At 42.1% G+C, this 144,179-nt stretch overlaps 2 protein-coding genes across 4 annotated transcripts; one reads left to right on the top strand and one right to left on the bottom strand.

Annotated features, from left to right (window-relative positions):
* The first annotated feature begins 8,971 nt into the window (after window positions 1–8,971).
* Window positions 8,972–11,117, top strand: LOC122435955 (melanoma-associated antigen B4-like). The gene is made up of 2 exons (XM_043460060.1): window positions 8,972–9,008; window positions 10,025–11,117. The coding sequence occupies exon 2, from the start codon at window positions 10,085–10,087 to the stop codon at window positions 11,114–11,116; it is 1,032 nt and encodes a 343-aa protein (XP_043315995.1). The 5' UTR covers window positions 8,972–9,008; window positions 10,025–10,084; the 3' UTR covers window position 11,117.
* A 20,166-nt stretch (window positions 11,118–31,283) lies between these two features.
* On the bottom strand, window positions 31,284–110,900 carry PDK3 (pyruvate dehydrogenase kinase 3). Of its 3 annotated transcripts, none has more exons than XM_043458675.1 (12): window positions 110,269–110,900; window positions 83,717–83,858; window positions 77,417–77,488; window positions 73,175–73,359; window positions 70,576–70,665; window positions 56,544–56,621; window positions 47,532–47,608; window positions 46,127–46,228; window positions 41,916–42,026; window positions 38,787–38,900; window positions 35,931–36,070; window positions 31,284–31,983 (listed from the first exon to the last, which is right to left on the bottom strand). In XM_043458675.1, exons 1-12 carry the CDS (start codon window positions 110,372–110,374, stop codon window positions 31,953–31,955), a joined length of 1,248 nt encoding a protein of 415 aa, XP_043314610.1. In that variant the 5' UTR covers window positions 110,375–110,900; the 3' UTR covers window positions 31,284–31,952. The 3 variants fall into 3 exon arrangements, with proteins under 3 accessions (XP_043314610.1, XP_043314611.1, XP_043314612.1); XM_043458676.1 differs by having other exon boundaries at window positions 35,939–36,070; XM_043458677.1 differs by lacking the exon at window positions 83,717–83,858 and having other exon boundaries at window positions 110,269–110,382.
* Window positions 110,901–144,179: the final 33,279 nt, after the last annotated feature.

Here is a 144,179-nt window from a genome sequence, read left to right as displayed (position 1 = left end):
CAGACATTAATGCGTCCACCTACAATGTGGGAGACCTGGGGTTGATCCCTGCGTCGGGAAGACCCTCTGGAGAAGGAAATGACAACCCACTCGAGATTTCTTGCTGTAGCCTATCAGGCTACTCGGTCCATGGGGTCCAAAAGAGTCGGACACGACTGAGCAACTTCACTTCACTTCACTTCCTCAACTTAAACTATCAATAGGCTGTTATTTAACACAGTGTTTTTATATGTTCACATGTATCTTTCAAAATGGGAATGTCATACAAAGGAAACTAGGATCCATAACTTTAAATACTTTTCCTTTTTACTGAAACTCATTTTACTTTCCTAGTTATTATGGGGGAGCAAAACATGCCATCTCAAAATGTCTCTTTTGATATGCAGATTATTTCTACCTGAAAACAATCAAGGCCAAATGACTCAGGAAGGAACTTGAACTTCTGCCTAACTGCCTGAAAGAATTCAGACAAAGGTCCTGTTCCCGGAACAGAACTATGACCAGAGATATCCGCAAAGATTATGGGCAAGGTATAGTGGGGAAATCTTGGCTGGCCCTAGTGATGAGAGTCCACTCTGTGGCCTGGGGTCTATGTCTGGCACAGCAATCATTTCCTTAACAACATTTGCTTTTCCATCTCCGTGAGAATTGCTTTGCTATCCTTTCAAGTCCCAAACCACTACCATTAACATCTTTTGCTTTCACACAGGGCTTTGGCCATGTTGGTGAGTTATTCAGTTTTCCTGGGTCTCTCTCATGTATATATGTTATTAAACTTTTATTTTATCCTATTAATCTGTCTCACATCAATTTAATTGTTAGACCACCACAAAAATCTAGTAGGACAGAGGGAAATTTCACCCTCCCCCACATTAGCTACATCTCACATATTTCTTTCTGAGTTCAAAATCCCTCTTAATGAGGTTTTCAATGCAAACTTGATGTCTAAGAATGTCATTAATGATTTTACTCATATTAATATAATTACATATTTCATTATCCCACAGAAAGTTATATTTATTTATCTTTGGAGATTCTAGGAATATACATTTTATTTATTTAACTTTAGTTTTATTTTTTTAACACCAAAAACATTTTGTATTGGAGTATAGCCAAATAACAATACTGTGGTAGTTTCAGGTGAACACTGAAAGGACTCGGCCAGACATACACATGTACAATCATTTTTATAGCTTTTTTTTTGAACCATGCTCTCTTTGCAAAATTTAATCCCCAAACATTCTGCAAATCTTTTTGATCTAAAGGTAATTCTGCAATTTTCCACAAGAGATGATATGAACAATATTTGTTTGCAGTGTAATTCTCCTAACCTACTAACATCACAATTAGGTACTGAACAACAATCGACAAGAAGATGTTGGAACCTACCAGAAAATGATACTTCACAACCAAGGAAAAAGGAGAAGCTAAAAGGAGACAGTAGAATGGACGCAACCACAATGAAATGAAATGTCTTACCAGCCAGGTAGGCGACACGCAAATTGGAGAACAATAATACAAAAGAAGTTCTCACACTGTGGCGAAAATTCTAGGCCCCAGATTGGATGTCCCAACATGGGGATCCAGCAAAAGGAATGGGAATCCCCAGGGAATCTTACTTTGAAGGACAGTTAGATTTGATTACAGAACTCCCAGAGAAAAAGAGACTCTTGGAGGGCAGAAAGAAAAGTTTGTGTGCACCAGGATACAAGGAAAATGAGCAGCGACATCACAAGAGACTGAGCCAAACCTGCCTGTGAGTGTCTGAGGGTCTTCCACACAGTTGAACGGCCACAGTGGCCTGCTGCGAGGACAGCATGAAGACACCATGCCCACCAGAGCAAGAGTCAGGTTTCCCCACAGCCAGACCCTCCCATCAGCAAGCTTGCACAAGCCTCTTAAACTCATTTTTCATAGGGCAGACAGAAGAAGCAAGAACTACAATCCCCAAGTCCCTAGAACAAAATGACAATCAGACAAAGCTAACCTAAATGATCTCATGGATCACACCCTTGTTCTAACTAAAGAACCTATGGGCCAAGGTGTGCAGGGCCACCCAAGGTGGATGGGTCATGGTGGAGAGTTCTAAGGAAATGTGGTCCACTGGAGAAGAGAATAGCAAAGAACTTCCATATCCTTGCCTGGAGAATCCCATGAACAGTATGAAAAGGCAAAAAGATATGGTACCAGAAGATAAGCCCACCCAGGTACGTAGGTGTCTATTATATATTGGGGAAAATCCCAGTAATAGCTCCAGAAAGAATGAAGAGACTGGGCCCAAGTTAAAACGATGCTCAGTGGTGGTTGTGGCTGGTGGTAAATGTAAAATCCGATGCTGTAAAGAACAGTACTGCATAGGAACCTGGAACATTAGGTGCATGAAATCAATGGTAACTGGACGTGGACAAGAAGGAGATGGCAAGAGTGACCATCGACATTTTAGAAATCAGAGAACTAACATGGATGGGGAAGGGCGAGTTTGACTGAGATGACCATTACTTCTATGGGCAAAAATTCCTTAGAAGAAACAAAGTAGCCTCATAGTCAATAAAAGACTGTGAAATGCAGTACTGTGGTGCAGTGTCCACAAGGACAGAATGATCTTGGTTCGATTCTAAGGCAAAACATTCAGCATCACAGTAATCCAAGTCCATGCACAAATCCCTGATGCCAAAGAAGCTAAAGTCAAATGTTTCTATGAAATCCTACAACACCTTCTAGAGCTAAAACCCCCAAAAAGTGTTCTTTCCATCGTAGGGGATTGGAATGCAAAAGCAGGTACTCAAGGGATAATTTGAGCAGAAGGTGGAGAAGCTCTACACAGTCAACTAAAACAAGACCTGGAGGTGACTCTGGCTCAGATCATAAGCTCCTTATTGCAAATTTCAGGCTAAAATTGACGAAAGAAGGATAAATCACTAAGCCATTCAGATATAACCCAAACCAAGTCTCATGATTATACAGTGGAGGTGTGGAATAGTTTCAAGGGGTTAGATCTGGAAGACAGAGTGCCTGAAGAACTAAAGATGGAGGATCAGAACGAGGTACAGGTGGTAGTGACCAAAACCTTCCCCAAGGAAAATAAATGCAACAAGGCAAAATGGTTGTCTGAGAAGGCTGTACAAATACGTGAGAAAAGAAGAGTAGTGAAAGGCAAAGAAGAAAAGGAAAGATATATGAATCTGAATGCAGATTTCCAAAGAACAGCAAGGAGAAATATGAAAGTGTTCTTAAGTGAACAATGCAAAGAAATAGAGGGAAGAAATAGAATGGGAAAGACTAGAGTTCTCATCAAGAAAATTAAAGATAACAAGGGATCGTTTCATGCCAAGATGGGCACAATAAAGGACAGAAACACCAGGGATTGCACTGAAGCAAAAGATATTAAGATGAGGTGGCAAGGACACACAGAATTGTACCAACATGGTCTTAAAGACCCAGATAACAATGACGGTGTGATCACTCACCAAGAGCCAGACGTCTTGTAGTGTGAAGTCAAGCGGGGCTTAGGAAGCATCTTTATGAACAAAGTTAGGGGAGGTGATGGTATTCCAGCTGAGATATTTCAAACCCTAAAAGATGATGCTGTGAAAGTGCTGCACTCAATATGCCATCAAATTTGGAAAACTCAGCAGTGGGCACAATATTGGAAATGGTCAGCTTTCATTCCAACCTCAAAGAAGTGCAATGCCAAGGAATGTTCAAACTATCATATAATGTCACTCATTTCACAAGGAAAATGCTAGGAAGGGAATGCTCAAAATCCTTCATGCTATGCTTCAACAGAAGGTGAACCAAAAACTTCAATCTATACAACCTGGATTCAGAAAAGGCAGAGGACCCGATTACATTGCCAATGTCCATTGGAAAAAAAAAGGGAATTCCAGAAAAATGTCTACTGGTTTCACTATGCTAAAGCCTTTGCCTGTGTGGATCAGAGCAAAGTGTGGAAAATTTTTAAAGACAAGGGAATACCAGACCAACTTACCTGACTTCTGAGAGGCCTGCATACAGGGTAAGAAGCAACAGTTAGAAGTGGACAAAGAACAACAGACTGGTTCCAAATTGGGAAAGGAGTAAGTCAAGGTGGTATATGGTCACCCTGCTTATTAAAGCTATCTGTAGAGTACAGCATGCACATTTATGGGCTGGATGAAACACAAGCTGAAATCAAATTGCTGGGGGAAATATCAACAGCCTCAGATATGCATAGGATACCACCCTTATGGCAGAAAGTCAAGTGGAACTAAAGAGACTCTTGAGGAGGGTGAAAGGGGAGAGTGAAAAAGCTGGCTTAAAACTCAACATTCAAGAAACTAAGATCACGGCATCTGGTCCCAACACGTCATGGCAAACAGATGGGGAAGAAATTAGAAACAATGTAAGATTTAATTCTCTTCTCTGATATCACTGTGGAGGGTGAATGCAGCCATGACGGTGGTGGTGGTTTAGTCACCAAGTCTTGTCCACCTCTTGAGACCCCATGGGCTGTAGCCTGCCAGGCTCCTCTGTCCACGGGATTGTCTAGGCATGAATACTGAAGTGGGTTTCCATTTCCTTCTCCAGGGGATCTTCCTGACTCAGGAATTGACCCCGGATCTCCTGCACTGCAGGCAGATTCTTTACCAACTGAGCTACGAGGGAAGCCCCAAATTAAAAGACGCCATGAAGTTAAAAGACGCTTATTCCTTGCAAGAAAAGCTATGACAAACCTAGATCATGTAATAAAAAGCAGAGAGATCACATTGCCAAAAGAGTTGTGTCTAGTCAAAGCTATGTTTTTCCCTGTGGTCATGTGTGGATGTGAGCACTAGACCGTAAAGAAGGCTGAGCGGTGAAAAATTGATGCTTTTGAATTGTGGTGCTGGAGAAGACTCTTGAGAGTGCCCTGGACAGAAAAGAGATCAAACCAGTCATTGCTGAAGGGACTCAACCCTGAATATTCATGGCAATATCTGATGCTGAAGTTGAAACTAAAACTTTTGGCTACCTGATCAGAAGAGCCGACTCATTGGAAAAGATGCTGATATTGGGAAAGATTGAAGGGAAAAAGAAAAGGAGGCAACAAAGGATGAGATGGTTGGATGGCATCACTGACTGGATGGACATGAATTTGAGCCAAGTCCAGGACATGGTGAAAGATAGGGAGCTTGGCGTGCTATGGATCATGGGGTCACAGTCAGAGATGACTGAGCAACTGAACGAAAACAACACAGAACTGCCAAACAACAAAATTAAAATAAATTGTAAACAATGGACAATAGTCAATAACACCATATTGATACTAGTTGCTCAGTTTTAACAAATGAACTTGTATAAGTTGAACCAATCCGAGATGTTAATAACAGAAAATGCTAAGTGGAGGAAGAGACCAGCTCTATAGAAACTGTACACTATCTGCTTAAATTTCTGTAGTCCTAAATATGTTCTTTAAAAATAACAGAGGCTCACAAGACAAGATGCTCACTGCTCATTATGAAAGAAACACAAAGGACAGTTACAACGATGTATCACCTCACGCTTGCCAGAAAGGCTATCATAAAAAAATCTAGAAACAATAACTGATGAAGTGGCGTGGAGAAAAGAGAACCCTCTTGCACTTTGAGGGGGAATGTAAGTTGATACAGCCACTATGGAGAACAGTGTGGAGATTCCTTAAAAAACTGGAAATAGAACTGCCATACGACCTAGCAATCTCACTCCTGGGCATACACACCGAGGAAACCAGATCTGAAAGAGACAAGTACACCCCAATGTTCATCGCAGCACTGTTTATAACAGCCAGGACATGGAAGCAACCTAGATGCCCATCAGCAGATGAATGGATAAGAAAGCTGTGGTACATATACACCATGGAATATTACTCAGCCATTAAAAAGAATTCATTTGAATCAGTTCTAATGAGATGGATGAAACTGGAGCCCATTATACAGAGTGAAGTAAGCCAGAAAGATAAACACCAATACAGTATACTAACGCATATATGTGGAATTTTAAAAGATGGTAATGATAACCCTATATGCAAAACAGAAAAAGAGACACAGATGTACAGAACAGACTTTTAGACTCTGTGGGAGAAGGTGAGGGTGGGATGTTCAGAGAGAACAACATTGAAACAAGAATACTATCAAGGGTGAAACAGATCACCAGCCCAGGTTGGATGCATGAGACAAGTGTTCAGGGCTGGTGCACTGGGAAGACCCAGAGGGATGGGATGGAGAGGGAGGTGGGAGGGGGGATCAGGATGGGGAACACATGTAAATTCCTGTCAATGTATGGCAAAAAAATGCTACAATATTGTAAAGTAATTAGCCTCCAACTAATAAAAATAAATGGGAAAAAAATTTTTAAATAAATAAAAAACAATAAATGATGAAGCAGCATGGAGAAAAGAGAACCCTCTTGCACTTTGAGGGGGAATGTAAACTGATACAGCCACTATGGAGAACAGTATGGAGCTTCCTTTAACAACTAGAAATAAAACTACCCTATGACTCAGCAATCCCACTACTGGGCATACACACTGACAAAGCCATACTTGAAAAGATTCATGGACCGCACTGTTTCTTCCAGCACTGTTTACAATAGCTAGGGCATGGAAGCAACCACCTCAACTTCCACTGACAGATGAACAGTTACAGAAGTTGTGCTCGATATATACAATGGAATATTACTCAACCATAAAAAGTAACAGATTTAAGACAGTTGTCGTGAGGTGGATGCACCTAGAGTCTGTTATACAGAGTGAAGTCAGTCAGAAAGAGAACAGAAAATATTTTGTATTAACACATTTATATGGAATCCAGAAAATGGCACTTAGGAATCTATTTGCAGGGTAGGAATAGAGACACACATAGAGAAAAGACGCGGACACAGCAAGGGAAGGAGAGAGAGGGACAAATTGAGAGTGGCAATGACATATATGCACGACCATGTGTACAAGAGATAGCTAACGGTGATGCTGTATAACAGAGGGAGCTCAGACTGCTGTTCTTTGACAACCTAGAGGGCTGAGATGGGGGTTGCATGAGGGATGCTCACCGGGGCGGGGTATACATATAGCTGCTTCACACTGTTGTACAACAGAAACTAACACATTACAAAGCAATTATCTTCCAATTAAAATTTTTCATAAACGTGCTACTGATTTAAAATGTAGAAAAAATCTCGACAAGAACACAAAGCCAGTACAGAAGTACAGAGCTATATACAACAATGCCAAATGAATATGAGACAGGAACAACGAAAGGCAAAAGATAACATAAGAATTTATCCTCGAATTAAAAATCTTAGGAAACATGCAAATAAAATATTCAAATAATTAAATAACTTCAGCTATCTGGTATAAAATAATTCACCATAGCAAAATCAACAGTCTGGCCTGGAAGAATCAACAATTACTTAGATCAGATAATAGAAAATACACCATAAACAAAAGCAACCATACACAAAATGTACCTACAAGGAAACCTCAGAACAATGTATACATTCCACATGGAGGCAACAAGAATTTCCTGACAGCCTTAGGAGAAAGAATTCGCAAACAGAATAGTATGTTATGTGTATTCATGAGGAGCAGAGATTGTAACACTGTTGATGTTCCTTAGCTCCTTTACAGATCTACTATCGTCAGACTAGCTGAGACCACAATCCAACATGGGCTGCTGATTCCTGTACCTAGAATAAACCATGGAAAACTTATACAAGGAATAAAGAAAACCAGTAACAGAAGCAAAAACACAAAACTAAATAATCCCTGAGGGAAAATAAGTCTCCAATGGACTTGACCCTGTGAGTGTCAACGTGAGGGAGTACTTGGAGACTGACAAGGGGTGTGCAGCCTACAAGGGAAGCAGACAACAGGATCAGCTTCAAAAGGCTTTAAAGTTCAGCCCTTGATTCTTCCACTGTGCCCTGGGGCCATGACTCTCTACAGCCTCACTGAAGGAATCAGAGGTAGCATCTCAGAGCTCCCATGCCAAGACCATGGGGCACAAAACTTTGGGTTGGATGTGGCAGTATGGCCCAGAGGTCATGAAATAGCCAGCACAAACTTTCTTAGTGGATGACAACTAGCCTTTTTAAGTGATCACCTTAATAGACTATCACACGGGGACTAAAAGAGAAAACTTAATACCACAGAAATTGTACCAAGGGACAGAAATTCACCTCAGAACTTTCGAGCAATGCCCCTGCAGTCGACTAAGAGCCCACAGTGAGAACTGTCGGGCTTAGGAGCCCCTTCACTTACTCTGCTGGGATTGTGTGGGGCATGGTTGGGGACAGGGAGGATTCATACCAGAAAGCAAAGGATTTCCAGGCCCTGCCAGCAGTCACTATGAACATCCTGAGTGAGATGTGAGGGGCTCCACACCACAGAAGGCAGTCTCCCATCCTTGCCTCTCAGCTCATCTTACCTGCAGCAGCTATTTCCTGGAAGCCTCAGGCAGAAGTGTCCAGAGATGTGCGTTCACTTCTCACCACGAGTTTCAGAACTTGACGTCTTCGATTTGAGGCCCTGTCCTCAGGTCAGCAGATGGGACAGAGCCCACCACTTACATGGGCCAAGGGAAGACACGGAGAGTGGATGGAGCATCACTCAGCACAGAAGACGGGGCCTGAAAGTGCCCTTCCTGTCATTCTCAGGAGCTCCAGGAAGCCTGTTTGTCCAGGCCACAAACAATTCCTGCCGGGATGCTGATGGAAGCTAGAGCCTGGGACAGAGACTCGTAGACTCAGCTCAGTAGAGGGAAAGGATCCCCTAAGATTCAAGGAACGGGACACATGCCCACCCTGCAGGAAGCTCCACTGGAACCCCGCCAGCCCCGGCCCCGCCTCTGCTGTCCGCCTGGAACACAGAAGCACATGACCGGAAGTGACGACCACGCGCACACACGCTGGGGCTGCAAAGCCATCTTTGACAGCTGCAGCCATCTTTGACAACTGCCGTTTAGGTGGCCCAGACGGAGGGCTCCCAGGTCTCATCAGGTGTCCAACTGTGAGGTGACGTGAGTTACAAATGTGGGGACACACATCCGGCATGGTCAAGCCTTTCCCTCTGAAAAGAGGGGGCCGGAAAACACCCGGCCACCCTACCCCTGCTCTCACCCAGAAGACTCGGGCCTGCATCTTAAGCCCCAAGTTCATCCACTTCACCCAGGTGGTCTCTGAGAGGAAGGCTTCGGTCCGGGGCTTGTGGACCCCAATTCGGCACAGTAGAGGGAAAGCCCTGGGCCCTGTAGCTAAAGGAGGGACCTTCGGGAGGGACTGTGAGGGTTTCCACACACCAGAACGGCGGCCATGCGAGAGCCCCACCCCCTGCGACTTGGCCTCAGAGCATCCGGGTAGGATCCGGTCAGCTCTAAAGTTTGCGGGGCACCCTCTTTGCGATCTCGGATGCGGGATACACTGAGGGAGGAGGGGACCTCGGTCGGAGGGGTTGTTAGCTGGTCAGAACAGGGAGGATGTCAGGGCTCAGAAGCCACCAGGGTGAGGACTTTGCTCCCCGACACATGGGTGAATCAGCACCCACCCCTGTGGTCAGCGCATCCTCCAGGCACAAGGGGAAGGGAGGCTGCGGTCTGAGTGGGGAGGTTAGAGCTTGTGGCAGAAGGGACGGTCCCGGGACCCTTCGGTGGGAGGCTGAGTGCACCCTCCTCTCCTTCTCCAGAGTCACAGGGAAGGTGGCAGCATCAACTTCAGAACAGAAGAGGGAATGGGGCGGGTGCTAGAGGGTCGTTACCCGTTTTTCATCCTAACTCTGAATGTGAACTGAAAGGACATGCCTCCCCTGCCAGCCCCCACGGGACTGCTCTAACGCCCAGGCAGGGCTGTCTGGCTGCGCCCCAGGGCTCAGTCTCACTTCCTCCTCAGGGGACTCAGGGAACAGGCTGACCAGGGAACAGGAGACTTGTGCATCCTAGAGCAGTGGACTTAAGCCTCCCCTAAGAAGCAGGCTTGGTTTAAGCCGGGGATGACTCTCCCTGGTGAAGGTGCTCACAGCATTTCTTTGTCCTCCCTTAAGGTGCCCTCCTTGCCTGCCTTCCTAACTGCACGCTGCGTGCGGTCCCTGACCTCTGTCATCATGCCTCGGAAGCACAAAAACAAGTCTCATGGCCACGGGAAACGCCACCAGGTCCAGGGGGAAGCTCAGGAGCCCCAGGCCAGTGCTGCTGCAGCCCCAGGAGAGGAGCGCCCCTCCTCCCCCTCTTCTGTCCCTCAGGGTTCTCCCCCGAGCTCCCCTGCTTCTGGCGATCCCCAGGAGCTTCAGGGAGCCATGGCCCCTAGCTGTCCTGATGCAGGGCCTTCCTGCGCAGGATCTGATGAAGGTGCCCAGGGCCCAGAGGAGGAAAGTGCAGATGCCGCCCAGTCAGCCCTGGTCGTTCGGAGCTTTCGCAGAGATCCTCTGAACAGGAAGGCCAGCATGCTGGTGGAGTTCCTGCTGGAGAAGTACAACAAGAAGGAGCCCATCACGCAGAACGCCCTGATGAAGGTCATCAGCAGCAAGTACAAGGAGCGCTTCCCTGAGATCCTGAGGAGAGCCTCTGAGCGCGTGGAGCTGGTGTTTGGCCTGGAGCTGAAGGAAGTCGACCGCAGCAGGAACATCTACACCCTCATCAACAAGTTCAGTCTCGGGGTAGAGGAAGGTTCACGTGGTGAGCGGGGGATGCCCAAGTCTGGTCTCCTCATGGCGCTCCTGGGCATCATCTTTATGAAGGGTAACCGTGCCACCGAGGAGGAGGTCTGGGATTTCCTCAATGTGTTGGGGATCTATGATGGGAGGAATCACTCCATCTTTGGGGAGCCCAGAAAGCTCATCACCAAAGATCTGGTGGAGAAGGGGTACCTAATCTACCGCCGGGTGCCCAAAAGTGGTCCTCCGAGCTACGAGTTCCTGTGGGGCCCAAGAGCTCATGCTGAGACCAGTAAGATGAAGGTGTTGGAAGTTCTGGCCAAGATCCAGGATACGGTCCCGAGTTCCTTCCCAGACCTCTTTCATGAGGCTCTGAGAGATCAGGTGGAGAGAGCAGGGCTGAGAGGCGCTTCCATTCCTCCAGCTATGGCTAAGGCCAGTGCCCCTTCCAGGGCCAAGTCCTGCAGCTCCTCCCACATCTAGGGAGGGGGGCAGGGCACTTTGTGCCCTTTCTGTCTGAAGAGAACATTCCATCTCTTCAATAGTGCAGGGTAGTATGGGTGGAGAGAGCAAAACCCTTATGTTGTTCACAGCTCTAAGTAGTATGGGAGTTTAAGTTCAGTTTTAACAAAATGTGTATGTTTTCCTTTTATCCATATGAATTATATCTAGTCAAAAATAGATGATCTAGGTAGGAAGGTAGAGGTGTTTTATATTTTTAAATGTTACTACTCTTCATAACCTTTATTGTGCTACAGAATCTAGGTTTATTAATGTCATGGATTTCATGTTTACTGCTGTTAGGTTTATGATTAGGAGTTCGTTATTTGTAAACAAGTTGAAAATACTTCAGTATTTTCCTGGTGGTCCAGAATGAGGTAACATAATGTTGGAATAGAATTTTACTTGGAAATGTGTAAGAATCCTAGAGATAAATATTTGGGATCACAAAGCTTTCAGAGTAAATGTTGGTTTATTCTTTGTCTTATCTGTCCTCTTTCCTAGTAAAAGTTAATAACTTGGACTAAGATTTGCTTAGCTTATTCAAACTGTATGACACTTAAATGATAATAAAATAGAGTCTTTGCTCATCATTTCCTTTTTCTCCCAAATTACTTGATCATCTTCCGTTTAGAAGACTTTCTTATAGTACTGGGTTGGTAAGAAAATGACCAAGCCCCTACCCATGGAATTTTGAGTCTAGCAGCAGGTACCATATAAGGAAGGTGGTGAGATAAGTCTAAAGAATAAACAAATCATAAATTAAAAGGGGGAAGTTGTGGAAGAGGAGGCTCCAGATGAGAGCAAGCAAGCCTAAGTTACCTGATTAAGGCGGCATTGGTTCTTTGGAAACATCTAGTTCTCGGTGGGAGGTAATTTTCAGTCCAGGTGCATGGTGGGCTAGATGAAGCTGTGGCAGTGATGCCAGACACTCATATGATGGTTCTCAGAGGTGAGGCTATAAACCTGGAATATATCTAAACCATATATTCTCCATTATTTGGGGATATCAGGAAACCATAGGGAATGGAAGGGGCCCTGTGCGCTTGAGCTAGTGCAAGTGAACCCTCAAACTACATGTTTTCATCAAAAGCTGTTCAGAGAGTTTCTGAGAAATAAGGCTGATACCCATTGAGGTGAGATGCCAAGATGTCACTGGACTGTCTCTCTTTTTCGGGAATGGGAGCATGAGAGCTTGCTCTGTTCAACGGGCAGTTTAATTAGGTTATGTTGAGTGTAATTTGGCAAACTTTCAGGGAGGGCTCAATTGTTAGTGGCAATGGTTATTAAATTAGGGGTGGTTTGGATAAAAGGCACCTGAGAGGGAAATTGCTGGTCCTTGAGACAAATGAACTTTTATTTGCATCCATGTGGAGAAGATAATTTCATATCCATATTAAAACAGAAGCTCCAATAGGGAAAAACGGCTTAGTTTTACTTGCTTGGGAGCATTAGTGCCAATGTGGATTTGATTATTGGTTGAGGTTGCATATTCTCTAATATAGACTGGAAATAAAATTATGTGATGGACGTTTGCTATCATTTGGGGTAAAAATCATCTTCATAATTACTGCCATTCATTGAAAGTACCAAAGTTTGTCTCATACTGTGCCAGGTGATTTACATACATCACACGGGTCTGTGGTCCTACACGATAGACTTTTTCAAGCACAACTGGCAGATAAAAGGAGCTGGAATAAAGAAGCTCAAATTCAAAGCTCATAAATGACAGTAGCTGGACTGAACCCCGGCACTGTATTCCTCTAGAGCCCATACTGTGCCACTCCTCAAGGATGAGGCCAACCTTGGGTTGCTTCCTCTTTCTGAACACTAGTCCAAAAGGTATTTCACACGTTAAATAGCAGAATTTCCCAAGAAGTCTTTCAGAGAAGAGACAGGAATCAATGTAAAGATAGATGAATGAAGGCTGAGGAGACAAAAAACACATCATAACTGAAGTCACAGAGAGACTGGCCTGTGTCTGCTCTCAGAAGGCCAAGACAGGGCTGCCAGGCTGAGCATTCCCTCCCTTCTTCTCAGGGCTTGCAAGGACATGATCTTTGCTCTACATGGGTCACCATAGGGTTAAAGAAATAGGAAATCCAGAGTCTCCCAGGAGTCAAGGTGTGGAACCTGAGTGAGGGCATTACCCCAACGCTGAACAGAGTGGGCCCCAAGAAGCCTAAATCCTTATGTCATCCCTGAAAGGGCACAGGTAGGAGTAGCCTCGAGTGGCATTCCCAGACTTTCCCTCTCTGGCCCCATAGGACTGAGGACCTTAGTCTGAGGAGAGCTCCATTACGTAAACAAAGAAAGGAGCCCCAAACCCTGCCAGGAGTCAAGCTTTGGACTTGTGAAACCCCCGACCTCAAAACTCAGGAAACCCCACAGAACCCTGCCCTGCCCTTCCTGGCATCCCTGGGATACCTCCTGATTGGTGACATGACATGCCCATTTCCTTCTATGATGTCACAAGGGGTTTTGGGACATGGCCCAAGGGGTATAGCCTAGGGCCAGCAGTGGGATTATTTCCAGATTTTCCAGAAACCAACTGAATACCCTGAAGTCAAAGGGACCCACACACCTCAAAACCATACGATTCATCTCATCCTCTGCACCTCAGAAGACCAAGGACAGGCATGGAGGGATGAGGAGAATCTTACTTCCTCCTAGGGGTCTCATGGAGATGCTTGCCCTAATATAAGAAACTACAGAAGTATAAGGGGTGGGCCTAAGGGGAAGGGAGGTAGAATTTCAGGCCACAAAAGAGGTCAAAGCAAGGACTGAGGGATCTTCTACCAATAAAAAGAAGTGATAACGAATACAGCCCTGTTCTTGTAGCCCTTGAAGAACCAGGGCAGAGCGGTCAAGGTGAAGTTCCACCAACATTTATTTATATCAGGTGTGTAGGAGGTGAAAAACTTAGTATGAAGTTGCAGATACCATTCCAAGAAAGGGGTGGGGACACCAGGCCCTATGGGGAACCAAATGAAGTACTCTTAATGAGTGCTGATGACTCCAGAGGCCAGGACACAACTTCCCACTGAGCACTCACTTTTGGGTGATAACTACTGAATGGGGTGATAAGCTGAGGACTCCTTCACTTCTCAGAAATCCCACAGAGATTTGTGATGCCAACTACAGAACAGCAGAGGGAATGGGTCAGATAACTGGCCACCATTTTGGTGGTGGTCTTGAATGTGAAATAACACATGCCTCTGTGTAGGAGAATACCAGCGCCTTCTGTCAGCCCAGCATACCTGAGGCAGGGGTGGCAGGAAACAGCCTAGGGATCACTCTAATTTCCTTCAAGATGTTTATCAAAGGACAGGCTCATTAGGAGAATAGGAACCCTGGGGGTTTTCAGAACAGTGCCCTCAAGAAAACCACAAATGTAGCCTTCCTTATAACCAAGGTGGTATTTCCCTGCTGCGGATGCACACTCAATATTCGTCATCCTGCGGGCGCTTATCACCTGCCCTCCTACTCACACTTATAATCACTATCCCCCAGGGCAGTCATCATGCCTTGGGGTCAAATCATAAGCTCTGCATCTGTGAAAAATGCCACCAGGCCCAAGATGAGCCCCAGAGTCACAAGGGAGTTGAGCCCGCTGCAGTAATTGAAGAGCTTCCCTCTACCTCTTCTCTTTTAGAAGATAATTCACAGAGCTCATCAGCTACTGGGTCAAATAGCACTTCCCAGGGGTCTTCGGAAGCCTCATCTACTACCAGCACTTTTTCAAGTAGTTCTGACGTATCTGATGAGGAAGATACCAGTCAAGATGAGGAAGATTCATGTTCCTCCCATGTCTCAACTTCTACCGAGAAGACCTACAGTGATACTCTGAACACCATGACAAGTTTGTTGGAGCAGTTCCTCCCGTATAAGTAAAAAATTAAGCAGCCCATTATGAAGGAAGACATGCTAAAGATTATCCACCCAGGATACCATGACCGATTTGCCGAGATTCTCGATAGCTTCTGAACACATTGAGGCTCTCTTTGCAGTTTACTTGAAGGAAGTTGACTCAACCATCAACTCCTATGACCTTGTAAGCAACCTGAAACTGCCCAACAATAATTAAAATAAATATTTGAAAAAGAACTCAAGTAAAAGCCTGAAAATAAAGAACCAATAAAATCTGAATATATCATTAAGAGCATAAATATCAGCAGGTGTTAATGGATCTTTATGTTAGACCCTTTACTGCCATAATTTATCAGTTTAGTTCAGTTGCTAAGTCGTGTCCGACTCTTTGAGACCCCATGGACTGCAGTACGCCAGGCCTCCGTGTCCATCACCAACTCCCGGAGCTTGCTCAAAGTCATGTCCATCGAGTTGGTGATGCCATCCAACCATCTCATCCTCTGTCATCCCCTTCTCCTCCCACCTTCAATCTTTCCCAGCATCAGGGTCTTTTCCAAGGAGCCAGTTCTTCGCATCAGATGGCCAAAGTATTGGAGTTTCAGCTTCAGCATCAGTCCCTCCAATGAATATTCAGGACTGATTTCCTTTAGGACGGACTGGTTTGTGTTACTTGCAGTCCAAGGGACTCTCAAGAGTCTTCTCCAACACCACAGTTCAAAAGCATCAATTCTTTGGCCCTAAGCTTTCTTTATGGTTCAACTCTCACATCCACACAGGACTACTGGAAAAACCATAGCTTTGACTAGATGGACTTTGTTGGCAAAGTAATGTCTCTGCTTTTTAATATGCTGTCTAGGTTGGTCATAGCTTTTCTTCCAAGGAGCGAGTGTCTTTTAAATTCATGGCTGCAGTCACCATCTGCAGTGATTTTGGAGTCCAAGAAAATAAAGTCTCTCACTGTTTCCATTGTTTCCCCATCTATTTGCCATGAAGTGATGGGACCATATGTCATGATCTTCGTTTTTTGAATGTTGAGTTTTAAGCCAGCTTTTTCACTCTCCTCTTTCACTTTCACCAAAAGGCTCCTCTTCACTTTCTGCCATAAGGGTGGTGTCATCTGCGTATCTGAGGTTATTGATATTTGTCCCGGCAATCTTGATTCCAGCTTGTGCTTCATCCAGCCCAGCATTTCACATGATGTACTCTACATATAAGTTAAATAAGCAGGGTGACAATATACAGCCTTGACATACTCCTTTCCCAATTTGGAAGCAGTCTGTTGTTTCATGTCCAGTTCTGTTGCTTCTTGACCTGCATATAGATTTCTCAAGAGACAGGTCAGGTGGTCTGGTATTCCCATCTCCTGAAGAATTTTCCATTTTGTTTTTATCTACACAGTCAAAGGCTTTAGCATAATTAACATAGCAGAAGTAGATGTTTTTCTGGAATTCTCTTGCTTTTTCGATGATCCAGCAGATGTTGACAATTTGATCTCTGGTTCCTCTGCCTTTTCTAAATCCAGCTTGAATATCTGGAATTTCACAGTTCATGTACTATTGAAGCCTGGCTTGGAGAATTTTGAGCATTACTTTGCCAGCATGTGAGATGAGTGCAACTGTGTGGTAGTTTGAACATTCTTTGGCATTGCCTTTCTTTGGGATTGGAATGAAAACTGACCTTTTCCAGTCCTGTGGCCACTGCTAAGGTTTCCAAATTTGCCAGCCTATTGAGTGCAGCACTTTCACAGCATTTAACAGAGTGCCTGAAGAACTATGGACAGAGGTGCCATAACTTATATTCTAGAAAAAAAATACCATATTGGTTGAATGTCAGCTGCAGTTGACCAGATGTGGGAAATTTAAGAAATGTTCAAAGTAGGGTTGACTTGTTTCCTGTGAGCAATTTTTACTCTCCTTACCTTCATAATCTTTCTTGCAAGGCAGGGAAAGACATTAATCTGGAAGGTTACTGTACTCTCTTCATAGAAGCAGAGTTCTGATGGAGGGAACAGACAGAACTAAGATACTTGATATGTAACCTTCTATTTTGAAAGAATGAATCCATACCTGAAAGAGGGGATACTTTACCTTTTCCACAGGGACCTTTTCAACTTCTTAGACTTGCAAGTAAACTTGTCACTCTAGAATTTCCAAGTTCAAAGAAAATCTGTCATCTTCTGCTATACACATACATCAATGTGACTCATTAGGAGGACATGATTCATTATATAGCTTGAGGTGATAACCAGACTTTGATAATCCTGTTCCACTGGACAGATGTTGACAAGATGCCATTCACTGGCCTGACCATATCAGTACATTGACACAACTGAGTCATTTTTTCCCCCATGTTTTCCCCATATCTGGTACCCAGGGATTAAGGACGGAGGAAAGAAGTTGAAGAGGAGTATGTGTTAGTTTCCTATTGCTGTAACAACTTCAATGGCCTAAAACAACACAGGGGTATTATTTTACAGTTCTGGAGGTCAGAGGTCCAAAGTGTGTCTTCCTGGACTAAAATGAAGGTGTTCGCAGGGCTGCATTCCTATCTAGAAGCTCTAGGGGAGAATTCATTTTCCTTGCCTTTTCTAGCCTGCATTCCTTGGCTTGTGGCCCCCTTCCATCCTCAAAGCCAGCAATGACCAGGCCAGTCCTTCTCACATCATATCACTCTGACACTCCTTCTTTCTCTCCCCTCCACAAAGAGCCCTTATGATTATACTGGCCCACTTGGATTATCCAGGACACACTCCCTATTTTAAGGTCACCAGCAACTTTAATTCATTCTTGCTAGAAAACAGAACACACTCCCAGGTTCTGAGAATTGGGATGTGAACTATTGAATGCTTCTGCATCCATCACTGTTGTTGAAATCATTAACATGTTTGTTTGAGCACTAGCAAATTCTGTTTGGACAAGAATGCCAGAAAACAATAAGAGTAGCATTAGCTTTGGAGAAAGCAATGGCACCCCACTCCAGCACTCTTGCCTGGAAAATCCCATGGATGAAAGAGCCTGGTAGGCTGCAGTCCATGGGGTCCGTAAGAGTCAGACACGACTGAGTGACTTCACTTTCATGCATTGGAGAAGGAAATGGCAACCTACTCCAGTGTTCCTGCCTGGAGAATCCCAGGGACAGGGGAGCCTGGTGGGCTGCCGTCTATGGGGTCGCACAGAGTCGGACATGACTGAAGCGACTTAGCAGCAGCAGCATTAGCTTAGAGTTTCTTGCACAGCAAAGCTGCTCAGTTGCCCCAAATCCAAACTGACGAGGCCTTTTCAAGTATTTTCCAATTAGCTGTTAAATAGAACATCCATGACCCTAGGCCTGTTCTGTGTCAGGGAAACAGGATTTGCTACTGCCAGAATTTTAGCTATTCTCAGAGGCTGGCCTGTGGTTGGTGCCTGATCAGTGGTTTTCAATCCTGTCACACCTTAGAATCTCTTAACGGAATTCAAAAGACTTCCCAGACACCATCTGATGAATCCAAAATGGTGCACAGGACTTGGAGATTCTGATGTGGTCAGGTTGAGACCCTCTGGCCTGTAGTTAATACTTCACCTCAAGGAACAAAGTGAGTCTCTGAGATAACTGGATTCCAAGAGGTTTAAGATCAATGCCTTTTGTAGCAAAGATGAGAAGCGATGCACCAACCAGCTGTTACAGGAAGAAGTCTAAGATATCCTTCTGTTATTTTTTTTTAATCCGAAGAGAGACAATCATGTTGGTGAAAGTATCATCAGTAGGCAGGGGGCAACGGATTCATTTTAAGACCTACATTTAGAAAGGACAAGGGCACCATCAAGCACCCAGCCCAATGACTGGTGAAAAAGGGTACTCGATGTTAATTTTAAAAACTCAACAGTGAGTAATGGCTGCATATAGCTACACTGTCCAATATGGTCACCACGAACCCCAAGTGTCTATTAAAATTTAAACAAATACCAATTAAAAAATCAGTTCCTCAGTTCAACTACCCACATTTCAAGTGTACAGGTGGCAAGTAGTGGCCATACTGGACAGCAAAGATAGAGAACACTCTCAACCTCACAGAGTTCTAGTGGTGGGCAGGGGTCTATAGCAACCCTTCCCAGAGGCAACCCCTCCTACATGATGCCTTATGATTTATTCATGTCATCAAAGAGTACATCTCCGTGTTATTATGACGTGAACATCTGAAAATACCAGCAGATAATCATTTGTTAACATTCACTGTTGGAAATAATTTTGAAATGAAGGACAAGTAAGTAAAAATGGACTACAGTACAATGCTCTGCAGCAGCTTCATGAACCACAGACCCTTGAGTGGGCAGTCTCTTTGTGAGTTTTAAACCATACTTACCTCCTGAATTCAAAACAGGGCAGGAGTGGCTGCTAGAAAAATGCTCTTCCCCAGTTGTGAATGATGTCTTAGCACAGTGACTGACTGTTGGTAAAATACAGATGGACAATTTAAAAATTCTAACTAAACTACTGTCACTTCCAAGAGTCAGTGGTTTGGGCAAGACACAGCACAACATGAAAGCAGGTGATCAGGAAGTGCTTCCCATTTTAGGTTTTAAAGAGAGCCCTATAACATCAGACCTGGCAAGAACCTTAGAACCAGGCAGTCCAACTGCCTAACACATGAAGAAACTAAAGCACAGTTAACAGCTGGCTGGTAGTGGAACCAAGGTAAACACACTGATTTCCTGACATTAACGCTCCCCAAGAATCATTCAAACCCAAGTTTCTCACCTTAAACTTGCCAGAAGTTTTGGTTTTTAGTGATGAATGCACAGGACAGCAGTTATATGGCTCTCAAATTTTAAAAAGACACCCGTTCACCAGTGAACGGGTAGTAAAATAGTGACACATTGGTAAAGCGCATGGAGACTCTATCTTAGTTCCTCAGTAAGTACCTAGTTTCAGCCACGTGCCCTTGGAGGCTCTGGGTTCTCTGGTGTCAAGGCTGCACCAGCTGCTCAGAAGAGACCATGGAACCCACAGCTCTTTCATGGAAAATTTCAAGTCTTCTATCTTCTGCATGTTCTGTATGGCAAAAGTTTCCAACTTACCTTTTAAAAAGAATTCCCCTGGGGCATCTGTTAAAACCAAGATTTCAAGGCCTCCACCCCAGAGAATCTGGATCAGTAGAGCTGACCCAGAGCCCAGGAATCTGCATTTAACCAGCATCTCATGTAATTCTAGTATAGGTGGTCCATGGCCAGTCAAGCCCAATTTCCCCAGGACAGTCCTGGTTTACACCTGTTGACATGGCTTTTATAGCATAATTAGTAACCGTGCTTTCTCACAGTCAAGTGTCCTGGCTTGTGAAGGAGTCCTTGAGCCTAGAAAAGAAAACAACAGTCTCAAAGGCCCTTTTGCTGAATCATCTAACTTCGGGGAAAACAAAACCGAACTTTAAGTCCCGCCCTGATGCTCCGGGCCGGTTGCATCTACCTGGGACTTACCACCCTCTGCTCAGAAACCTCCCATCCCCTACATCTGCCTGGGACTTATCAACCCCGCCCAGGTGACTTATCACCCCCTGCCCAAAACCTCCCACCCCCTGTTCAACTACAAATGCCATCTCATCTAAAGACCCAAAACGTCCCGCCTGACTCACTTCCACAAGTGAAGTCGCTCAGTCATGTCCAACTCTTTGCGACCCCATGGACTGTAGCCTACCAGGCTTCTCTGTCCATGGGATTTTCCAGGCAAGAATACTGGAGTGGGTTGCCATTTCCTTCTCCAAACCTCCCTTAATTTTTTTTTCTTCCAAACCTCCCTTTAAATATGAAGCCTCCCTGATCCCTCACGTGCTCAGCCTGGTCGTTAGACAGACTGTCGCCCCTCCTTGCCTGAATAAAGGTAACCTACCTCTGTTGAGGTCGTCTCTCCTTTTCTGTCTCAGCCCGAACTATACCTTACAGCTTGGCCAGTATATTATATTGGTCCCTTTCCTCCAATCCTTGGATAGTATGAAAAATACTGCTATAACTGATGGTATTTTTCATAACATAAGATTTACTGTTAACACTGTTAAGCAGTTTCTTTGCCAACAGGATGCCCCCCGCAAACCGTGCCCCCCCCGCCCCCGCCCCAAAGGTCAGTTCCATGATCCCTGCCACAGAGAATCCAAAGGACCTGTTTTTCTTTTGAGTGATGGTAAGAATTTTAAAAAGGCCTCTTGTCCATTCCCAGCAACTTGCCAAGCTGCTTGGTGCCGTTCACGTACTGAGTTCCTGATGCTGAAAGAGCAGAAGGTGGTGCTTACCGGGGGTAGCGATGAGACTTCAGACAAGAGCTCAGGAAAGGACCACACTGACACCTAGGGAAACACAACTACAACTTTATTGTTCAATGACTGTGTACAGGACTGCCCACGTGCTCCAGGACTCGTCTGGCTATGACACACAAAACAGATGGCTCTCCGACTGATGGGGGACATTATCTGAGCCACACACTTCCCCAGTCATGTTTTTCCAACCATCAGAAAAACAAAACCTCAAACCAAAGTCATTCTTCACTCGTGACAGTGTGCACCAGCCAGGCCACAGAATAGCACAGAACACAAGGGGCCGGGCTTCCCTCTACAAACCATGAGGCAGCTTGTGAACCTTGGAAACACACGTACATTTCACTGCAACTAAACTGACCTCTGCTCAAAGCCAAGCAGGTCAGATTTGGACTTAGGGGCACAAACATGGTAATGAACTTTCATTTTATATATACATTACTCTTCTCTTGTTAAATCAGCTCACGTTCCCAGTTTAGACATTCTTCATGAGTTAAGCAGTGATGATTTTAAAAAAAAAATCAGCCAAGTGACTTTACATTTCAATGAAACATTAAATTTGTTCACAAGAGTATATTCTACTTCACATTGACTTTTCTTTTTCGGTTCAAGCACTTCGTAAGTATTCACAACTTGTGTTCTAAATCTGGGAAATATTGACATTACAAGCACTCGTGTACTTTCGTAAGGATGTGAACTTAGAGCAACAGATGGCATGATGAGTGTATAAACCTGAAGCAGCAATCACAACCTCAGATGACTTTAACACCAAGGAACACTGCAGAGATTGGGGTCAGCCAGGATGCTAACGTGGTAGGGTTCACTCTCCTAAAACCTGTGTCATATTGTCCAGTACTGACTTGAGCACAGCCTAGGTGTTTCAGCAGAGTGGAGCATTTGATTCCAGTCAGTGCAGCTCGGTGAGAGGACAGAATAACAAGTGAACATAACAGAAACAAAGGAAGAGGCAACTGAACTGGATTCCTCCAACCCTGAATACAGCCAACTTGCATTTTTAAAGTGCTTAAACCTTTATACTTTCTAGGTAAACCTTGCCTTGGCTGTTTACTCAGAGCCAAGATATATTTAGTTTGGGCTTCCCTTGTAGCTCAGTTGGTAAAGAATCTGCCTGCAGTGCAGGAAACCTGGGTTTGATCCCTGGGTCGGGAAGATCCCCTGGAGAAGGAAATGTCAACCCACTCCAGTACTGTTACCTGGAGAATCTCATGGACAGAAGAACCTGGTGGGCTGCAGTCCATGGGGTCGCAGAGTCAGGCATGACTGGGCAACTAACACTAACACACTTAGTCTAAAAAAGAATCTTAAGCACATGCACAACTTATTGGTCAAATTCACACGCCAGCACGAACAGGAATTTAAAAGAGCAAGGCATCAAAGGACTTGACATACGCTTTCCCCAAGAGTTACAAAGGCAGGTAGAGAAAAAGGGAGCAGATACAGGATCGTGGCTAGCATCTCCTATTTTGGGTTTTATGCTGGCTGTGACGGCCGTTGGCACACACCAGGCTGAGAAGCCTGCCACCTAGCCTGGTCCCTTGGCAGCAGCAGGTGGTCCCCAGTGTTTTCAGATCCCTACAGGCTTCAGTTGTAATGACTCTAAAACATTTGTCCTAATTAAACATGGCAGACAGTGACCTCAGCAGTGTTTTAGGTAGAAGTGAAAATGAAGTCGCTCAGTCGCGTCCAACTCTTTGTGACCCCATGGACTGTAGCCTACCAGGTTCCTCTGTCCATAGAATTTTCCAGGCAAGAATACTGGAGTGGGTTGCCATTTCCTTCTCCAGGGGATCTTCCTGACCCAGGTCTCCTGCATTGTAGGCAGACGCTTTACCATCTGAGCCACCAGGGAAGCCCTAGGTAAGGGAAGTTTTAGGTAAAGGCACAGGCCAATTCTTAATGTAAATATGCCTTTAAAAATACTGACTGAGGTTTCTCATGGATATAAAACTTCAAATGGCAAAAGAAAATGGAATTTAGAAGCGCTGCCATGTTGCATTCTAAGCAGCAATGTAACATTTTATACCCATTCTGCCTGTTTTTGCCAACCCTTCATCACTGCTCTTGTACATCAAGTATGGCTAACAGCAAGTGTCTGTGACTTCCGATCATGGCGTGTATGAAGAGCCAAAACAGAAGTGAATGTTAAGAGACTTGTCATTTTTTCTCAAAAAGAATCTCAAGGTAAGACTATTTTAAAACATTAAGTAGTTCTGTTATTAATAAGCATTCCATTCTGAATGTGCCATTTTCAACCAATTTGGAAGGCAGAGATAAACTGAAGAGCCATTAAGCCAGTCCTAAGTGCTAGGATTAGACGTTACTTTACTTGGCTAACTACAGGGTGAACATAGAGCTTAGAGTATATATAATCTTTGACATTTGTGCTGTTTTGGCCCATTTGCAAAAATTAGCAGGCCACTTGGAGGTTGTCAAAAGTAAGAATTATCTAACAGAATGTGCTTTTAAGTGAAATTTTGTTATCCCAAAAGGATTCAATTCCAGTGGGAAATAGAATCTTCACTGAAAAGTCAAGAAGCAAAATGATCAAACAAAATCAAAATACAGGCTTCTTCTATGAAAATCTCAGAGAAGAGCGATAAGGAGGTCTTTATACCTACTACACAAAGGACTTTTAGGTGTCCTTTTATTATGAAAAAGCACATAGAATCTGAGTGCTGATAAGGATGGAGTTCAAGTTTCTTGGGTAACCTTGTGTTCCTGAGATGACAACACGTTTCAAACTTTATAGCTCTAGAAGTTTAGACAAGAATGATCAAATCTGAGCACACCAGGATAGACTTCCAGAGATATCCATGAGGAATCTTATCAAAGGCTATTCCCTGAGACATGCAAGGGTAGTGAAAATGTAACTCAGTACAAAAAAAAAATACAACTTTTAAAATCAATTTGATCTCTCTCTCTCCCCTTAAAGCAATTGTTAAAATAAAAAGATTTATCATTATAATCTCAACTCTTGTTTCACCGTTCTTTAAAAAAAAAAAAGTTCATTTAGGGATAGGCCAGGCATGGGTGGGATCCTTTCACATACATTCTCTCCCCCAAAACTTTTTTTTCCCCCCAATACTTTTCTTAAAAGATGACTTCTTTAAAGGTACAGAAATAAACTTCTTACAACTGTAATAAACTTATGGGAATACCAAGATAGTTGGCATATTAAAGAATGCAACTATAATTCTTCACTTTTGGAAACTATAACATGAAAAAATTAAGTAGACTTAATGGAATCCTCAAATGATGAGAACTTTTAAAGAATGCAATCGCAATTTTGTACTTTTGAAAAATGTGATGTGAAAAACAAATCCAAAATACTTCTCTATGTAAATTAAAGCTTCAGCCATGGTATTCAAAATTAAAATGATTTACATAATCTACTATACTTTTTTTTTGGTAATTAACCTTCCTGAGGCTGATTTTGTTCTTAGTGTTTGCTTAACTAAAGTGCCTAATAAAATTTCTACAGAATATATTACCCTCTTCATAGATGAATATTATTTTGAACTACAATCTGACAAAAATCTAACTACATTTAATTATGCTTGATTAATCCAAATGTCACTGAGAGATTTATAGAATAGAGAAATATTTTTCAGGTTAAGTTCATCCTCTTTTTCACTGCAAGCTTCCTGGATCCACTATTACCACAAACCTTCGACTCAGTTCTCTAACATTTTTTTTAAAAATCCCACCAAAAATAACTAGACCACGGGACTCCAGACATCAAACTTTACTGCTTATCCTTTTCAAGAGATGTGCAGACTCCATCAAAGACTTAAGTCACCACTTCAAATTAGGAAGAGAGCCACCCCTGTGGAGACAGTAGTGCTGGAGGGAAAAGAATAGAGAAACGAGGAGTCGTCAAACACTAATACGCATTTATTAAATGCTGCAGAGTCTTAACACGAGATAAGAGCTGGGCTTTCTTTTAATACAGGCACTTAACTATATCCCACATTCGAAGGCTTTCAGTAGTGATGCCCTAAGGTGCTTTCATTTATATGCAAATACACGCCTAGCTACCTTCCCTAGAAACCAGCCGGGCAGGTGTCAGAAGACCTCCTGAGTATCCTCCTCAGCTCTGAGGGAGCAGGATCTCTACCGAGAGCTCTCCCCGCCCCACAAGTAGTTTCTTGCGTCCCAGCTCCACTGACCCATCACCGGCATCCTGGGCAATTCAAGTCCAGGTTTTAGACATAGATGAAAAGGCATAAACAAAGGTTTCTCAAGGATTCCAGGACCTCGATATTGCTGTCCTTTTATTTTCTTCATTTGGGGGTTGAGGGGTGGGTGGAGCACGGGTTAAACACTTCGGAGGCCAACTTACAGACTTGAGAGGTAAGCCTCCTTGGCTAACCCTCTCCCCCGCCTCTCAGACCAGTTTGCCAGTGTTCCAGACAGTCTTTCCTCCTGACAAGTGGCATCATCCTCCAGAGGCTGGAAGTGGGAGGATCTGGCTTCGGTCTTGAGTTCTGAAGTTCTGCAAAAACCCATCTGGGGTGTGGCTTGGCCTGCATTTCCGTTGTGAGGAGACAGCAGCCCACACCATCAGTGCAATGTGATGATCGAACCTGGCTCATGTGTCCACCATTCCCCGCTGGCCAGCAAGACAAGGAAACGCCAACGGGCTCAGCCTGGACCCAAAGCAGCAGAGCCAGGCCGGGAACATGGCCTCTCCAGATGCAGAGGCACACACACAGAGGAGACAGGATGTCAGGGCTCACCGATGCCTCCTCGTTGAACAAACACAACCATACCATCCATGAGGATGAAAACACTTGCAGGGTTTTGTGCCCTCCCCCCCTCACCTGTCCCTTGCCGGCCCCTTCCCACCTTTTTCTCCCAACTACACTAGAAACTCTCCTTGGTGAGGGTCTCATCTGACTCGCCCACCTGAATGTGGGCTCGAGAGGCCGGGACTCAGCCTGCTGTCATCACGGTGTATGTCCAGCACTGGGCATTTCAAGTGCATGGGAGACACTAGCTATTTAAAGGGAGGAATGAACATGGCTTTCCTTTCCATGAATCCTCTTTCCACCCCCTTCACTTCCTTTGTCCCTCACATGTGGACACATGATCCATGCTGCGCTTCACACCAAGAGGGAACCAGAGCTGAGACCCTGAACTGAGGGGAAGGCGGTGGCCAGAGCAGAGTCAGGCACACTGAGCAAGACTGTCATCCCTGCTGTGGATCGTGTGCTTGGCTGGAGGAAAGTGTGCCTAGTGGGATACGTGGTCCACTGAGGGAAGGAGGCTTCAATTCTACGAACAGGCCAAATAAAACACTCAACCTGTGATCACCCTGTAAATGCACTTTCAAAACATCAATTTGTGTGACAGTAGGTCCCAGGCCTATGAACCATCTCAATATACACTTGTGAATATCAGCAACCATTCTGATAAGGACTTAATGCCTTTTTTTTTTTTTTAATGCCTTTCTATTTCTTAGTGAACCATGTTTTGAGATGGGTTGCTAAAAAGACAAGACAACCCGTGTTACAGTAAAAGCTCTCATAGGAACACCACTCTCAGTCAGGCAGTTTGACTAGCAACCTGTTAGTAAAAAAAAACAAAAACAGTTTAAACTTCTCTTGATAACAACTGATTATCTGCTAGTTTGAAATATTCTATCATATTTAATGAACTAATAAATCTGTCAATGGCTAGTCACTTTTCAACTTCATTAAAACATCACCTGCCCTCTTGTTTTCAAGCCAGAAGGTACTGCTCTAACTGATGGACCAGGAACTCAAGGTAAAAGCTATCTTTTTAACAAAGAATAAACAAACATCCGGTATTGATGAAGTTATTAATGGTACCTTCCTGCTAGCAGCATGGCTTCCATCTGCTGACTAACATGTAGCTTATGGTTGGGAAGGACATTATCGTCAAAGTCAATGTTTAAGCACCTGGACTGCTGGGAAGATGGCAGAGTAAGTCTATGTTTATATACGTGCTCCTGCCCTTCAACACACACATCCAAAAGCTGAAAAGGAAGCTGTCTACAGGGAAACTAATAAAAGCCACCACGCCATACCAAGGACTCCAGGGAAGCGTCTGACAACTAAGCTAGGGACTCATCAGAGAAGGCTTCTTCAATCTGTCAAGCAGGCCACAGTTGCTGGGCAGTTGCTGAGAGGGTTTCAAGGGACTCAATCAATTATCTCTGAACTTGGAGAAGCAAAGCCTGGTGGTGGTCAGGACAAGCTGAGGGCACGTTCCCCAAGCAAAGCTAAGAGGGGAGATTGACATCTCATGTGCCCCATCTGTGTGAAGAGGAGACCAACAGTAACCCAGGAGCTAAACACACAAACACTGATTACACGTAATCCAGCGGAGCAGAGGGACGAACCTTCTGAACTCCTGAGCGGGCGACCTCTAGTGGAAATAGGGAAACTCGAGGGGATCCCTCTCCCCAAGTGGGACCCAGCCAGCCCAAGGGCAGAGCATTCAACAGTGTCCATGAAGGCACTCCGGGAGGCTTTGCTTCCCCCCCTCCTTCCCCCGCGTCCAGAGAGCAGAATGGAAAACAAAGACCGCCTCTGTTCCTACACCCCATCAGCATCCAGCCTGCCAGTTTCAGGGCTCAGGTGATCAAACGCATTTCACTTGAAAAACGAGGAGTTCAAGGAAGACTTATTCACATTCTTCTTGGCAGACAGAATTGGTCCCATGCAAAGACCAAAATAATAAGCAGAAAAAGCCATCGCGATACTTGTGCAACAATAAAACAGCAAAACGACACAGAAGAGAAGGAATGAGAGAAGCAAAAGATAGATACACACACTCTGGAAAAAAGAATGATCTCAGAAACCACGAAAATGGTAGACCACATAGGTCAGCTTTCCAAGAAATGAAATAAGGGGTCAAAGAGGACAACACAATGAGAGAAAAAGCTGGCAGAGCTAAGCAAAAGACACAGAGAAAAAAGATAAAACTGTAGCCAAAGTGAAAGCCACATGGAGGCCAAATCGAGGCCTAGAATCAACATCACAGGAAATGTAGTCAGTGAAATGGGAGGTTAAGATTGGAGAAAAACATCACACAGCAGGAAGAAAGACAAGGAGACCAAAAGGATCAAAGGAAAGATAAACGTGAAGGACAGAGAACAGAGAGCCAATATAGGGGCAAACTGCTGAACAAAGAGAACCAACAAATGGATAAGAAGTGAGGGAAGGTACGAATGTCAATGTCTGATGCTCATCACATACCAGAAAAAGTCAACAGATAACTGTTGGCTCCAAGATACACTCGACTGAAGTTACTGCATGTCAAGGACAAACATGAAATCACAAGTACTAGGGCCAATGAGCAGATCATCTACAAAAAAGGAAGAAAAATCTGCCTGGATTCAGCTCTCTCTGAACCACCAGACACTAGAAGACAATAGAGTGATGTCTCTAAGTGTAAATCTATGGCTGATTCATGTCAATGTATGACAAAACCCACTGAAATGTTGTGAAGTAATTAGCCTCCAACTAATAAAAAAATTAAAAAAAAAAAAAAAAAAGAACCGAGGGAAAAAAAGACATGATCCAAGAATCTGATAGCCAGCCAAGTTACTGTTCATAAAAGACGCCAATAGAAAGGCATCTAAAATGATGCAAGAACACTCAACGGAAGCTGTAATCCCGTCCACCGAAAGATAAAAGCAACGATTCTCGAATGTGGAGTCTTTGTACGAGAGGGTTGGCAGTGAGCACTGCCTTCATTCAAACACAGAATTAAGCCTAAATAACTCCAGTAATTACCTACAGTTAGACACTTTCAAGTCGCCTGTCTTTCTAGGTAAAAGCTGCCAAATCCATTCGATGATCTCTAACTCTGCAAAATCACAACGCACAAAAGAGAACTTCTCCCAAATGAAATTCTCTGACACTAAAGAAAATTTTTGGTTTCTGTCTTACCCTTGAGGGTTAATATACTCAGGTAATTTCTCAAAAGAGCTCATGTTAATTACCTGGGGCAGTGCTGAGAGCACAGGCTGAGGGCCAAGAAGACCCAGCTGCTAGCTTTGGTTCTTCCCTGCCACTGCGACGAACCACTGAACTGCTTTGGAACTTATGAGAAAAACCGAGATAATACCTGCATGGTTCAGCGCACAGCAGCGAAAGGATCAAACGGGATGCTGTACGTCAAAGTTCTTTGGAATCTGTAAGCAAGGGTATAAAACCATGTCACCTGATTGGATGGAAAGAACCTACTGTATTAAGGAGTCAAAATCAGTCATTCAGAGACAAAGAAAGGATCAGATGGCTCCCATGAATCCATCCCTAAGTCCATCCTTTCATGTCTCTCCATTTTCAAGTCATCTCTTAACACTTTTATAAAAAGGAAATTCTGTACTTTCACAGCTCCTGACCAGAATTATTTTTAATTTGAAAACAAAGATAGTTTAAGAACTAAGAAAGATGCTGCCCACCATCCAAGGTAAATGTCTGTCCACTTCCATTCACTGACTTAGCTAATAGTCATTAAAGCACCAACTATGTGCCAGACCCTGCTTCAAAAAGCAGATGCTTGAAATTGAGGAAATGACAGGGAAGTGCAGGGGAATTGGGAGAACTAAACAAATTTAGCTGAAAAACGGTTCATGTCTATGTATATTACAACATGTAGAAAGGTGACCAGATACCTAGAGACAAAGCACAGTAAACAGAAAGGAGAAATGAATTCTTAGGGTGGCTGAACTGTGTGAATGCAAGACGTTCCTGAAACTCTTCTTATGGTTGCTTTGGAAGCAAAGTTAATTTCTTAATTCAGAAAACAAAGACACAATTAAAAACAGAAAAAGAAAACCAAGACAGGAGAGGCAAGACTGTCCTGGAGTCAAGACGGTTAAGCCAACGTACATCAGCAAAGGACTATCAATGAAGTCATTAAAATACTGAAAGACATCTTCAGTTTCAAAAAAGACCAGAAAAGAGAGGAATGTGATCCCCTCCAGTGTATCACATAGAAGTGTAAAGGGCTGTGGCTGGAAAGGAAGGCCAAGGAAGAGGCTGAGAGACGAGCTGACATTTATAGGCAAGCTGGGGTCTTTAAACTCGAAGGCCATTTTTTTAACATCTTTATATCACATGGAACAGCCTCATTCCCAAGACACTGACTCGACCTTCAAAAAACAGGCCTCGATGCAGACCATCTCATTACTTGTATGTTGGAAGTAACACTGGTCTTTTTCTTACCTGACTAGATTATGAGTTCCTTGACGAGAGCCTTCTAAGGATGGAAGAGATGAGGTCTTCCGAAAGACAAAGGAATCACCATGAGCTCAGGTAATGTAATGAAAGAGTATTAGCTTCAGTGGAACAAAGAGAACAGAGCAGTCCTCCATGCGCGTGCAGTGGGTCAGAACACGGCTCCATCCAGGGGAAAAGCCTACTGAGATGGCAGTGGCGAAAAGAGGGTTAGTCCTGTCATATGTCTAGAGGAGGAGGAATACTTTATCAGTGACAGCTTTTAAATCAGTGGACTCAACACTTCACCACTGAGTGGGAGAAACATTTATATGGATGTTAAAAGAGGGCAGAAGTCAAAGTAGATGATAAATATATGAAAAATATTAGTGAAGAGAAACACACCCTGCAAAGCTGTTTAAGTTGTGGATTTTAAATCCAGACTCTCAGATAGCTTGTGTTTCTAAGGGTAAACATGACACAATTCTAAAGCGGGCTAAATGTCATGAGAATATAAACGATGACGACCTGGGGCATGTTCCAAATAAACTAGAAAGAACTTTTCCCTTCGATGGACTATTTTACACCTAGTAGAGTGCATCACACAGGGACTTAGAAAACTGCAAAGGAATATGATGTGACAAAAGGACCGTATTCAGTGGTAAAATTGTGACATGAGCATAAAAACTCCACTTCCCACTCTTTACAAACTTGATAATGACTTGAAGTTAGTTTTTCACTTAAGATCTTTGAAACCAGGCAGCTAAGTGAAAAATTCCAAGACAACTTTTGGAACACTTTAATTAACAGAATGGAAGTATACAAATGAATTTCAAAATGAAATCAATGCACCCAAGAGGGAGATCTAACATGAGAGTACCTACAGCTCACAATGATCTGGTCAGATGGAAGAAGGCCAGAATCCAAAGCAGAGAGTGAAGAGGGATGCATAATAGAGAGGAAGGGCTCTGGGACCGAAATATCAAGACATGCTCATCTGATGTCTTCAAATTCCAGACTCCCCAAGGCCTTAGTTGGTGGTTTGGGACAAATATGGTATTTGGTCACAAAGAGCAGCAGTAGAGATCGGCTGTATCTGGAATGGGGAGGGAGGTGGGACATCTGGGGAGACTGTAGACAGTCTATGATACAGAAGACGGAGGTATGAGGGCACAGGCACTAATAAGGCTCTGCGTCCCCTTACGACAGGCGCCAACCAAACCACAGCAATGTACTCTGAAAAATGACTCAAGTTACTACTTTAGTGGAAGATATGAAGTAGCTACAGGAAACTTCCGTGGAAAAAGTCCAGCTTATATGGAGAAAAATACACATTCAAGCACTGGATTATCTATAGCGCCACATTCAGAGTTGGTGGAGGAACGGAGTTCTTTCCGGGTGACTTGCAGAAGGCCATCTTTTCTTCATGGAGAGGACTGAAGCATTCAGTTCTTTACAAAGTTCTGTTAGTCTTCATCTTGTCCCTACAAAGAAAATAATGGGGACAGCCCCAGTGAGTTTATGAGGACAACCTTCTCTATTGTAACTGAGATGTACTCAAAGCATTTAGTTACAGTGACAATTCAAAAACCCGTGTCTTATCTCAGAATTATTCTCTATAGTTACTACAGAAAAAGAATTGGCACTTAATGACATATATACACTAAAGCAGTTCTTTCCTCTCAGTGAAAAACCTGCTTAGAAATGAGGAACCACTGCAGATGGGCCTGGGGTTCCTTTGGAGGATGGTGAATATGGTCTAAAATCAGACAGTGGTGAGGAACATACCACCCTGGGAATTTACTAAAAAACACTGAGTTGTATGCTTTCAAAGAAGACTTTTATGGTATGTGAATTAAATCTCAATAAAGTTATCTGCTTAGAAAATAAATTTTCTTAGCATTTCTTGTTCACCTAATGAATTTACTATAACTACTAAATACTTCCCCAAGGTTGCCACAAATTATCCTATTTCTGTTAAGTGAACAATTTTCAGCGTCAGGGTAGCCATTTTAGAATCTTAAAAACTGCTTTCTGCTAACATTTGTTTGCCTAATAAGATATCAGAAATGAAGACTCTGGGACTTCCTTGGTGGTCCAATGGTTAAGACTATGTGCTCTCAATGCAGGGGGTGTGGGTTTGATCCCTAGTCAGGGAACTAAGATGTTGCATGCTGCCCAGCATGATCAATAAATAAATAAATAAAATTTCCCCTAAATAATAATGTATCATCCTTTATAAAAAAGAAATTAAGACTCATACTAGATTACAGTATACAACCTGCTAAACTATTTAAATGGGCTTTAAAACAATATTCAACTAAAGCCATCTTTTTACAATCCAAATGGACCTTAATGTTCATAAAGACCGTTTCCTGTGCTACCCAAATAATTCCCCCTACCAGAGCCATTGCTGGAATTAACTGTTCATACTGATGCCCAATATACTACTTGACTTACACGAACTGAAAATGGAATCAAGGGAATTTGAGCCAGGTGTTTCAAGCTGATTTAGCTTAACCTTGGCCAGGTATGGTGTGTATATGTGTGTACACACACCTGTGTGCATGCTCACACTCACGTGCACAAAACAAACTCCTCTAAATTTCATCATTTGAGGTGAGTGACCAGTGCAGCAACACTGCACAGAGGCCCATCACAATACTTCCAGAGGAAAAAAAGTAGCAATATAAATAACCGTTTACATCCTTCATCGGAAAAGACCAATGCTACTGTAATGGTACAAAGTCACAAAGCTATATAAACTCTATTTGCCTACAAATACCTGTCTGTTGCACTGTGTTAGGAATCAAGGTTTTCAGGGTAAGAGGAAATATATACAATTAAAATAGATTAGGGAGGAATATTACAATGTCAAAAGAGAATCAAAAATCAACATGAACTTATATATCTTAAATCATGTTTTATAGGTCTGTCCAGAAAAGAAGACTAGAAAAGATGTCATGTATACCTCCAGCTCCCAGATTAGGGTCTCTAATACCCACTAAAAGTAAACAGGAGTCTTAATATGAGATGAACTTAGGACATCCTCTTGGGCCAGAAAGCAAGGAAACTTTCAAAGACCAACAGGATTTCACCAATGGAACATAAAGGATCTGGCTTGAAATAGCTTCCAATGGCCAAAGGTGTGCCAATTTTAGCATCAAAAAGATGGCCACTACATGCAGTGACAGGGTGAACCTCACAGAGAAGAGGGCCAGACACAAAAAGAGCATGCACTGTACGTTCCATTTATTTTAAATTCAAGAAGAGAAGAGAGTCAGATATAGTGATAGGTGATAGAGTTGGAGTAATGGTTACATGGTGGGGAGGGAAAAAGGAGAAGAGTGTGACTAGAAAGTGGCCTTTTCAGGTCCTGGAGATACAGATGTAAAATTCATCACGTTACAAACTTTATATCTGTACACTTTTTATATATATGTTAAATATTGACCAAAATACACCAACAAAGCAATAAAAATCTACAACATCCATAATACTACTTTAAAAAAAGGAAGCCTGAAACTCACCATTTAAGGTGGTTTCTAACTCAACATCGTACTGGAAAATTTGCAATTTAAAAGCAAGATTTAAATGCCTATCCTGCCTTGCCAGGAGGAACTATACTTCAGAAGGTACCTAAATGACCTTAGATGATGAGAAAAAACTTGATAGGAGAATGTCAGCTAATTGTCAAAGGAATGACACTAACAAAAAAAACTCTTCATTTTATAAACATTAACAAAATTACTAATCCAGGCCAAGTTTTTCAACTGGTCTTAATAACCCCTAAGTGATGGTTGTATGGTGCCAAAGTAACACTATGCAGATCACTTTCTGATTGAGAAGGGAAAATTAACCACATCGTGGAGGGACCAGACAGTCACCATCTGAATTATGGGCAGTCTTAACATTACTAACACTGGATCAACCGAACTGCATGGGTCTCAGAGTGCAATTCTGCATCCATATTTATGAAATATTCTAGCAAAAAAAATGCTCCAATGAGCCTTCAGATGAACTTCCAGTTTACAGGCGAGCCAGGGTTTCAAAGAAAAAAAATCAAACAAATCAAGGTGGGACATTTTTGCAGGACAACTGGTATGGTCTTTCAATAACAAAAAATTGTTCTACGTTCAAATCTAGAGACCTACTCAGATGTGTTATGTGGTACTGGAATCAATCTGTCTTTGGGACAAATCAGGGGAACTTTCATGATGAAAATATAATGACACGGAAAGATGGAGATGGTTAAAAGAAATAAAACTAGGCTGCACAACAGTATGAAGAGTATGATCTCATTGGGGAAAAAATATACATATACATATATACATACAAATAGTAAAATACCTAGAAGGACAGAGATAAAGCTCTAAGAATGGTAATCTCTGGGTTATGAGAATACAAGAGTTTCTCTTTTTTTGCTTATTTGTATTTTTTAACAGTGTACATATACTGCTTTTTGATTACTAAAACATTACTTTAAATTAAACAAATAAGCAGAACCCTTACTGTTGCTAGTAGAGTTGGAGTTTAAAGGTCGTCAGAAGAAAGAAAACTGGAAACCAAAGACTGGATTATTTATTGTCGTTATTACCACAAAGTATTAAAACTTGTTATTCTGTGATTGATCATTTTCTTCATTTTTTTTTTATTGTGGTAAACTATATGTAAAGTTTACCCTCTGGTTAAGATGGAAAAAAATGTTTTATTAAGTGTACAGCTCAGCAGCATTCAGTACACTTACAGTGTTGTACCACCATCCATCTCCAGAACTTTTGCATCTTTCTCCAATGAAACTGTCCTCATTAAACACTAAATTTGCTTTTCCCTTACTCCCCAACCATGGCAACCACCATTCTACTTTCTTCAGGTGCCTTACATAAGTTGAAGCATACAGTATCTGTCCTTCGGGGTCTGGATTATTTCACTTACCATAATGACTTCAAGGTTTATCTATACTGTAGCATGTCACAACTTTATTCCTTTTAAGGGCTGAATAATAATAAATGGTTATATGGATAAACCCACTGTTTACCTTGATTGATAATTTTTTTTATTTTTCTGGTTTCAATACATCTACAGACTTTCTCTAAACATTCTTCTGTCAATTCTATGGATGATGACAAACTGAATTACTTTTTAAATAAGATTCGTGGCAGGATACAGACCCTGCTTACTGCTTTTAACACCTACACAGGGCAAGGACTCCCAGAACATCAGGTCCTCTACTGAAATGGCTACTCTGGTGACCCAGTTCTTGCTATCCTTCCTGTCTGGGGTGAAAAAATACTCCCATCTTTCTTTAAGGATCACTTTGCTTTTCCAGTGGCAAAACCACAAAGATGTGGCTGAAAATATCAGTCGGCTGGCTGGTAGACTCTGAGGAAAAATCAGATATTTTGTAATAGAAAGGAAAGTAATCAATTACTGTTTTGCCTTGTATTTGGAAGCATCCCGGGGCTCACTGCTGGGATTGCTCCAATCGTCAGCTTCAGCTGTGCTCTTGTAATGGCGCCATGCGGACTTGTTAAAAACAGGAAGTCTCTCAAATGATTCACTTGAAAGGGCCTAAGAAGAGAAACAAAAATGTATACCAGAGGTCTACAGTGTCATCTTGCTCATGTGAAATACTAACTCAAATTTTACTATATAAAGCATCAGACACCTTAATGTGGAGGTATACTAAAGTTACATTTTAGCATTTTACTTAGACTGGACAGGTTGAAATTAAAGCTTTTTTTAAAGGAATAAAAACATTCACTCATGAAAAACCAGTAAACATGATGAGAACAAAAATCAGCTTCGTTCAGTTAATACTGATAAAGATATCCAATCGTCTTAGACCAAACACTATTGTCCACTGGGTAAATGCTCTCCCAGAGGGCCCTGAAGAAACAAAGTTTCACAGTAGATTTATAAATATAAGCTCATAAAGTGATATCAAATAGCATATCATTTCTATATATTGGCATATAAGATAAACACCCCAAATAAAGGGTTATTTTATGATATAACATATAAAACACTACACAGCTGTTAAAAGGATGAGCCATGGAGAAGGAAATGGCAACCCACTCCAGTATTCTTGCCTGGAGAATCCCATGGACAGAGGAGGCTGGTGGGATACAGACCATGGGGTTGCAAAGAGTCTGACATGACTAAGCAAATAAGACTTTCACTTCTGTACTGTATTATATTACATTAAAAATATAATCTCTGTGGTCATCATTTATATTACCCAAAGATAAATTTCTACTTTCCTTTTATAAAAAGGGACAAATTCTGTCTACATTACTTAATAGAAAAAAAATGCATGCAAAAAAAAAAAAGGATGAGCCAGTTCTATGTGAACTGATATGGCAGTATCTCCAAGATATATTGGAAAGTAAAAAAAAGCAAAGTGCTAAAATAATCACTGGTGTGAAAAAAATTCGATTATCTCTCCATATGTTTATCAATACAGAATCAACTTCTAAGAGGATTCACATGAAGCTGGTACCCATGGTCACCCCAGAAAAGAGAACCCAGTGGCTCTGGGCCAGTAATGGGAGACAGTTTTCCCTTTCACAGCTTTAAAATTTCATACAATGTGCCCCTATTACATAATCAAAAAGTACTCCAAATATTCTAGAGTTTCAGTTCAGTTCAGTCGCTCAGTCGTGTCTGACTCTTTGTGACCCCATGGACTGCAGCACGCCAAGCTTTCATGTCCATCACCAACTCCCAGAGCTTGCTCAAACTCATGTCCATTGAGTCAGTGATGCCATCTAACCATCTCATCCTCTGTTGTCCCCTTCTCCTCCTGCCCTCAATCTTTCCCAGCAACAGGGTCTTTTCAAATGAGTCAGTTCTTCGCATCAGGTGGTCAAAGTATGGGAGTTTCAGCTTCAGCATCAGTCCTTCCACTGAATATTCAAGGACTGATTTCCTTTAGGCTGGACTGGTTGGATCTCCTTGCAGTCCAAGGGACTCTCAAGAGTCTTCTCCAACACCACAGTTCAAAAGCATAAATTCTTTGGCGCTCAGCTTTCTTTACAGTCCAACTCTCACATCCATACATGACCACTGGAAAAACCATAGCCTTGACTAGATGGACCTTTGTTGGCAAAGTAACGTCTCTGCTTTTTAATATGTTGTCTAGGTTGGTCATAACTTTCCTTCCAAGGAGTATGTCTTTTAATTTCATGGCTGCAATCAACATCTGCAGTGATTTTGGAGCCCCCCAAAATAAAGTCTGCCACTGTTTCCATTGTTTCCCCATCTATTTGTCATGAAGTGATGGGACCGGATGCCATGATCTTAGTTTTCTGAATGTTGAGCTTTAAGCCAACTTTTTCACTCTCCTCTTTCACTTTCATCAAGAGGCTCTTTAGTTCTTCTTCGCCTTCTGCCATAAGGGTGGTGTCATCTGCATATCTGAGGTTATTGATATTTCTCCCAGCAATCTTGATTCCAGCTTGTGCTTCATCCAGCCCGGCATTTCTCATGATGTACCCTGCATATAAGTTAAATAAGCAGGGTGACAATATACACCCTTGACATACTCCTCTCCTGATTTGGAACCAGTCTGTTGTTCCATGTCCAATTCTAACTGTTGCTTCCTGACCTGCATACAGATTTCTCAAGAGGCAGATCAGGTGGTCTGGTATGCCCATCTCTTTCAGAATTTTCCACAATTTGTTGTGATATTCTAGAGTTTAGAAGTAAATAAAAGCTTGATACCACCACTGAATGAAAAAACTTGTATTACAGAGAACTTTGTTATCTGAACAGACTTTTAGGTAAACATAAGCACTGAAATCTTGCAACGTTAAGCCAGCCAGTTTCTAAAATAAAAGACTTCAGTTTATGAAAATCTGTCTTTTAAATGAGTCCTTTTAATGGATATGCAAATTTTAAAAAAATCACAACTTAGAATTAAGGTTTTTAAAAATCAGTATTTAAATTTTCATACCTCCATATTTCCTATTTTGCTCTGAGCATAAAATTAAGGGTAGGTCATAACTTGGTTTTCATGTAAAAGTGAAGTAAATCCTAGTTGAATATAAGGATTCATGTATATATATATATAAAATCATATATATATGATTATTCATATATTCATATATATAATATGAGATGATGATACAGTGCTAATCTGCTTTAGTTCTTAGACATGTAGGTTGCTTCCATGTCCTGGCTATTATAAACAGTGCTGCAATGAACATTGGGGTGCTTTAGTTATTAGAACTTACAGCTTTAAAAAGTAAAGATGCTTTCCTGTAACAGAAATAAAATGCAGTACCTTTAAATAAATGACAGCATCAGTACCCACGCCTTCCATAGAATAGAGTTTTAGATCTCCTTGAAAATATCTAGCATACAGACGAGAAATTGGCAAGCCATAACCAAATCCAGCCTATTGAGAAAAGAAAATACACTGAGAAAGGCACAAAATGCTAACATGTTGAGACTGAGGACCATCTGAAAGATCAGAATCAATTCTTGATTCATATTTAAAGCAAATACATTGACCTAACCCATACTATGACGTACATAGACTCATCTATGGCAAACAATCTATTTTCATCATCCAAAAATATTTTTCACATGTTTGGAAAAGAATAGAAACACTCCTGTTTTGCTAATGCTTTTTTTTTAAACATCACAAACAATGCTTTTAATTATTTAGCTTCTTATAATAGAAACTGACAAATCCATGTTGTTGTCATTTAGTCACTAAGTCAAGTCTAACTCTCTTGCAGTCCCATGGGACTATAGCCCATCAGGCTCCTCTGTCCATGGGATTTCCCAGGTAAGAATACTGTAGTGAGTGGGTTGCAATTCCTTCTCCCAGGAGACTAATGCTTTTTGAATGTTTTAAAGCAATTATTTAGCATTGTTTAAAAACAAATCCCAAATCAAGTGGAATTTGAACTGGAAACTCAACTAAACCACATCATTCCAGAGTTCTACTAACTGATTTCTTTGCTCTTTATAGTGAACATTCAATTGAGTAGCACAGGAGTTGAAACCTACCAGTACCAAGGCTAACACAATGAAAAGAAAGTGATCTCCTAAGGGCTACTCCCCACAGCCGTGGGAACACTACAGTATTCTGACACGTGGTCGTCCATATACTTTTAGAGACAAGAAAGCAATGCCAGTACTCTCCTGTATCTGTGTCACAGAACCCTGACTGTAACAGGTTGTTGGGGGCGGGGGGAAGTCTCCGATATTGACAAGAATAAGAACAATTGAGACTAATTTCAAAAACTCTGGGTTGGAGAGGAAGGGGTTGTTCCTCAAGCTTTGGCCCCTCTGATTAAGTCCACCGACAGGTTAGTGAAGGAGGCAGTGGGCAAACACACACCAGTGGTTGGGTGGGCTTTAGGTTCAGACAGGTGAAATCCACTTTTTGTGCAACTAGCAGTTTTCTCAACCTAAGACTGTTTTCTCATCCGAAAAATGTAATAAAAAGCTTACCTAAGAGCTGCTGTAAGAATTAAATGATATTTAAGGAGTGTAAAGTCTTGGGACAGTGTCTAAGACACAGCAGAATGAAAGAAATGCAAGCTGCTATGACGGCTACCACACAGCAGTAATTTTACTAAGTTCTGCAGCTTTCAACTGCTTTCTTACAGCTTTCCTAGATTCCCTCCTTGGGGTTAGGGCCTAACTCAAGGGTTGGGTGTGATAGAGTGCACCACCATGGAAGGGCTGCAGGACAGGCAGAACACAGCCAGGAGCAAAGACGAGACAGCCGAAATGGTGACTGAGGTCACCAACAGCAAAGAAATCAGCGGACTCTGGAAGAGGCTGAGGAAACCTGCCTCCTCCAGTCCAGCAAGGCCCGGAGCCGGCTCCCAGGGCTACCAGGGAATAGCTGAGAACACCTGAGCCCGATGCAGTCATAAGTGTGAGGAGATGGGGCAGCCCAGGGTCCCATGGAATGCAAAGGAGGGGCCTCTACCTCAGATTTGGTCAGGTTCTGGAAAGTTTTCCCAGGGTGTCAAAGGATCAATAGGAGTTGGCTGGGATGACATTTCCAAAAAGGAAATGCGTGTGTCACAGCACAGGGCTGTAACACAGTAAGGTATTTGATGATGAAATTACATTTCCTAGTAGTACACACCCACATGCCTGCTTACAGGCTGAGGACAGCTAACTGGGAGACATGCTAGTGGAAACATTTCTTCAAAAGTAGAGCCACATAGCACACTGGAAAGAATGCAGACAGATATGGCCAGTGCTGGCTTGACCATCAAGAGCTCAATGACCTTGGGCAAACAGGTCACCTCATTTCCTCATCTATAATATGTGAGGTTGGATGCACACTTTTTAAAACTCTTATTTCAATTGCTCAGTTTCATGGAAAAAAAAATGATATCACAGCTGTCCTCAAAGATGCTATTTTGAGACCTGGAAGAGATGATCCGTATTCCTTTTAAACAACTGGTGAAGGCTCTAGATTTGCTTGTGGCATTTTGTTTTCCTTTTGACATCTGTTTAAGTAGGTACCAGAAACTAGTCAAGGTGATGGGTTTCGAAACTGATCTCTCAAATATTTTCTTGAATCCTATATAAACGACTTCCTCTCTGTTTTCAATATGCTGTGTTAACAAACTCTGTCTTGAATAAATGATGCTGAGTGTTGGATTTTATTCATACAAATAAAACATAATCTTATGTGCTTATCAGGCAGGTAAGTCTTGAAAATGAAAATGTACACCCTGAACTATTTCACAGAATGATAGCTATGTTGCTGTGTTTAATGACAAAGGGTTCAATTGTTGTTTGTCAATTAGAAACACTCAGCGGGGGAAGAAAGTGTGGCCCTACCAGGATCTAAATGCTGCCATGGTAACAAGAGGCTTTCCTCACTGCCTTAATAGAGCTGAAGATTATTTCCACAGTGAGACAGAAAAGGCTCTGAAAATGCATACACAACCTATATGTTTCCTGCTTATGTTATTTCATGTAAAAAATGTAATGTGTTCATAATTTAACATTTAATTATATAAACAAATTTGGCGGGGGAAGTTCAAAGGCCCTGGCTGATCCAAGCCTCAGAGGTATGCAGCGCCCGACATCCGGTGCTGTTCCCCGTTCACCTGCTATTAAACTTCCACCCCCGCCAAGGGGAGCGCCAGGTGGTAAACGGTGCTCTGGCAGCAGTCTTAACCATGATGCTTTTCTCTCCATTGGGAAGGTAGGCACTCAGCTCTGAGTGTTTTTTACACACAAATTAGAGAAGAAATCTGAGGCCAAGAGTCATAAAGAAAGTAGCAGTAGCATAAAACTCCCCCTCCTTCAAACCAGGTGGAAAACATTCAAATTCAACAAGGCTAATGCAACACCCTTGGGGAAACAGCCCGCCCTGTCCCTTCTCGTGTTAATGGTCCTTCCTCCAGCAACAGCTTGAGAGGCTTACCAACGGGGCGGCTCGGGTAGGCTCCAGGCTAGGTCTCGGAGCAGTTGAATACATGTAGTTAAAAAGGCGATCTATTTTTCGGAGTGGAACCCCACCACCTAGGTCACTTATCTGTAATGTACAAAAACATTAAAAGAAGAAAAAGTCATCATCAATATACTTAGCAGGTGGCAAGGAGTTCATTACATAAAGTACATGCCAGATTACTCTAAACTGTGCAAGGGCTTCAACCCCCAAAGAAATATGGCCCCTTTGTGAATAGTATAAAACAAAGGAGGTGGGCAACTGGGGTTAGCATCCAATAGACTTGGGTTTGAGATCTTGATCAGCTCCCTAAAAATGGGGTTCTAATGAAGTTTAAACAAGGTAATTTAAGCCAAGGATCTAATGTAGTACTTACAAATAAAAACTCCCAAACTCATTCTACAAGGCCACCATCATCCTGATACCAAAACCACAGGCCAATATCAATGATGAACATAGATGCAAAAATTCTCAACAAAATTCTAACAAACAGAACCCAATAACACATTAAAGGGATCATATATCATGATCACATGGGCTTTATCCCAGGGATGCAAGGATTCTTCAACGTTTGTGAATCAATGTGATATACAATATTAATAAACTGAAATATGAAAACCATATGATCATCTCAGTAAATGCAGAGAAACTCTTTGATAAAATTCAATACTCATTTATGATAAAAACTCTCCAGAAAGGAGGCATAGAAAGAATCTATCTCAACATAATTGGCTTCCATGGTAGCTCAGATGGTAAAGAATCTGCCTGTAACGCAGGAGACCTGGGTTCGATCCCTGGGTTGAGAAAATCCCCTGGAGGAGGCCATGGCAACCCACTCCAATGTTCTTGCCTGGAGAATCCCCATGGACAGAGGAGCCTGGCAGGCTACAGTCCATGAGGTCAGAAAGAGTTGGACACGACTGAACGACTAAGCACAGCACAGTACATCTCAACACAATGAAGGCCATATATGACAAACCCACAGCAAACATTTCTCTCAATGGTAAAAAAAAACTGAGAGCATCTCCTTTAAGATCAGGAACAAGACAAGGGTGCCCACTCTTGCCACTATTATTCAACATAGTTTTGGAAGTCCTAACCATGGCAAGCAGAGAAGAAAAAGAAAAGGAATCCAGATCGAAAAAGGAGAAGTAAAACTCTCACTGTTTGCGGATGACATGATACCATACATAGAAAACCCTAAAGATGCCACCAGAAAATTACCAGAGCTGATCAATTAATATAGTAAACTCACAGGATATAAAATTAATACACAGAGATCATTTCTATTCCTATCAGCTAACAATGAAAAATTGGAAAGAGAAATTAAGGAAACAATTCCATTCACCACTACAGCAAAAAGAATAAAATACTTAGGAGTAAACCTAAAGAGAAAAAAGACCTGTATGCAGAAAACCGTAAGACACAGATGAAAGAAATCAAAGACGACACAAACAGACGGAGAGATATACCATGTTCTTGGATTGGAAGAAACAATACTGTGAAAATGACTATACTACCCAAAGCAATCTACAGATTCAATGCAATTCCTATGAAACTCCAATGGTATTTTTCAAAGAACTAGAACAAAAATATTTCACAATTCATATGGAAACACAAAAGACCCTGAATAGCCAAAGCAATCTTGAAGAAAGAAAAATGGCGCTGGAGGAATCAACTTTCCAGACTATACCACAAAGCTAGTCCTCAAAACAGTACAGTACTGGCACAGAAACAGAAATACAAACCAATGGAACAAGACACAAAGTCTAGAGATAAACCCGCATACCTATGGGCACCTTATCTTTGACAAAGGAGACAAGAATACACGATGGAGAAAAGACAAGTCTCTTCAGTAACTGCCACTGGGAAAACTGGACCCCTACATGGAAAAAAATGAAACTAGAACACTTCCTAACATCATACAAAAAATACACTCGAAATGGATTCAAGACTTAAATATATGGCCAGAAGCTGTAAAGCTCTTAGAGGAAAACACAGCAAGATTTGACATAAATCACAGCAAGATCCTCTTTGACCCAGCTCCGAGAATAAAAAGAAACAAATGGGACCTCATGAAACTTAGAACCTTTTGCCCAGCAAAGAAAACAATAAACAAGATTAAAAGACAACCCTCAGAGTGGGAGAAAATAATTTCAAACAAAACAACTGACAAAGGATTAATCTCCAAAATATATAAGCAGCTCGTACAGCTCAATATCTGAAAAACAAAGAACTTAATCAAAAACTGGCAGAAACAGCAAAGGAAAACTACAAACAAGGTGAAAGGACAACCCTCAGAATGGGAGAAAATAGCAGCAAATGAAACAACTGACAAAATTAATTTCCAAAACATACAAGCAGCTCATACAACTCAATACCAGAAAAACAGCCCAATCAAAAAGTGGGGAAAAGACCTAAAAAGACATTTCTCCAAAGAAGACATACAGATGGCTAGCAAACACATGAAAAGATGCTCAACACCACTCATTATTAGAGAAATGCAAATCAAAACTACAATGAGATACCACCTCACACCAGTCAGAATAGCCATCATCAAAAAGTCTACAAACAATAAATGCTAGAGAGGGTGTGGAGAAAAGGGAACCCTCTTGCATTGCTGGTGGGAATATAAACTGATACAGTCACTATGGAAGACAGTATGGAGCTTCCTTAAAAAGCTAGGAATAAAGTGAAAGAGGAGAGTGAAAAAAGTTGGCTTAAAACTCAACATTCAGAAAACCAAGATCATGGTGGCAAATAGATGGGGAAACAATGGAAACAGTGACAGACTTTAATTTTGGGGGCACCAAAATCACTGCAGATGGTGACTGTAGCCATGAAATCAAAAGACACTTGCTCCTCAGAAGAAAAGCTATGACCAACCTAGACGGCGTATTAAAAAGCAGAAACATTACTTTGCCGACAAAGGTCCATCTAGTCAAAGCTATGGTTTTTCCAGTAGTCACGTATGGACGTGAGAGTTGGACTATAAAGAAAGCTGAGTGCTGAATAACTGATGCTTTTGAACTGTGGTGCTGGAGAAGACTCTTGAGAGTCCCTTGGACTGCAAGGAGATCCAACCAGTCCATTCTAAAAGAAATCAGTCCTGAATATTTATTGGAAGGACTGATGCTGAAGCTGAAACCCCAATACTTTGGCCACCTGATGCGAAAACCTAGAGCCTATTATACAGAGTGAAGTAAGTCAGAAAAGAAATATAAATATCACATACTGACACATATATATGGAATCTAAAAAAACGGTACTGATGAATTTATTTTCAGGGCAGCAATGAAGAAACAGACATAGAGAACAGACCTATGGACACGGGGAAGGGAAGGAGGGAGAGGATGAGATGTACGGACAGAGGAACATGAAAACTTACAATACCATGTGTAAAATAGATAGCCAATGGCAATTTGCTGTGTGACTCAGGGAACTCAAACAGGGGCTCTGTGACAATCTAGAAGGGTGGGATGTGAAGGCAGATGGGAGGGAACTTCAGGAGGAAGGGGGACATTGGTGTACCTATGGCTGATTCTTGTTGATGTATGACAGAAAACCACAAAATTCTGTAAAGCAATTATCCTTCAATTAAAAAAAAATGGGCAGAAGACCTAAACAGATAACTCCAAAGAGGACATAACTCCAAAGAGGCCAATAGACACATGAAAAGATGCTCAATATCACTAATTATTAGAGAAATGCAAATCAAAACTACAATGAGATTACCATCTCACACCAGTCAGAATGGCCATCATCAAACAATGAATGTTGGAGATGTGGAGAAAAGCCCTATTGCACTGATGGTGAGAATGTAAATTGATACAGCCAGTATGGAGAACAGTATGAAGACTCCTTAAAAAACTAGGAAATAAAACTACCATATGAACCAGAAATCCCACTGCTGGGCATATACCCTGAGAAAACCGTAAGAGAAAATGACACATGTACCCTAATGTTCATAGCGGCACTATTTGCAATAGCCAGGACACGGAAGCAACCTAGATGTCCATTGACAGATGAATGGATAAAAAAGATGTGGTACATATATACAACAGAATATTACTCAGCCATAAAAAAGACACTCAGTGTCAGTTCTCTTTCCTTCCCCTTGATTCTTCAATGTCTACACACCATGAAACTAACTGATATTCAAATGTATGTACAAATAAAGCAGTTACCTTAATGGATAAGTCTTCTTTACCCAGAGTAACCAGGGTTTTAACAGCTGGGTAGCCCTCTTTTCTATCTTCATATAGTTCAACTGTTGCTCTCATTGAGTTCTGAAATCACAGAGCCTTTTTTTAGTGTGACACCAATTCACAAACTACTACTTTAAAGAAATTAGCAAAAAGTTACCAATACACAACAATTCTTTTGTGGGGCAAATATTAGTTGGATTTCTATGGCACTTTTTTCTTCCTCTAAAGAACTAAACACGTGTTCAGATCAAGGAAAAATTTTCTGATGCTTTGTTGTTTCATCTCATTTCAGTCTCATCCACCTTACTAAATGCTTATTTTTCTTTCCTTCTTTTCTTTTTGTTTTTGCTTTAGACTATTTAAATTATTCAACTTTTAACCAAGAGAGATGTTTTTATTACGTGTAGTGAGGCTGTAAAGGCTCACTGACGCACTTTAAATTCGATTATCAGTCTGCATTTACAGAGCACTCTTCCTCTAAAGAAGGTGGAAAACCTGAGAGGATTTGGCTTCCCACAAAAATAAATCATTTGGCTGGGGAAAAAAAGTCAAAGAAATGTCAAGTGAAAAGAAATTCTGAAAAAGCCACAGCTTTTGAAGAACAAGTTCACAATTGAATGCCCATCTCAACCTTTAAGTGTCACATTAGTTACATTATAATTTGGGGAAGCAAATCAGCATAACTGATTTTTCTGGTGTTCAGTTTAGGGTTTTACACATTGGAAGAAATGGAATTTTACTCAAATGCCTTGTGCTTGTATTATAATACTGCTACTTACATGCCATTAGCTACAGATTAATAAAAGCAACACTTTAGGTTGTAGAGTCTCTTTTTTTTCTATTTTTTTAACGTGTCCGTGGGGGGGTCCTTTTTGGTCCAGCCCTTCCACATCTTTCCCCTCTGCCTCTACCAGAGCTTCTGAATTTTCTAAAATGACTCAATTGCATAAGGGTGTTAACATATCTTTCAGGACTGGAACAATTGCTAATGCATCAACATGGTTAACACTCAGAAACATAAAAGAGGTGTAAACATGTTTTTATTTTGATCTGGCTATCACTCATCAAGCTTTTGCCAGGTTGGAAACTAAAAAGCATCTCTAAGCTCATATCTAAAGAAAAAAGAGTATGGATTTTACATAAAGTCACAATGGTACAATTAAGCTTCAAAATCAATATGTACCAATATTCACGGAAACTATAGTGTACACAGAAATTTTTCATCTCAGTGTACAAATTATAAAACCCACAGGATATCAGAAATAGAATTTTTAAAATGGTTATGCAAAACCTTTTTCTTATGCTAATCTAATGAATCCAATATGTCCTGAATCAAAGTAATTTAAAATGAAGACTTCTTTCCGTATTTTCAAATTCCACTTACCTTGAACAACTCAAAGAGCATGTGAAAGAGGTGTGAGGGCACATAAACTACCTGAATAGGTTTGTTTGGAGCTTTGGCTGAAAATAGAGACAAAACCATCAATGAGTAAGGACCAAGACTAGAAGAAAGTCAAGAATGTTGTTGCATTCTTACTTCTAAGTACATAAAAAAGAACGCTACAAAAAGTTAATGGAGGCTTCCAACTCGAAAGGTGGGATGAAATTCCGCTCCTTGACACTTACCAGCTATATGACCTCAGGCAAATTTTTCTCTTTGGAACTTAAGTTGAGCAAAACTGGAATATCATTACTTATGTCCTAATGCTCTGAGCATTACGTAAGGGCATCCAAACATCCCCTGCATGGTGCATGCTTAGTCACTCAGTCATGTTCGACTCTTGGCAACCCCATGGGGTGTAGCCGGCCAGGTTCTTCTGTCCATGGGATTTCCCAAGCAAGAATACTGGAGTAGGTTGCCATGCCCTCCTCCAGGGGATCTTCCCAACCCAAGGATTGAACCTGTGGTTCTTGTGTCTCCTGCATTGGCAGGCAGACTCTTTATCACTGAGTCGCCATAGAAGCCCTCAAGTATCTCTTGGTATTTCTCAAAATGGGGGCTACCCTCCACCACCACCAGTGACCCCAGTGGTCAGCCAGGGGGATGTGAAACCACAGAGCAAAGGGGGCACATCCTCTTGGAGAAACGGATGAAATAGGAACATTAAGTTCTGTTAAACTATGACAAACAGGGCATGCTACCAGCAGCTAGCAGACCAACCACCAAAGACCTACAGTCCTTTCTCCTTGTGTCAGAGACGTTCTGAGGAAAATCTGTGAAACCCCGAATCCCAGCATAGGCTCGAGAGGAGATACTGGACGATTTAGGCTTTCCTCTTCCCTCGTGACCCGGAATCATTAAGAGATCCACACTGCATAAACTTTCTCAAGTAGAAATGTTATGATTTCAACATAACTACTTCCTCTACTAAAGCAAGTAATTAACAGTAATATAAAGGAGAGTGAGCATTTGTTTGCGTCTGAGCAGTTTACAAAGAGCTTGCAGATACATTACTCAACTGAACCCTCGTGACGAGAGAAGTTGAGAAGTGCTTCCTTTATGTGAAAAGGTGAAAGTTCTCTACTTAATAAGGAGAGGGGAAAAAGAAATCTGTTATAATAGTTTTGCTGTCACACCTCAAATTGCAAAAGTATCACATGGCTGTAGAGTATGGTACATACTTAGTTAAATGTACTCTGTACATTTCTACATTTTGAGAAAGACAGACCACATTCACATAACTTATATTGTAGTATATTGTTATAACTTTTATTATCAGTTATTGTTGTTAATCTCTTTCTGTGCCTAATTTTAAGTTAAAATTTTATTATAGGTGTGGATGTATAGAAAAAAACAAAGTATATAAACAGGGTTTGGTACCATCTGTGGCTTCAGGCATCCACTGAGGGTCTTGGAATGTATCCCCTGTGGAAAAGGTAGGACTACTATACTAATGATTTTTTAAATTTTTAAAAGAAGAAAAGTAAAAGTTGCTGCACCCTTTTCCCATCAGTCTGCACACAGAGGCAGCTTCAATACTACATATGCTTCAGTCTTTCGGTTCATGTTTTTTCCATTCTATTTTGTAACCCTAATGAACTCTTAGGTACTTTGTCTACAGGCTCTTTTTAAAAAGCTGTAATTAGAAAAGATGCAAGAACCCCTATGCTCACAGCAGCACTATTTACAGTAGCCAAGAAATGGAAACCTAAATGTCCATGAACAGATAATGAAGATACAGTACATACATCCAATGGAATGCTATTCAGCCAGAAAAAAGGATGCAACAATGCCATTTGCCACAACATGAATGCAACTAGAGATTTTCATACTAAGTGAAGTCAGAGCAAGACAAATATCATATGATATCACTGATTTGTGGACTCTAAAAAAATGATATCAATGAACTTACTTATAAAACAGAAAGAGACTCACAGACATAGAAAACAAACTTATGATATATGCAATATGGAAAATAAAAAAGCAAACTTATGGTTACCAAAGGGGAAAGTGGGTAAGGAGGGATAGATTAGGAGTTTGGGATTAACATATACACACTACTATATATAAAACAGATAACCAACAAGTAACTACTCTACAGCACAGGGAGGTACACTCAATATTTTATAAGCTATAATGGAAAATAATCTGAAAAAGAATATACACACATATATAACAGAATCAGTTGAAACTCACACAACAGCAACTGTTTCAATAAAAATTAAAAAAAAAAAATAAAGTGGGTTTCCTGTAAAAAGTATATATGTTGGTAACATAACCAGATAAATATTGCTCACTTCAGCGTGGCCACAGGAATGTACCAGAATGACGGCTCCTTCCCTATAAGTCCAATGTGTCATGAGTCATGCATCAATGGAAGGGGAATGTTCTCAGGCTTAAGATGAAATGGATTCACTTTATCCACTTCCAACTGCTCAAAATCATGATACCTTTTTAGGTTGCCAAATGTTTGCACCGTGTATTTCTGATACAGCTTGATGTATTTCCTAGAGTTTTTAACTCCTCCTCCTCTTGGGTAACTGGACAAGAGATGTAACAGACTGCTTTCCAAACATGCTGCACAGCCATCACTTCAACTGTTTTTGACTGAAGTTCTAGAATGTTGTCTGCTATTTCTTATATCTACATTATACACACCATTTGGTAAGTCACATAACCTACCTCAGAAAGCTATTCATGGGAGACACATTTCTCCATCTTTATACCTCTGATTCACTTGATTGGAGGTTTAACTAGGTACACCATTCGGGTTTGAAATCATTTTCTTTTGGCATTTAGAAAGGCAGGGGGGTCTTCTGATCAGGACAATGCAGCTGAGAAGTTCAATGCCAAGTCAGGTTTTCATTCATGCTGCTGGTATTTTGCCCAAAGTCTGATATACCTTGGTTGTAATATTCTTGTTGAAGAATGAGGAACTGGGTTATTCATTTGAGGGAGTTGGTGTTGACTTCCCCTGGCAGCTCGCCACTAAGCGGGAAGGCTGACTTGAAGCTCTGAGTGCCTCGTCAAGACTTCCACTGGCTTTAGGATGAGCAGACACCCAGCCAGCCTCTGACTGGAGGTTCCCCCAAATGTTTGAATGGAGAGGGCTTACTTTGGGAAAAGTTACACGAACAGCCCTAGTTTTTCCCAGGTTGTTCTGGAAGAAACTATTTTCACTGTTTGCCCCAGGGAAAATGCTAGTGGCTGTCAGCAGGAGAGCAGAGCCAGAGTCAAGCTGCTCCTAGTACCCATCCTTACCCCACCTTAGACCGGATCTCCATTTATGCCATCTTCTGATGTCCCACTCCAGTCCCTGGCCCCTCCCAGCTCTGCCCCCAGCACCCCTCCAGGACCATCCGGTGCCATTTCTGCCGCAGCCTCCTCCTCTGTGGCTTCCTCTGCTCTGTCCTGTCAATCAGCCAGTGTGCTTCTACCTGGTTACCCTTTGGCTGGAGGCAGGATCAAGGACCGACCGATGAGTCCCCCTGGGTTCTCGGCTGTTGCTGTTTGTATTCCCTGTGGTCTTTTTAATGAAGCCCCAGGAACACACTGAACGCTTGGTCCCTCTTGTACCAGAAGGCATGATTAGTTATATAAACAGTCTTCCGAGGTCAACCTCTTCACTCCAAATCTCAGGGAAATTAAAATACTTTCGATAGCTTTTTTTCAACCAGCATTCTGTAGGAGCCATCTGAGGGCTTGCTCAATTACTTGTACTTTTCTTCAAGAACATCATAGTTTAGATATCTTTCCTTCTTTTTTAAACCATGTCAAGTCTTTTGGTTCATAGCTCTTCCCTAATCCTGGGCCTAGCCAGGGGCTTGACAGAGTGGACCCTTAATAGATGTCTGCGGGCTTTCTAAAATAAGGCATAAATGGAATGTGAATTTTCATCTAAAGGAGCATTTTTAAAAATCAATGGAAAAAGTGGCCCAGATTTTTCACGCTCAAGACTCAAGAAATAATGAAGTCTCTATTTGTATAGTCACTGCTCCAAACATCATTAGTTGAAAAGACATTTAATATATGCCAACAGAACTCTATGTTGGATATAAAGAATTTAATTTTCAGATAGTTCTTCTATAAGAATGAAAAAAAAAAGACTAAGCAGAAAAAAAATTCATTTAAGAGAAACTTGACCTGTGATTGGTTGAACCCAGGGATGCAGAAGAATTGGATATAGAGGGCTGACTGTACTATGCCAATTCATATAAAAGACTTGAGCATCCATAGATTTTGGAATTCACAGGCAGTTGGGGAGAGGTCCTAGAACCAATCCTCTGCAGACACCAAGGAAGAGGTATATGTTAATATGAATTCAATGCATTTGGGCCTCCAGCATTCCATTTCTATAATGGGCACAATACAAGGATGGAGGGTTGGGGGAATGGACAGTGAGGGATGCACAGGTACACACAGCTATACTTAAAATGGATAACCAACAAGGACTTACTCTTAGCACAGGGAACTTTGCTCAACATTATGTGGCGGCCTGATGAGAGGGGAATTTGGGAGAGAACAGATACATGTATATGTATGGCTGACTCCCTTTGCTGTTCACCTAAAACTATCACAACATTGCTAATCAGCTATATGCCAACATAAAATTTAAAAGTTTTAAAGAAAATAAATAAAATTATTTCTCATATCTCATTGGGTTAATGTAAGGATTAAACGAAATGACAGTGATAAACTAGTTTACCCAGAGCCTGCCACACAGTAAGCCATCAATAAATAAATGTTGGTTATTACCATTACTAAAAAATTAACCTCAACAGTGTCACACAGCTACAGCAAGGGCTTTTTCAATTCTTGTGTAGAAGCACCTAACTAAAAATATCCACATAAGTATCCAATATGAGGAAACGAGACATAGGTCAAAGATCCCAGGATAGATGCATACTTTTTCTGTGAACCCTCTTATAACAAAATACACACAGCATGAATGGAAATTTTTACTTTTCCAACAAAACCTAAAGCTATGAATCAACCTCTTGACAAGACAGACTAACCTAGAAAACGTGAAAAAAATGCCAGTGTGGTAATCAGAAGTCTTATCTTTCCCAAGTCAACCTTGACTTCCAGTAGCCAGCCTTTATGACATTTCTAGCACATGCTTATGCTCTATTTGAGGACTTAGAAAATTTATCCTTCCATCACCTCACAAGGAGAGCTCACAGCTGAGTGTCAGAGGTGAAGTGACTTGTCTCCTAAGTGTCAGGATACAGATTTCCACCCCCCGGGCTGGCTACAAACTTCATGTCTTTCCTCTCAGCCATGCTGCTTTACCATATGAATGCAAAAAAGGTAAGTAAATTTACACGTATTCCCCATCCCGATCCCCCCTCTGATTCATGTCAATGTATGATAAAACCCACTGAAAAAATAAATAAATTAATTAATTAAAAAAAAAAGGTAAGTAAAAAGGTTTACTTACTTCATGTTTTGGCAGTTGCCAAAAGAGCAAGAGAACATGGAAACGAGAAAAAGCACAGTGGAATAGCCACCTGTCTTTGGAGCAACCACATGGGTTGCTGTGGGTAACTAACCAGTAACATTTGAAACCTGATGTAAGGTAAGTAAAAGTCTTATTTTTCATGTTTCTTGAAATGTGTTACTAAAAGGAAAAAAAAGGAAGATTACCACAGCTAGTCCCCCCATATATAAATTGCTAGTGATGACTGTAAATACTGATGGTGTTCACACACTATGTTCTGCATAAGCCTATTTACTCCTTTCTCAGGGGGCTACAATGGGCAAAGAAAAAAAACCAAATAGTCAGAAAATGAGATGAGGGGTCAAACTAACAGAACTTAACATTCTCAGGTAGCAACAAATTGTTCTTTGAGGGTTAATGGCAGCCTTACTCCTCTGAAGTGCAGAGCAGAGGGCAGTGAGTGCCATCACTGACGATTGTTCAAGGGACCCGGTGGACCCAGCGGGGTTGGGAAATGGGAGCGTCCTGAAGAAGGTGCTATGCTAGTTCACACGGGCTCTGAAAATGAATCCACAAACTCTGGATCCGATTCCTAGCTGGGAAAGAGTGCTACAAAGCCCCAGTGTCTGCTTAAGGTATTCATGACCGACCTCTGACCTGCTGTCTCTATGATGAAGCTTGTGAGAGCTCCAATGCAGTCCTGAACTGCACTCGTGAAGAGCTTTGGCACTCAAGAAATAACAGGTAGAAATCCTAACTACACCACCCAAAGCCACAGGCAACTAGAGGCTACCTGTAACCACCAGCATTCGTTTCTCTTAGTGATGGCAGAAGGGGCTTCAAAAATCACGCACAAGATGGTGCCAAAAACGCTTGGAAAGCTTCTCTTTTGGTGGGGTGGACTGCCCAGAGAGACAGAGAAGGAATGCGCTGACCTGGTTGGCACCAGGCATCAGCAAGACCAAGCGAGTGAGGCTGGCACTCATGCCAACGAGCAATTAATTACTACCGGTGAGTGCAAGTTCCACGTCTGACGAATAGAAATCTGGATGGTGAGGTCAGGTTCCACCTAGCCAGTAGGGAGAAATAAAGTTGCTTCTCAGAAATATTCAAGCAAAATCTACTTGGTCCTAGAGGTATATTTCGGTAAAATAGGGGCACAACTCTTTTCAGAGAACCCAACAGACTTTGCAAGCAGCTTTGATTCTCTATCTCCCAGTAGAATATTGGGGCAGGGGTCCTGTCATGCCAGCCTGAAGTCTTCACATTTTGAACTCATTATAAGAGAAATAGATTTTTGGAATATTTTTGAGAGGGAATATTTTTGGTTTATCTTTAATGCAGAGCCTAAGAACCCATACCCTAAGACTCAGTCTCTCTGCTTCTAAGAATGTAACCCACAGAAATACTTCCATACATTCATATGTTTTCTCACCCTCCAAATACACACCCACCCCCCCCACACACACACCCCTCTTCATGCCCCATCATATGGAGCATGGGAAAATTAGAAATCCTAGATGCCCATCCAACAGAAAAATGATTACATAAATTAACCCACTCCAGTATCCTTGCTCGGAAAATCTCAAGGACAGAAGAGCCTGGTGGGCTGCAGTCCATGGGGTCACAAAGAGTCGGGCACGACTGGACAGCTAACACTTACTTGACTAACACTTATACCATGGACAATCTCTAAAAGACAGAAATACATGCCAAGATCTTTAAGGTGAAGTGAAATACATAAGTTAAAGAACATGTATGGTTTTAGACTCATTCATGTAAAAAACAAAACTGTATTGGAGACAGAGTAGTGGGGACTTTTACTTCTTATTCTACATTTATGTTTGTATTTTTATGATAAGCATGTCTCTTTCATAACTTATAAATAAAAAAATTTACATGTAAATATAGTTTCATACAACTAATATAAAAACTAGCTAAAATGCCACTATCCAGGGAGCTGCTATTTGTATTATGGTGGTATAAATCCTTTGACATATTATCCAATGAACCTGCACAATAGCAAACTTTTTTTTTCAATTAGTTGGAGGCTAATTACTTCACAACATTTCAGTGGGTTTTGTCATACATTGATATGAATCAGCCATAGAGTTACACGTATTTCCCATCCCGATCCTCTCTCCCACCTCCCTCTCCACCCGACTTTTATAGCCTATGTTTACAACTTTTCTTAAACATTAAATATTCTATAAAGCATTATTCTGAATGGCTGCATAGTATTCTATCTTATGAGTATACCAGAATTAATTTAATAACCTTTACTGTGGAAACCACTCCAATACTCTTGCCTGGAAAATCCCATGGGCAGAGGAGCCTGGTAGGCTGCAGTCCATGGGGTCGCGAAGAGTCGGACACGACTGAGCGACTTCACTTTCACTTTTCACTTTTATGCATTGGAGAGGGAAATGGCAACCCACTCCAGTGTTCTTGCCTGGAGAATCCCAGGGACAGGGGAGCCTGGTGGGCTGCCATCTATGGGGTCGCACAGAGTCGGACACGACAGAGCGACTTAGCAGCAGCAGCAGCAACTGTGGAAAACTTGGGTTGTTTTCTAATTTTTCTCTAGAAGAAAATCACTGTGGGGTTTCCCTGGTGGTTCAGTGGTAAAGAATCCACCTGTCAATGAAGGAGACACAGGTTTGATCCCTGGTGCAGGAAGCTCCGACATGCCCCGGAGCAACTAAGCCCATGCACCACAACTTTTGAGCCTGCCCTCTAGAGTCCGAGAGCTGCAACTACCAAACCCCCGTGCCCTGGAGCCTGTGCTCCACAAGAGAAGCCACTGCAGTGAGAAGTCCACACATCACAACTAGAGACTAGCCTCCACTCACCACAACTAGAGAAACCTGGGCAGCAAAGATGACCCAGTGCAACCATAAATAAATAAATAAAATTACTTTTTAAAAAACCCACTGAGATCAGCATTCTTATACACAGATCTGTGCAATCTCTATGTTCTCATAATAAATTTTCTGAAGTTTATTTACTGGACCAAAGAATATAACCATTATTAATTTAATGTACTAGGCGAAGAGATAGAACACTGTTAACCTTTTGTTAAAGAAAGGCTATACCAACTTAAACTTACACCAGAAATATGTAAGTGTTGGGGAAAGGTAATTTTCTGGGCATCAACTCAAAGCATTAAAATGTTTTAATCACTGACAAAAATATCATTTCTGTTTTCCTTTGTACTTTTTTGATTATTAAACACCCTCCCATATGTTTAATGACTGTTGGCATCTGTTATTTTGAGAACTGTGTGTTTATATCTTTGTGCATCTTCTACCTTGATTACTTCTATTCCAAAACTTGGGGGTTTTCATAGATTACTGTATAAAATCTCATTGACCAAAGACACAGAAAGGGTTTTAAGAACACTTAAAAGATGAAAAAGCAACACAATTTGAGGATCTCAGTGAAATATAGCTCAGGTAGAGTCAGTGTTTTTGTCAGCTCATTTGTATTTAAGGTTAAAATTATTTTTCTTTTACCATTGAATTCTTCAACTTCCAGCTCTGGAGCTACCAGATAATACTGTTCACAAAGCATCTTGGCGGTTTCATACGCATCTGCAAAGAGAGAAAAAAAAAAGTCTAGCTGATGCACTAATACCATGGATTCAGACAGATAAACTTAATAAACAAGGACAATGTGTAATCTGACACATTTAGAATTAATCAATTACTGCCTTTTAAAAATAGCCTTTTTTGGCTACAGAAAAGGAATTACAGTAACTGAACCAAAATTCCTCTTTTAGTTTTAATGACCACAAGAATATCAAAATGCTATATTAATGACAACATGCTGCTATGCTGTGCTTAGCTGTGTCCAACTCTGTGCAACTCTATGGAATATAGTCCATCAGGCTTCTCTGTCCATGGGGATTCTCCAGGTAAGAATATTGGAGTGGATTGCCTTGCCCTCCTCCAGGGGAATCTTCCCAACCCAGGTATCGAACCCAGGTCTCCCAATGACAACATAAGTCAGCTCTATACAAAACAAACTTTTAAATATTCCTGCAAGGCATTTCTCATGATAATCTATAAATTCAAGACTGTATTTCTGACCAGTCTGCAACCTGACTAAACTGTACCAAAAAGATATTTGTTGCAAATTCAAAAATAGTAATGCCAATCCTCTTAAGATCTTCCAATTCTTTGTAAGTGAAACACCAATATGTGTTTTCTAAATGAATGGATTTCCATGCGCCACACAATTTAAGCTACTGGAGATACTACTCTCGCTTTAAAATGTCCTTTAAATCACCCACACTTCAATAAAGTATTTTTTAACATCCTTTAGGTAGTTAAAGGTAACAGGCTGTGCTATGCTTAGTCACTCAGTCGTGTCCAGCTGTTTGCGACCCCACGGTCTGTAGCCCTCCAGCCTAGAATCCATGGGGATTCTCCAGGCAAGAACACTGGAGTGGGTTGTCATGCCCTCCTCCAGGGATCTTCCCAACCCAGGGATCGAATCTAGGTCTCTCGCATTGCAAGTGGATTCTTTACCAGCTGAGCTACCAGGGAAGCCCAGTAACAGGTTGGGGCTGTTATTTTATCAAAATCTGAGGAGCAACAGTTTGCTTTTGAAAAAAAAAAACAAAGGGTTAGAAGATCAGAGCCATGAAGGTCAAATGGAAGAGAGAAATCAGGAAGTTACAACCCGAAGTTGGGAACACATTCAGAAAGCTACAGTGAATTGTTTTATACTGCATGTGTGCCTTTTCTCTTCAGCTGTAAGCAATCTGAAGTCAGGGTTTGTGCCTTACACTGGTTTTGTAACACACAAAACTCATTCCATGACTGTTAGATAGTCAACAAATATTCCTTGGCTTGATCAATTGTGGGCTTCCCTGACAGCTCAGTTGGTAAAGAATCCGCCTGCAATGCAGACCTCGGTTTGATTCCTGGGTTGGGAAGATCCCCTGGAGAAGGGAAAGACTACCCACTCCAGTATTCTGGCCTAGAGAATTCCATGGACTGTGTAGTCCACGGGGTCGTAAAGTGTTGGACATGACTGAGTGACTTTCACTTGATCAACTGTAAGCCTTTTGATACTTTTTTTAAAAAACAGGTTTATTGAGATATAATTCTCATACAAGTTACCCACTGAAAGTGCACACACAATTTAATGATTTTCAGTTTACTTGCAAAGTTGTGCATCCATGACCACAATTAATTTTACACTTCCAATTCCCCCAAAGCAAACTCCATAACCATGAAGAGTCATTACCCCACTCCCATCCAGCCGTAGGTAATCAGTAATCTACTTTTTGTCTCTACAGATTTTCCTATTCTGGACATTTCATATAAATGAAATCATAGAATACATGGTCTTTTGTGACTGGTTTCTTTCACTTAGCATAAAGTTCTCAAGAGTCACCCATGTTGGAGCATGCACTGGTAGTTAATTTCTTTTTATCACTGAATTAATATTGCATTGTGCAGATATATCACATTATGTCTATTTATTTATTCATTGACAAGACATTTGGATTGTTTCCACTGTTGGGGTATTACATGTAAACATTCACACGTTCATTCACACTGCTATGAACATTCATGTGCAAGTTATTTTGGTGAAGATTTATTTTCATTTCCCTTGGGTATATACCTAGGGGAGAAAAACTGCTTGATCATCTAGCAGCTTTATGTTTAAATGTCTGAAGAACAGTCAGAGTGTCTTCCAAAGTAAGGAGATTTTTTTAAAGTTCCATCTTTACCATTTCTAAAGATCAGATATTTAAATTGCTTTAAAATGCTTCATGGTCACATTTGCAACGTCCTCCACTGGCTATCAGCTCTTTGGAGACAGGCTCATACTTCTTTTCAACTCTTCACATCAGTACTGTGCATACAGGAGCCACATTCAAGATTCAAGAAGGAAGAGGAAAAGATGGAAGGAAGGAAGCGGGGGGGATAAGCCTCACAAATTAAGTATATTAAAAATTGACAATGTCAACCTAAAATAATACAAAAGTTAAAATTAGGGTATGTTCAGACTGTAAGTTTTGGTTCATTTACTTCCTATTGCTACTAAATTTCAATTTTACCTAATATTTGACTTTAGAGTAAAAATTCTTACTTTATTAAACTTTTAGAATTAAACTACTATAAAGAACCACAGAAACAGACATCAGAATCTCTTTGACAAGATGAAATAATGAGGGCTGGCCAAAAGAAACATTAGCCAGAGGAGAAAGAAATTTTAAAAGAGATCATCAGTGTAAAAACAGACATTAAAGTAGGACTAGATTTAAACCTTAATGAAGAAGATGATAATTTAGAATTCTATTAATTAAGTTCACAAGTTTTTTTTGTAGGGTATAATAAAAACTCATCATATCTCTCTAAAGTTCTTTTGAAATAAGAAAAGAAATCCAGACATACTCTTTGGGCTGTGGCTACACCACCAAACAATGCTACATCTCCACCTAGTGACACAGCAGCACAGAGCTGACCAAGAACTCCCAGCACCTAAACCGGTGAGAACTAAAATCATAATGTGGGGCTTCACTATCCACACAACGCCAGTACATCTCCACCAAACCACTCCTCCAAGTGTGTAACACCGGAACTGCTCTTCCATTCACTATAATACAGGAAATGAGTCCAACTCCGCTAAAATGTGCTAGTTCCTCATGACATTAGCTTGCCCAGTAGCATGAGATTATAACAGCATTTTTTTTTTAAAAAAGCTTCTTGGGAATGTACTGATGAAGTGGAAACAGATTTATTCAAAATAAAAGAATAAATTAAATATATTGTCAGAAAAAATAGAAAAAAAAAAAGTTTGACACAAATGTAACATGTGGAAGATGGTACAGTCCAGATAGACGCAGCCAACTTCTGAAACTCAAAGACCCACCATGATTCCTAAAACCACATGTGAACAAGGATTTTTCAAGCATCTCCACAAATCACAGTGTGAAAGTGAGTGAAGTCGCTCAGTCGTGTCTGACTCTTTGCGACCTCGTGGGCTGTATAGCCTACCAGGCTCCTCCAACCATGGGATTCTCCAGGCAAGAATACTGGAGTGGGTTGCCATTTCCTAATTAAGAATTGCATCATGATCCTTGAGAAACCCAAGACAACACAAGGAGACTCACATGTATCTGCCAGCCAGAAGTATTTTGGGGGCAGTAATGGCAAAATCTGTATTTGCATGCATCCTTACAAATTCCCATGGCACATCATAATTCACACCTAGTAAAACAAGCATCTGTTAAACAGAACAACCCTGCCCATACGAAAATTCTCCAGGTACAATCAATTATGATGATGAGAGACGTTCTTTCTGGTCAGATGGGGAACTAGTGCCTTAGAGGGGTCCCCAAAACTGCATGTGCAGAATTCATTAGCAAGTTCACAGGTAAAATGAACCCCTGGGGATTCTGATGCAGTAGCTCTGTGTACCCTAGGAATCTCTGGTTTAAAAAAATAAAAAACTTATTTAGCAAGTAATTCTGAAGAGAGAAGCTAGATTTGGGGACTACTGGCCGAGAAAGTCAATGCTGGGTCATGCTAATTCTGTCACTGTCACTCGTAGGATATGAGTGATCATGGGACCTGGCAAGTACGACAGCACATATATACTCAAATAGGACACTTCTGTTCAGGTGAAATAGCATAAAAATGAAAAAGTTTTTAAAAATCACCAACATTACAACCAAACTTTGAACTACTGGCTTAAAAATTCACTTCCTTTAAATCTAGAGTAAAATGCAAGTTCTACTAATAAGCTTTCTAATAAAACTTTCATATTTCTTAAATAGAAACCAAAACCCTAAAATACAATAATTTATCAAATTATTTTTATCTGTGATATATTGAGTTGGCTAAAAAGTTCTTTTGCGCTTTTCGTACCATCTTGCAATAAAACCCAAATGAACATTTTGGTCAACCCAATATTTGAGCCACCAATCTTTTTTTTCTTTACTTTTTATTATTTAAAAAAATTTCAATCTTTTAAAGAATTTTTTTCCTTACCATCAATCTTTAAAAGGAAACATTAGGAAATGATTATTACTGCCACTGAATATGTCATTTTCATTGTATTAAGAACCTGTTTTCAAGACAAATAGAGTATTGATGATAAAGTAACTAACAAAATTGTAGGTGTAGCACATTTCTACTTCCCCAAGGAAGAGTACCCTAAATGTAAACACACAGATTAAAATAAAAAAAGACTGAGTCATTAAGAGTAGAGGGAAGGTTCACATAGCAACAAGCCCAACAAATTTACTGCAGCCAGGAATACTGCATTAGCTGTTAAGAAAAGCACACAGGAATATTCAATAGTGTATGGATGTTGTGTTACTCAGTTCAGTCACTCAGTCGTGTCCGACTCTTTGCGACCCCGTGAACTACAGTACGCCAGGCCTCCCTGTCCATCACCAACTGCCGGAATCTACCCAAACCCATGTCCATTGAGTCGGTGATGCCATCCAACCATATCATCCTCTGTCAGCCCCTTGTCCTCCTGCCCTCAATCTTTCCCAGCATCAGGGTCTTTTCAAATGGGTCAGTTCTTCGCATCAGGTGGCCAAAGTGTCGGAGTTTCAGCTTCAGCATCAGTCCTTCCAATGAACACCCAGGACTGATCTCCTTTAGGATGGACTGGTTGGATCTCCTTGCAGTCCAAGGGACTCTCAAGAGTCTTCTCCAACACCACAGTTCAAAAGCATCAATTCTTCTGCGCTCAGCTTTCTTTATAGTCCAACTCTCACATCCATACATGACCACTGGAAAAACCATAGCCTTGACTAGATGGACCTTTGTTGGCAAAGTAATGTCTCTGCTTTTTAATATGCTGTCTAGGTTGGTCATAACTTTCCTTCCAAGGAGTCGTGTCTTTTAATTTCATGGCTGCAGTCACCATGTGCAGTGATTTTGGAGCCCAAAAAAATAAAGTCTGACACTGTTTCCACTGTTTCCCCATCAATTTACCATGAAGTGATGAGACCAGATGCCATGATCTTAGTTTTCTGAATGTTGAGCTTTAAGCCAACTTTTTCACTCTCCTCTTTCACTTTCAACAAGAGGCTCTTTAGTTCCTCTTCACTTTCTGCCATAAGGGTGGTGTCATCTGCATACCTGAGGTTATTGATATTTCTCCCAGCAATCTTGATTCCAGCTTGTGCTTCCTCCAGCCCAGCATTTCTCATGATGTACTCTGCAGAGAAGTTAAATAAGCAGGGTGACAATATACAGCCTTGACGTACTCATTTTCCTATTTGGAACCAGTCTGTTGATCCATGTCCAGTTCTAACTGTTGCTTCCTGACCTGCATACAGGTTTCTCAAGAGGCAGGTCAGGTGGTCTGGTATGCCCATCTCCTTCAGAACTTTCCAGTTTATTGTGATCCACACAGTCAAAGGCATTGGCATAGTCAATAAAGCAGAAATAGATGTTTTTCTGAAACTGTCTTGCATTTTTGACGATCCAGCGGATGTTGGCAATTTGATCTCTGGTTCCTCTGCCTTTTCTAACACCAGTTTGAACATCTGGAAGTTCACGGTTCACGTATTGCTGAAGCCTGGCTTGAAGAATTTTGAGCATTACTTTACCAGCGTGTGAGATCAGTGCAATTATGTGGTAGTTTGAGCATTCTTTGGGATTGGAATGAAAACTGACCTTTTCCAGTCCTGTGGCCAGTGTTGAGTTTTCCAAATTTGCTGACATATTGAGTGCAGCACTTTCCCAGCATCATCTTTTAGAATTTGAAATAGCTCAACTGGAATTCCATCACCTCCACTAGCTTTGTTCGTAGTGATGCTTCCTAAGGCCCACGTGAGTTCACCTTCCAGGATGGCTGGCTCTAGGAGAGTGTGAGTGATCACACCATCATGATTATCTGGGTTGTGAAGATCTTTTTTGTAATATTATGTTATTAGATGTTATCATTAGAAGACTTTCCTATTCAAAATTCACCAGAGAACCCTGCTATCCATATTAGCCTCTATCCCAAACACGTGCCATTGTCTGTTTACAAATATCAGAGGCTGGACAAGGATGAATCTGAGTGAACGCTGAAAAAACAAATGAAAAGGATACCAAAAATCATAAAGCTCATGCTTAAGAAGCACTACGCAAATAAGGTAAATTCATATGACCACAAAGCATTACGAAGTCACAGGTATGCTTCTTTTAAGACACGCTGAAGTCAATTCTCACAAGGTGTATCTATCGTCATCTACCAAAAACCCATCCTGAGAGGAGAGCATCAGGGTTTTGTTTTTTTTTTAAGTGCCAGAATCTCTGCCATTGCCCAAAGCACAGCCAACTGGAGAAGTGAGGAAAGAACATCTAACACAAGAGCAACCAATCCACAGGCTGATCAGAAGCGTAAGCGTCCTGGGCAAAGAGATGGGCTGAGTCGATGAAATTCATCTTCTGCGCATTCAGGATGGAGACAGGCAGGCAGGGCAGAAGACAAAAGGATACATGGAGAGTTACGATGAGTAGAAAGAAGGCCTGGAGTGCCTGTCCTCATCCTCAACAAGCTGCCCTAAAAGGTCTGCCTATCTACAGACAAGACAGTGGGGCAGGCAGCTGTGACTTGACCAGTTCAGTTCAGTCACTCAGTTGTGTCTGACTCTGTGACTCCATGGACTGCAGCACGCCAGGCTTCCCAGTCCATCACCAACTCATGAAGCCTGCTCAAACTCAAGTCCATTGAGTTGGTGATGCCATCCAACCATCTCATCTTCTGTCATCCCCTTCTCCTCCTGCCTTCAATCTTTCCCAGCATCAGGATCTTTTCCAATGAGTCAGTTCTTCGCATCAGGTGGCCAAAGTAGTGGAGTTTCAGCTTCAGCATCAGTCCTTCCGATGAACACTCAGGACTGATCTCCTTTAGGACTGACCGGTTTGATCTCCCAATCCAAGAGTCTTGAGAGTGACCTGACCAACCCACTTACTAAGATACATAGAAAAAACCCCTGCTTTCTGTTGCCCAATTCCAATCTCTATAGCTCTGACTGGAAAGTGTTTCTTGCCCTAGGATTACCATGGGACATACTAGGTTCTCTAAATACATCTGTCTCCTGAATTAGCAGGAGTGAGTCTCTCTTACTCATCACCTGAAGAGCCCAAAGTGAGAGCACGAGACATTATTTCTGACCAGAATAATGACATGCTCTTCAGATTCCATTTGTGTGCTATTAGGCTAAGCTGAGCAATAATAGCATTTAGGAACAACACAGGTGAGCTAACGTCACTGTGAGAGCTGACTTTTGTACCAAGTACTTCAGTCTGTACCTTTAAAACGACCTTACCGTAGGATTCTCCATTTTGTTTCACAGTTTCTTACAAAGAAAGGAGGGGAAACAGTCACAATGGAAGGCACCTCCCAGAGGATAATGGGAACTGCTCAACAACACTAATTCTAGCATTCACTGCCAGGAGGCTGTAATTTGCAGATGTGTAAAGGTAGATATTCATGTGCTAAATAAGCAGCAAGGAGGTATGCTTCAGTGTGCTGCACATTCAATTACTGTGATGCAGGATGCACCCCACTCTAACACATTTATACAACTGTCTAGTCAAAAATAAAAATATTGTCCCTACCTTTCTACATAAAAGTTTCCTAGAGTCTGTCTCAAGAGATCTAAGTATGGGATCACTGTTAGTTCCTTAAGGCTTCCTAAGGCTATAAAACACACATGCGCATGTGCATACCCATGTACAGGCACATGTGTGTACATGTGCACGTGCGTGCGTGCGCACACACACACACACAGGTCATTTGGTGCTGACATCTGACTATGCTTACACCATGCAGGACCTTCACAGCTGAGAAAATCAACAGCAGAGCTGTCATTAGAACTTAGAACCCCGATATTCTCTACATCAAGCTTCCTAAAACAAAAGGAAAGGAAAAAAATATGAGAGACAGAGATGCTGAGTTAGAAGATTAACTGAGAAATCTCAGAAGCAAAGAGGAGAAGGCGAAAAACCAGTGAAAAAAATACCAACTGTCTTCAAAAAAGGAAGGCAGCGGGAAGAGTTGCAGATCCTGACATGCATCTCTTCCTCTTCTGACGGTACTGGCAGGGCGGGCGGATTGGGAAGAAGAGCTGGAGAGGCCTGGAGCCTTGAGGACTCTGACGGCTGCCCCGGGGCACCCAGCAGTGGAGGCTCCAGTGTCTTTTTGCTAGAAGACATGAAGAACTTCCAGGCCTTCTGAGAGCTGGTGTTCTCTGCCTTGTTGATTCTTTCTCAGACTTATTTTGAACCAGAAAGAGCTTCTGCTTGGGTATCCAGACACTCAGAGAATTAAGAATGGGGTCCACAGGGCACAAAATAGAAAGCTGACTATTAAAATGTGCTTTGTCCACAAGAGGGAAAGAGACTTTCATGTTTCCTGCTAGGCTGTCAAGCCAATTCTGCCATGGCAGGAAAGGTAACTGATTTAAGACTAGTGCCTCACTGAGGAATAAGGATTATATGTACCTGGCTGGGAAAACCAACTGAATGTAGAAGTTATGAGTATAGCAATTCAGATACTGAATTCATCCAGGATGGTGGTGTGTGGCGGGCACTAGCACTGGAGATGGGGAAATACACATGTACTACAGGTTTCATAGAGAGATGCACGCTACTCACAGCTGCATACCAGTCTGTACAGTGGGTATGAATTCAAATGTAGAAAACAATGCTCTCACTGGGTTACGAAGACAGGTGATTTTTACTCTCTTCCATCTTTTCCCACATTTTCTCAGTTTTCTTCAGTGAGCACTTGTTATGGTTAGATAGCATCACCAACTTAATGGACATGAACCTGAGCAAACTCCAGGAGATAATAAAGGACAGAGGAGCCTGGTGTGCTGCAGTCCACAGGGCTGCAAAGAGTCAGACACGACTTAGTGACTCAACAACAACAATATGGTATTAGTCCTCTTAACTGACCAAACTGGGAACAGCAGTTGGATGATTGACAAAAAAGTTGGATAGTAGGAAACCATAAAATATGACTATAACTGTAATTATTAACCTAAAATACACGTATGAATACACAGTTTATTCCTCTACTAATCTTTTCACATAAGGCCGAAGCCCCTCCTTTGAATAGGGGTTCCAGGTCATATTTCGTAGATAAACAATACCACATACAGCTATGAATTCCAATTTCTATTTCTTTATGAATTCCAATTTCTATTTCTTTAAAGTGCACTAAAGATACTTGTCAAGCAATCTGAGTGCAGATTCTTTCTCAGATTTTTACTCACCGCTGCCCTGTCAAGGTCAAGGTAACAAGTTACCTTGTTCACAGTTATGTCATTATATTTTTAAGAAACTCTTTTTATCAAGCCTTTCCAAAGCATTCAACCTGATTTTTATGGACATCAGTTTCTTTTCTGTACTCACATTTCTTCAGTTTACATAACGTATAAATAAATTATGTGTGTTCATACATATTCACGTGGTATAACTTACACCGACAGTTTGAAGACAAGTGACCCTTAGTTAACACAGGCCTCACCAAGCGGAATAAGCACCACTGCGTTCTAGAAAGTATGTCCAAGCCAAGCGTCCTCAGTGTGCTGTGGTGTGATCTATGATTTATGAAGGTGGCAGAAGAGCTGATGGTGTGAAGTTGCTTCAAAGGTTCATGCACTTTCAGAATCTGAAACCAGCCCCCACTGTCGTCTTCCTTAAGGAAAGAGGTTATTAAGAAATGAAAACCGGTTTGAAAGAAGTGGTGGGGAGTGGGAGCAGGGCAGTCTGCCCCACCCCTCATGAGTGTGAGGGGTAGCGGTGCATTGGGGGAGGTGGCAGAGGGGCATGGGGGTGAGCTTTGCCTTTCAGTTGTTTCAGACAAGCAGTAGGAATGATTCCATGAGAGGATGGATGGAATAAACTGTGTTCACCCTAACAGGCGGGTTTGCTGCGTACAGAGTCGAAAAGGGCAGGAGAAGGAGTGAAGATAAAGCTGTGAGTGAGCCCAGAGCGAGGGAGGGGGCCAAGTGGCCCAGGGTCAAAGCCTCGACTGAAAAGGCCCAAGAAAGCAGGACACACAAAAACTTCTAGGTTTTTTCTTTCAAATATTGATCCAACTGTGTTGCACATAATCCTCGGCTAGTGTTTGGTACAAAACTTCTGTCCCTGAGAAAAGCGATGCAAGCATGGATAAGAGTAATTCCAGCCTTTTAGGAATGTACACCCCCGTTAGAGCTTCCCTGGTGGCTCAGCTGGTAAAACAGCCACCTGCAATGCAGGAGACCTGGGTTTGGGAAGATCCCCTGGAGAAGGGAAAGGCTACCCATTCCAGTATTCTGACCTGGAGAATTCCATGGACCGTATAGGCCATGGGGTCGCAGAGGGTCGGACACAACTGAGCAACTTTCACTTTCGAGAGACCAACAGGAGCATTGATACAAATGATGCCAAGCCCAGGCAGGATACAGTAAGTACAGTAAGAGCCACACAGACAATAAGGGCTGCAAACACCAGCTCTTGCTCTCTGCCAGTGTCCAGCCTCCTCCTCTGACTCACCAGAAAGCAGCGCTAACGACTGCCGAGAATGCCCATTAGTTCTCTACTTACACTGACTCATGGCTACGACCTCTCTAAAAATGAGTGAGAGACTTTTTGGGGAGAAACACTGAGATGATAAAAAAGGAGTATATTTTTACAGCTTTATCGTGAAGAACTGCAACCGGAGACCTAAGCACAGAGAGCAGTGTCAAGAATCCCTGTGTGCTCATCACAAGACTCGATGCTTCCCAATACAGCCCAGTCTTTTTCACTGCCCGCTCTCTGGAGTCAATCCCACATGGCATTTTGTATCAAGTCTGATATTTCAAAGAACCTCTCTTGAAGCTAAGGATGCCTTTAAAACGAACATAACTACAATGCCAATATCACACCTAAAAAATTAACAATTTTTCTTGAACATCTGGGCTTCCCTAATGGCTCAGCTGGTAAAGAATCTGCCTGCAATGTGGGAGGCCTGGGTTCAATCCCTGGATTGGGAAGACACCCTGGATAAGGGAATCGCTACCCACTCCAGTGGGTGTCACCAAATATTCAATTGTTTTATCAATGTCCTAAATGATTTTAAATATTTTATAATTTACGCCTGAATATTCATTGGAAGGACTGATGCTGAAGCTCCAATAATTTTGGCCACCTGATGTGAAGAGCTGACTTGCTGGGAAAGATTGAAGGCAGGAGGAGAAGGGGACAACAGGATGAGATGGTCGGATGGCATCACTGACTCAATGGACATGAGTGTGAGCAAACTCCGGGAGATGGTGAAGGACAGGGAAGCCTGGCGTGCTGCAGCCCATGGGGTCGCAAAGAGTCAGACAAGACTTAGTGACTGAACAACAACAATTTATGCCAGAAACAAATGCGAAGGCACCAACTTATTACGCAGTCAATGGTGTAAGTGAGAAGGCGCATGACTCACGGGATTGCCCCAGGACGCTCACGAACTTGTCTACCTCCAGCCCTTGTTGGGTGCTTGCCCCACTTCAGGAGCTCTACTTATGTTAGCTCATTTAACCCTAGGATACAGGGTGAACTGCCAAGAGCACCATTTTATTGATGAAGAAACTGAGGCCCAAAGACGTTATATAACATATCCAAGGTCACCTAGCTCATCTAAATGTCTATCAGCTGATGAACAGATAAAACAAAATGCAGTCTATTCACACAATAGAATAGTATTCGACCATAAAAAGAAATGAAGTACCAATTTATGTTATAACACGGATGACACTTGAAAACATTATGCTAAGTGAAAGAAACCAATCACAAAAGACCACACGCTGTATCACTTCATTTATATGACATGTCCAGAACAGGAATATCTATAGAGACAGAAAGTAAACTAATGGTTGCCTAGGGCTGGGGAGAGGGGTAGTGGGGAGTGACTTCAAATGGGCATGGGGTTTTCTTTGTGGGGTGATGTAACACTTCTAAAATTGGATTATGGTGTCAGCTGCACAACTGTGAACATACTAGAAATCCCTGAATTGTACACTTTAAATGAGTGAATTGGATGGTATGTGAATTGTACTGCAATAAAGTGTTTTTTTTTTTTAAAGTAAATTACCAGAGGTTGGACATCTCTGAAGCCAAGGAGTATTTACTGACCATGTATACAGGCATATACTAAGTTCTAGGTGAGTTGCAACGTAAGTATAAGACAAAAACCCTGACTTCAAACTGCTGGCAGTTCAAGAGAAAATGCATCTATGCAATGTATCAATATTATAATGCCCTTTTGCTTTATGGAGATGTGTCTTATCCATAAGACACATATGGCAGTTGACTATGTGAACCAGGTTTTCTGGATCATAAAAGCTACTGGGCCAGGGCCAGGTGAACATACAAGCCCTGGTCAGATGGATCCTGCTTCCCTCCACTGCCAGGGGCCTGCAGAGGGTTATCTTGTGAGAGAGAAACCTACAGGTATCTTTGGGAGCTGAAGCCGAGCCTATTCACTTATAACTGGAGTAATGTGAGTACATGTTTTCTAACTAAACAGAGGCCAAGGCAGCCTGACAAGCCTTGGCTGAGCTAAGACCACCGGGGGGATACCCAGGGTAACCAAATATTAGTAAGACAGGTTTTCCTTAGCTTCAGCAGCTGAAGATCTGGTCTGTTCCCCCACCAGGGAGGCTGCCCACACTGGGTCCCCTCCCTTGGCCCTCTAAGCTTTGTTGGCAAAGGTCACTCCACTTGAGGCGGGCTTGAGAGCTTTGCCAAAGAGACCAAGCCCTCTTCTACCTATTCTCACCTAGCTACACAATCCAGACAAAAGAAGAGCAACAGAGATCCTGATGATGATCTGGGAGACCGATGGTCATGACAGGGTAAGATGTGGGTTTAGAGGAAGGCCGCAGGAGACACGATCCAGTAAAGGGGACAGTCTCAGAATGTGAGGCTGCATAGGGTAACCCTAACACCGAAAAAAACTGGAGAGGGCCAGGAACCCGTTCAATCATTTACAACCAGGAAGGCTTTCTGGAGCTAGCATTTACCTTAAGTGAAAATTGAGGAAAATGCTGTTCTAATGGGCTCTGTTATACCCTGAGGCTAATGGAACAGAGCCCAGCTCAATGTCCAGTGAACCCATGAGCGCAAATGCCTCATAGAACCTACAACCTGGAGGGCATGTCAGTAAGATGTCCACTTTTTAACCAATGCGTGAGTTCAGCTGAATTTTATAACAAGGGTTTATATTCTCAAATTTTCAGACAGTGGTGGCAATCAAAACTTAGACTCTTACTTAAACTCATAAATATTTACCATTTAGCTAGAACTACAAGAAAAACCCTGGTCCGTGAAGTAGAAACTCCCATTTTGAGCATTACAAACTATGCATCATTGCCTGAGCTGCCAAGAAAGAACAGATCATATTTGGATCATGTGGCTTGGGCCCACAGTGGTCTGATGAACCAGCAAACAGTTCAATGCCATAACCCTACAGCTAAGCTGCCTCAACGAAACCGCATCCCTAACGCATCCCAATGAAACGAAACCCCTAACATGACACTGGCCTCCTTACCTTTCACAACATCAGCAACGTTGCAGGTGGGATCAATACTTCCGATGTGTTTCGGATGCGCAGGATTGGTGTCACCGCCAAACAGAAGTGCTAAACACACCCAAGAGAAAAGGGAGAGGATTAAAAACAGACCCAGCTAGGATGGTCAGGCAGAGGAATTCGGGGCTTTTAAGTTTTGAAAAGATCCTCTCATTGTGAAAGCTGTTTTAGCATCCACAGTGACTTAGAGTAACAGAATCCATTCAACTGGTCGGTGATCAGTTATCGTACAATGGAGGACCTGCCATGCCGTGAGACTGTCACGTGCAGTTAGCAGGTCCTAAAGCAGCAACATGAAGCATCTATCCAACCTGCTCTCCCCGATCCAATGTGATCTGGTTGAAAAACAGCTTCCTTCCATCCTGAGTCAAGTTAACCCACCTTCTCAGCACTATCCTAGACAGTTATTCCAACATTCACTAAATATTTACAAAATAGTCTGCAGCATTAGGCTAGGCTTACAAAGGGTCTTCTACCATGAACACTCAAATGCCTCAATTGTAGATTACTCTCACCGTACTACACTATTTGTGCAAGCATTTTTAAGAGACCACTCAACTACTTTCATAATATACAAGGTTTGCAAAATTTTATTTCTAAAAAAAAAGCCCAAGTTGTGGTACATATATACAATGGAATATTACTCAGTCATAACAAGGAATGAATTTGAGTCAGTTCTAGTAAGGTAGATGAGCCTAGAGTCTCTTATACACAGTGAAATAAGTCAGAAGGAGAAAAAAAAGTATCTGATATTAATGCATATATATGGATTCTAGAAAAATGGTACTGATGAACCTATTTGAAGGTCAGGAATAGAGATGGAGATGCGAGAACAGACTTATGAACACAGCACTGGAAGGAGAGGGTGAGACAATTAAAGACAGTAGCACTGACACATACACACAGTGAAGTCACTCAGTCGTGTCGGACTCTTTGTGACCCCATGGACCGCAGCCTACCAGGCTTCTCCGTCCATGGCATTTTCCAGGCAAGAATACTGGAGTGGGTTTCCATTTCCTTTTCCAGGAGATCTTCCCGACCCAGGGATTGAACCCAGGTCTCCTGCATTGTAAGCAGATGCTTTACCGTTTGAGCCACCAGGGAAGTCCATTACATACAACCACGTGTAAAACAGACAGCTAGTGGGAAGTTACTATATAACACAGGGAGCTCAATCTGGTGCTCTCTGACAACCTAGAAGGGTGGGATGGGGTAGGAGGGAGGTTCAAGAGGGAGGACAATTTTACAATAAATTTACAGTTTATACAACTGTATAAATTGTGTACTTTATAATTATAAAATACGTGTAATTTTGGCTGATTCATGTTGTGGTATGGCAGAAACCAACACAACATTGTAAACCAATTATCCTCCAATTAAATTTTTCTAAGAAGCCAAAAGGAGACCCCTCCAAAGAAAAAAGCAATCTGAATGCAAATGTTTATATGTGTGCCTATTTTTAAGTCAAACAAGAAATGGGAAATAACTTAGACTCCACGAAAGGAAAATGCTTAAATAAAGTAGGTGAAGGTTTTAATTATGAAAGAGGACAAACATGGACATTAGGCCCATATGTAAAGTGCCAACTGATTAAGTGGAAGAAAAACAAGAGATGCACAAGCTTAATGATCAAAAACCATGTACATATATATTTGGACACACATATTCAGGTCAGAAAGAAATTGTAATTATCTAAGTAGTTTAATTCAATAGTACTGGGGTTCTTTTTTCTTTTAAATTTCCGGTAAATTGCCAAACATTTACATTTTCAACAGACACACATTTAGAACAAACCCACATTTAACAGCTGCGTAACATTTGCTATCCAAATAAAGTAATATTACTAAAATAAAGATGCTGTCCATTTTCTGACTCAACAAAGAGGATGAATTAGACTCTAGACACCTGGATGCTTTTTCATAAAAGTTACGAAATTGGACGCAGAGACACACTGAAAATGAGTTTAAAAGTTTTGTGGAGAGAATTTTAGTTATTCTTTTCTTATCTGCTTATCAGCCTAGAGAGGAGATGAAAACTCTCAATATAAGATTAGGGTTTGACAATTCCACATAATCTGATTTCACTGATCACTGTGAAAGTAAGATCAATCGCTCATATTGCCAACATGCCAATTCAATATTCCCAGTATATTCTCAGTATCATTGTTTTTAAAACCAAAAAAGGAAACCACGTGCCATCCAGGATAAAGATTAAAACCGACTCTAGAGACATTGGAAGTATTCAGAGATGAACACCAGGCTGCCAGGTGCCTGCCAGATACTATGTCCCACCAGCAACATAACAGCAGAGGCTTAAAAGGCAGGCAGTGGTCCTGTCTCTAATATGAGTATCCAAAAAGCCTTTCAAGGATTTCCTTTAACTGAGAGTTCTAAAGATTAGCTTTTTCATAGACAGGACTCACTTAGGAAAAACTGACCTAGAAGTAAAATTTCTAGACAAAAATGCAGATCAGTAAATTGAAAGTGAAGCAGTAGGAAAACATCTGGGTGAAATCATTCTGGTTATCTTTTCAAAACTGGACCAAGAAAACCCAACTTACTGTGCTGGTTAATAAGCATGCGGAAAGAGATGCGGTTGGTATAAAATCGGTCCAGAAAATACTGGATGTTACTGCTAATGAATGGATCAAACCCAAACTTCTCCTTGTACTCGATCACTCCTTGGGCCATTGTAGGAACCACATCATTGTGTCTATTTCTGACTTTAATTAGGACTTGTAGAAAGCTGCATGGGAAGGAAACAAAAAAGTAGTCAGTCTTTATGTTTCATGGACTAATGCACAAATTTCCCAGCTTTATTTTGGAACTATTTACCTGCTGGTATTTTTATAGGCAGAGCCATCATTATCATCATAGGCTACAAAGAATTACTCACAAGAAACTAGATTACCCAGTTTTTGCTTGAAACTTTCTACAGAAAGTCTTCCTTCGGAAATACTTAACTTTTTAAATGGAGAAACAGAATGCTCAAATACCTTTTTAGGAATCCACTGACTTTCTAGATAAATGATAACATATGAAACAGACTCTATAAATGTTTGCTGAATACATAACTGCAGAATTTATTGATGTTTCTTCTGACAACATGAATACCAAAAATCTCCAAGGATTTATGATGGAGTCTTAAAAAGATAACTTCCATGAAGAAATAAATGATGTCAAACCATTTAAAAGCAAAATTTTGAAGCAAATTTCTCACAGCAGTAAAATAGTAATGGAACATAGATAGAACAAAGGTGATTAAGACAAACCTATTCAAATATTTGGATACATTATTGTAAAGGTGTAGAGGGAAAACTATATTGAGAATGGTAACTAAGAACAGAAAGGCAAGTCAACGGAGCCAAATAAAAACCTTGGAACCAGGATCAAGGATGAATGAGAACATGTGTGTAAAAATTCAGCAATACTGATGATGAAGTGACAATGTAAGTCAGTAGGGAAACAAATTAGTTGGGATAGCTGACTAATAATGTAAGTCATGCCCCAATTTCAAACCTTACGCCCAAAAATGGGTTAAAAAACTTAAATGTAAAAGGGTGAAATGGTAGAAAAGAAAGAAGAAAATCAGGTAAGTATGTAACCTTGGGAAAAGGGTGAAATGGTAGAAAAGAAAGAAGAAAATCAGGTAAGTATGTAACCTTGGGAGTAAGGAAGACTGTTCTAAGCCTAATACCAAAGGCAGAAACCATGAAGAAACAAATCATGGGACTGTATAGGATCTCAGCAATTTTATAAGGACACAAGAAAAGTGAAATCTGAGAAAAATATATTCACAAGAGTTACTATTCTTAGTAAAAGATGACCACACCCTAACAGAAAACTAGGCAAGGGGCCTGGTATCAACAGAAAATGTACCAGAGGGCATGCAAATGCCAATAACTTCACCTTCGAAATAACAAAAGAAAAGCAAATTAAAACAATGCAACACTATGCTTACCGGACCAGCAAAGAATAACCACTGCTGGCTAGACAGTGGGCACTTATCTGATGAATTTCTAGGGGCGACTGAGCAGCCTGTATCAAAAGCCCAAAGAAAGTTATTCTACTCGCAGGAACTGACTCCAGGAAAAGAACTGGATAAGGTCAACAATTATATTTCAGAGCTGTTCTTTAGAGCACTACTTAGGGTAGCAAGAAGACCACAAACTATTCTAAACCCAGTAACAGGAGGTCAAGTCATCTGACTTATCCACAGGTGGATCACTATGAAATTACTAACAATGGGGTAGACCTATAATGCTGACATTGTTATTTTTGTAAAAAACAAAACAAAGCATTCTGCACATATAGAAACACGTACACCAAGTTAAAAGTATGGATGGAAGGAAAATGTTAACAGTAATTCAATTTCCCAGTGATGGAAATTTGGAGTGACTATCCGCATAGTTTTATGTTTCTCAATGATGAAACTCTTCTGTAATAAATATATATGTACAGAGACAGCAAAAATGAATAAGTCAACTCAGAAATTAGAAGGTCAAAATTATTCATTAGAAATTTTCTAATGGACCATTTATCCTTTACACAATACTCTTCCCAATGTATTCATAATGAAATATTACTAAAGTGTAACAATTCATTACAGCAGGAAAGTGACTCAACTTATCTGTAGGGAGGAGACTTGCCTCAATGGTTCAATTCTCAGACTACTTTCCCAATCTTCTGGGGCTCCTATTCTTTTTTCAATAAGTCTTACTTAATTTTACATTTTTGGCCACACCCTGGGCTTCCCTGGTGGCTCAGACGGTGAAGAATCTGCCTGCAATGCAGGAGACCTGGGTTCGATCCCTGGGTTTGGAAGATCCCCCAGAGGAGGGCAAGGCAACCCACTCTAGTATTCTTGCCTAGGGAATTTCCACAGAGGAGCCTGGTGGGCTACAGTGCATGGGGTCACAAAGAGTCGGACACAACTGAGTGATTAAGCACAGCACTGTGGCACATGGGACCTTAGTTCCCTGATCAGAGATCGAACCGGCACCCCCTGCATAAGAAGACAGAGACTTAACCACTGGACCACTATTTAGAAGTCCCAGGGCTCTTCTAAACTTTGTCATTATGATCAACATCCTCATCTTCTTTGCTACTTTCACTTTACTTATGATTTCCCTGCTCACGACTCCTGTATTACCTCTCACTAAGCAGAAAAGGATGCTACGATGAACAGGACTCCCCATTCCTTCCTTCACCACAAGCATCTGGCTTCTACAACCTCAAGTCTCCCAACTAGCTTCATGGCAACCTGGGCAGGTTACTGAAACTCAATGAGAGTTGTTATCATTACGATCTCGTACACACTGGATCCAGAAGTTGGCAGCTTCTAAAGACTTGTGTCCATAAATCACAAGACTGCAGAAGCACACAGCAGAAATGTAATATCATAGATGCTCACAAACCTATATCCCCAAATCTGAAGCTAGAGAGGTCAGTCCTTATTTGCAGGATACCAGCCAAACAAACTGTCACTAGCTAAGGACTTTGGTGAAAACAAAGCTTCTGGATTCGATTCATTTAACTTTGATAACAAATGACAGCAAAGGCCTGTAACAAGGAAAACATTACAGCCGGGGCTCTAATCCAATGCCTCCTCTTCCACATTTCACCATTAACAAAACATCTAGCGAAGTAAAAACAGGTCAGGACTTTTTTTCCTTTGCATTTTACTTTACAAGTACATCTGACCTAGCTACTCACGACTCAGACCAGCAGTTCTGGCAATATGGTGCATTGCAAAGAGCAACTGTACTGAGGAAGAGTAAACATGATTTAGAGACTCAGCTCTGCTCTGAACTGATGTTACAATCTTGGGGAAGTCACTTCACAACTCGGACCTCAGTTTCCTTATCTGTGAATTGAGACAGCTGGGTTAAATGCCTCGAGCTAAGGTCACTTATGTAATGTGATATTTCTTAGTTCTTTTTATGGAACACCTACACGTAAGGCATTTGGTGTCACAATGATGTGGGCCAGGTTTCTACCTGGAAATTCCACAGCACAACAGGCCTGCCGTATGCTTTCAATGATGGGTACATGAAAGACGAGAAAAATAATGGGAAGAGGACACAATTTCTCTTGGCAGGGGAAAAAAACACACTCAGAGCTGGGTGTTTTCTGGTTAAATGAAAAAGAAAAACTGGAAATATTGTCCATCAGCATGCAAATTTAGCAGTCTCTGTGCCTAAAAGCAGCAATAGAATTCAGAAGTTATGTTAATAGCATATTTTTATGCGTCTCCAGAATAAAAGCAATATCTTTTCTCTGAGCTCAAATGTTATACTGCACTGAAACTTTAAAAACAAATCATAAGGGACTAAGTACATAAACTCATGTATACACAGAGGTCAGTGCGTTCTTAAAACTACCACTAGGTGGAACATTTACTGCAATATCTACAGTAGGTGCCCAGCTCCAGTTCACCAGAAAGAAGCACAAGTATTAAGAATTAGATCAGGAGGTGTAATTTGAAGGGTCTCCTGGTACCAGTTAAATTCTTAGCTCGAATTTATAGGGTGGAGAGGGAAGTGGGAAGGGGGTTCAGGATGGGTGGGGGAAGAGACACACATGTATACATGTGGCTGATTCATGTTGATATATGGCAAAAACCATCACAATATTATAATTATCCTCTAATTAAAATAAATTAAAAAACTGCAATGTTGAGCTGTTACCCATTAAGAGACCTAATGCTTCCATCCCACTTGTACTTCTTGGCTCTCAGTGACATGAGTCCCATTTACCAAAACATTTTTTTGACTTTCAAGTAAGTTTGGTGTCCTACTTACTTATCCAAGACCTGCGGATCTTCAGGGCTCTTATTTTCATATTCTAGAAGTTCAAGAAAACTCTGCATATACCTGAAAAAGAGATACTGTGTTAGTTGCCTACCCAACATCCAGCCTCCTTCCCCTCTTCCTTTGTCACCAGCCAGTTCAGTCATGTCCAACTCTTTGTGACCCCATGGACTATACAGTACATGGAATTGTCTAGGCCAGAATACTGGAGTCGGTAGCCATTCCCTTCTCCAGGGAATCTTCCCAATCCAGGAATCGAACCCAGGTCTCTGGCATTGCAGGCAAATTCTTTACCGTCTGAGGCACCAGGGAAGCCTTAGAGTACCTTAAATTTCCACCCAGGTATCCATCCAATCCCCTTGCTCTCCCATGGAACCCAAGTGCTTCAAGGTAAGCTGATACTATGCAGAGCTCCTAAGTGGCCAGTTTTCCTCTGGGTAGTCCTACTCCTCTTGTCACTAATTCCTAATTAGTCTGATAGTCTTGGTCTAAGCCTGTCACCACACTGCATTCCCCTGAACTCAGGGGTTGGCTCAAGAATGGAGCCTCAATTCAGGCCAGTAAAATGAAAGCAGATTTGCTGGTGGTCTTTGGGAGAGAGGTGCATGGATGTAAAGCCTAGAACCACTGCAGCCATTCTGTTACCAGGAGAAAATCCAGTCAGGACAGAGGACAAGATGGTTGGATGGCATCACCAACTCAATGGACGTGAGTTTGAACAAGCTCCAGAAGTTGGTGATGGACAGGGAAACCTGGCATGCTACAGTCCATGTGGTCACAGAGTCGGACACAACTGAGTGACTGAGCTGAAATGAATGAACTCAACCCCATGGAAAGTAGGACCCTGAAAATCTCGTGACTCTGAATTACACCAACTCCAAAAGCTCATCCTATGGGTGAATCTTAGTCACCATTTATTGCTTCAGTCAGGCTTAGTTGGATTTTCTGCTAACTTGCTAATACACGTATCCTAACTGGGACACCAAGTCTGCAGTCTGATTACCAAAAAAAAGTACATAGACTATTTAATAAGCAAGTGTGTGGCCCTGAAAAGGATGCTAAGAAGTTAGAATCAGAAATAAAGAAGATTCTCTCTCAGAGTTAACCTAAATTCATCAACATGTAAATGGAGGAGAAAGAATGCCTCTTTTCAGTTCAGTTCAGTCGCTCAGTCGTGTCCGACTCTTTGCGACCCCACGGACTGCAGCACACCAGGCCTCCCTGCCCATCACCAACTCTGGGAGTTTACCCAAACTCATGTCCATTGAGTCGGTGATGCCATCCAACCATCTCATCCTCTGTCATCCCCTTCTCCCATCTTTAATCTTTCCCAGAATCAGTCTTTTCAAATGAGTCAGTTCTTCGTATCAGGTGGCCAAAGTATTGGAGTTTCAGCTTCAGCATCAGTCCTTCCAATGAATATTCAGGACTGATCTCCTTTAGGATGGACTGGTTGGATCTCCTTGCAGTCCAAGGGACTCTCAAGAGTCTTCTCCAACACCGCAGTTCAAAAGCATCAATTTTTCGGCACTCAGCTTTTTTTTATAGTCCAACTCTCACATCCATACATGACTACAGGAAAAACCATAGCCTTGACTAGATGGACCTTTGTTGGCAAAGTAACGTCTCTGCTTTTTAATATGCTGTCTAGGTTGGTCATGACTTTTCTTCCAAGGAGCAAGCATCTTTTAATTTCATAGCAGCAGTCATCATCTGTAGTGATTTTGGAGCCCCCCAAAATAAAGTCTGTCACTGTTGCCACTGTTTCCCCATCTATGCCTCTTTTAGGCCCTTTGAAACAGGTCCTGTTGTTGATTAGGAATACCAACATATCTCAGTCAGGGCCAGCGTAAGCAATAATGTGTCCAACAAAGCTCTGGAGAATGGAGGAAATAATGTGATTCAGAGATTCCAATTACTTAGAGGTGTGTGACCTCTGCTTTGGGTCTGAACATGTCTGAACAAATTATCCCTTATCCTAATTATTTTTAATAACTAATTACTACTAATCCTACTCTTCTGCTTTGGACAGAGGATGAAGGCACGCCAACAACTAAACATGACTGTTTAGCTTATAAACACATAAAAAAGAATGACGTCTTATTAATCAGCCTCACCTGAACTTTGTGACAATGCATGATACTAAAGCATGTTCATCTCGGAATATTTTTTTAATACAGTTTCTGAACATTTAAGGTTATGAATTAGACACTTAAAATCATTAGGTCAAGCCATCCTAAGAGGCCACAGGCAGCCATCCACAGTGATGCCCTCAGGCCTGCCACATGTCAGCAGATTTTCAGGCTGGCATACGAACCTTACGGAAGGGGATGTCATTTAAAAAGATGTTATAAGCGGAAAGAGGTCGAAGACTTTGCTGAGCTTCTCAGCCTGCAAGTCAAGAAGGCACAGAGAACACACTCTGACTCAGGAGAGCTTCATGGCCCAGTATACTTAAGATTCGCTTTCGAAAAGAAAAGAAAGTGACAAGTCAAGACAACGCATGCTCGTGAACTAGATTCAGAAATCGGGGGTAATAGAGTAATATTGAAAGATAGCGAGCCTACCCAGAATTCCCGGCCCAGTAGCAGGCCCCTAATAGTGCTCAGATCATGAACTCCTTATTGCCAAATTCAGACTTAAATTGAAGAAAGTAGGGAAAACCACTGGACCATTCAGGTATGACCTAAATCAAATCCCTTATGACTATACAGTGGAAGTGAGAAATAGATTTAAGGCACTAGATCTGATAGACAGAGTGCCTGATGAACTATGGATGGAGGTTCATGACACTGTACAGGAGACAGGGATCAAGACCATCCCCATGGAAAAGAAATGCAAAAAGGCAAAATGGTTGTCTGAGGAGGCCTTACAAATAGCTGTGAAAAGAAGAGAAGCGAAAAGCAAAGGAGAAAAGGAAAGATATTCCCATTTGAATGCAGAGTTCCAAAGAATAGTAAGGAGAGATAAGAAAGCCTTCCTCAGCGATCAATGCAAAGAAAGAGAGGAAAACAATAGAATGGGAAAGACTAGAGCTCTCTTCAAGAAAACAAGAGATACCAAGGGAACATTTCATGCAAAGAAGGGCTCGATAAAGGACAGAAATGGTATGGACCTAACAGAAGCAGAAGATATTAAGAAGAGGTGGCAAGAATACACAGAAAAACTATACAAAAAAGATCTTCACGACCCAGATAATGATGATGGTGTGATCACTCACCTAGAGCCAGACAGCCTGGAATGCGAAGTCAAGCGGGCCTTAGAAAGCATCGCTACAAACAAAGCTAGTGGAGGTGATGGAATTACAGTTGAGCTATTTCAAATCCTGAAAGATGATGCTGTAAAAGTGCTGCGTTCAATATGGCAGCAAATTTGGAAAGCTCAGCAGTGGCCACAGGACTGGAAAAGGTCAGTTTTCATTCCAATCCCTAAGAAAGGCAATGCCAAAGAATGCTCCACCCCACACAACTGCACTCATCTCACACACTAGTAAAGTAATGCTCAAAATTCTCCAAGCCAGGCTTTAGCAATAGGTGAATTGTGAACTTCCAGATGTTCAAGCTGGTTTTAGAAAAGGCAGAGGAACCAGAGATCAAATTGCCAACATCCGCTGGATCATCGAGAAAGCAAGAGAGTTTCAGAAAAACATCTATTTCTGCTTTATTGACTATGCCAAAGCCTTTGACTGTGTGGATCACAATAATCTGTGGAAAATTCTGAAAGAGATGGGAATACCAGACCACCTGACCTGCCTCTTGACAAACCTATATGCAGGTCAGAAAGCAACAGTTAGAACTGGACATGGAACAACAGACTGGTTCCAAATAGGAAAAGGAGTACGTCAAGGCACATACGACAAGTATACTGTCACCCTGATTATTTAACTTATATGCAGAGTACATCATGAGAAACACTGGGCTGGAAGAAGCACAAGCTGGAATCAAGATTGCTGGGAGAAATATCAATAACCTCAGATATGCACATGACACCACCCTTATGGCAGAAAGTGAAGAAGAATTAAGAGCCTCTTGATGAAAGTGAAAGAGGAGAGTGAAAAAGTTGGCTTAAAGCTCAACATTCAGAAAACTAAGATCATGGCATCTGGTCCCATCACTTCATGGCAAATAGATGGAGAAACAGTGGAAACAGTGTCAGACTTTATTTTTTTGGGCTCCGAAATCACTGCAGATGGTGACTGCAGCCATGAAATTAAAAGAGGCTTACTCCTTGGAAGGAAAGTTATGACCAACCTAGACAGCATATTAAAAAACAGAGACGTTACTTTGCCAACAAAGGTCATCTAGTCAAGGCTATGGTTTTTCCAGTGGTCATGTATGGATCTGAGAGTTGGACTGTGAAGAAAGCTGAGCGCCAAAAAATTGATTCTTCTGAACTGTGGTGTTGGAGAAGACTCTTGAGAGTCCCTTGGACTGCAAGGAAATCCAACCAGTCCATCCTAAAGGAGATCCGTCCTGGGTATTCATTGGAAGGACTGATGCTGAAGCTGAAACTCCAATACTTTGGCCACCTCATGCAAAGGGTTGACTCATTTGAAAAGGCCCTGATGCTGGGAGGGATTGGGGGCAGGAGGAGAAGGGGATGACAGAGGATGAGATGGCTGGATGGACACGAGTCCATCACCAACTCAATGGACATGAGTTTGAGTAAACTCCAGGAGTTGGTGATGGACAGGGAGGCCTGGCGTGCTGTGATTCATGGGGTCACAAAGAGTCGGACACGAGTGAGCGACTGAACTGAACTGAATAGTGCTTATATATTTCGTGATGGAAAATCTCTTATCATGGTCTCAGAGCAATAAGAAAGTCTCATGCAAGCAAGCGTAATACTTGCTGCTTCTGAAACAAGCTATGAGTTCAGGGCAAAATCCAACTGACTCTGAGATGGAAGCCAAGGTCGCCGCCTCTGAGCTATCCTGGGTCCTGGGCCACTGTGACAGCCATGGCTGCTTGTCTGGAAGAGGACTGAATACTGTACCTCTAAGACCACCCATAGACTGCTTCTCAGATGAGTCATTCTCAACCCTAAGAATGTACTATAACCAGCATTACTGAGGAATGACTGGTGAATGGCCATCCTCCTTCAGTAGCCCAGTCTCCATTAATCCTCTAGACACCAACTAATGAATGGTTCCACTCCCCTTGTATCTGGCCTCACGCCCTCCTCCAGCGTTCTCCATGGGGACTTGCTCTCTGCTTGGAGAATACAGAGGAGACACACAAGCATTTCCATGTAAATCCCTTTCTAAAAATACACCACCTGGTCTTCCCTCCTACCAATCAGCCACCGCCTCACACTCTGCCTACCAAGTGGGCAGTTCAGTCACAAACTCAACTTCCTCAATTAGACAGCATGTGCTTTAAGCATCACATTAAGTTATCCTGTTAAGATTTTTCAGACTTTTCATGGGGCAGATGAAGCACAGCAGGTGGCTGATCTTTTTCACTCAGGACGTTCCCCTTTCAAATGACTTAGTTTGTCCTAAAATAAGTAAGATCTTCCAAAAACTTTTTTAAAAGGAAAAACAGAAAAAACCATGACAGAGACTGGATCAAATTAGCAACATTCCCCTAGTCAAAGAATTGGGAGACCTGCTCACAGGGGCCACTGCATTGGTATTCTTTCCATAATTTTCTTCACTTCCCTGTTCTTTTTTCCCAATGAAAAATCACATTTATAACCAAAAAAAAATTTAAGTCAAGAAAGTGTCTGGTACAGTTGAGAAGTTATTTCCCTTAGGACAATTACACACTGTCTTGAGATTTCTGCACCACCACTCCTCCCCCACCAAAAAACTTGGGACTTCACTGATGGTCCAGCGGTTAAGATTTTGCCTTTCAATGTAGGGGGTGTGGATTCAGTCCCTGGTCATGGAGCTAAGATTCCATGTGACTCAGGGCCAAAAACTCAAAACATGCAACAGAAGCAATGCTGTAACAAATTCAACCAACTTTAAAAATGGTCCGCATCCAAAAAAAAAAAAATCTTAAAACTCTCAATTACCTGAAAATTCAGATTCATAACCAGAAAAAAGCTGAAAAGTCAAAGAAGTGTCTTGTACAGTTGAAAAGCATTTTCCTTAGGACAACTATATATTGTCATATCAGTTTAAAAAAAAAAAAAAGCCCTTTAATTACCTAAGAAACCCAGCTATCCTGAATGAGTCATACCCACAGGAAGCATTATGTGTACTTTTAGGGAGAATGATCCCAATGCCAAATGTTCTGAGCATTCTGGGTAGACCCATCTGTCTGTCCCACACTATGTACTTACCAGCTCTGAACCAATCCCACCGAAGGGCGGTTAAGCAAGTTCTCCGGCAGAAGATTAACTTCTCTCATTGTGTTAGCCAGGCGCACAGGAAGCTCCTTTCGTAGGAACATATATGAAGTTTTCTCACATGCATTATCTCTCCCTATTAACAGATAAAAAATGTTCTGTGATTTTATACCCTAACAGATAGAATAATAAAGGGTTCTCATGGTAGCCCAGTGACTGGCTGGGAAGAAAACACTAAGTAACCCTGCAGTCTCTAGTTAAATCTTTATCCTCTGAAATAGCAAGCTTAAGAAAATAATTTAATTAGAATAGAAAAGGAGCGTTTATTCCAAGAGGCAACCTCGAAAGCTGTGTTTTTTCCCTCCGCACAAATACAGCCCTAGTGTTCCCAGTGGCGGTATAAAAGTGACCTGGGATATAATCGGAATTTGTTTTCAAATAAACGCTGTGGGAAAACTGCCAAGTAGAAAACTAGGAGAACGTGTAAATACACTCCTGTTCACAGGGGTTTCCAGAAGGCAACAAACCCATTCATTCCACAAACATTCACCTACTGCGGGTTGACTGCTCCCTAAGACTTTCTTCAAACGTGTTTCTCTCAGGACCAGGAAGCAGCTGCAGACCCTGGGTCTGACCAAGTCACAGGACTTGGGAGGTGCCCCAGAAGCCAGCTCACAGGTGCCCTCAGCAGTGGAGTGGAGGCACAGTGAGAGAAAAGGTACCAGGCCACGTGAAGACCCCGAGCCCATGTGACTGCCATGTGACCCCAGCGGTTCCATGACTGGTCTTGTCCCCAAGCCCCACCCTGCTGTAAATCCAGCGAGGATGTGACAGCAAGGACAGGAGCTCTGGGGACAGAAATGTGCTTCAGCCTCAACTCCGCCCCTGTGGGGGTGCAAAACCCTTCTTAAGCTTCTTAACTTCTGAGCCTCAGCTGCCTTAATCTGTAAAATAGGGATGAAGACATCCATTTTTGTAAAGACGACATGTGGCAACATGTACGGAGCCTGATACGGAGCCAAGTGTTCAGTGAATGTTAGTTCTTCTTCCATCCTCTCTGATACTTACAGGTCCGGCCCAACTCCCTCACGATCGGATAGGCCTGCCCGACTCCCCATGTCCCCTGCGAGCTGCTGGGAAATGGGCCACCTCAGGGCCAGGCCCGGAGAGAGGGAAGCAGGGCTCAGTGGATGAACTTCACCTCCAAACTCTCCACTTCCTTCAGCATGTGATGAGGCAGCAAATTAGAGGTTCAGAAGTAAACCCATTCTAACACTTCCAGCCCAGTTCTGGTTTCTTCCTTTCCTGTCCTCACCAAGTGAGACTGGAAATAAAAGAACCCACTTTGGAGGCTCATCTGCAGAACCTCTTCTGCCCAATGCCCCCTGCCCCCTTCTCCATTTCCAGAAAAGTCAGAATAAAATATTAAAGTCTTAACCCATCCCTCACTTTCCTCATTCTAATTGAGTAGTACACTGAAGGCCTCCAATAAATCTTTAATTAATCAATAATTCTGCCTTTCCCTTTTCTCCTAAGGGAAATACTCCAAAAAGGAAGGAAGTGTAGCATCTCAGCAATGACCTTCCAATACTTACTCGATACACATTCATCTGGCCTCAGGTGATTAACACAATGATTCAGGCTGCTTTGCTTCAGATTATAATATACACATATATATGACAATCCATTCCAGTACTATTACCTGGAAAATTTCATGGACAGAGAAGCCTGGTAGGCTACAGTCCATGGGGTTGCAAAGAGTCGGACACGCCTGAGAGACTTCACTTTACATATAAATATATATATATATAAAATCATTCCTGAAATGTTCTGCCTAAATATAATTTTTATGGATGAACCATTGTAAGTGCATTAAAAATGCTGATATTTCAAAACAACTTATGGTGAACCTCATTATAAAATGAAAGACCTATTATCTAAATTTAAAAGGGCATGTACGTTTGCATGTACCAGGAGAAATAGTTTGTATCCTGGTTATATAGAAAGGACATTTTCTTTTTTTAAAAAAAGCACAAAAGAAATGATGACCTTCTCCTTGCAGGAGAAAGAAGTTAGGGAATGGGAAAGAGTGAGAACCCTCTGGTGTTGAATTGTAACTGGAAGTTATCAGCATGACCTTGGTATTCTATCTGAGTTTTGGGGGTAACAAAAGTTGATGTGCTTAAGTCGCCACTTCCACAGCATGAGGAGCCGCAGATGAACAGCACAGTGGTGGTGGGGCGGCGGGAAGCAGGACGAGAGGGAGGGTCAGGAGAAGTGACGGTGGGCAGGCAGGTGTCAGGTGACAGGGGGTGATCAGGTTCACGTCTGTTCTGGAAACCCACAGGGCTAGATGGCTTCTGAGTTGAAAGGTTTTCAGATTTTAGGAAGTTAAAAAAAATACATCCACTGCAAGAAACAGTCCAGTCTACAGACACAATACAAGTGCAGTGCAACCTGTGAACATCCACACTGAGCACAGAAGACCATGGCCCAAAGTCACTTCAAGCCAGGTTTCGCCACAGACTGAGTTTGAGCACCAAGGGTATGAAAAAAGAACTTCCACTTGTCAAGTTTGGTGCATTTCAGAATTGAGGTAAAAGGTGACAGAGCCCGCAGAAGAGTAATGCCAAGATCGGATGCCAGAGATAGACTTGGGTTTAAATCCTGAGCACCCACTGGCTTCAGGAATGCTACCAAGTGTCAGGACACGTCCAAGAACGGGACGGAGCTCACAGAGGTTGCGGCGAGGGTTAAAAAGCGCTTAACATTTCACATGAACAGGTTTTTTAAAATTGAGAAGAGGGCACTCATTAAAGCACAATCACTAATAACACTGGATGGTAGAAAACACAACAGCCCGAGGCCACGGGGTACCAGATCAAACGGACTGATGCTAAGCCCCGCGAGCGTGACTGCATTCCGGTTCAGTGAGGTCGCCTGTGCTCATTTGATGATTCTACGTAATTAAAAAAGGATTAGAAAGGATTAAAGTGTGTTCTGCGTCCCTGCCACTCACTTTTCTTTTCTTCCTAAACAAAAGCCTTGAGGTTTGCATTGGTCAACTCTGCACTAACTAGAGGGCAACTAACTACTGGGCGTGGCCTGAAATAACCAAACTTCAGGAAGCATTGATTCTAGCCTTCCTGGATGACCAGCCTTTCATAAACCAGTGTTGAAAGAAATCTTATTTGTCTATATAACCCATCGCCCCCCTGCTTGCAGTGCCTTACCTATGGAAGCTTCTCAATGATTTACTCCAAGAATAGAGAATACTTTCAGAAGTTTGTTTTTTGTTTTTTTTTAAAGAGTACCTGCAAAAATCTCAGGTTTTGCCTCCTACATTCTAATTTAGCTTCAGAGATGAATTCTTTGTACTTGGATACCTTAATTATACATCAGCTTAAACAGGGGGGTGTCTTTTATCGTTAATTAGTGAGCCTAAAAATATATATGGAATGCCTGATTTTTTTTTAACCTTTCCGTGGTTTTCCTCTTCAAAGTTTTTTGTCCTGTGTGTTAATATTAAATACTCACTTTAAATCAAAGGGTTTCAACCTTTTTTTTTTTTCAGTTAACTTACCAAAAAGACGCTTTGGGTTTTAATTGAATGTCCTCTCAAAAGGGCTGTGTTTTTCTAAGGCTTCTGGCATACTGAGTATTTTCCACTTATTCGTCCCAGTCATTTGACTTCATTTTTTCCCTGCTTACTTGGCTTCTCCACATTCCTTAATTTTGATTTTCTATTTTTATTCTGCATTCCTCCATGGACTTCATCTTATTCAAATTTACCGATTAAATCTTTCCCTAGTATTAGTTCAAAAAATGAAGAAGCAGCATTGGGTGAGAGGCATGGAAAATTCTCATTTTGTGAACTTAAATACACTCGTGAATTTCTTCAATTTTTCCTTCTTTTTTGATGACCCTTTAATTCTCTCCTGTTTTCTGTTTGGTTTTCATACTTCATCCTTTCATTGAGAAGTTGGAGATAGTTACTACATTTGCAAAAAATGTGATTGTTCTGTCTAGAAAGGTTCCAAATAGCTTTCCAATTCACCAAGACACAGGATAAATAGACACAGAAACATAAATGACTTTTTCCCATAAATGACTTCTGATTTAAGATAGTCACCAATAACTGATGGTCACCAATAAGAAAGCAGCATTTGACCAGCCTTCTGAGAGCAAGAGTTCTGACTGATTATTCTCTTTATCTGGTTTCCACTATGGCCTATATTTCTGGTGAATCTCTAATCCTCTTTTCGACAAATTTACAGCAAGTAGGAAAAAATTATTATTTCTTCAGTTAATGGAATGATCTGATAATTAAAGCACAGGGCTGAGCACATGCCTCCCCAAAATGTAGTCTCCTGTCTGGATTACTTAAAGGCTATCTTTATCCACATCTTTCAGCTTTAATACTTAGTGGGAGATGTTTTAGGAACCAAAGCAAGGGAATCAGAGAATGGAAAAGCAAGGCAAAAATAGAAAAATTAGCGGCAAGGCACCAAAACCCAACAGAATGATCAGCTCATTCAGATAATGCTGCTTTTTTTAAATATCAATTAAATGTTTGAGTTTACAACCCATTTTTACCACTAACCATGTCAGAACCAGACACAGAACAACAGACTGGTTCAAAATTGGGAAAGGAGTATGTCAAGGCTGTACAATGTCACCCTGCTTATTTAACTTACGTGCAGAGTACATCATGTGAAATGCTGGGCTGGATGAATCACAAGCTGGAATCAACAGTGCTGAGAGAAATATCAACAATCTCAGATATGCAGATGATACCACATTAATGGCAGAAAGCGAAGAGGAACTAAAGAGCCTCTTCAGTTCAGTTCAGTTGCTCAGTCGTGTCCAACTCTTTGTGACCCCATGAACCGCAGCACGCCAGGCCTCCCTGTCCATCACCAACTCCCGGAGTTCACCCAAACTCATGTCCACTGAGTCGATGATGCCATCCAACCAACTCATCCTCTGTCATCCCCTTCTCCTCCTGCCCTGAATCTTTCCCAGCATCAGGGTCTTTTCAAATGAGTCAGTTCTTCACATCAGGTGGCCAAAGTATTGGAGTTTCAGCTTCAGCATCAGTTCTTCCACTGAATATTCAGGACTGATTTCCTTTAGGATGGACTGGTTGGATCTCCTTGCAGTCAAGAGTCTTCTCCAACACCACAGTTCAAAAGTATCAATTCTTTGGTGCTCAGCTTTCTTTATGGTCCAACCGTCACATCCATACATGACTAATGGAAAAACCATAGCCTTGACTAGACAGACCTTTGTTGACAAAGTAATGTCTCTGCTTTTTAATATGCTGTCTAGGTTGGTCATAACTTTCCTTCCAAGGAGTAAGTGTCTTTTAATTTCATGGCTGCAATCAACATCTGCAGTGATTTTGGAGCCCAAAAAAATAGTCAGCCACTGTTTCCACTGTTTCTCCATCTATTTGCCATGAAGTGATGGGACCAGATGCCATGATCTTAGTTTTCTGAATGTTGAGCTTTAAGCCAACTTTTTCACTCTCCTCTTTCACTTTCATCAAGAGGCTCTTTAGTTCTTCTTCACTTTCTGCCATAAGGGTGGTGTCATGTGCATATCTGAGGTTATTGATATTTCTCCCAGCAATCTTGATTCCAGCTTGTGCTTCTTCCAGCCCAGCGTTTCTCATGATGTACTCTGCATAGAAGTTAAATAATCAGGGTGACAATATACTTGTCGTACGTGCCTTGACGTACTCCTTTTCCTATTTGGAACCAGTCTGTTGTTCCATGTCCAGGTCTAACTGTTGCTTCCTGACCTGCATACATGTTTTTCAAGAGGCAGGTCAGGTGGTCTGGCATTCCCATTTCTTGAAGACTTTTCCACAGATTATTGTGATCCACACAGTCAAAGGCTTTGGCATAGTCAATAAAGCAGAGGTAGACGTTTTTCTGAAACTCTCTTGCTTTTTTGATGATTCAGCGGATGTTGGCAATTTGATCTCTGGTTCCTCTGCCTTTTCTAAAACCAGCTTGAACATCTGGAAGTTCACAATTCACATATTGCTAAAGCCTGGCTTGAAGAATTTTGAGCATTACTTTACTAGCGTGTGAGATCAGTGCAATTGTGCGGTAGTTTGAGCATTCTTTGGCATTGCCTTTCTTAGGGATTGGAATGAAAACTGACCTTTTCCAGTCCTGTGGCCACTGCTGAGCTTTCCAAATTTGCTGACATATTTGAGTGCAGCACTTTCACAGCATCATCTTTCAGGATTTGAAATAGCTCAACTGGAATTCCATCACCTCCACTAGCTTTGTTCGTAGTGATGCTTCCTAAGGCCCACTTGACTTCACATTCAAGGTGAAAGAGGAGAGTGAAAAAGCTGGCTTAAAACTCAACATTCAAAAAACTAAGATCATAGCATCCGGTCCCATTACTTCATGGCAAATAGGGGAAACTGGAAACCCTAACAGATTTCATTTTCTTGGGCTCCAAAATGACTGCCCACAGTGACTGGAACCATGAAATTAAAAGACACTTGTTCCTTGGAAGAAAAGCTATGATAAACCTAGACAACATATTAAAAATGAGAGACATCACTTTGCCAACAAAGGTCTGTCTAGTCAAAGCTATGGTTTTTCCAGTAGTCATGTATGGATGTGAGAGTTGGACCATAAAGAAGGCCGAGCACCAAAGAATTGCCTTTGAGCTGTGGTGCTGGAGAAGACTCTTGAGAGTCCCTTGGACTGCAAGGAGATCAAACCAGTCAATCCTAAAGGAAATCAGCCCTGAATATTCATTAGAAGGATTGATGCTGAAGCTCCAATCCTTTGGCCACCTGATGCAAAGCGCCAACTCATTGGAAAAGACCCTGATGCTGGGAAAGATTGAAGGCAGGAGGAGAAGGGAACAACGGAGGATGAGATGGTTGGATGGCATCACTGACTTCAATGGACATGAGCTTGAGCAAGCTCAGGGAGATAGCAAAGGACAGGGAAGACTGGCATGCTAAAGTTCATGGGCTTGCAAAGATTCAGACACGACTTAGTGACTGAACAAGAACAACATTAAAATGGGTAAAAAAAAAAGTGACATAATATTATTTCAGGGGAATCTTTTTTGTTTTTCTTCAGTTGTATTTATAAGATTTCAATCTTTTGAAAACACTGAATTTTAGGATAGGTAATTTATTTTAGAACTTACCAGAGCTATAAGCAATGATTAACTGAATAATCCTTCCAAAGAAACAGTGGAAAGCTACCAAATGATTGTAAATATCCTTCAGAAGAATCCCTCCCCACCCGTTCTAGCTTCATTTATACTTTGGGCTTCCTAGGTGGCGCTAGTGGTAAAGAATCCGCCTGAAAATGCAGGAAACGCAAGAGACACAGGTTCGATTCCTGGATCAGGAAGATATCCTGCAGTAGGAAATTCTTGCCTGAAACATTCCATGGACAGAGGAGCCTGGCAGGCTACAGTCCATGGGGTCACAAACAGTTGGACCACCTGACTGAGCGCACACACACATACTTTGAAAATGTCTCTTTTACTCCATGTTCAAAAATACTATTTCACTGCCTGGGAAGTTTAACAATTTTCCTTTGGGAAAACATACTCCTGAATTTCAAGAGATCAAGATAGGTAGTGGGTTTGGGACCTACCAAACTTGAGGCTGAGTCCACTCTAGGCTGGGCCATTTGGGTTATTATTACTAACAGTAAGCCAGAAACTTCAGAGCCAAAGAGTCAAAGATCAGGTATTTCACACACACCTCATTCACTACCAAACTCAATGCCCCAACAACAGTGAAGTGAAAGTGAAAGTCACTAAGTAATGTCCGACTCTTTGCAACCCCATGGACTAGACAGTCTATGAACTTCTCCAGGCCAGAATACTAGAGTGGGTAGCCTTTCCCTATTCCAGGGGATCTTCCCAACCCAGGAACTGAACCCTGGTCTCCCGCATTGCACATGGATTCTTTACCATCTGAGCTACACAACAGCCAGCTATCAAACTATTTCTCTCAGCCCAATGTCTATTTTATTATGCTCACAGATGCTGTGGGTCAGGAATTCAGAAAGGACAAAGGAGGTAAGGCTGCTCTGGAACCTCAGTTGGGAAAACTTAAACATTGGGGGAGTGACTGAACTGTGGGGAGCTGAAAGTATCTGAAGGCTTCCCGCTCACAAGGCTTCAGCCGACTACTTGCAGACTGAGACTGCCCACTGGAGCATCTTCTGGTGGCCTCTCCAAGGGACTCCTCACAGTATGGCGGCCTTGGGCTAGCTGGATTCTGGGATGGCGTCCATAAAAAAGGCAGAGGCTGCATGGCCTTTTATGACCCAGCCACAGAAGTCACACTGCTAGTTTCCTTCTGTCATACTCAAATGGTCTAAGCAGCCATAGCTTGCCCAGGCTCCAGGGGTAGGAGACCAGACCTCCTCTCCTGACCGCCCCCCACCTGGTGGAAGGCTGGCAAGGGCACATCACAGAATAGCATCGTCATGGCCATCTTTGTACAATGCCATCTGTCCTCTAAGATGTTCATAAACAGGTGTAGAAAATGATTTATTTCTCAAATTACACTTCAAAGCACTCTTCTACTACCTGAATTTGTTTTCTTTGGAGTCATTTTTCGGCCATTTATTTTAGTTTCTCTCGCTGTGGGCTCTCCTCAGATGGCAGGTAGCCCTTGCTTGCTCAGTGAGGCAGCCTAATCACTAAGGGAGCACCCCAAACGCCTCATGAATTACATAGGTCTTTTTGGTGGGGTCCTAACACCAGCTTCCCTTATTCACCTTAAACAGTTCATTCAGCATCTTTAAAGAAGAATCCTCTTTTTTGCCCTTCACTTTGCCTAAGGGTAGCTGCCTGCCTACTAACGTTCTCATGGTCAGGTTGGAAGGTAACCCTTCGCTTTTCAGACTTCTGGTTCATTCTCCAGTTTTCATTCAGCCAGCTCTACCTCTTACGCCCACCCTGTATCCCTGGTGCTGCCTTACTGAGGTAGGAGCCCCTCTGGAGGTCACAGTGCCTTCTGAGTATGTTTTAGACCCCAGCTATCCAATATAGGAGCCATGAGCCATTAGGGGAAATGTGAATATTCAACTACGTTATAATATCAATGATAAATTCCCCAAGTGTGATCACTGTGTCCTGGATATTAGGAGAACACTTCTTATACTTACAATATATTAGGTTGGTGCAAACGTAATTGTGATTTCGGATCGTGAATTTAAATCACTATAACTAGGCTCAAATACACCTTTATTAATCAAAATAGGAACCATTACAATCAACACATTTTTGCCAATGAGAAATGTTTGTTTATTCCTGTAGCATAAAAATTCATGCATTTTCTGCCTCCTGCTGGTTGTGGAAGCATTTTCCCTGCAAAAAGTTGTCAAGATGCTTGAAGAAGTGGTGGTTGGTTGGCGAGTGGTCACGTGAATATGGCAGATGAGGCAAAACTTCATAGCCCAATTTGTTCAACCTTTGAAGCACTGATTGTGTGACATGGGCATTATTGTGGAGAAAAACTAAGCCCTTTCATCTCATTGATTTGTTGAGCATAATTCTCAGATATAATGGTTTTGTTGGGATTCAAAAAGCTCTGGTGGATCAGACTGGCAGCAGACCACCAAACAGTAACCCATGACCTTTTTTGGGAGCAAGTTTGGCTTTGGGAAGTGCTTGGCGCTTATTCTAGGTCCAACCACTGAGTTGGTCATGGCCAGTTGTCGTATAAAATCCACTTTTCATCACACGTCACAATCTGATTGAGAAATAGTTCATTGTTGCGTAGAGTAAGATAAGACAATACTTCAAAACGACAGTATTTTTGATTTGTGGTCAGCTCACGAGGCACCCACTTATCAAGCTTTTCCACTTTTCCAATTTGCTTTAAATGTCAAACGACCGTAGAATGGTCGATGTTGAGTTCTTTGGCAACTTCTCACATAGTTGTAAGAGGATCAGCTTCAATGATGGCTCTCAATTGGTCGTTATCAACTTCCAATGGCCAGTCACTGTGCTCCTCATCTTCAAGACTCTCATCTCCTTTGCAAAACTTCTTGAACCACCATCGCACTGTATGTTCATTAGCAGTTCCTGGGCCAAACGAATTGTTGGTGTTGCGAGTTATCTCTGCTGCTTTACGACCCATTTTGAACTCAAATAAGAAAACTGCTCGAACAAGCAATAGCTTGTAGGGAACTACAGTCAATGTCTTTTAATAACCTATAATGGAAAATAATTTCAAAAATAATAAATGTGTATATATAACTGAATCACCTTGCTGTGCACCTGAAAGACTGTAAGTCAACCATACCTCAATAAAATGTTAAAAAAAAAAAAGAAAACTGGTAGAATTTGCTTTTTGTCTAACATCACTTCCATAGTCTAAAATACATATAAAATACACAAGTAATGTCATTAGCAAAAAAACAAATCGAGAAATGAACATTAAAATGATATATAACATAATCACATTTATTTAAGAATGCATTCCAATATCAAATGGCAAAGTTCAACAATGCAAAACCACAATTACTTTGGCACCAACCTAATATATAAGTATGTAGAAGTAGTCTTTACACCTGCAACTTACTCTCAAAATGGTCTGGCCAAAAAGTGTTTATGGAGAGGGAAGGAACACAGGAGTAGGGATGGATAGAAGGGTAAAGAGATTGAAAAGCAAATATGTAAAGTGGCTGATGAATCTAGGTGCTAGATATGGGTGTTAACTGTATTGTTCTTTTCGTTTTTTCTAAGGTCTGAAATTTTTCCAAATAAAAGGTTTGGGAGAGACACTGTGAATAACTTAAGTATCCAACAATAAGGGAATAGTCAAATAAACTACAATATTGCTTATTTACATGGGGAAATACACAGTCATTAAAAGTCATTTTAAAACTCAACAACAACAACAAAAAACAAACAACCCTATCCGAGAATGGGCAGAAGACCGGAACAGACATTTCTCCAAAGAAGATATACAGATGGCCAACAGACACATGAAAAGATGCTCAATATCATTAATTATTAGAAAAACACAAATCAAAACTACAATAAGGTATCACCTCACACGGGTCAGAATGGCTATCATTAAAAAGTCTACAAATAACAAATGCTGGCGAGAATGTGGAGAAAAGGGAACCCTCCTACACTGTTGGTGGGCATATAAGTTAGTGCAGCCACGATGGAAAATAGTGTGGAGATTCCTCAGAAAACTAAAAATAAAATTACCATATGATCTAGCAATCCTACTCCTGGGCATATATCCAAACAAAACTATAAATCAAAAAGATACATGCATCCCTATGTTCATAGTAGCACTATTCACAATAGCCAAGACATGGAAACAATCTAAATGTCCACTGAAATATGAATGGATAACTAACATGTAATACACATATACAATGGAATGCTACTCAGCCATGGAATGAAATAATGCCATTTGCAGCAACATGAATGCAACTAGAGATTATCAGAGCAAGCGAATTAAATCAGAAAGATAAATACCATCTGATATGACTTATATGTGGAATCTGAGTGAGTGAAGTGAAGTCGCTTAGTCGTGTCCGACTCTTTGTGACCCCATGGACTGTAGCCTACCAGGCTCTTCCGTCCATGGGATTTTCCAGGCGATAGTACTGGAGTGGGTTGCCATTTCCTTCTCCAGGGGATCTTCCCGATCCAGGGATCGAGCCCGGGTCTCCCACATTGTAGACAGACACTTTACCATATATGACACAACTAACCCATCTATGAAGCAGAAACAGACTCACATAGACAACAGATCGGTGTTTACCAAGGGGGAGGGGATTGGGGAAAGGATGAAGTGAGAGGTTGGGGTTAGCAGATACAACCTTTTATACACAGAACAGAGGCTTTCCAGGTGGCACAGTGGTAAAGAATCCGCCTGCCAATGCAGGAGATGTGGGTTTGATCCCTGGGTTGGGAAAATCCCCTGGAAGAAGGAAATGGCAACCCAGTCCAGTATTCTTGCCTGGAAAATTCTATGGACAGACTATAGTCTGTCCTCTATGAAGGAGCCTGGCAGACTACAGTCCATGGGGTAGCAAAGAGTTGGACATGACTGAGCACTCATGCAAACAACAAGATCCTACTGTGTAGCTTAGGGATTCTGTATAGTAGGAATTAACATTGTAAATCAATTTAAAAATGAAAACAAAGTTTTTAAGGAAAAAAGCAGTCATCTGAAAAAGGTCTTCTATAATTAGAGCCATTCTACTTAAACAAACAAAAAAAAACCCTACTAGAGCCACTGTATTCTTAAAAAAAATTTTTTTTCGAACAGAACATGCTACTGTATGCAGATGTTCCTAATGGGGTCTGAGGCCCATGCTACCTTCATGTAATGTTTCTGATGCTCCTGTAAGAAAAGAGGGTACAGGGTGATTGTGACGAGGTTCTCAATTAAGGCAGGTGAGGGTTACTGGATCCTTCCCTGAAGGAGATCTGTGTTTGGCTGAGGGAAAGTGAGTGACATCAACTAGCACCTTGATCCTCTCTCTTTAGAGATCTTGTTTGTTAGCTCTTAAAATACATGTGTCCTTGAACTTCCCAGGTGGCTCAGTGGTAAAGAATCTGCCTGCCAACGCAGGAGATGCAGGTTTGATCCCAGGGTTGGGAAGATTCCCCTGGAGAAGGGCATGGCAACCCACTCCAGTATTCTTGCCTAGAGAATTCCATGGACAGAGGAGCCTGATGGGCTACAGTCCACAGTGTCGCAAAGAGTCAGACACGACTGAGACCGAGCGCACACACACGGACAGATTAGTGAGAAACTTGCCTCTCTCTATGTCATAAGGTCAAACCAAATTATAAGTACATTTCCCCATGGGGCCACAATTTCTGCCCTTGGCTTGGGCAGCCCCTCTCCCATCAGCCCTCGTCATTCAGTTCTATGTCCCATGGATCTCAGGATTCCTTAAAAAACTGAACAGTCCATTAGCATAATACCTGGCACATTGCAGGTGTTTACTATTTCCTGATGAGCACTGAAAATTAAAATACCTAGTAAGTTTCAGTATAAACTTACAATAGCAAATAAAATTCAGGGGTTCAAGATAACATTTGCTAGTAATGGTAAATTCCTTTAATAGACAGATCACTTCATTCTATATATCTGCTTGGGAGTATTCCCATCTTTATAGTTAGGGGAAGAAAAGCCAGAAGGTAGACAGGAAGGTGATAATAAAGTGGCAGTATGGTGTGTTGGGCCAGAGGGACATTTTGAGAATGACTTCCCAGAGTGGCTGGAGCGTGTGAGCAACAATCATAGCCAAAGTCACCACCCAGATTCACGTCATTCTAATTCCAGAAGCAGGGGGGTTAGGATCTAGTCTTAAGGGTGGAGGGTGAGTTAAAAGAATGTCTCATCATCATGGAAGCAGGAACGGTTAAGTCAAGGTCACAATGTACTCATCGGCGAGGTTAACTGAGGCAAAACCTTAAGTTAACCATTACAGTGAATGAAGAAGCTTCAAAGCCAGCCACACTAAAAGCACTATGTTTCTTGGAAAATGATTAGTTTACAGAGCTGGGACCTTCAGCCAACAAACTTGAAGATAATTAACATTCGAGGTTAAGAGCTCCCTTTGCAGTTTTTATTCTTTGCAGGAAGCTGGTTTCATCCAGGAAACACTGTGTCACTAACTTCCCACAACAAAAGCATAGCCAACATCTACTGAGCACCAACCATGTGCCGTGCACTGTAAGGCATGTTTTCAAGTTCATGGGTGCAACAGGCCTATGGTTCAATGCTATCGTTTCCACTTTGTAGAAAAGGATACTGAAGTGTATGTAGTGGGATTAAGTGATTTGTCCAAGCTCACACTGATGGTAGGCAACGGAAATCAAGCTTTGAGTACAAGTCCACATAGACCAGTTATGGTATTTCCAGAGAGAGATGACAGGCACACTAACAAGGGTGGGCCCTTAGAATAAGTAAATAAAGTAAATGAAGTGTAAGTAAGTGAAGGAGGTAGCAATCTGATGGTTCCAAAGTGATAACACTAGACAAATATGAGATTATGCAATTTCCTGATTGTTTAACAGAACAAATTTAGATAAAACCCCAGCATTACTAATAGAGACTGTTTGCTAGAAAGAATTGCACTGGGGTAACAGTACATTAGGTAGGAAAAAAATGGTATGTTATATTGAAAGAAAAACAGCGTACGTTTAAAAGCTCAATCTACCTGAATTTTAACTGTGGTTTTGCTCCGAATTTTGCTTAGGTAAGATACTTAAATCATCTACGCTTCAGCGTCTTCATTTAAGAGAGGGAAACATCTTTTTCACCTGGATGGAACTGTAGCTCCATCTGTCTACTACTGCGTCTGGTCAAAAGTGGTACACAAAGATAAGTTCCCTTCGCCTCCTAGAAAGAATAATTTCTGGCTCCCTCTGGAAGAGGCAGCCAAGATGTTAGGTCAACAAGTAGCTGGCGCTGTGGGCAGCCTCTTCATTACTTGGTGCACCTACTTTCTTATGTGTAAAACTGGGGAGGTTGGACGGGTGATCTCTAAGCTCAAGTGCCCACTCAATCTACGGGAGTAAGATTTTCCTTTATACACCTTACAATTATTTATCCTGCACCAACCTTGCCTAATGTACAATCTGGGACAACTCTGGAGAGAGCACTGCTAGGAGTGAGTAGCCAAGAAAAGGAGCTAGAAATCAAGAAAAAGAGTACATACATGAATTTACATTTGTTTTCCACAAGAAAAAAAAGTGCAAAGAAACAAAGCCTCCAACGATGCTTCGGATAAAGGACAATAGGACAATTGGGTTAGGGGCTTCCCTGGTGGTCCAGTGGTTAAGAATCCACCTTGCAATGCAAGGGATACTGGTTCAATCCCTGGTCCGGGAAGATCCCACATGCCGCAGAGCAACTAAGTCCGTGTACCACACCTGCCGAGCCTGCACTCTAGAGCCCAGGAGCCACAACTACTGAATCCCATGCACCGAGATCGAGAGCCTGTGCTCCACAACAAGAGAAGCCACTGCAATGAGAAGCCTGCACACACAACAAAGAGTTGCCCCCACAACTAGAGAAAAGCCTACGCACAGCAACAAAGACCCGCCAAAGTTAAAAAAAAAAAAAAAAAGACACCTGGGTTAAAACTTCACATATACCCAGAAACCACCTCTATTACACAAACCTCCAAGGGAGAGGTAGAGAAAGCATGCCACAAACTCATGGGATGCAAACATTCTAGCTAGCTGATATATATTGACGTATTTGTCCCAACTTCTCATTTATTTAGAAGCCCTTCAAAGGCAGCAACTATGCCTCAACGATTCCCCAACGCTTCTCAGTTCCCACTTCATTCTGAACCCAGAAAGGGAGACAAATGCTGATGGACTTCTGGGAATTCCCTGGTGGTTCGATGGTTACGCAGTGTTTTCACTGCCAGGGCCCAGGTTCAGTGCCGGGGAACTAAGATCCCACAAGTAGCCTGGCACAGTCAAAAAAAAAAAAGTTGATGGACTCCTAAACATCTTAAGTGTTAACCATCAGCATCTCAAAGACTTTATTGCTTAGTGTTTCAGAGGTCTTGGGCAAAAATTTTAACAGCTCTAACACTGGAAGCACATTAGAGTCACCCAGTAAGTAAAAAATACCAGCACCCAGATCCTACTCTCAGAGACTGATTTAATTGGCGCCTACAGGGGGTTTTTTTGGTGGGGGGGCAGGCACTGGTTTTACAAGTTCCCCAGATAATTCTCAGGAGCGCTCAGGGCTGAGATTCACTGACCAGCATCTAATCACAGAAAATTCAACAGCGGGATAAACCAAAGACCTCCTCAGGCTTAGACAGTGGCTGAGCATCCCAAACTTTTTCACTGACCCATCTATTTTTAGCCTCTCTTTTCCTGTTTGAGTTTTGTTTCAGCCTCCTAGGAAACTGACCACACTGGAGCACATGACAGGCCCAGTACAGGAATGCTAAGATAGCAAAACTTTCTGCTTAATGCTTTTTACTTCATCTCAGAAGCAAGAGGGAAAAGTAACCAAATTTATACAAAGTGCACAGTCACGTATTAAGGAATATCTGCTACCAAGCTTGAGGAAACAAAACACTGTACTCTTCTAGGACAGATCCAAGGTAGGGTCGGGTAAACCTTGAGTCTGCTCTGGTCAACGAAAACGTAGTAATTCGCTGGGAAAAGATGTGCATGAACAACAGCACTCGCGATACTTAACTTCATGCCTTGAGAAAATGTTAAAAGAGATACATAGTGATTTATTCCCAAGAGTGACAACTATTCTACACTGACCTCCATGCCCTAGTAAGAAAGAAACACTGGCACGACTCAAATGATGGAGTGGAATCAGAGGTCAAGTCTAAAAATGAAAAAGTCCCAACTGCTTAGGTGATGCTTAGGGAAATAATCTACTGAGTTAGAACCCCAAATATTCAATCACACAGAATATAAACATTGACCTGTGTAATAGATGACAAATAAGTTTGCTGTAGTTTTTCTGCTATTTATTATAGCAGAAAGAATCATCTCTGACAGGATGAGCCACTGACTGGGAAAGAAGGTATCCTCAAGGGAAATGAAGGAAATCAAACCCAGCTCTGCCACAAATATGGTGAAATGCGCTCCCTGAAGATGCTTTCAGGCTAGCTTCAATGAATGCCAGGTACCCACTCACAGTTCTCTTAGCACATTTTCTCTAAGTTAGCTAACTTACCAAAAAGAATTAAGTGGGCAAGAACAGCAAGAATCTCAGGTAATAGACAAGGAGCTGCCATCACCAAATTTTACCAGAAATTACAAGGCAAAAGTTAGCATATGATATTTAGTTGAAATCAGCAAGTTCTCCTTTTGGAGAGAATTTATAAATATTCTACTCTGTGACAAAAGAGCAACGAGAGAGGAAGACATAGGGTCTTGATCATTGCTGCTGTGCAAATGGACAGCAAAACTGAGTAAGAGAGTTGACTGCAAACATCCCAGCAGAGATGGCAACGAATTCCAGAGGGATTTAGTAACAATTTACATACTGCTCTAGGTGATAAATCTGACCATGACAAAAGCATTGTAAATGATTGAGTATATTAAAACTCAGACTGTGCACTAAATAAAAAGGAAACATATTCATTGTCAACATATGTAAATAGATTGGCAAAAGCTGTAAGCCTATGGCACAAAAAATGGATGAAGAATTAGAGATGGTATTCTTCTCACAAGCCTTTAATAGTATACTTTGATAATTACTTTATTAAAGAGGAGAGTGCAATAGGAAACAATAGTTACACAGCACAATAGCTTACTGTGCAAAGTAGACACAAGGAGTTCACACAAATGATTAAAACTCCAGAGCCCGGACAAACTTTATTTGTCTGGGCTCCAAAATCACTGCAGATGGATATTGCAGTCATGAAGTTAGAAGACGCTTGCTCCTTAGAAGGAAAGTTATGACCAACCTAGACAGCATATTAACAAGCAAAGACATTACTTTGCCTACAAGGTCCGTCTAGTCAAAGCTGTGGTTTTTCCAGTAGACATGTATGGATGTGAGAGTTGGACTATAAAGAAAGCTGAGTGCCACAGAACTGATGCTTTTGAACTGTGGTGTCGGAGAAGACTCTTGCGAGTCCCTTGGACTGGAAGGAGATCCAACCAGTCCATCCTAAAGGAGATCAGTCCTAAATATTCATTGGAAGGACTGATGCTGAAACTCCAATACTTTGGCCACCTGATACGAAGAACTGACTCATTTGAAAAGACCCTGATGCTGGCAAAGATTGAAGGCAGGAGAAGGGGACAACAGAGGATGATATGGTTGGATGGCATCACCGATTCAATGGACATGAGTTTGAGTAAACTCCGGGAGTTGGTGATAGACAGGGAGGCCCGGCATCCTGCAGTCCATGGGGTCACAAAGAGTTGGCCACAACTGAGCGACTGAACTGAACTGAACCAGAGTCCAGTGAGTAAACGGTCAAGGGCACTTTACACACATCAAAATGAACAAAATAAACCCACAAGGGGAAAAAAGTAAAACTTTTAGCGTCTATGTTACCTATTACACAAAGTCATAAAACCTCATTTTGGGAGGGCTGTGGAGAAACCGGAACACTTCAACTCTGGGGACAGCCCTATAGATTAAAGTTATACAATCCCTCGAAGTCTTTCACATGGTAATTCCACACAGGGGCACAGATCCTAGAGCTAAGCCACCGATCACCTGGACAAACCTTAGCTACCCCATAAGTCACCCTCCAGATAGCCAAGTTTGACTGTTACTAGAAAGAGGGCAAATGGAGCTTTATTATTTAAATGTAAAATAAGAGCAATCATGGCACACTTCTTTAACAGGGATCCAAACTATCTTAGAGGTTGCAAACTTTCTGTAAAGGGCCAGAAGGTAAACAGTTTGGCTTTGTGGGCCAAACAGTCTCCATGGCAACTACTCAACTGTGCTGCTGCAGAGGTTCAGAAGCCACATATGCTATGTAATGAATGGACATGGCTGTGGTCCAATAAAGCTTTATTTACAAAAATAGGTGTTGCCAAAACCTAGAGCATGTACAACATAAAAACCAAACCGTAATGGAAACTATGGACTTTGGGGGATAATGATGGATCAGTGTCAGTTCATCAGTTGTTAATAAACAGCTCACACTGGTGCAGGATGTTGATGGTGGAGGACATTTTATTTGTGGAGGTGGGTATGGGAGTTCCCTCTCCTTTCTGCCCATTTTGCTGTGAACCTAAAACTACTCTTAAAAATGAAGTCTATTAACTGTAAGACAAAAACAGGTAGCTGGCCCTTAAGACTATAGCATTCCAAGGGGAAAAAAAAGGATTTGCCCAATTCTGGAATCAGATAATCATGGAAGCAAAATATCAGTAACAGAACGCACCTAAAATGAAAGGGAAAAGTGGTGATATTTTCTGCTTCCATCCAGTAATAAGACCAAGATTTCCCAAATCTTGCCAACAACCTGATCAATTTCTCGAAGTTTAATGGGAGGAAACCACTCAGTCATCCGTAGGTCGGTATTGTGGCCTGTCCCCCCTTCAGAAGCATACCTAACTGCCAAGACAACAATCAGAGCCGGAACTACACGTGAAGTGCTCAGAGTCTCATAAACCAGGTTATGTTGAAATCCAGTCATATCAGATCTTTAGGGCCCAAAAGGTCAGTTCGTCCTTTAAATTTAAATATTGACCAACATGCATTAAGCCACATTAGATATCTGTCCCCGAAATGGAATTGTTCTCTTCCCCTTTCAATTCTGAATCATTGGCTTTCGTCTCTAAACAGGTGAGTTGAATTCTTGGCAATGCCTTAGAGCAGAAGAGCCTGACTGCTGACAGAAAACCAGAGACAAATCCATTCTTCTCCCCAGTAGTAATCAGGCTTTAAGAAGTATGACTTTAGAAACCCAAAGCTTTTCAAAGAGCAGTCATTTGGAAGCCAAGTCAACTTCTCAGTGGGCATTTGGAACCTTAAAATACCTTCTCAAGGAAAAGAGAAGGCAGCTGGGCTTTCGAACCTCAAGAAGAGTCCAACAGGGAAACTGGCTGCTGCCTCCTAATAGCTAAAGGCTCCAAGGTTCGCAGAACCAGTGTTAATTATGGTAGAAATCTTTTCTGTGAAAAGGCAGAGTTGTCAGACAACCTCTCTTCTGGCGGCTTTATTTCAGAGATGCTATATTTAAACGCGGGAACCTTAGAGAAATTTGCACTTATATAACCACTGACTAAATTAAAGCGACATGATGTTTAATAACCTTTAGATGGAGTCAATAATCACCACTTATAGAGCGCCCACTCAGAGTAGAAAGCAAACAGCTGAGGTTGAAAGAGGTTACAGAGAAGAGGTGAGTGCCCACCCTCCACAGAGAGACAGTTTAGGGTAAAATCAAGGGACAGAAGCAAATATCTTTAACACAAGTGTGGCTATGCAGAAGACAAGGGCAAAGGAACTAGAAAATAAAACAGATGGTCTGTAGAGAGAGGATCAGAGTGATTAATGAAGGAACCAGAAGAGGACACGGTAAAGCTGAAAGATGAAAAGCATGTCCAGATGAAAATGTGATCATTTCCTATGAACACATTTGAGATTCAGAAGGTTCTACCTTTAAGTTACGTTGCACAGTCCAAGTTCTCCTTTTCTTACATCATTAAGAGAACTTTTAACTCATAACCAACCACTTAACAGGAAGACCTCAGGCTTTTGCAAATATCACAAAGAACCACCGTAACATGAACTGCCATTCAAAGACAGTTAATTGGTCCAAAATTCCTGAGAGTAACCGATTTATGGGGGAAAAGAGAGTAAATGTTGTACTGAGATAAAAAATCAATAAGTGTTTATTCTGAACATTAAAATGTAATACTTTTATTACTCTTAATAAGGAATTAATACATACAGTCTGAAGCCTCATTGTCCAATAGAAATACGTGAGCCACACGTCATTTTAAACTTCACATAAAAAGAAACAGGTGAGATTTTTGATGCTTTATTTAATGCAAATACTCCCAAAATTACCATTTCAACATGGAATCAATACAAAAATATATTGAGATATTTTACTATTTTTATATTGTCCTTGAAATCCAGTACCTTATACTTAGATCTCAATTCATAGGCTAAATTTCTATCAGAAATAATTGGCCTACAATTAGATTTCATCAAATTTATAGTTCAGGTAGATTCACCTATTTAAACTGTTCTAAACATACTTAAAAGTTTTCCAATTAACTGAAGCAAGTTTAAACTTAAATCAACTCAGTTTCCCAGTTTCAGTCACATCAGACACATTTCAAGAGCTCAATAGGTTCAAGTGGCTAGTGGTGACAAAACTGGACAAAAAAGGTCGAAATAAATAGAAAGATAATCCCTGGAATCAAAAATTCAAACCTAATTACTAAAAGAAACATAATAAAACCAAAGCAAGATGTATAATACAGTATAAAAATTAAAGGATTAAAGATAGAAAGTGAAAGGAAACTATAGATGTTTATCATTACAGATAATAGATCTGTCATATCAACAAATATAAACTGGTTAAACTTTGCCACATAAAGATAAGGTCTGGCTCACAAAGCAAAATGCAACTTTACGTTTTCAAGGCAATATTTAAAACAAAGTAATTCAGAAAGGTTCAAGAAGAAAATTAAAACAAGGAAAAAAGGGCTCCAGATCTCAATGCTAAATGAGGTTGAATATTTAAGGCCAAAAAGCACTGAACTAGTAAAAAATTTTAGTAGCAGCACTCTGTATCCTAAAGGGTGCATCTCACAATGACAGTTAAGGATATCTATGCAGCAAATGTAACATTAACAGGGACAAAGCAAAAACCATAGGCAATGTGTGGAGAAACAGAATCATATTACTAGGAGACTCGAGCCTCTCTTAGCCCATGACAGTTCCAGCAAATTGAAAAAAACAAAGGTTATAGAAAATTCAAATAACATAATTAATACAGCAGATTTGATATATCAGACTCTGTAACCTGAGAAGAGAACACAACCTTCTTTTTGCTTCCCAAGGAACAAGGACAAGAAATGAGCCCTGACTGGACTACAAAGCAAACATCAAGAAATTAAAGAAATAATGATTCAGATAGCATTCTCTGATCACAACGCAACAAAACTAAACAACAACAAAATGAGAATACAGGGTACACACTTACAATGGAAATTTAATAACTCTTGGGTTAACTTAAGAATAAAACAAAGATGAAGAAGAGCTGGGCGGGGAAGGATCAAATACTATACATATCAGCTGCTAAAGCAGCGTTCGGAGGAATGCTTGTCATTTCAGTATTCATTAAATACTGAAATAAATAACAAATAAATGAATTTTCCCATTCAAAAAGAAAAAAATAACAACACTGAGCAGATCAGAGGGGATTAATAAAGCCAAAGTAGACATTAATGAACTAGAAAACAAAAGTCATAAAGCTAAGAACTGAATCCAATCATATAAACCAACAACTAATCTCATCAAGAAAGAGGGGAGGGGGGAGAACAAATATAGAAGAGGAACAGCCACAGAGAAAATTAAGACTAAGAGACTACTATCTCAGCTATGCAAACTGACTTTAAAACCTTGATGACTAGGATAATTTTCTAGAAAAATATATCAAAATGGACTCTAGCAGAGACAGAAAATCTATACAGATCAATACCACAGGCTACAGAAGCCTGTCAAAGAGCAATAGTTCCCAAGACACACTAGGTTTAGAAGGTTCCATAGGTGGAATTCTACCAAATCTTTAAAGAACAGATAGTTCAAAGGATAAACTATGGTCCTAGGATAGAAAAACAATTTCTCCTGAAACAAGCATGACACTGACAAGAAAATCTAATCGACTGCACATACACACAACACCCAGAGCCAAACAGCACATGGAGATCAATATAATGAACCCAGGAATTCATCATTACTATTCTCTCTAGTTCTGTGTACGCTTAAAATTTTCCGTAATGAAAAGCTAATGTTTTACTTGATAAAAATACTGAATCATTATGCTGTACACCTGAAACTCATCTTATAAATCAACTACTCCAATTTAAAATTTTTCTTTACTCAAATAGAAAATAATTCTATCGCAATACCCTTCTTCACTTATCAGAAGTTTGACAACCATGTGGTAGAACTGTAGGAAGACAGGTACTTGCAGAAACTTCCAGTGAGAGGATAAAGATACAACCTCGATATGGAAGGCAATTTAACAATATTTAGCCAAATTTCAGGGCTTCCCTGGTGGCTCAGATGGTAAAGAGTCTGCCTGCAATGCAGGAGACCCGGAGATCCAAATTTCAAATGCACATAGCCTTTGATGTAGAAATCCCATTTTGAGGAATCTGTCCTATACAAATACTTACACATGCATGAAAAGATGAATGCAATAATTCACTGTAGCATGGGTTGTCAGAGCAAAGACTGGAAACATCAACAGGGAGCTGGCTAATGAATAGAGTACATCATACAAACTCTCAGATGCCATAAAAAGAAGAAGGAAGCTCTGCAGTTATAGATATGCAAAGTTGTCTGAGGAATAAAGTGTAAAAAAGCAAGGTACAGTCAAAAGTATCACAAGTTGCCAGTTATGTTAAAATGGGGAGGCAAGTGGACGAAAGTTGGAAGCTGACTTTTCTATGCCCTTTTGTACCTTCTGAATCTGGAACCATGTAACTATAATCTCAGACCAAAAAGAACCTTTTTTTTTTTTTTTAAAATCACACCCTTTGGAATTGCACCATTGCAATTATAAACTCATAATTCATTTAGAACACCTGCTATTCTTGTGACAGTTGCTAACTGTGTGAAAGGCCATGTTATAAGTAAAGATTGAGCTCAAAAGGCATAGAGAAATAAGACCCACAGATGAAAGGGGGACAACTCCAGATCCAGAAGCTCATCTTAACTGGTGGTTCTCAACCCTGGTGATGCTAAAGAACCACCCAAAATACCAATGCTCTATACCCCACCCCCCCGAACATTTATAGTAAAGTTTGGGGGATGGGGCCCAGGCAAGAAAACCATGCCTCTAAATGCTTTATATAGCAGTGGTCTTCAACAGAGGGTGATTTATTTTGCTCCCCTGAAGGACATGGTGCTGTCTGGGAACATGTTGGCTGTCACAACTCAAGGGTGAAGGGAGTGGTGGGTGCTACTGGATCCAGTGGGTAGAGGCCTGGGAGGCCCACAGCACAGAGGACAGAGCCCGCACCTGCCCCACCCCTAAAAATGTCAACAGTGCTGAGACTGAGGAATCCTCCTTTCAAATAAAATCAGTGCTTCTGCAGTAACATGCAGTTTTAGCCTTCCTTCTTAAACAAGGAAGATCATCTCACTTACTAGTATGGATATATTCACATAATAAAGCTATTTCTGTGCTCACAGAAACCACAACTTGTCGGTGTGGTTGTCACAAATACTGTAAACATGAAATTCCGAGTATACCCTCTCTCCAGTCCCTGTCCAGGTATTCTAGTCAAAAGCTCGGGTCCCATTTGTAAAGCAGCCAGGGGGAAAGTCACGAAGTTCACCAAGAGGCAGCCTGAGGCTCGACATGGGCCAGCATCTGCTCTATTTGAGTCCTGCATCTTTTAAAATATATTGAATTGGTGCCAATCAGCTTCCCTTTCTGGAGCCAGCACATATGGGGAGGGGTCAGGGAGGCTGCCACAGTCCCCCCACCCCAAGCTGGCTGCTCCCCACCCGGGGTCTTTTAGCATTTGAGGTGGCCCTCCCCTGCCGTGTGCTCCAATCACTCTGGGCCATAAGAGCCTCCTAAGTCTTGTGCCTTCTCTCCTTAAAAATACCCCCACACTCCTTCTAAATTCTCAAACTCCCACATCATTTGCCAAAATCAGACTGCTATCCAGAGCTGGAAGAACCAACAGAATGGTAGAAGTCGAAGTGGCCTCTCTGTGTGACAACTGTCTACTGTTGTCATGAAAGATAGGCTGCCTGCCACCCGATTCATCTCTGGGCATTACAAAGGAGGCCTGAGTTTCTAGCAAATTCCACCACAATTTTATATATATAGCACTTCTGTGAGCTTCCTTATAAGGAAAAGACTTCAGTTAGTAGGCTTCTTTGATCATCCGAGATTAGAGTACCCCTCCACTATTCCCCAAATAGGTCAGAAGCTTTATATGGGAAATGCCTATCCGAAGATTTAGTAATTTCTTTGTAAAAAGCTCATCCCTCTTCCTTTGATATTAGGATCACACAGTTTTGGAGCTGTGCTTTAGAGATGACCTTATACAACCCACATGTGTTCTTGAGGAGGAAAATGAACTCTAGCGAGTTCAGTCCCTCAGCCAAGGCCAGGCTCTTGAGTCAGTGGCACAGCAAGAATTAGAACATTTCTTTCCAGATAATGGTCCCATGGGTTTCCCACGATAACACTATCCCCCACTGTGGTTTTCCTCCTCAAATAACATCTTTGCCAGAACACCTATTAATGTGGTAGATAGGAGCCGCTACAGAAATAAATCAACCGAAATGTCGCCAAGCTACCAGGGCTATCACTTCAACTTGGGAGAGTGGAAGGAGGGAACTAGGAGTCTCTGGATTCTTTTTATGTCTTTTATTGTGAATTAACCTGTCTCAGCTTACCCCACTGAAAAGCAGATACCTTCAGACTCTCTCGAAACCACACATTAGGGATGGAAAATGCTATTTATAGCAACAGAGACATTTTCTTTTTAAACTTTGAAGGGGGCAGGGGCGCTGCCTGAAACCTCTCAACTTCTCACAAGTGACAGAGATGGTAAAGTAAAACTAATGAAAAGCTTCTGGGAGAGAAGTTTAAGATGCAAAGATCCACCTATCACCGAATTTTGATTTCCCTCATCATTTGCTGGCAAATTGGTTTCTTAACATTTAATTTGGTCTCAACTAACCAATTCCGCTCGTCCTATCCCAACTGTGGACAACATCACATGGTGTTCTGGCTCTTCCCCGAATGTGCTACCTACTCTGCACTTGGGTTTTTATGCCCACCTGACATCATCTCTTGACATTTACTTAAGACTCATTAAACGACCAGCTGCCCCATTATTTTCCCTTAAGAGCTTAGAACATCTCTGCCGCCCCATTTTCTTTTCCTTCCAGGATGCCGTGCTCCGACTCGATACCCGGCTGCGCACTTCGGTTTTATCACTTTCACGTGTTTCGCAACCAGCTGCCCCGCATTCAGCCATTGTGAGTATTCCCTATGTGCTCGCACCGGCACCACTCGGGAAACACGGTCCAGTTAACAGGACGTCGTGGACTCTCTTCCCATCTCAGCTAGGCCTCAGGCAGGTTGGGGGCCGGGTCCTCTGCGCTCGCACCTCACTTGGTGGAAGCTGCCCAGCAGCCCACCGCACAGGGGAGAAGCGAGGGGACGCAGGAGAGGCGCGACGAAAGGGGTGGCCCCCGACCCTGCTCTGGCACCAGGAGCCCACACGTCCGTTCTTCCCCAGCATCTAAGGCATTCGCAACCCAGGCCTCCAACTGCTTAAACAGAACACCACCAAGACAGCAGTTCGAGTCCAGCCGCTCCTGCCACCTTAGGTGGTGCCTAAGAGCACCTTAGAGCAGAAAAGGAACGAAATGTCGTTGCGTAATTTATTCGACCGCAAGGTGTTTCTAAACAGGTCTTACCCAACGCGCAAAAAAAAAAAAAAAAAAAAAAAAACAAACAAACACCCAACTACCTAAACATAAAACCCTTGAAAAGCCACCCCACATTCCGCTCCGAAGTTTTAACGGCCCGGAGGTCCGTGTCAAGCAGATTGGAAGCTAACGACGGCAGGTTTGGGAAGTCCCGCCGCCCGGCTGATGCTCCTCAGACGCCGTTTCTGGGGCTCGGGGTGAGCCCTCGGCGGGTGTGCGGGTGCCAGGCCCTACCCCTCCGTGCCCCCAAATCCGAGCCTCTGGGAAAGGCCCCGGAGCCCCGCCCGCGGTTCCCACGGACTTCGCTGAGGGGCCGCGGAGACCCGCGGCGGCGGGCCGCACCCTGGGGTCGTGGGGACCGCGGCCCCGCACTCACCGAAGTCCAGGAACTGCTTGATAGAGAGCGGCGACGGCGAGAAGCGCGAGTAGCGCTCAATCTGCTTGGGCACCGGCTGCTTCAGCAGCCACCGGAACAGCCGCATCCTCGCCCCGACAGCGCAGAGACCGGCCGAGGCGCTTAGGCGGCCGCAAGGGCCGGTGCAGCTGAGTCGCGCGGATTGGGTACGTTAGCCAAGCGCGCAGCCCGGCCTCCGCCTCGGCGCCGCTGGTGCAGCCACCGCAGCACCAGCAGCAACAGCTCCCTGGCTGCCGCCGGTCGCCCGCGGCTTTCCCAAGCCCCGCCCACGGGGGCGGAGCCGGCCGCCGCACGTACGCGGGGCGCGAGGGGCGCGCGGCCGCACGCGCTGGCTGCTGATTGGCCGCTGCTGCCCTCGCTTTCTTTCGCCCGGGCACAGCCCGGCGCCGGTGCGTCCCTCCTTGCCTCCTGGGACCCAAACAAGCCCGGCAAGTGCAGCTGACCCGGGTCCCGTCCGGGGCTAGGTCCTCCGCGACTGAAAGGTGGCGGAGGTGCAAGGAGACTGGGAAGAGACCCGAAGCCCTCGCCTGGAATCCGATCCTACGCGCTGCTCAAGGCCCCTCTCTACCGAAGGCATCTCTTCCGGGAAGCCCTCCCTGGATCAGCTGACTTGCACTTCAGGATATTCGTTGCATCTTGATACGTTTTCATTTTCTGTTTACCACTTAATTATAGAGATTGCTTCATGCCCTCCACCACCACCACCACCGTTGGGCAGAATAAACTCACCGGTTCGGATTCCTGCCTGCCCGTCACTATTGGACAGAATTCATTATGTCACTGATTCTGTTTCGTGCTCCCCACCCCCCGCCCCCACCCTTCACCTTCGGACAGGATTGTTAGGTCAGTGCCTCCTTATTTCGTCACTCAGCGCCCCTGGTTACCACCAACTCTCCCTTCCCACCGTCCTTCATGGGCCAACACTTTTGGGCAAGATTAATTGAAAAGTCACTATTTCATGCAACCACCACCACCATCATTGGACAGGGTCAATTATAAGGTCACTGATACTTCATTTCGTCCCTACCCCTACCCCCCTCCTGTGAATGCCCCCTAACGTCATCGGACAGGATTAATTGTTAAGGTCATGCGCCCCCTGCCCGCCGTGTTTTGAAAGGATCAACACTACCACTGGAAAGGATCAAATTTAAGGTCTTAGGCACTACCTTTCAGACCGCCTCAGCACCACCACACCACTTATTCTGGACAGCAGCCTGTGTCTACACTGTTTACACACTGCGTTATTCTTTGTGAAGAGTGAACTTGAACTCAGGGCTCAGTATGTGAAATCATTATTTCCCAATGTGAAGGTATAAAATACAGCTTGCTTTAACCGTTTCCACCAAACTTTGCTTTATTTTTGGCAGTGGATCAACTAAATGATCGGTAGAATGGGACTTCCCTGATGGGGAATGACTAAGACTCCATGCTTGGATCCCTGGTCAGAGAACTAGATCCCACATGCTGCAACTGAAGATCCCGTGTGCCACAGCTAGGACCCTGGCATAGCCAAAGAAATAAATATATTTTAAAAATGAAAGGTAGAATATTCTCTAAGGAAAGATAAAAATTTAACTGGAAATCACTCCTTTGGTCTGGTTGGACTGGTTTTCTCAGTAGGATTATTGGTGTGTAGCTATTTAGCTTCTGTGCCTTCGTTGGGTTTTTATGCACCCAATTCTCTACTCTGAACTTAAAAAGTCATACATACACTCAAAAGACATCCACTGGTCTTCCCTCACTTCTAGATTTTCAAGTACATTTTGGTCATCTTGGTGGTGGTACATTATGTAGACTACCATGTCTTTCCCCTTCAAAACAGAAGCCTGAGAGACATACTAACAATCTCTTTAACCAGGAGCTTTGCCAGAAGAGCTAAACAATCCTGATGGTGTGCACGGGCAGACAAAAAGACCTCTGGTCTGTGGTTCCCCCAGTGACTTTCTCGGGGGCTACCTGGAGGCACAGTGTACTTGGTGGCAATGTGGGAGCAGATGAGCAGGAAGGCTGAGTATCTATGGAGGGGGAGTTTTTCCCAAACTAAGTTGCAAATCGCTGCTGATCTTTCTGAGCTCAAAAAGATTTATTTCACTCCTTCCTTTTTTAACTGAACAAAACGCTACTTTACATCTATGTATTCTGATTTACTAAACTGTCATGTGCCTAGTTTTATTAATATTTCTCCAAAAGGTGGCAAAGTCTTAGAGCCTGGGAACAATATGAAAGAGCCTGGTATAACAGAAATTGTCCTAGTCTAGCACTCAAATGAATCCTAAGCTTGGTTCTATCATTAACTAGCTGTGTGACCTTAGACTAGTGAAAGAAAGTGAAGTCACTCAGTCGTGTCCAACTGTTTGCGACCCCATGGACTGTAGCCTACCAGGCTCCTCCATCCATGGGATTCTCCAGGCAAGAATACTAGAGTGGGTTACCATTTCCTTCTCCAGGGTATCTTCCCAACCCAGGGATCGAAACTGGGTCTCCCGCGTTGGAGGCAGACGCTTTAACCTCTGAGCCACCAGGGAAGCCCTTAGACTAGTGGGGGGAGATAAATCAGGAGCTTGAGATGAACACACACACTACTCTTGCCTGGAGAATTTCATGGACAGAAGAGCCTGGTGGGCTACAGTCCATGGGATCTTGAAGAAGTGAACACAACTGAGCAACTAACACTCCTATATATATGACAGATAACCCAATAAGGACCTACTGTATAGAACAGGAAACTCTACTCAATATTCTGTGATAACCTATACAAGAAAGTAATCTAAAAAGGAATATATGTTTATGTATATCTGAACCACTTTGCTGAACACCTGAAACGAACACGACATTGTGGCAAATCAACTGCACTCCAATAAAATTTTTGTTTTTAAGTGTGAGAACCAGTGTCCTGCGATATGCACTCTAACCTAGGGCCCTATTCCTTCTTGTTAATGCCTCAGACGTATCACTTAGATCTACATCAAGAGAGGCCTTCCCCCATCATAAATGCTACTCATTCCCCTTGCTATATATTTTCCTGGCTCTCGTGCCTCCCACTGTAACGTGCAAAACACCTTGTTATGGTTTGATTATTGCTGTCTATTGACTATTGCTGTCTTCGTCGGCAATAGACATCACCCTGTCACCACTGGATCCAAGTCTGGCTTATTTACTGCTTCATCCTCAGTGTCCAGCATAAGTACCAGTCAGTATTTAGGTTCACAACAAATATTTTTTTTAAATAAATGAAAACCAGCAACAACAAAACCTACCCCAAATTGCATTCCTTTTGATCAGCTCTCAGTGGAGAACAAAGGCAAGGGTAGTGTTCAGAGTAATTAAAACAATAATGGACACTTCACTAAATAATAATTTGATAAAGCCAAAATCCAAAGCGGACTGTAACAGATGAGGGAAAAAATAACCCTGATTATCTCACCATCAATCACTGATGGGTGGATCTTGTCATAAAATGCCTCCACCTTCATTTGACTCTATGAAATTCTGGTCTCCCTGTCTTTTCCTCTTCTCTCTCTCTCTCTCTCCACTCTCAACAAATATTTTTTGAGCACCTACTGTGTGCTCTGTGAAAGTACCTATGTCGTCTCTTCACGGTAAATCTGATGGGTGAATATTATCCTTATTTGATAGGTGAGTGAACTAAGACACACAAAGCTTAAACTAATTTAAGATTACACATTTGTAAATGACAGTCCACATTCAAATCAAGATCTCCTGACTCAGTTCTATGTTCTTTCATAATACTGGCCTGAATTGTTCTTAATAGACTTTTTAAAAAATGTATTTTTAGGTTCATAGCAAAATTGGGTGAAAAGTGAATTACCACACACAGCCTCCCCCACCATCAACAACCCACACCAGATGGTACCTTTGCTACAGTGAGCCTACACTGACACATCATTATCAACCCAAGTCCATAGTTTACACTACTATTTATTCCTGGTATTGTACAGTCTATGGCTCTGGACAGAAGTATTCCCTGAAAAATCCGCTATTCTCTGCCTACACATCCTACCCGCCACCAAACCCAGGCAACCACTTATCCTTTTACTGTTCCCATAGTTTTGCCTTTTTCAGAATGTCATATAGTTGGAATCATACAGTATACAGCCTTTGCAGAGTGGTTTCTTTCATTTCCCAATGCGCATTTAAGATTCCTCCTTATCTTTTTGTGGTTTGATAGCTCATTTCTTTTTAGGTCTGAGTAATATTCTATTGTCTGGATGTAGCAGAGTTTTATTTATCCATTTGCCTCTTGAAAGAAATTATGGTTGCACCCAAGATTCACTAGCCCACCTTTTGATTTGAAATGTGGAAAATAACAGTGTGGAGATGAGTGAACTAGAGAAGCAACAACTATTTACGTTTTACTAAATGTATACTTTGAATCAAATATTGGTGTATTTGAAGCAGTAGCTCTATTTCCCCAAAGGTCAAGATTCTTTATTTTTTTTGACAAGCTACTTTAGGTGGTTCAGATCCTCTTGAAGTCCATTTATCCTAGTCTTTTCTGTTCTAATTAAGGTTTTTTGGTCTTAATGGTCTTTCTCTTGCTCCAAAAGAGGTCAGAAAAGACTTTAACTACAGGGATAGTGTGGCAGATTAATTTACTGAGAAATGAAATCTGGGTTTTGTTTTTGCTGCTCTTGGAGGAAACAAAACAAAGGGGAAGCTGATCTTCACCCACCTAAAAGAGAATGGAGACTTTGGGTCTCGGCTTTGGGCTCTGTGCCTTGGGAAGTTTATTAGCTGTTCTGTAGAGAGGGTGCTTTGGTTTCTAGGGCTGAAAACAGGTTGCAAGATATTAAGAGACATTCTGGTAGTCTCTGTAATCCTGCCTCGGATAAACCTCATTGGCTATAATACTGAGCAAAGCTGATAGTCTCTGTAAATTCATTCCCTCTTCTGTTGGTAACTACCTCCCACTGCCTTTTATTTACTTCCCAGTGCGGTGCAATTGTGCTTTGGGGGCGTGGGGGAGGTGTCCAATGGGGAATAGCCCACTTTGGTGATGTTAATAATAAATGAGATATATGGCTCAATCTAAAAACTCATGAGCTTAATCCTGACCACTGGCCATGGCTCATGGGTTTTGGCACATGACCCAATTGAGGCCAATAAAAAGCAGAAGACTGGACTTCTCTTGTGATCCCGTGGTTAAGACTGTGCACTTCCACTGCAGGAGGGGTGCGGGTTCCATCCCTGATGGGGGAACTAAGATCCCACAGGCCAACTGATGCAGCCAAAAAAAATTTTAAAAGGCAGGAAGCATTTCCTGGGAGCCTCTGTAAAAGAAACTTATTTGCCATTCAGAGAAAGCTTCTGAAAGGATCTCTCACTCTTTCTACCTCCTCCCCATCTCTAAGCACACACTCAGAAGAATCAGTGGACAACCATCTTGTGAGTAGGGTGAAGTTGACCGTGTAGAAAGCAGAGCACAAGTGGGAAGAGATAAGGTCCCTGGTGATGTTATCAGGCAACTAAACCAAAGCAATCCTGAAGTTTCCTCTGAGCTCCCAGTTACACAAGCCAGTACAAACTCCTTTATCGTTTAGGCCAGCTCTGGGAGATGCGTATTACTTAGAGTCAGAAGTATCCTAACTGGCAAACAAAGCGTTTTTCAGATACCATGCCTACACAATTGGGAACAAGACCCACATTGATGTCTGTTGATGGGTGTCTCGCCAGCTTTGCATGTGGAAACTCAAACTCAGATTTAATATGAGTTTTTAAAAATAAAAGTTATATTTCATGTGTCCAAGTGTTGTAGAACAAAACCACATCTTATAATGTTCAGAAGAAAAGAAACAGTTATGGAGGATAGTTAGTAAGTCATGGCACATGCCCTCAATGGATCATTATACTGTCATTAAAAATTCATTGTGTGAAGTCTATATGAGAACATGGGAAATGCAAACATTTTAAGTAGGTTAAGGCAAGATACAAAACTTTATTTGAGCTCAGCTATGAAGAAATCACAAAGGCTTCATAGAAAAAAGTCTGGAAGTAAACAGAGTGAAATGCCCACAACAGCAACTCCCTAAAGAGTGTTTTGAGTGATACTGTTTAGGAAATTCTCAGAGTTCTTGGGTGGGAAGTGATCCCAAAACATGAACCAAGGATAGGTAACATGAATGGCCTTATTCAGTCCTCCTTCACCCCAAAAGAAGGTTCATTATACAGAGACATGTCGGAATCCACTGTTTTTATCCAAAGCATTTTATCAGTTCCGATTAATATTTACTTAGCACCCATAATTAACTGAGCATGAATCGTTATGTACAGTGGACTCTGATATCTAAGGTGCCACCTCTTATCTGGAAAACTTGATGTTTCTTACATGAGTAAGTCTAGTACCGCCTTCACCCATCCAAGCTGTTTGCCAAGAAGCAGCCGCCACCCTTACCCCTGACTATCACCACCCCTAATAGTGAACTTGACAGCAAACCTGAGTCAGTTCTCAAGTTGCTAAGATTTTATCAGAGAGCCTTGTTGTGTAGCTACCAGGAGGGCCTCTTCCCCAGAAACTCCAGAGTCATTATCAGCCCCAGTTCTTTTCGCCTTCCTTCTCCCTCCACTGATCCCAGTGTTCTAGAGGTTTGAAGCTTTGAGGACAAGCCAGCCAGCCATTCCTCACAAGAAGATGGAGGATTCCTGCTCTCAGGTAATCTGGTCCCATGTACCATCCCATGCCTGAATGTGAATGTATATGAATGTGAAAGTCACTCAGTCATGCCTGACTCTTTGCAACCCCATGGACTGTAACCCACCAGGCTCCTCTGTTCATGGGATTTCCCAAGCAAGAATACTGGAGTGGGTTGCCATTCCCTTCTCCAGAGGAACTTCCCGACCCAGGGATCGAACCCGGGTCTCCTGCACTGCAGTTAGATTCTTTACCGTCTGAGCCACCAGGGAAGCCTGATGCCTGAGATAACTCTAAATCAGTGATATTAAAGAAACGAGACTGGGGCCAATTGCCTACCACAATTTGAAATGTGCAATAGAATAGAATCAAAAAGGCCAGATCTCAAAATCTAAAGAGATTCAATCTCATCAGAAGTATGAATACTAAAGCCCATACGGGGCTATTGAGCACTTGAAATGTGCTGACCTGAATTGAGACATTGTAAGTGTAAAATTCACACCAGATTTTGAAGACTTGGGATGCAAAAAAAAAAAACAAGGAAAAGAAAGAGGGAGGGAAGGAAGGAATAACAGCATTTTAGATATACTGGTTAAATTATATACATTACTAAAATTAATTTCATCTCTTTCATTTACTCTTTTTAAAATGTGGCTTCCAGAAAATGTCAAATTAAACCTGTGGCTCATATTTGGGGCTCCTGTTAGATTTCCACTGGACAGTGCTGTGCTCGATATATTGCAGGGTGCCCCTTCCACCTCTGTGTAGATGGACAAGGTAACTAACATCTGCTGCTGGGCTTCTCTGTGCCAGAACTGTGCTGGGTATAGTTAGCTCTTTCAATCCTTATATCAATCCTGCAAGGCACTCAAGAGTAGACCCACTTACAGATGAGAAAACTGAGGCTCAAAGAACTTAAGTAACTTGCCTAAGGTCATCCACTGAAGTATGAAAGAGCCAGTAAATTCAACACTGGATACTTTTTCAGGGCATTATTCATTTGCCAAGTCTCTTCTCTCTGCCATGGCTCGGTGACCTATACAAACAGAAGTGACGCCAAAAAAAATGGGAGGAGATGTGTTTTCTAAAACTGAAATTGCTTCACACAGACTAGCCTCATTAAAAAAATAAACTACACCTCCCTAGTCCTTGAGGCCAAGTTCCAAACACATGACTGGTGACAAGTGATACAGCCCTGCTTTTTTTTTTTTTTTTTTCAGCCCTGCTTTTCTTTCCCCCGGATAGTAACCTGGAAAGAGGCTTTCAGTGGGTGCTATTGAAGAGCTAGACCTGCCCCATTCAAAAAAGATTCCTGTAAGTTTTTTGTCATTTTATGTTGTGTTTAGGTTATTTCTACACTGTCTTTCTTTCCTTCCTTCCTTCTTCTTACGTATTTATTTATCCACTACAAATAGTAAACAGCATGGTTGTGAATGTTATCTTTGGACAGGTATATGGACTCCATGAGAAAGTCTAATACTACAAGATAATATAAATCAATTAAACCAATTTATATCCTATGGATGAATAAGAGATTTTGTTAATCCATATTCTCTTCTTCAAAACTTGGTATTATCATTAATACAACATTGTAAATCAACTATACTTAAGTAAAATAAAATTTTTAAAAAGATGGTATAGTCAGACAGCTTCATCAAATGCTCTACTTTAGGGTTTGGGTGTTGGTTCCTGGGTGTTCATACTGGTTTATGTATTTCATTAAGAAGAGAGGCACGCATGGACCTGTGGATCTTGAGCCCAGGATTATTAACTCAGTTCTATGTAATTATGGAACCCCTCAAAAGCAGTTAGAGTCATAGCACACGTATCTCTAAATGCATATGATCAGCTCCCCTAAACACCTCAGCCCAGTGAGGGGCACAAAGACCCAGCCTCAGTCTAGATGCTATTCTGAGCTAGGCAGTGTCTGTCCTTTCCCCAGAGACCCCTTCCCTTCATTCAGCCTCCACCAGACCAGCATCATACTACTGGACCTGGAGTTTCCCTTCCAAACAGGACGTACCTTCAGTGTCCCATTTCCTCACCCCCTGCCCTTTCCTGGCACCACAGCCAAGGAGTTGGGTCAATAGCTTTGGTTGTGTGGGTCTTTGAGCGGTCCTCATGACACCAGGAAGGCCATCTTCTGTTCCTCACTGAGGTAGAGGATCACCCCTAGGTACCGGTCACCGCAAGATGAGGCATGTTGCTATTTACTGACAGTGTGGTTTTAGGCAAAAGCTATTTAACCTCTCTGAGCTTTGGTTTCCTCACTTGGAAAATGGGAGTGTTAAAGACTCCTCCAAAGGTTTGTTCTGAGAACTGGAGACGGTGTCCTCCTGGCCTCAGCACGCTTTCCATTATGGGGGTTCATGCCAAGTGTCTATACACTGTGCGTAACAGCACAGCCTACAAGACACCTGACCTCAAAGATCCAGGTCTAGATCTGCCACTAAGTAGCTCTGTGAGTTTTGGAAAATTGCTTCATCTTTCCATGGCCAGTTCCTCATATGTCAGGTGAGAGAGCTGGACTTCAGCTGATCTCTAAAAAGGAGCTCATGAGTCTATGTGAAGAACTCTGACTACAATACTCAATTATTTATTGCTGCCAATGTAGTCACCCACAGCTATCATTCCTCACGTACTAACTTATTCAACAGATCCTGAATGAAGAGTGAGGACAAGAACTTTCCCAGGAAAGGAGACAAAATAATTTTGTTTTAACCAAAGGGAATAATTTCCAAGTCTGAAGGGCAAAGGAAATAGAAGGAGAGAGGGGATATCTACCCTAAAATTTATACATAAAACCTATGTTTGTGTTCAAAACCGAGTTCGGAACTCTTTGACATTGTTCTCCAATTATTTTTTCACCACTCAAGGTTATTAGATGAGTCCGAGCTATACCCTGTTTCCCCTTGTATAACCCTTTTCTTCTTTTATTCCTTTCCCTCAAAATGGCTTCCTTCTTTCACTGCATTTTTTTTTTCTTCTCTGCATTCCTGCTGTTGCTTTGGTTTCAGTGAGAAAGTTACTTTGGTCTTGAGTTAGTTTTCTTTGGCAGCATGACCTGAGGAACACCTGTTCTCATTCTTCAGCTATGTTCCCTTGTAGCCAGTCAGAGTTCCATTTGAATTAGATGTAAGCTGAATTTCAGTAGACAACTGTAACAAATAAAGGACCATTTTCTCTTTCCAATATTTTAACCTTCAACCTCAGGCAACTCTTTTGGCTTTTCCCTTAGCCTCCTTGGCTTCTCACATGGTGGGAGCCTGAGCTGTATCCTCCCCTTAGACTACTCTGAACTCACCAACTTAACAAATAACCCTGTTTGTCCTTTGTCTGCCCGCAGGGCTGGCCCTGTTCCTGATGGAGAACCACCGCGTACACACAGGATGAAAAGCAGATGCAATGAAATGTTCATTTACTCAGACTGCCTGGAGACAAAATCTCTCCAACCACATCAGAAGGAAAGGAAGAAAGAGGAGGAGAGGGTGAGTTCACAGGTCAAGTCTCAGAATAACCAAGGCTTGAGACAGAGACAGCAGCTATCGAGGACTAGAGAGCTACGAAGAAGAGCAAATGGTGGAGTGCTTGTGGCCAAAGGTGAACAAGTGAACAAAGAGATGTGGTTAAGGCCCCAGGGCTACTGGTAGGGCAAAGCACCTATGTTAAGTATTTCAGCCCTTCCCCAAGAGCAATTTTCCATTGGACTTCTCACCACCACAGTGCTTTCCCTGAAGGCTCTGTTCTCATGAACATCTGCCAGAAACACTCTGAGGAGATGAGAATCCCTAGGTTCTCTCTCCATCCACCCACCATGCCAAATTTATAGTAAGGTCACCCATCATCTTCATGTCCAAAGGATGTTTTTTAGTTCTTACTTTTCTTGACCACATGGTTGCTTCCTCCTTGCTGAAAAACTCGTTTGAATTCAGTGGCTCCCCACCCTCGCTGTTTTTCTCCATGCTTCCTGGTCACTTCCAGGTCTCTTTTCCTGACATCTGCTCCTAGGCTTCATCTTAGAGTTCCCTGGAGCTCTTTCCTTGCGTCTGTCCTCCCAGGCAATCTTTCACTATCCCCACAGCTTAATATTGTAAAGTAATTAGCCTCCAACTAATAAAAATAAATGAAAAAAAAAAAAACTCTGACTACCAATTAATCTTCTGCCTCTGTATATGCAAATGCCGACTTGCCATTTCCACCTGATGGGCTCAGTGACCTCCTCAAGCTACACAGGTCCGAAATTATATTCAAGATCTTCCCACCAAATTTCTTCTCTTCCAGCATTATTCCTGTCCTTAGAAAATGGTGGTTTTGCTGACTGGGCTGATTCAACTCAAAACCTTGGACATCATCCTTGGCATCTGCTTGGTGTTGCCTCTCACACCCCCTCAATCATGAAGTCTTCCGATTCTCTGTCCTATAAATCTCTTGAATCTTTCCTTTTGCATCTCTCCATCCTCCTGCCAGCATCCTGGTCTCAGTGACCATTACCTGTCACCTGGACTGTGGCGGTGTCCTTACACATTGGTCTCCTGGCATGTTCTCTTGCCCCTCATTCCATTCTTTCACCTAATGCAGCCTAGTGAAGTGAAATTCGCTCAGTCATGTCCGACTCTTTGTGACCCCAACATGGAATTCTCCAGGCCAGAATACTGGAGTGGGTAGCCTTTCCCTTCTCCAGGGGATCTTCCCAACCCAGGGATCAAATCCAGATCTCCCACATTGCAGGCGGATTCTTTACCAGCTGAGCCACAAGCCTAAGGGATCTTTAAAAGTGTGAATATGGTCACGCCACTGTCCTTAAGGGTCTAGGAGGCCCTGCCTAGTCCAGGCCCTACTCAGCTCGCCGTCTCCTCTTGTACAGCTCTCGCTCTCATTCTGTGTGCTCCAGCAATACTGGATTTATATGAATGCCTTAAAAGGCGATGTTTTGCCTGCCTACAGCTATTGAACATGCTCTTCCTTCTGTCTGAAAGGTTCTTTCCACCCCCATTGACCTGAGAGTCGATTCTTGCTCATCTTTAGAGTCTGCCTTCAACATTGCACCCTCAGGGGAGTTTGGGATCAGCAGATGCTAGTGTATATAGAATGGATACACAACAAGGTCTACTGTATAGCACAGGTGACTATGTTCCATATCCTGTGATAAACCAGAATGGAAAAGAATAGGAAAAAGAATATATATGTGTATATTACTTTGCTGTATAGCAGAAATTAACACAACATTATAAATCAACTATGCTTCAGTAAAATTCAAAAATAAAGAAATCTGATTCTCAGGAACACCTTCTCTGACCATCCAGATGGACTAGGTCTCCTCTGAATCACTCACATAGTGCCATGTGGTGCTCCTTCATAGCACAGTGCACACTTGAGGTTAATTAACAGCAGTTTTGGCTTAATGCCAGTCTTCCTCTTGGGGCTCTAAGTTCCATATTGGTGGTGCCCATGTCTGTTTGTCCACCAGCGAGGTCTCATTTCCTAGCTACTAGCAGGCTCTCAAGAAAAACCTGTATAGTAACTGACTCTCTGAACATTCCCACCAGTCCATACCTCAACACTCTCACCAAAGCATGCTTGTTTAATTGAAAATACACTGTAGAGTCCTCCTGTCTTAATTTCCTATGGCTGCTGTAACAAACTGCCACACACTTAGTGACTTGGAACAACACAAACGTATTTTCTTCCAATTCTGGAGGTCAGTAGCCCTAGAATTGCAGTCCGCAGGTCTGCATTCCTCCTGGAAGCTCTAGAGGAAAATCCATTTCCTTGCCTTTCCTGGCTTCTAGAGGCTGCCCGAAGCCCTTGGTTTGTGGCCTTACATCACTCCGACCTCTACTTCCACCGTCACATCTCTGTCTCTGACTCTCCTTCTCATACTCTGACTCTCCTGTCTCCCTCCTATAAGAACCTTTGTGATCACACTGGCCCACCTGAATAATCCAGGATCATCTCCCCATCTGGAGATAAGCATACTTAGGGGTATCTGCAAAGTCTCTTTGGGCCTATGAGGTAACATATTCACCGATTCTAGCAAGAAGGCGGCTGACATTTTGGGGGAGGGGCATTATCCAGTCTAAGATCATGGTATCCAGTCCCATCACTTCATGACAAATAGATGGGGAAACAGTGACAGACTTTATTTTCTTAGACTCCAAAACCACTGCAGATGGTGACTGCAGTCATGAAGTTAAAAGATTCTTGCTCCTTGGGAGAAAAGCTATGACAAAGCTAAACAGCATATTAAAAAGTAGAGACATTACTTTGCCAACAAAGGTCTGTCCAGTCAAGGCTATGGTTTTTCCAGTAGTCATGTATGGATGTGAAAGTTGGACCATAAAGAAAGCTGAGCACCAAAGAATTGATGCTTTTGAACTGTGGTGTTGGAGAAGACTCTTGAGAATCCCTTGGACTGCAAGGAGAGCCAACCAGTCCATCCTAAAGGAAATCAGTCCTGAATATTCATTGGAAGGACTGAAGCTGAAACTCCAAAACTTTGGCCACCTGATGCAAAGAACTGACTCTTTGGAAAAGACCCTGATGCTGAGAAAGATTGAGGGCAGGAGGAGAAGGGGACGACAGAGGATGAGATGGCTGGATGGCATCACCAGCTCGATGGACATGAGTTTGAGCAAGCTCTGGGAGTTGGTGATGGACAGGGAAGCCTGGTATGCTGCAGTCCATGGTGTCACAAAGACTTGGACACGACTGAGTGAATGAACTGAACTGATTATCCAGCCTACCACACCTCCCATGCCTCAGAGGATAAAACTTTTACCAAGTTTCCCAGAACAGATTCTGAACTTTACTACAAAATATCACACACCATACACACTCCATACACATCATGATACTGTGCATGTTGTAACTTTCTCCTATATCCCCTTACACATTAGTTTCTATTAGTCTGTGGCCAAGTGGGCACATATACTCCATAGTGTCCATATACACACAGTCCTCAGATGTGCTTAGAATATCCCTCCTAAATCCTGTCCCCTTGGCAAGGAAGGTAGAAGCAGCAAGAATGGACTGAGGCCCAGCCAAATGACTGAAGTTGCCTCACTTTGTCTGATGCCAGAGTTGGGAGGGTACTCCCAACTCAAAGTCTCCCTTCCAAGCTGTGGAAGAAACTGGCTAAGGAGATGGATGGTCACCAGGGGCCTCAGATGGAAGAGTCTTCGCAAGAAGCTGTGGTTGAACATTTCAGGTACATTCATCAATTGTAAACCAACATTCAGAAGGTGCACAAATATTTGGCAATGAGTGTGGAAGCAAAAGGGTGTCATGAAAACAAGTTACTTGCATCTTAAACACTTGACTTAAATGGTATGAATATTCCTCACATTGAGAAAGCCTGATCCTCAAAGTACCACCTATGGACTGTTCACCTCAGAGTCGGGGTGGCAGACACACGCAGCCCTGGGCATGGTCTCATTTTGCACTGCAGCTTCCATTACCCGCTATTCCAGGTGCTTATGAAACTCAAACAGAAGACAGTGCTTCTGGCAGCACTGAATGTACTAACTGGGAGGGAATCCTTTGTTCCCAACAGGCACTATCTGGATCTAGGAGTAAAGACAGGCTCACCTTTCTCTCACATTATCTACTCTCCTGTCCGTAATCTACTCTCAGTTCTTTTAGTCCTGGGTCCTATCTAGAGTTATTGCTTTGTGGATATTCTGGGGTTTCTCCAAGTCCTGACTATTTTACTGGTGAAAGATTTCCAAAGGGACAAGAAGTCATCAAGAACACTTTTTCTGCACTCTTACCTTTCTTTCTTAAAAACATCACTACCAAGAAAAGCTCTAGGTTAGTTGTTCTAAGCCATCTGTTCCTGACACAAACACACCTTCAGTATAATCTTGTCATGATGTTTTGAAGCCTGGAGAATAAAGATCAGCTGGTCTACCCCCTCCTTTTGCAGATGAGGAAGCTGAGGTGTCAATACCTAAGGAGACTGTCCAGGGACATACAGGTCAGGGTTGTTGACCATAAAACATAAGGTTTCATAAGGCCATAAAAAGTATCAGCCGAGATTCTCCATATCCAGTTGATAACAGTCATAGATACAGCTTCCACATAATACATTCACTCTTCATTGTTTTAAGGTTTTGTGATAATTCAACCTGAGCTAGGCCAAAGTTTACTTCAAACACTCTATGAAAGAAAAGCAATCAATGGTGTAAAAAAGATCATTGAACATATTATTTACCTATTTTCTGGGACAAACTCTTTAAAGGACACTTGCCTTTAACTGTATGCAGCTATACCTTTGATTTTAAAATAAATCATTCAGGCAGGCCTTGCAAAACTTTAAAGTCATTTTTCATTTTAATCCTCATTATACACTTGCAGTTTAAAAATGATTTATTTTAAACAAGAAGCCTCAGAACTTCCATTGATCCCAGCTTGATTATCCCTTCTATTGATTCAGAATTAAAAGGGTTTAACTGTAGGGTTTCAAAGGGAATCAGAAATTGTGTGGCAAGCCCTATCCTTCCAGAGCAATGGCTCTTGTTCACCTTGAGTGAATTTTGGACACCTTTGCTCTGATGAATAAGGGGGGATGGAATGTTTAGGAACTTGCTTTTCCCCACCAGAATGAATGTGGTACTTTTAATGGCATCCCTTATTTTTATACATCGAGGACTTCTTCAGATGAAAACTGACAAGTCATTACCAGGTGATAGGCCTTTCAGAAGAAGTCCTCTGCTCTTCCTGCCTGCAGCCCACACACCATTATCCTAGGTCATTTCTGCCACCCAGCTCTCTGGGAAACAGTGAATGTGATAGGATTTTTCTTTTAATTTATTGGAATATTTGGAATATTTATTTATTGGAATATTTGTTTCTTTGTTGTTGAGTTGCTAAGTCATGTCCGACTCTTTTGCAACCCCATGGACTGTAGCCTGCCAGGCTCTTCTGTCCATGAGATTTCCCAGGGAAGAATACTGGAGTGGGTTGGCATGCCCCTTCTCCAGGGGATTTTCCCAACCCAGGGATTGAACCTATGTCTCCTGCGTTGGCAGGTGGATTCTTTACCACTGAGCCGCCACAGAAGCCAGGTTAGTTTCTGCTGTATAGCAAAGTGAATCAGCTACACGCCTACATATGTCCACTCTGTTTTGGATTTCCTTCCCATTTAGGCCACCACGGAGCACTGGGTAGAGTTCCCTGTGCTATACAGAAGGTCCTTATTAGTTATCTATTTTATACACAGTAGTGTGTATATGTCAATCCCAATCTCCCAATTCATGTGACAGCATTTCATTTAAACTCTGGACCCCTATCCATTCAAGAAAAGTTCTCTCATTTTTATTAATTGCAAAATCAAACTGATTTTCAGTGCAAAGTCCATTCCTTCCTCTAGGACAAGGATGCTAACTACTACTTCCCAGACAATCTGATTTTGGGGTGGCTCCCTGTACTGCAGAGACATTTTTCGTGTTCCCTAGGACTATCTTGGAAGGAAAGTTATGACCAACCTAGATAGCATATTAAAAAGCAGAAACATTACTTTGCCAACAAAGGTCCGTCTGGTCAAGGCTATGGTTTTTCCAGTGGTCATGTATGGATGTGAGAGTTGGACTGTGAAGAAAGCTGAGCGCCAAAAAAATGATTCTTTTGAACTGTGGTGTTGGAGAAGACTCTTGAGAGTCCCTTGGACTGCAAGGAAATCCAACCAGTCCATCCTAAAGGAGATCAGTCCTGGGTGTCCATTGGAAGGACTGATGCTGAAGCTGAAACTCCAATACTTTGGCCACCTCATGCGAAGAGTTGACTCATTGGAAAAGACCCTGATGCTGGGAGGGATTGGGGGCAGGAGGAGAAGGGGATGACAGAGGATGAGATGGCTGGATGGCATCACTGACTCGATGGACATGAGATTGAGTAAACTCCTGGAGTTGGTGATGGGCAGGGAGGCCTGGCATGCTGTGATTCATGGGGTCGCAAAGAGTCGGACACGACTGAGCAACTGAACTGAACTGAGGACTATATCTCCTTCCCTGGCATCTAGGGTTGCCATGTAAAATACAGGATGTCCAGTGAACTTTGGATTTCAGATAAATAAAAAATAAATGTTTTGTACAAGTATATTTCATGTGCTATTTAGAACATACTTATACTTGAAAAGCTTACATGGTGATCATGTGAAATTCAAATCACACTGAAAGCCCTTTATTGATTGACTGCTTCTGTTTGTTTTTTACTAGATCTGGCAACTTTACATGATTTTCTTCATCCAAATTTGTTTTGTTCTTTATCCTAAGATGGCATTTTTTTTGGTCTTAAACAATAGTCTTTATTTTTACAGAGAGCAGTGCAAAATGAGGCTGTTCCTCAAAGGGTGACTTGGAGCTAGAAAATCCATCCTGAGCATGAAAGGGCAAGTGTTAGTAGCTAAGTCAAGTCCGACTCTTTGTGACCCCACAGACCATAGCCCACCAGGCTCCTCTGCCCATGGGCTTTCCCAGGCAAGAATGCTGAAGTGGGTTGCCATTATTTTAATGGATTTCCTTCCCAATTTCATTCCCTCTTTAAGAACAGTTAATTATTCACCTTCTACTCTTATTTGGGGAGATTAAGTTTTAGCGATCGGGATTGTGATAGGACAGACCCAGCTCTCTCTGTATAAAGGGCTTCAGAGCCACACACGTGTCAGGTGAGATTAGAAGAGCCATTTCTTCTCATCTTCTACCCTTAATTCTACTCCTTTGAATTCAGCAATGCCGTCTCCGAGTTGGACTTCTAAAGCATCTCTGGGACACAGTAATACAAGTCACTAATACCTTAGGAGAAGTGGTGGTGATGATTTTAAAATTTTATCTCCATCTACCTTTAAAAAATAAACTCCTCTTTGGAAGTATAACAGGTGTGTCCAATTAATAAGTGGACACATTTTCCCAAAATGAACATACTCAGGTAAGCAGCACCCAGATCAAGAAACAGAACATTGGGAAGGAAATTCTTCACGTGCTACAACATGGGTAAGCCTTGAGGATGCTCTGCTATTGGAAATAAACTAGTCACCAAAGGATAAATACTGTATAATTCCATTCATATGAGGTATCTAGAATAGATACCTCTTTATTGATTTCAGATTGATAGAAATAAAAAGGAGGATGGAAGGGTAGTTACCAGGGGCTGCAGACAGAGGAGATGGGACGTTCCTGTGTAATGGGTATAGAGTTTCAGTTTTGCAAGATTAAAAAGTTGGAGATATTTGCTGTCTAATATGAATATACTTAACACTACTGAACTGTACCCTTAGAAGCAGTTAAGGTGCTAAACTTTATGATAGGTACTTTTTTACCACAATAAAAGCCCGGAAGTTCTCATGCCCCTCCCCAGTAACTCCTCCTTGTCTAAGGTGACAACTATCTTGATCTCTAAAAGGAGCCCTTCTGAAAAGATTCTAGAGTTACTAAGTGGAGGAAAAAGGTTTATTAGCATCCCTCCGTTCAGACAGGGAGACTCCTTCGTATCAGAAAAGGATTTGATCATGGATATCAGTGTGCCTGGCGTACAGGAGAAGTAGCTCAAAACTGTGAATTCCCTGCTGACTGAGAGCCCTAGGCTTGCGGTTGTGGGAGGAGCTGAAGGGAAGTAAAGGGCACCAAGGAAAGAAGATGAAAGTGCTGGAAACAAATGCCAGCCGCTTTGCAAACCTGCCAAAGGTTATCCCTGCATATTCATTACAGGTTTATTCACCAATGATGCATTTTTTCTCTTTCACTGTGTTGACAATATGATCTGTAGGTCAGTATTTGAATCCAGCCCAAAATATAGAGCTATTGTTTGTTACTGTGTGCATAGCTCTAACTGCTTGTTTTCTTACCAGGGTGTTTATTGCCAATGTGTATGGCATGAGACAAAAGAGATGTGCTTGTTAATGCTTGCCTCTGAACTCCTCAAGGGAAAATTCTAAACTCTAAGCAAATTTAGGTTCACTTCATTTCAAACCGCCTTAAGATTTGATCCACTGGACTGTTTGATTATGTCCTTTTGCAAGAGGGCACCAAATGTTTCAAAGAACAGATGACAAAACTGTAAGCAATGATCAAGAAAATGGATAAAATTGCTATTTTAGACCACAAATGGTAGCGACTGGGGCAGAGTTGAACAATCTTTTACAGTCTTGCAGCCAAGGGAACTCTTTGATGTTAGATGGTAGGTAGATATGCTGGGAGCCTGGGAAAGAAATGATCTTGTCAGATAATGCTAAGGATTAGTTATTTAGACCAGTGATCTCAGACCCAATGATTCCTTTTATAACATAAATTTAGTAGTCCTCCTGTACTGACTTGAAAGGAAATTCAAAGGTGATACCACATACTTCTACAATCACTGTAAAAAAAAACAACATAATGACCTAGTAGAAAGGAGAAATAAAAGGAAAGTTATTTATAATAAAATAGCAGGCACCTCAAAACATAAACCCTCTGGCATGGCAACACCAGATCACAAAATAAAATAGCCAGAAAAGTGAAAGTCGCTCAGTCATGTCCGACTCTTTGCAACCCCATAGACTATAGAGTTCATGGAATTCTCCAGGCCAGCATACTGGAGTGGGTAGCCTTTCCCTTCTCCAGGGGATCTTCCCAACCCAGGGATCGAACCCAGGTCTCCCACATTGCAGGTGGATTCTTTACCAGCTGAGCCACAAGGGAAGCCCAAGAATATTGGAGTGGGTAGCCTTTCCCTTCTCTAGTGGATCTTCCCAATCCAGGAACCGAACCAGGGTCTTCTGCATTGCTGGTGGATTCTTTATCAACTGAGCTATCAAGGAACTTATGATAATCACATCATCACTGAATGACAGCTCGAGACACAGCCAGACCCAGGTGTGCTTTAGTGGCGACTCAGATTACAAAAGCAGACCTGCCCATGTGGCTATGACTTCCCAACATGGTGGACAACTCTTGAAAAATTCTAAGCAAAATTAATTTAATCCTTTAATTTCCACGGCGCTTGCATTCTGGGAAAATCAGGTGCTTATTTTCACCTACACGCAGGTTCAGCAGGACATCTGAAGGTCAGTTGGAGCAAAAAACAGTTTCCAATTCTAGCATCTCAGGATCTCACCCTTTGAATATTACCTCCCAATCATTGTAACAAGCAAAAAATGCCACCATCAATCTCTAAAATTCACCTTCACCCCTGGACAGTACCACCTCCTACTTAATACCCCTGATTTAGAGTAAAAAAAAATTTACTTGCAGAACCATTTTTTATATCTTCAAATACATCACTGTTAAAGAGAAAAAAAGAAAAAGGATCCATGTCCTCAGAAATTCCTCCATTTGTGACTCACATTCCTTCATGTTTTATTGAACAATGTGATCTTCGCTTTTACAATCCCACCAAAAAGGAATTTCCCAACATGTGAGTCAGTAAGATCATCAAGAGTCAATAAATAAAATTATATAGTATTTTTCTCTTGGGCATACTTAGTATTTTACTCATTAAAATAAGAGGTTGACAAAGGAAAAAAAAGCAAAACCCTGCAGGTTGTCTCATCAAGAAAAGCAATTTAATGAGAAGGTATCATACAGAACTAGGACAGCAGTACCTATTGTAATTAGTTTTGTTCCATTTTTGCACTTATTCTGTTTGTGTTTTTCCAAAATGCTCAGTAATTGTGAAAATTTTTCATTAGCACATAAATCTAAATCAAATATCTTACAAATGCTATTAGTTTCTGTCTATAGAGCACTGCCCTCAGATGGGGTTTCATGCATTCTGGGGCCAGTGGCATGCTGGAGCCAACTGGTTCTGGCTCAGGAGAGTTCACTGCACTCAGCTCTTCCTAAGTCTGCATTCGGTGATGCCTTGTGGGTAGGCTGAAATCAGCAGTGATGGAAATCGTCATGCCAAGGAAATTGGAAAACGCTACTAATCAGGTCCACCCTCTCCCACACATTCACCAGATACCACTGCATGGGGCTGGCTTGCAGGACGGAACCTGACACAGAAGTATGAAAGACGAAATTTGTTATAAACTCTCTTTGAAACCCTCAGTCCCAACTGGGCTCTCCAGTGTTCCATCAAATTCTAGCAAAGTATAAAACGTCAGCTCATAAATAACCAAAGAGCCAAAACAGAAACATTGATTCACTAGCATCTGAATATTTAGTACCAAGTATATGCAGAACAGCCTCCTTAAATTGTCCCTGGACCAAGGCAAGGTACAAATTAGTTATTTGGTGCGCAATGGACCAATGGATAAGCTGCCAATATGAAAGAGATAATTAAACATCAATATTAACATTTTTCACTTTTATCAAAGGGGATCCTAACATTTAATAAGCATTGTGCCAGGTATTAAGTAAATATTATCTTGTTTGATCTTCACAACCACCATGCAAGGTAATCATTAGGGGAACCACGTGAGATTGCAGATGGTTGACCATTTTTGACCTCTACAAGTGACAGTTTCATAAGGCTTCACCTAACATTATGTTCTCTGTGTTACAGACAAGGAAGTCGAGACCCCAACATACCAATCTGTCAAATGTCAAACAGCTATTAAGCGACTAAGCCAGGATTCCGTGTAAACCTGACTGGCTCTAGAGCCCCTGTGTATTCCACCACACACACTTTCCAAATGAACAGACTGTTAAGCTCGTCTGATACACTGCCAACACTGAAAGAAATCTTAGAATTAAACTGCCTTGAAATAACTCACTGTTAAAAAAAAAAAAAAAGGACATGTATTTTGCCATCATCACTAAACACTGGCTCCCTGGGTTTCTTAATCATAAATGATTAGAAATAATCATCACTATTGATACATTTTACAGACTGAATAATGTTTTAATACAGATCACAACCATTGTTTAATCTCTTAAGAAATCAAATTAATGTTTATCTGTACTTAAGAAATTCCATTAACATTCAATTTATACTTTGAGAAGTTAAGGTTTACACTTAACAAATGACTTTTTAAAACGCTGTGCTACAATTTGTATGGAAATACAAAAAACCTCGAATAGCCAAAGCAATCTTGAGAAAGAAGAATGGAACTGGAGGAATCAACCTGCCCGACTTTAGTCTCTTACTACAAAGCCACAGTCATCAAGACAGTGTGGTACTGGCACAAAGACAGAAATATAGATCAATGGAACAGAATAGAAAGCCCAGAGATAAATCCACACACCTATGGACACCTTATCTTTGACGAAGGAGGCAAGAATATACAACGGAGAAAAGACAACCTCTTTAACAAGTAGTGCTGGGGAAAGTGGTCAACCACTTGTAAAAGAATGAAACTAGAACACTTTCTAACACCATACACAAAAATAAACTCAAAATGGATTAAAGATCTAAATGTAAGACCAGAAGCTATAAAACTCCTAGAGGAGAACATAGGCAAAACCCTCTCCGACATGAATCACAGCAGGATCCTCTATGACCCACCTCCCAGAATATTGGAAATAAAAGCAAAAATAAACAAATGGGGCCTAATTAAAATTAAAAGCTTCTGCACAACAAAGGAAACTATAAGCAAGGTGAAAAGACAGACTTCAGAATGGGAGAAAATAATAGCAAATGAAGCAACGGACAAAGAATTAATCTCAAAAATATACAAGCAACCCCTGCAGCTCAATTCCAGAAAAATAAAAGACCCAATCAAAAAGTGGGCCAAAGAACTAAACAGACATTTCTCCAAAGAAGACATACAGATGGCTAACAAATACATGAAAAGATGCTCAACATCACTCATTATCAGAGAAATGCAAATCAAAACCAAAATGAGGTACCACTACACACCAGTCAGAATGGCTGCTATCCAAAAGTCTACGAGCAATAAATGCTGGAGAGGGTGTGGAGAAAAGGGAACACTTTACACTGTTGGTGGGAATGCAAACTAGTACAGCCACTATGGAGACCAGTGTGGAGATTCCTTAAAAAACTGGAAATAGAACTGCCATATGACCCAGCAATCCCGCTGCTGGGGATACACACTGAGGAAACCAGAATTGAAAGAGACATGTGTACTCCAATGTTCATTGCAGCACTGTTTATAATAGCCAGGACATGGAAGCAACCTAGATGCCCATCAGCAGATGAATGGATAAGAAAGCTGTGGTACATATACACAATGGAATATCACTCAGCCATTAAAAAGAATACATTTGAATCAGTTCTGATGAGGTGGATGAAACTGGAGCCTATTATACAGAGTGAAGAAGGCCAGAAAGAAAAATACCAATACAGTATAGTAACGCATATAAATGGAATTTAGAAAGATGGGGTAACAATAACCCTGTATGCGAGATGGCAAGAGAGACACAGATGTATTGAACAGTCTTTTGGATTCTGGGGGAGAGGGCGAGGGCGGGATGATATGAGAGAATGGCACTGAAACATGTAAATTATCATATGTGAAATGAATCACCAGTCCAGGTTTGATGCATGATACAGGATGCTCGGGGCTGGTGCACTGGGATGACCCAGAGGGATGGGATGGGGAGGGAGGTGGGAGGGAGGTTCAGGATGGGGAACACATGTACACCCATGGCAGATTCAAGTCAATGTATGGCAAAACCAATACAATGTTGTAAAGTAAAATAAATTAATTAATTAAAAAAAAAATGCTATGCTATATTACTAGTACCAGCTAACAAAGGTCTTATGGTCACAGTCTATGATTCTCAACCCACCACTAGAATGATCAACACTTCAGAAAAGCATCATAATCACAAATGTTTGAACTAATGGGTATAGTACATAACAGTGAAAGTCGCTCAGTCATGTCCGACTCTTTGTGACCCCGTGGACTACACAGTCCGTGGAATTCTCTAGGCCAGAATACTGGAATGGGTAGCCTTTCCCTTCTCCAGGGGATCTTCCTGACCCAGGGATGAACCCAGGTCTCCCACACTGCAGGCGGATTCTTTACCAGCTGAGCCACCAGGGAGTACAGAAGTGTCTCTTAAATGTTTTAAATTAAAACTCACAGTAAAATCTTGACATAATACACATATGCCTCTATATGGATATAAACGAAACAGAAGTGTCATGAAAATTTTTACTCTTGTTATGTAAAAAACACTCTGATATTTTCTATTCTATTTCATTTTTTAGAAACATGGGCCACAACTTAGTATTTCCCTTTCACAAACTCACTAATGTGCTGTAACCCCCAGTTGAACAAACACTGTCTTAGAGAACTTTATTTTACAGACCTCATCTGCATCCCCCATTCTATTCCTTTCCCTCTAGGTTATTCTGTTCATCTAGATCTTTGGCCCCTGACTTACCAACTTCCTTCTTTGGACACACATTTACAAACCATCGGCCCTGTGCCAGACACTGTGCTAGGTACAGGAGAAACAGGATTTGTACCCACATCCTAGGATCCCAACACTCATCCAAACAACAGGCAAATGAATGCAAACTTTCAACTGTGCTTGTTGCTACAAAAGGCTCCAAGACAGTGGGACTTGACCTACTAAGGGAAGACTTTCTAAGGACATGGTACCTGAGCTGAGATGTTAAGATATGTTCTATTCTGTTCTATTTCATTAAGAAAAGGCTGGCCACTCCTCATTATCCTCAACCCCTAATCTACTATCAGCTACCACAAATCTAATTTCTGTGCCTATAGATTTGCCTATTCTGAACAGTTTATGTAAATAGAACCATATATCATATAACATGTGGTCTTTTGTGACTGTATCCACTCAGTGTCATGTTTTCCAGTGTCATCCATGTTAGAGTACTGTATGGATATACCACATTATGTGTATCCATTTGTCAGTTGATGTACATCTGTATTGTTTCCACTTTGGGCTATTAAGTAATGCTACTATGAACATTTGTGTACAAGTTTTTGTATGGATTTACCCTTTCTTAACATTCAGAAAACTAAGATCATGGCATCTGGTCCCATCACCTCATGGGAAATAGATGGGGAGACAGTGGAAACAGTGTCAGACTTTATTTTTTTTTTTTGGGCTCCAAAATCACTGCAGATGGTGACTGCAGCCATGAAATTAAAAGATGCTTACTCCCTGGAAGGAAAGTTATGACCAACCTAGAGAGCATATTAAAAAGCAGAGATATTACTTTGCCAACAAACGTCTGTCTGGTCAAGGCTATGGTTTTTCCAGTGGTCATGTATGGATGTGAGAGTTGGACAGTGAAGAAAGCTGAGCGCTGAAGAATTGATGCTTTTGAACTGTGGTGTTGGAGAAGACTCTTGAGAGTCCCTTGGACTGCAAGGAGATCCAACCAGTCCATCCTAAAGGAGATCAGTCCTGGGTATTCATTGGAAAGACTGATGCTGAAGCTGAAACTCCAGTACTTTGGCCACCTCATGTGAAGAGTTGACTCATTGGAAAAGACCCTGATGCTGGGAGGGATTGGGGGCAGGAGGAGAAGGGGATGACAGAGGATGAGATGGCTGAATGGCATCACCGACTCGATGGGCATGAGTTTGAGTAAACTCCAGGAGTTGGTGATGGACAGGGAGGCCTGGCATGCTGCGATTCATGGGGTCAGAAAGAGTCGGACACGACTGAGCGACTGGACTGAACTGAACTGAACTGAATTGAACCCTTTCTTTTCCCTTGGGTATTACTTAGTAGTGCAACTGCTAGGTCAAATGGCAAGTTTAACATGTTTAGGAACTGCCGAGCTATTTTCTGAAGCAGCTGCACAATTTCACATTCCCACCAGCAGTGTATAAGAGTTCCAATTTCCCCATATTTTACCAATACTTGTTTATTATCTGATTATTTATTACCATTCTAGTGGGTGTGAAGTAGTATCACACTGTGGTTTTGGCTTGCATTTCCTTGATGGCTAATGAGGTTGAACATATTTTTGTGTGCTTACTGACCATTTGTATATTATCCTTGGAGCAATACCTATTCAAATGCCTTGCCTATTTTTTAATTGGGCTTTTAATCTTTTTATTATTGAGTTGTAAAAGTTCTTCATATTTTTTAGATACAAGTCTCTTATCACATAATTTACAAACACTCTCTCCTATTCTGTGAGTTGTTTTTGCACCTTCTTGATAACGAACTTTGAAAAACAAGCTTTTAATTTGATGAAGTCCCAATGCCATATCTTACACCACACTTCACACTACAACCATCAACTCCATTTTACCTCAACAATGGACTTTGATAGCACCCAAAGCAGTTAAAACTCTGCTTTCTTAAATTTCAGCGTCCTCTCTCTCAGAGCAAACCCTTTGTCCTTCTAGCTCTCTCTACCTGGTTTCTATCACATTTGCTCTGTAAACCCTCGAAGACCTCCAACCACCAGCCTTCTACTTTCTCCCTGTTGGTCACACTTGCCTCTTGCCAACCTTATCATCTTCCAGTCTCATCCAGCCTACCCTTCGAAAACAACACTACAGACTCTCCACTCCCAGTATATTCTGCAACTTCCAACCACATGTCCATCTGACCATCCACCCTCTCTACTTCTGCTATTAATAGTAAGCAGTGCTGAAAAAAGTCAGGGAACTAGGTTAGTAAACTATGGTTTACCTACTCATTGGAATTTCACCAAGATGATGTCTGATTTCTACAAAAGATAATCATATGGAATGAGTTTATGCTATGATGACATTTTTTATGAAAAGAAAACCTGTACATAGACTAAAATAAACTGTTGAGTTTTCTTTATGCATGAAAAATAGAGATGTTTTTCTCCTTTCCTGAATTTTTCTAGTTTTCTCTGTATGTACAATGCTTTTACTCTAAAACAAGCCCTAATATTTTATTTCTACAAAAGATATAGTCACATTCTTTCTTCAGTTCATGTAACTTCAAATATTCATTTATTTAATATTTAATTCAGTTTTTAAAACTGAAGCATGCAGGGTGACCAGCAAGAACATGTGCACCCGAGCCACCCCTCCTGAGAAGCCCTGGCCCTTGGGGGCTTCTCTGGCATCCAGATCACGTCTCGGAGCAGAACAGCCATTGCAGACTGTTGGAAGGTGGAAGGTGTGTGGGAACATGCAGAGAGCTGGCAGTGGAGAAACAAGCGTCTGCTATAGCTTTTTGTTTCCTGTTGTGGTATTGTTTAGTCGCTCAGGCATGTTCGACTCTTCTGCAACCCCCTGGACTGTAGCCCACCAGGCTCCTCCGACCCTGGCATTCTCCAGGCAAGAATACTGGAGTGGGTTGCCATGCCCTCCTCCAGGGGAATCTCCCTGATACGGGGATCGAACCCAGGTCTTCTGCATCGCAGGTGGATTCTTCACCGCTGAGCCCCATTGTTCCTTTTGGTGCTTTTGAAAAAGTGCTCTGTGTGACTTAACAGTCGTGGCCGACTTTCTGACATCCTCTCGGGCGCACTTGCGTTGTTCCTACACCAGTATGCAGTGTTACACCCGTCCTGCTGGTGACACAGCGGCTTCTCCCACCTCACGGCAGGCTGAGGGCCTCGGTTTGCGCAGGTGGCTCGTTCTGGTCGGACCTGTTGTCTGTTTTTGGTGGATGTGGTTCCAGGCAGTAGAAAACATGGCCTGCCCTGCTATTAGAGCAAAAGCCCTGGCACCTTCAGAGCTTTCCCGCCAACAACCTGCTCCAGTTTTAGACTTGTTGAACATGTTCCCCAGGCCAGGAACAAAAGACCAAATGTGGTTAGTCACTCTAGAAGGGAAGCCGGCAGTTTGCATTCCAAGAGGACTAGGTCTCTCCTCTTTTCCTCCTTCCCAGGCTCTGCACCCTCTCTCAACAGGAAGCACTCAGTTTCTAAGCACTCTTCAAAGGCCCAAGAAAGATTGCAGAGTTCCTAATGTGCAGTTTATGGCATGAAAACACTTGGCGGAGGAAACAATAACAAAGTCAACGCCACCTTGCCCTTCCTGTGTGGTTATGTAATCAGAGGACAAGCTGCTCTCTCAGGCAGAGCTGGGAGAAGGCTGGGCGGACAGCGCTGCACCCTCCATGCCCTGAAGGGTTGGTGGGGGGGAGCCCCCTTCCAGCTATGAGGAGGCTTTGACCTGGGCAGTGTCTGGGCGCCTCTCTCTCTCCCATCACCTGGAACTAGGGTGGCCCCTATGACACGTTACTGAGGATTTCAAAAGGCGCCCATCCCTTCCTCTGGGAGCACACAGCCCCATGCTGGGGACCGCAGTTTGGCAGGGCTTGGGCTGGATTTCAACTCCTGCTTGGCGCCCTCAGTCAGGCATGTGAGGGCAGAGCAGATCCCCCCCTCAACAGCGCACATGGGGACCTTGTCCAGAGTGGAAACTCTCCCAAACACAGCAGAGACCACTCCACCCCAGGTCAGAGCTATTGCTTACTCTGTCTCAACTTCTCTTGAAGTTCAAGACCCTGAAAGGTTTTTTCCCACTTCAAAGGCTAGCTCCTGGCTCTGGCTACAAACTGCTCTCTTTACAATTTACTTGGAAATCTCTGCCTTTTGGTGAGTTTGTTTACCTAGATCATTTGGCCTTCTGTATCAGCATTTCCCCCCAAGGCTATATATAATCACTCTCTCTGCCCCAAGTGGCATCACTTTGTGGCCAAATATTTGGAGAGGCAAATGTCCCTTTTTTTTTTTTAGATTAAATAAACAAAAAGCCTAAAGGCAGGGGATTGGTCAAATCTGGTTAAGTGGGAGGAGAGAAATTTGCATAAGAAGACCAGGTGCCTCCTGGGAGGAAAGAAAGAGATGCCAGGGCAGGGTCGCTTCCCAAAGCTGCGGTAGAGACCAGATGACTCTTAAAAAGTCAACAGCAAGGGAAAGGAGACAGGGGAAGTGGGGCTGACCCTTCACTGGATAGAGCAGGAAAGAAAGCAGGGTTTGGGACCCCTGACCAGCGCTAACTTGGTTCTCTTGACAGCAAGCCGCCACCCTCAGGAAGAGGTGGTGTGAGCAAACCGAGCAAACCTGCAGCTCCAGGATCTTGACCCGGGATGTGATCTGGGGATTCAGGAAGCCGCTGCTGGAACCACTGGCTTCAGAGACACACCAGACCTGATGTAAGCTGCACCCACAAAACAGAACCTTCTCACCATGCCTCTTTCCCTACTTAGGTGAGGTCTGAATTTGTCTCACGTGACTGTATCTGATTGGTGGAACTGAAATGACTCAGCTGCCAGGGAGTCTGGGAAATGTAGTTTTAGACGTGCAGACCCTGCTATACATAAAGGCACACTGAAAGGAGGATGAAATAGATGCTGAGCAATCATTTCCCCCATGGTTCCTCCATTTGAAAACCTTCAGGTGGAGAGGGAGGTGGGAGGGGGGATCGGGATGGGGAATACATGTAACTCCATGGCTGATTCATGTCAATGTATGACAAAACCCACTGCAATGTTGTGGAGTGATTGGCCTCCAACTAGTGAAAATAAATGGGAAAAAAAAAAGTAAAAAAAAAAAAAAAAAGAAAACCTTCAATGCAAAGTAGGGCCTGGGCCCAGGAGACAGCAGACTCTGGCAACTATGTCCAAACTGCAGACCCTGGTGAGGGGACTAGGAGACGTTACAAGACATTCCTGAAACTCCTTGCACCCGAATCATCCTGTGGACTGGAAAGGGAAAAAAAACCACACTGTAACTCCCACATATGCTTTCACCTGTCTTTCAAACAGGGAGAGAAGGGAACTATGATTCAAAAAAATGCAATCACTTAAAAACCTTCCTTACAAACATGTTCTCTCCCACAGACCTTACTGTTCTGCCTAGTATGGGAATTCCATTTCCGTCCTTTCTTGCCAATTCCTATTCATCATCTGAGACTCAGCCCAGGTCACCATCTCCCCTGACTGGGGAGGTGACTCTCTCTGACCTCCTCAGGCTGGGGTAGATAAACCTCATGTGTTCTCTCGTAATATCCTGATAATAATGAAAATTACAGTGAACTGTGATTGCCTTACTTTGTGCCACGCTCCAAGAGGTATGTCCTCTCACTATCTCATTTTACAGATGAGGATGGTGCAGAGAGGTTGCATAACCTGCCCACAGTCACTTATTAGTCAGTGACAGCTGTGACTGTCCCAGGCAGCGAGCGCTCTGTCTTCAGAATCTATGCCTGTGGCCAATACGCTAACTTCCTCTCTTTAATCTGTTGTTACATTGCCCACCCTGCCACAGTGATCTGCCTGTCCGTCCATCTACAGGTGAATCTATACCTCTATCTTCTCTACAAATAAGCCATGTCTTTGTATGATGTTAAAATGGGGGGGGGGGGGTTGCGGGAAAGTAACAAGCTTTTCCTATCTTCCTAACACACTGAAAATTCCAGGACCAGGGTTCAAATTCCTTGATCCCTCTCTCTCATCCTCTACTGTCTGTTAACACAAGGACTATTTTCTCCTTCAGCAGAGAATACTAGCCTAAATTACAGAGCAGGCTACAAAATTACTACCCTCAGCTCTCTTCTCTGCCTGTTTTCTCCAAAATAGATTCTTTCCGTTGGTTGTATAAATACAAGACAGAACCCACCACTGCTTTGAAACCACGTGGGAAAGTGTATCATCAACTTGGAGCTCTGTTGGAGCCCGCCTTCTGGCCAGGGTCCACCGAGCATTCCTTGAGAAAGGATGGGGTTCCTAGACACTCCAGCCCACGCACCAGCACTCTCAGGCAAATATTTGGGAAAGCGCGACATTCCCCTGGGAGTCAGGAAGCATTTCCATGTCTGCGCTTGCACCTCAGCTGTTTATTACCCTTTCTGTCTAACAGAGGTGACACTTGCCAACAACCCCACAAGGGAAGCTAGCTGGTCGGTCCCTCTACTGGGGATCAGTCACACCTCTTTCACACCCTCCAAGCGCCAACTTACCTTCTTGCTTTGCTCAAACTCTTTTGTCTTCCTTTTGTCTGATATTTGCTCAGCCCATTGGTTTTGGCTCAGTTCAGTTCGGTTCAGTCGCTCAGTCATATCCGACTCTTTGCGACCCCATGCACTGCCACACGCCAGGCCTCCCTGTCCATCACCAACTCCTGGAGTTTACTCAAACTCATGTCCGTTGAATTGGCGATGCCATCCAACCATCTCATCCTCTCTCATCCCCTTCTCCTCCTGCCTTCAATCTTTCCCAGCATCAGGGTCTTTTCAAATGAGTCAGTTCTTTGCATCAGGTGGCCAAAGTATTGGAGCTTCAGCTTCAGCATCAGTCCTTCCAATGAATATTCAGGACCGATTTCCTTTAGGATGGACTGGTTGGATCTCCTTGCAGTCCAAGGGACTCTCAAGAGTCTTTTCCAACACCACAGTTCAAAAGCATCAATTCTTTGGCACTCATCAACCAGGTATTTCCTTTGCCCTCTTGAGGGTAACTTACAAAAGAAACTTTCTTTAACCATCTTTCAAACACATTGTCTGGGCATCTCTTTGGGAAAGTTTCCCCTGCCTGCAAAGTGCCCTTCTGAAGCTTTGTGTCCTCTGCAAGAAACGGAACAATTCAGATGGAGCAGGTGTGAGGGCTTTGCCTATCCCCTTTTGTGTAATTTACACATCAGAAAGCATCATTTCTTCTGGGGCAGCACACTATTATACCAAGGCACATCGTCAGCAGGAGAGACAGGAAAACACATAAATATGCTCAAGGAGTGATATTTGTAACTCATTATTGTTTTAAGACATCTTAACTCCCATCCAGGCTAAATGACCAGCTCTATCCACAACCAGCTTAGAGAATGTCACTTCAATCTACAGACAGAGTGTGATGTTGTCAAAACAGTGTTGCACAAACCCTCTAAGGAAAACCAAAAGAAGTTGGAGAGAATGAGAAAAATGTGATGGAGTCAATGAGACACGGCATTTCATCTTCAGCTAAGGGTGACACCAAGCAGTACATGCACAGAAGCCAAAGTGAATCTGATTGTAGAGCACAGGTTCTCAGCTTTGGCTGCACTTTGGAACCACTTGGGTATTTTTTAAAAGATCCCCACATCTGGGCCATGCCCCAGGCCAGTAAAATCAGAATCTCTGGGGATGGGTCTTGGGCATCATTATATTTGAAAGCTCCTCAGGGACTCTGATATACAGCCCAGTTCAAGATCCACTAGTTTAAAACGTCTGACCCTTGTTCACACCACTTAGGCTCTCCTTACAGGTGTTGTCAGGCATGGAGGGTGAGGAAGAGGGCACCACCTGCCTGGTCCTGCCACTCACCCATGCCAGCTCAACTTGCCAGCTGCCCACTCAGCTCCTGAAGCTACCCAAAAGGTGGAAACTCAAGGTCAAAGTGATGCTCAGGTGAGGATTAAGTTACTAAATATTAGAGCATTAAAAGTCAGACAGCCAAGGCACAAACAGAATAAAAAGACACGAGTGTACGTTAAGTGGTAATCTGTGACACCTTTATTGGTTCTGCTCCAAAGGAAGGTGTTGGATTTGCTGATTTGATGTACTGCTACCTGATGTTCAATTGAAAAAGAAAAAAAAAAGACCTGGAGGACAGGAGGGGGCTTCTGAAGTGCTGGCCATGATCTGTTTCTTCAGCTGGATTCAGGTTACACATGTGTGCTGCTTGTGAAATATGGCCACCTGTACATATGGGAACCTGTACGATATGGGAACTTTTATACATATACACTGTGCTTTAGTAAAATGTTTTAAAAAGAGAGAAACCCTACACTGGTCAGTGGAAAAAGGTCATAGATATTGTCAAAAATAGAAAGTCCCATGAACCGTATGAAAAAGCCTGTTAATGGCGCTGAGCTTGATAACGGCCCCATATTAGAAACCATTCAAATCATAGGGATTTGGCTGGACAAATTAAGGTTCAGCCATGCAACGGAATACTATGTAGCTATTAAAATTTTATGTGGTAGGAGACTATATCATGACATGAAAAAGTGTTCACAGTCTATTTTAAAATTAAAAAAAGGTGGATTATAAAACATTGTTAGATATACATTACATATTATCATGCATCTTCATGCACACTGCTTTTGAGATAAACAAATGTGTTAGGCACATCTAAGATACAAAGTCAAACAGAAAGAAAGAGAGTATGCCGATAGGACGTGGACTCAAGTCCCCATTCAACTTATCTACTGATAAGTGTTTGCCTTTGGCCAACTTGCTCAACTGTGTGAAAAGAGCTTTATCAAGATGAATTCACATAGCTTACAGTTCATCCATGTAAAGTGTAAAAGTTAATGTCTTTTAGTATATTCAAAGAATTGTACAGCTGTTACCACACCCTGATTTTAGACATTTTTATCACCCTGTAGCCACTGGCAGTCACTCTCCACTCCTGCCAAGCCTCCCCAGCCCTTGGCAACCACTCCTATATTTTCTGCATATAGTTGCCTATTGTGGACATTTTCTATAAACTTGATTGTACAATGTATGTTTTTTGTGTTTTTGGCTTCTTTCCCTTAGCATAATGTTTTCAAGGGTCATCCATGTTACCGAATTCATCAGAATTACATTCCTTTTTATTGCTAAATAATATGCCATTATATAGGTGTATCATATTCTGCTCATCCATACATCAGTTAGTAGACATTTGCATTGTTTCTATTTTTGGCTATTATGAACAATGCTACTATAAACATTCACACAGAAGTTTTGTGAAAACAAAGTTTTGTGAAAAGCATGTGGATGCATGCTTTAATTTCTCTTGGATATATATCTAGGAGTGGAATTTCTGGGTGTGATATAATACAAAAATATATTTAGTCTTTGCCCACAGTTCCTGGCAGAGCTCCTAAAACTCTTGCAATTTCCTGAGCGATAGGAATTTTTTTTTTTTTTTGCTATGCACAACTAGCACCTTTCAATCACACCTGAGTGTATGCCAATGAGGTGACTTAGGGTCGGACCCCTCGATGGCTATAGGATGGCAACCAGAAAGACCAAGTGATCAGAAGGTTAGAAATTTCAGCCCCACCTACGAACCTCTGGGACAAGTAGGTGGTGCTGGAGATGGAACTCTATAAAAACTCGGTGAGATTTGAAGAGTTTCCAGGCTGGTGAACACCTGGACTTGCTGGGAGGGTGGTATAACTGGAGAAGGCGTGGAAGCTCTGTGCTCCCTCCCTTCTCCATACCCTGCCCTGTGTAGCTCTTCGCTCTGGCTATTCCTGAGTTGTATCCTTCCCTTGTGGCTCAGCTGGTAAAGAATCCACCTGCAATGTGGGAGACCTAGGTTTGATCCTTGGGTTGGGAAGATCCCCTGCAGAAGGGAAAAGCTACCCATTCCAGTATTCTAGCATAGAGAATTCCATGGACTGTATAGTCCATGGGGTCTCAAAGAGTCAGACATGACTGTGAGACTTTCAC

The sequence above is a fragment of the Cervus canadensis genome, chromosome X (assembly GCF_019320065.1).
Source record: "Cervus canadensis isolate Bull #8, Minnesota chromosome X, ASM1932006v1, whole genome shotgun sequence".
NCBI classification, from domain to species: Eukaryota; Metazoa; Chordata; class Mammalia; order Artiodactyla; family Cervidae; genus Cervus; species Cervus canadensis.
The sequence above is the reverse complement of the archived record's forward strand: the minus strand, read 5'-3'. Positions and strand labels throughout refer to the sequence as shown.

Excerpts from the sequence above, each read along its gene's own strand:
- LOC122435955 (XM_043460060.1), top strand. The coding sequence starts at position 10,085 with ATGCCTCGGAAGCACAAAAACAAGTCTCATGGCCACGGGAAACGCCAC.
- PDK3 (XM_043458675.1), bottom strand. The coding sequence starts at position 110,374 with ATGCGGCTGTTCCGGTGGCTGCTGAAGCAGCCGGTGCCCAAGCAGATT. Across the intron at positions 83,859-110,268 it reads CAAGCAGTTCCTGGACTTCG|GGAGAGATAATGCATGTGAG; the intron begins GTGAGTGCGGGG and ends ATCTGTTAATAG. Across the intron at positions 36,071-38,786 it reads ATGCTGTCATTTATTTAAAG|GCCCTTTCAAGTGAATCATT; the intron begins GTACTGCATTTT and ends TTCTCTTCTTAG.